The following is a 123,204-nucleotide window of genomic DNA, read 5'->3' on the forward strand; positions in this document are numbered from 1 at the left end:
TCATCTCCCAAAATCCCATCATTTAGTCACTCTGATCGACCTCAACCTTCCTGTTGCCATGGATGACAACGTTAAATACTCCAACTGTCTTTAATGCACATTCATAATGACAACCATGAGTGGAGTGGATTGGAGTTTTTCCACTTTTTGTAGTTAGAGATGAGAACTTGAACAACTTTTTCCTATGTTAATACACATGGCTTTGCTCGCTAAAACTAAATTAGGAGTATGAGAATCTTGCATAATACCATCGCTAACAACATTTCTCTTAAATCAATATTTATGTGATGATGAGTTGTGACAAATTCTCTTGAATAATGAAATGTTAATGCATAATACTTCAATCTTTCAATAATATATTTCACAATCCTTCACATCTTACAAATATACTTCCCATACTAAAAATAATTTTAAAAAATGACATTAATAATGTTTTTGTTTTCAAAATTTATTCAATTTTTGTAATATTTTATTTTTGCTATATTCAATCCGCAGCGTTGACGTAGGTCTTTAATCTAGTTTGTTGTAATTATAGACTAATTTGTGTGCTCTTGACATTAGCCGCCATAATTTATTTAATGTTCCACAAATGCTCACATTATTATCAATTATCAAAATCCTTTATGTTATTTTCTACAAAGGAAAAACATAGAGAAAACCAAGGGTAAATTATTAATCACCCCATTTATATAGAACCAACTCATTAATTTAAATAAATAAATAAATAAATAAAATAAATATATATATATATATATATAAAAGCCGACATGATCCAGCCACCACCCGGTGCACCATCAGTTCGCTATCATTCCATTCAAGGCATTAATCACACCGTCCATCAATGACACAAGGTACGCAGAGATTCGGATTCTGTCTAGGTTAAACTTCGCTTAATCTCACCGCAAATACCTTCACCCAGACATCCAACTATAAAAGGCAACCCCTTCTCCTCTTTTCTCGCTTCTCTCCGAACGCTACGAAACCCCTTATGCTCCCAACTCTCTCCCTCAAAGCCGCCTTCGTCCTCGAAAACCCTCGATCGCCGCCGATCTTCACCGCATCCCGTCGTCCATCGCCGCCGCCATGCTTTCCTTACCATCCCACATCGTGGGACACATCCGATTCCGGCTGCAGGAACTCACTGATTCCAACGCTGAAGACATATCCCGCGAGCTCTGCGAGGTCCTCTTCTCTCCGTCTTGGTTTTTTTTGGTATCGATTGGTTGAATCGTAGTCAAAGCCCTTTAGATTGTGGCTTGTCTGCCGTGGTGTTGTGTGTGGATGTGTGAAATTTGGGTTCTTTGTACCTTGCCGAGCTTTGTCGGTCATTCGCTGCAGTTTTGTGTTCATTTCTTAGTTTTTTTGTTTTTTTTTTTGGGTTTTGTTCTTTGCATTTGATGCAAATCTCAAATTTATGTCGTAAATTGTTTTTTTTTACTGTGTGATTGTTGTGCACGATCGGGGCATAGTGGTGTTTTCGATCCTTGAGCAATTATGACCTAGATTGTTAGAAAGTGTTTGGGTATGCTCAGAGGGGGCATATCTGAAGCTTCCACAATTAGATGACTTGTAGATTAGCGTTGGTCAGGGGGAGCAAACATTTCCATTTAAGGGTTTGGTTGTTATAATGGTCATAGCCGAGGAATTTTTCTCTAAGCAAGATGCTTAGTTAAGAATATATGTCGAGTAGCTTATTGATTAATTATGTCAATTTTCTATGAAGTTTTAATCTTTATATCAAGCATCAAAGGTAGCTTATAAAAATGTTGCTGGTTTGGTTCATCCTGCAGTTTGTAGAAGATTACAGTGAAGGTGGCTTATTAGCACTTAAATGCTGCTTTGAACAAATGAATATTGATGTTGGGGATGTTCAGAGCTTGCAGCTCAAGTGCCATATTTTGGCTGCTGTTTTAAGATATTTAATGTCCAGGCCAAATTTCTCTACCGTATTTTGTGAAAGCACTCCGAACTACTGTGATGAGAGAAGGGTTTCTAGAAAATATTTCTAATGCATTGAAGCTTTCAACGGTTGAAAAAATTGGAATTGGCCTTGCTTTGTCTGAATCTGAGAATCTGGATTTCAAAATGGGTGGTGAGTTCTTTTTATTGCAATTCTGAACCCTTGGGTTTCATGGTATTGGTTTCTAGTTCTTTGTTAGTGCCACTTTTGTTGTTTCATGATATTGATTAGTGCCATTATCATCTTTTAGGGCAAAATTTTTGCATTGCTCAGCTTGAAATATTATGTGCGGATTCCGATTCAACTCTATCCAATGAGAGAATTCAGGAAATTTTCATGTTCCTTTATCGTACCAAGGGCCTCTCAGAGCTTGTGGATTCCTTTACCAAAATCTTGTCTTTATTACATCTCAAAGAGAGTTCTTTGTCTGTGCTATTTCCAATGTTCACAGATGAGTATAAAGCAAACAACTCTATAAGGTACCTTTGTCTCAGTTTTTTAGTGATGCTTCATATGCTTCTGTGGTTTCAATGTGCAAATACTGAATTCTTGCTTTATTTCCTCTTCTGCAGGAGTTTGAATCTACTTGATGAGTATTTAGAAAGTGATTTTGATGCTATTCTGGAGGAAATAGAAAAAGAAATGAGTATGGCTGATACTGTAAGGGATCTGGGATATGGTTGTACAGTCAATACTAAGCATTGCACTGAAATTTTGTCACAATTTCTCCCTCTCAATGAGATAACAATTTCTAAGTTACTCGGCACCATTAGCCGGACACATACTGGTCTTGAAGATGCTCAGAACAATCATTTAACATTTTGTTCAGCTCTTGATAGCATCTCAGCTGGTGATTCTTCATGGGCTAACTCTTGGAATGCTGATGTTCTTGTTGAGTCGATCAAGTACCTTGTTAGTTCATCATCCCATCTTCATCATTTTTTTTTAATGTGATACTATTCAGAAGATGAGCTATGTCTCCTGTCTCAAATGCAGGCTCCTAAAACAAATTGGATACGTGTTATGGAAAATCTTGATCATGAGGGGTTCTTTCTTCCAGATGAATCAGCATTTTCCTTTTTAATCTCCATATACAATATTGCATGCCAGGTCTGTTCAACTCTATCATTGTACTCTGCAAAGGGGGCATAGTTCTTTTGAAAAATGTATCTAAATTGTGAAATGAATCATCAGGATCCATTTCCTCTTCATGCCATCTGTGGATCTGTTTGGGAGAATGTGGAAGGACAATTATCTTTCATAAGATATGCTGTCACTGCACGGCCTGATGTGTTCACATTTGAACATTCTCCAAGGAAGATGGTATTATTCTGTTTCTGTATTTTTTCTGTTAGAATTGTGCTGTATGGATAAATAATGATGTTTTTTTTTTGTTGTTTTGCAGGCATATTTTGATTCGGTACACCGGTTGAATGAATATGGAAACCAGGCATGGTTTTGTATAGATCTTTTGGAAATTTTATGCCAACTCGCTGAGAGGGGGCATGCTACTACTGTTCGAGTGATACTTGAATACCCGCTTGATCATTGCCCTGAAGTTTTACTTGTTGGAACCTCACAAATCAGCGTAAGATATTTGTCTTGCTTCATTATAATCACATTTGTTTAGATCTGGGAACTCCCTGATTTAACATTGCTTTGATCTCCTTACAGACTGCGTATAATCTTCTCCAGTATGAAGTGTCTTCCATGGTGTTTCCAATAATTCTAAAAGATTCTGCAAAAAACAATACCATTTACCATTTGTGGAGAGTTAATCCTAATCTTGTCTTGCGGGGATTCATGGACGAGTGTACTGCTGACCTAAACAGCCTTTTGAGGGTTGTGGACATCTGTCAAGAACTCAAGGTAAAAGTTCATCATGCGCATCCGATGACTACCACTGTACAATTCATTTGAAAAATTGTCAAGTGTTACTGTTGTCATTTTTCATGTATAATTGCATTACACTTCTCACACAGGTTATCAATTGAAATGTTTAATGCCATATATTATGAATATGTTATTTATTGCATTTGAGTTTGGTTGGATGGTTGATCAATGGAATTTATGTAATAATAATATGCATGTAGCAATTACTTAAGATCTTATTGATGAATATGTTGTTTGAGTGTGTATCACCTGATTTTCTCACGGATTGCGTGTAGAGTTATTTTTTATGCTCCTTGTCTTTTAACTGTCATGATAGTAGCAGTATTCTTCCAAGTGTGGCCTTGAGTAGGTTTCTGAAAATAAGTGTGCAAAAGGTGAATTGAGTTACATATCATTCCTTTTCTTTTGTTGTTCTTATTAACTTCGATACACTCATTGAATTTGATGTTCATGCTTGTTGTTAATCATTGTGCCTCCTGCAGATGTTGTCTTCGGTTTTGGAAGCTGCACCATTTCTGTTCAGCATTAAAATGGCTGCTGTTGCATCTCAGAAGGACTACCTAAATCTTGAGAAATGGTTGGATGATAATATGAGTATGCATAAAGATGGATTTTTTGAGGTAATATATGTGTCTTTTACAAGTTCATATCTTAGACTACAATTGTGTTTAGTGTTCTCTGCACGGTTTCATTGTCTAAGCGTTATGGCTGATGAGCTGCATTATGGCCCCAGGCTTGCCTTGGATTCTTAAAGGCTGTGATCTGTGATGCAGCGAATGATGGCCCTGACAGTTCTTTTCATTCTTCTGCTGCTACTGTTGTGAATAATTTTCGGGAGACATGCTCTATTTTTCTAAAGGTTTTGTTGCCGTGTGCTTTTTATTATTTGGACCAAATACATCATGAATTTTGTCTCTCAATGTGGCTCACGCTAAAATTCAGGTTCTTCAAGTTCATTGTGGGCAAATTACATCTTCTGAGCTTACTGAAGAAGTGAAGAAGTTGCAGGATGCATTTAATCCTAGAACCCAAAGTTCAGTATCCACTGATTCTGCAAAACCCGAGGGGAGTTCCGATGATATTGAAGCAGTGGCAAATTCTTATTTGCATCAAATGTTTTTTGGAGAGTTGAGCATAGATGCCATGATCCAAATGCTTGCACGTTTTAAAGAATCTCCTGAGAAGAGGTACATTAATTAGCTGATATTAAGTTGATCAAATAATTAAATTATTTTTCTATTTAGAAAATTCACTTGTCCATTGGGCCCGTTTTCTTGGTATATTCTTTACTTTAGGTTTTGTGCTTGCCCATATTTTTTGTAGTTTCTTTGTTGTATCTAGCACCATTAATAAGGTTAACATGGAATCATGTAACCTCTGCATCATATTTTTGATGTTCAATATTATACTGGTAACCTTTTCCGTATTCTCCCTGGAAGTGTAATTCGGCACATCTACAGTAACTTTATACTGGTAGTTTTCCTCTAGTCTCTTTGTGCTTCATGTGCACTGAGAATAATCTAAGAGGATGCTAGAAAATCTTTCATACATCTGCAAGTTGTTTGTTACTGTTTAATGTTCTTTCAGAGGTTTGAATAAAGGCAACCAGATTCTACTGACATGGGCATTTGTTCTCCCCTCATCTTGAAATTGACATAAACCTAATCTCTATTTGTAGCTATTACCGTTTGTATTACTTTGGCCAACCTTGGTTAAGTAAATTCATCAATGACTTGATAGATATTCAGAATCTCAAAGTTTTCTGTGAGTTGGTACCACAATATTGATATGGAATGAAGTGATAAATTTATTGAAGAGGTTTGTTTTTATTTCTAAGGGTACTTTTATGAGTATAACTCATGACAAATATTGCAGGTGAAAAAAAGCCCTTAGCAAGGTGGTGATGGACCCTCCCAAATTTACCCCGTGTTTAGGAATGTCCTGTTAGTTTTTCATTGTTTAGTTTTATTCTTAAGTACTGTCACATTGGTCTTACTATTTTGATTTGGGTAGAATTTTGAAAAAAAGAACCATGGGCAATATTTGCACAAGTTGACTAGAAATCTAACACCTGTAGTTTTGGTGATAATGCTATGTGTATGCCGTATGGATGGATGGTGCACTTGAATAAATTTCATGAGAACCAAGCCTGGCCAAGCCTAACCAAACTTTGACCTCGCCAGCCGCTTCTAGGTTATTTTTGCTTTTCTGTGCAAATTTTGCCATCTCTTGAATGATTGTGCTATTCTGAGCTGCTTTGAAGCGGCTAGCTCAGTCAACTGTCTCACCTGTGACCTTCAGTACGCAAAAGATTACACGCTTTAGAGTTGCCAATTTTATGATCTTTGTATTGTACTTTATTTAATTCTATTTTACATACAGGGAACAGTCAATCTTTGAGTGCATAGTTGCAAATCTGTTTGAAGAGTACTTGTTCTTCCCCAAATACCCTGACAAACAGCTCAAGCTAGCTGCTGTTCTCTTTGGTGAGGCTTAGTCATATTGCACTCACTATCAATAGATCTGCATGTTTAGCTTTTCTTTGCATTTTCTTTACTCATGTTGTTTATTTCTGTGCACTGGGAAACAGGTTCCCTTATAAAGCATCAACTTGTGACTCATCTTGCCCTTGGTATTGCTCTACGGGGAGTCCTGGATGCACTTCGTAAATCTGTAGATTCCAAAGTAAGTGGTCTTTTTGTATTGATATGCTGCTATATTAGGTTTGGTTTTGAGATATGTGCATCTGAGAGCTTCATTCCATGCAGATGTTTATTTTTGGTACGAAGGCACTGGAGCAGTTCATGGATCGTTTGGTAGAATGGCCACAATATTGCAATCATATTTTGCAGATATCTCATTTGCGTGGAACACATGCTGACTTAGTTGCAGTCATTGAGAGGGCCCTTGCACGAATTTCTTCGAGTCAGTCAGAGTCAACTGGGTCCAACACTCCTCCTCCTGATCAGCAACAGGTTTCCTTGGCCTCTTCTGGGGAAAATATGGAGGTATGGGTTATAATACATTAACATATCATAGCACTTTTGGGAATTAGTTTTACTTCAAAAATTCTGCCACTTCCTATTGTGGAGAAAAGGCTGAAGACAGTAAATTGGCTGCAAGTTAATGACAAGTGAATGTTTGAGGCTGGTTGAGTAGAAATTAGCATTGGGAAATGAATTTGCCAGTTTGCTCTATATTAAACCAGTCAGCAATTCTTATTTTTGCTAAATGAATTTAAGCACATAATTAACTGTCACTAGGAAATTTCTTAGGAAATTTCCTAGTGTTAGATGATGATGATTTCAGAGCCGAGTTCTGCAGAACCCTAGACATGTACTTCTTTGCCACTAGCCACATATGCTGGGTTTGCATGAGCACTTGCTGCTGAGTGCACAGGATTTCATGTTCATCACAGTGACATTGCGATCGGACATGTTTAAACATAAAGGGTAAAAATGTAAATGTCAATCTTGCTTGCGACCTTCTGGAAGAATTTTGAGGGGCACAGCGGAAGCAAATCCCTTGATGAGAATAGTTCATAAAATGTTTGTCAAAAGTTGTCTTTTTTTATAATCAATGATGATCAAATACTTTTAATCATGGCAATTTGTTACTTAGCCTTCTGATGTGGACAAAGTTAAGTACATGCACAAACCTATTTTAATATATTGATGTATATTTCATTTTGCACTTTGGTTGATGTAGGTGTCTGAGTCCTCATGGCAGTTGATAGGTTCAGGCTCAGCACAGCCTGGGCAGCAATTTCCCTCTTTCCCAATTCCAGCAGAGGAATCTTGATGACAGGCTTAAAGCAAATGCAGCTTCTCTAAACTTCTCAAAACCACTCTTGACTCATACTGGACAGTCATCTCTGCTTTCAACTCCCATTGATTCAGCTAGCAGCCAGAAGGTATGAAGCATTTGTATTTGATCTTATATAAGAGAATTGCGTCCGCTTCTTTTCTCTCTATCAATTCATGTTTCAATGCATATAATATTCTCTCTCTTCCCCCTTGTGCATTAGCAGACCACAGCTACGCAGTCATCGCAGACCTCATCCTCTCAGCATTCTTTGACTGTAGCTTCCACGGTATCCTCGCCTGGCTTTCTTCGCCCTTCTCGCAGTATGACACCAGCAGGTAATGTGCATGATATATTTGTCTTCATAAGGAGGGCTCTTTTTTATGGGGTTTGTTTCATTGTGGTGCTAAAGCATAAATTCTGCTGCAGATATGTGTTTAGTATCAATGTCAAATTTATCCTCTTTTAGGGGGAGTTTATGGATGCATTATAGAAACTGGAATGCCTTTCTCTGTGTTTTAGAAGCTTAAATAAAAGACTATGATTATGTGAACTGTAGTCTACAATACAACAGAAGCAACCTTTTTTTTTTTCTTTTACTTTATTTTAATGAAGATTGCCTTAATTTTGCTATCATATTTTTTCTAAGGAATGCTCCGCCACCAACCATCTTATAGCACGGGGTTTGGTGCTGCTTTAAACATTGAAACACTAGTTGCTGCAGCTGAAAGAAGGGAGACACCAATTGAGGTTCCTGATTTTTTTCTTATTTTCCATTGATTTTCTGTTATTTTGTGCTACAAATTGTGAGATGATTAATTTCTTCTTGTTGATTTAGGCTCCTTCTCAAGAAGTTATAGACAAAATTCTGTTCATGATCAATAACATCTCCACAACTAATATGGATGCTAAAGCAAAAGAATTTACTGAGGTTCTCAAAGAGCAATACTATGCTTGGTTTGCGCAGTACATGGTTATGAAAAGGTCTGAAATCATGAGTCTTTGGTGTGATATTTATTATTACCCTCGTAAAAAATTTTGTCTTGCACATCGAATTTCATATTACTAATCAAATCATTTTTGGCAGAGCAAGCATTGAACCAAATTTCCATGATCTTTATCTGAAGTTTCTTGAAAGAGTCAATTCTAGAGCATTAAATAAGGAAATTGTGAAAGCTACATATGAGAATTGCAAGGTTCTTTCTCACAGCTTAATAATCTTCTTTCATGAATACTGTACAAAAGATGATTTTTGTCTTCATGCTTCATTTAGGTTCTTTTGAGATCAGATCTTATAAAATCAAGTTCTGAGGAACGTTCATTGCTTAAAAATCTTGGTAGCTGGCTTGGCAAATTCACGATTGGTAGAAATCAGGCATTATTGGCCAGAGAAATAGATCCAAAAGTCTTAATTATAGAGGTACAATATTTCGCCTTCTATTTTTCTACTTGTTCATTGCTTTGATTCCATGTGTTAGCCTTTTGCTCCATCCTCTGGTTTTGATTCTATGGGTCAATAGTTTTGATAACTAGTTAAATTCCTTTATAGATTTTTGCTTGAATACCATCCTTTTTGGAATCTTGTAATTTTTATTTTATTTTATTTTCCATGGTTTGGATTTTGGTAGCTTCATATTCAGTATTGATTGATCATTTTTATTGCTTTGGATATTTCATATTTGATGCTGTAATCAGAATTGATTGTGCATAATAGTTGGTAAGTAAGATTTTGATTACTTTGCTGAATGATGTCTTGTCTCTCCTGCTCTGCTTATATTCTCTTTAACCCTTTGTGCGGCTAGGCTTATGAGAAAGGCTTGATGATTGCGGTGATTCCATTTACATCGAAGGTTTGCTCTCTTTAAAGTCTGTGTTTTTCTCTTATGTTTTTGGTTATCATGGTTATGATTAACTTGCCCCTTTTGTAGATTTTGGAGCCATGCCAATATAGTTTAGCATATCAGCCTCCAAATCCTTGGACTATGGGCATCCTCGGTTTACTTGCTGAGATATATAATTTACCAAACCTCAAAATGAACTTGAAATTTGACATAGAGGTATGTATCCCAACACTTGGCCTTGATGTTTTAGGATCCTCACTAACCCCCCACACGTCTATTTTTGGGTGTTGTAGGTTTTATTTAAAAATCTTGGTGTAGATATGAAAGATGTCAAACCTACTTCACTTCTTAAGGATAGAGTTCGTGAAGTTGAAGGGAACCCTGATTTTTCAAACAAAGATGCTAGTGTTGCTCAGCCACCTGTCTTGGCAGAGGTTAAGCCTGGAGTTGTACCTGTTCTGAATCAAGTTGAGGAGGTGAATAACACATCATATGCATCAGGTCACCCAAGTCTTGCAAATCAGGTTGGTTTTTTGTGTTGCGAGTGTTTCAGCAGTCACGATTTGCACTTCCCTTTCTTTACATGTGGTCCATGCAGTATACGGCTCCTGTGCACCTTCCTTCAAGCACTATTGTGGATGATGACAAAATTGGGACCCTGATGATCCCTGAACGTGTTTCATCTGGTCAAGGGTTGACTCAAGTTGCATCATCTCCTTCACCATTTACGTTGAGTCAGGTGCATACCCTATTAACATCTGAGTGTTTTTGGTTAAATCTAGTTTTCTGAATATGTGAATGTATGCCTTTGCAGCTTCAGCCACTGATTGGCAACTATGATTCATATATCAATGTCAATCCAAAGCTTACTTCTATGGGCTTGCAGTTGCAATTTCAGAGGTTTAAATTTCTACCTTAAAATCTGTCACTCAGATTTTAAATATCATGTTTCTTAAATAAATTGTTTGTACATTGTGATTTCTGGTATGTGCAGAATTATTCAGATGTCTTTGGATAAGGCCATCAGGGAGATTGTGTCTCCTGTTATACAGCGCAGTGTAACGATTGCAAGTCGAACAACCAAGGAGATGGTTTTGAAGGTTCTTGTCATTTCTCACTTATTTTAAATCTTCCATGTTTTATTGGGCTTGTTTATTGTAGTAAGCCTTGTCAAATGAAATCGTAGGACTTATCCATGGAGTCTGATGATGGAGTCATACTGCGTTCTGCACACATGATGGTGGGTGCATTGGCTGGAAGTTTGGCGCATGTTACTTGCAAGGTATCCATCTTCCTTTTATTTTCACATGAGAAACAAACATCTAGAAGCTCAGACCCAAACATCTATATGTTTCTAAGTTTCTTAGCTAGTAAACCAAGATAAGTAAAGGCTTAAAGGCAAATTTCAAAATGAAGTCACTAATTTATTTATTAAAAAAATTGAATTTTATTTTATTTTTAACAAATATTCATATTAGATGTTAAAAGAGTAGCAATATAAGAAAACTTCCATTTGCAATAAAGACGGTGAATGTTAGATTAGTTTTGAAAAAGTACAAACATAGGCTATTGAAAAGGACTATGAAGCGAAAATTATGAATTTTAAAAATTTAGTTAAGAGAAGATATGGAATTGATTAAGATTAAATTAAAAAAAATTAAAACTTGATTAGGCAGAGGGTCCGTAGTACCCGAAGCACTGGAGTGATCCAGTAGCCGGGAAGGGGCCTGTTTTTAATTCTAAAAAATTAATCAAGAAAAGAAATAGAATTGATTAAGCATTTAATTAAAAAGAATTTTAATTTATCAAAGTTTTTATAAGAAATGACTTAAATGACCATGTAATGAGAGGTTGGAAGCTTTGAGAGGGTTCATGGTGGGTTCTGCTGTGGTAATAGGAATGATTCAGGGGATTGTATTTTAGAGTTTGCTTTGGCTTATAATATGTTAGTTAATACCTTATATAGGAAAAGAGTACTTAATTACTTTAAAGAATAATTTTAATTGGAGCCAAATTGACTTTCTTCTTACTAGGAAAATTGATAGATCGATGTGTAGAAATTGCAAAGAGATGCCCGGAGAAAGTCACCACTTAATATAGATTGCTAGTGTTTGATATAGGTTTGAGGAAGTCTGTTACGAATATGTTGGTAAGAGTCTTCCCTAGAATTAATGGTGGAACTTCAAAGGTGATAAGGTATTAGAGTCTCGAAAGGAAGCTCAAGAGATCACACTGTGGAACTTAAAATCTGATTTAAATCGTATATGGAAATTCGATCTGTGATTGCATTGGAAAGGTAGCCACAGAAGTACCTGGGGTGCTTGAAGATAGATTAGCCCATGTAGGTGGCAATAATTGAGAGTGTGGTGGTGTGAAGATGTTTATCAGGTAATTAAGGCTAAGAGGAATTGTTTTAAGACGCGACAAAAGAATAGGTGTGCCAGTGAGGAAAAATTTAAGTTGTATAAATTAGCCAATAAGGAAGCCAAAAGCGTGAATGAGGCTAACTATAAGGCTTATGATACGTTGTATGCTAGATTAGGTTCAAAAAAGGAGAAATAGATATCTATAGGTTAGCTAAGGCTAGTGAAAAGAAAAGAGGGGTTTAGGGAGTGTTTGGTGTGCAAAAGATGAAGAAAATTGAGTGCTGGAAAAGGATGATGAGATTAAGGAAAGATGGAGAGGATGCTTTTATAAGTTGTTTAATTGGGATCATGAGAGTAATATAGCGTTTGAAGGTTAATAATACTAAGGTTGGTATCCACTAGAACTTTGCAACTCCTTAGGAGGTAAGGAGATATCATGGTTGACTAGATTATTTAATAGGATACAAAAACTTCAGGAAATTCTAGGTGAATGAAATAAGAGTCTTTTGGTACCCATTTATAAGAGTAAAGGTGATATCCGATGTTGCAATAATTATTGTGGAATTAAACTTATGAGTCACACTATGAAGTTTTGGGAGAAAGGAAATAAGTAAAGGTTGAGATGTGAAACTAGTGCCTTTTATATCAATTTAGTTTTATGCGAGGAAAGTCAATTATAAAACCAATTTATATTTTAAGATAATAGATGGAGAAGTATAGGGATAGGAAGAAAAATTTGCATATGATCTTTATTAATCCAGAGAAAACAAATGATAGGATATCTAGGGAGGTTTTTTGGTGGGTTCTATAGAGGAAGAAGGTTACTCTTTGCCTTTTAAGTACATTTTTTTATTAAAGATAAGTATGATAGTTTTATCACTAGCATTAGTATTGTAGGGGGTAGAGTTTAGAGAGTTCCCAATTAGATTAAGTCAACACCAAAGTTCAGCATTGAACCCTTACTTGTTTGCTTTAGTTATAGATGAACTGAAAAGCATTTTCAAGATCTGATCTCTTAGTGTATGTTTTTTTTTTGCCTCTGATGTCGTTTTAGTTGATGAAAGTAGAGAAGGTGCCAATTTGAACCTGGAGATGTGGAGAAAAATTTTAGAAGCTAAGGGTTTCAAGTTAAGTAGGGTAGAAACATAATACTTAAAATGTAGTTTTAATAATAAGGCAAGTAGAAATGAGATAGGAGCTAGGATGGATGGTAATGAGATTGGTAAAAGTATAAGTTTTTGGTATCTAGGCTTTATAATTCAAGAGAATGTGGAACTTATAGAAGATTTCACAAACAAGATTAAGCCAGGACGGGTAAAATAAAGGGTGTTTTGGAGTTTTATATGATCGCAGAATACCTCTTTGATTGAAAGTTAAGTTCTCTAGAACCGTTGTTAGGTCAGCTATGTTGTATGGGTCAGAACGTTGGGGAATTTAAGAAATAACATATTCAAAGGGTTGATGTGGCTGAAATAAGAATGTTGAGATGGATGTCAGGTGTTAATAGGAAATGATCAATTAAAGAATAATTTTATTCAAAATAGTTTGGGAGTGACTTATTACTGACAAGTTTAGAGAGAATTGATCAAGATGGTATGGGCATGTCCTTAAACAATATGTAGATGTTCCTATAAGAAAAATGGAAGCTCTCTGGGTGAAAGGTTGTAGAATAGGGAAATGTAGACCTAAAAATTGTTTAGCAGAAAATATAGCAGACCTAAGTTTATTTTTTAGTCTTTGGGTCATTGATAAAGTAAGGTGGAAGAGAAGGATTCATATAGCTGATCCTATATAGTTGAGTGTGGCGGCTTATTGATGTCTTTGTTGTCATAATTATGATTATGAGGTTGTAAAAAATTCTAAGACTTTGAAATTAATAATGAGGCCTCTAAAATTTAGACACCTAAAGCAATTGCTTCAGTGGCTTTACCTTATGCCACCCTGCTAATAAAAGGAAGATGGGTCATATGGAGCATACGGATGTCGAGATTTGTTTAGATGTAATTGACACTCAAAATGATACTTCAATAATTTATTATTTGCTTCAAATATTCGGACTACTATTATGTATCTTGTGCATGTGATTCTAGGTTTAAGATTTTTTGCTTTTGGATAACCAGACAAGGTGATAGGTTTCTTTTGCCAGTTTCTTCTGTGTGCACTCTAATATATTTTTTGATTCCTGCCCTATAAATTTTTATTTATCTATTTACTAATTTTTTTGTTAGATTAATCTTCTTCTTTTGGTGTTAACAGGAACCTCTTCGTGTTTCACTTTCAAGTCACCTCCGCGTTGTACTGCAGGCCTTGAATGTTGTTACTGATATTGATCAGATCGTGCAGAATATTACAACAGATAATCTTGACCTTGGTTGTGCAGTTATTGAGAATGTTGCTACTGCGAAGGTAACTTATGGTTCTCCTTTTGAATCCTTAATTTTTGTGGGTCTATAGATGATGCATCTTATTACCTTGTCATTTATTTATTATTGGTACCTTTTCACTTTATAATCAGTTTCTCACTTGAAATACTTACTTTTCCTCTGTTTATGGAAATTGTATTTTTCAGAAAACTACTCCATATCTATTTCAAAGACTTCATTAATATTCTTTATTTTCTTTAAGTTGATAATCACTTGAAGTTGAAAGGTGTTTTTGATTTGATATGTTAAAAAAAACACCAATTTGTGGATTTGCTGCTTCTTGGTTTTCCAGTGGCATATAGGTTTTATCCTTTTCAATTATTTTTATTTTTATCCTTTCCAATTCTTTCTTCCATTGTTTTGTTTGATGAACACTTGTTTATTTAGTTTCGGCAATATGACTAATTGACTATTTTTATTGGTATCTTGACATAACAATAGGCTTATTATGTTGTGGATTTGCTCTTCAGAATGCTGTAATTTCTAGAATTTTGAAATTGAAATTTGCAGTATTGTTGGTCAAAGCTAGTCCTGCTTTTCTTTACTTGTGCGGTAATTATCATAAAGAACTGATGATGGAACAGACAATCAAGCGAAAGATTGTCCATATTGCATCTTCACTAGCCACATCATGATATCTGTTGATCTAGCGGACAGTGAATCAAGAATGTGCTGCATCTGAAATTAGTTCTAGTGTGAGAGCAGTGAAGCATGTAGTCGTCTGTTTTTGAGCACTGTATGTTGGTTTTAGTTCTTGGTTAATTGAATTAGACCTGCCTGAAGATGTGCCTCTTGCTGGAAAACTTTTTGTTTGGCTGTTAATTAACATAAACTGATTTAATATGTCTGTGAGGTTATAGTAGTATTTTTAAAGGTCTAAATCTTTTATAACCATTTAAGGGGTTCACATATACTGTATTACATGCGTAGTAAGCCCAAGATTGATTACCGATATTTTTTTTATGAATGAGAAAACAATGACTTGAATGGTGATTGGATCTGATTTTCATAGCTTTGTCATCATGAAGTGAACAATCTCATGTGAAGAACTAACACTGATAGTTAATTCTTATGTTTATTTTTTATAGGCTGTGGAGCTGATTGATGGGGAGATAGCACCTGCCTTTGCGTCTCTAAGGAAACACAGGGAAGCTACTGGCTCTGCGTACTATGATGCTGGTACATATGCTCAAGGTCCTTTTGCTCGAATTCCGGAAGCACTTCGCCCTAAACCTGGTCATCTCTCTGTTGCGCAAATGCAAGTCTACAAGGTATGTGGGGGTGTTCTGCAAACTTATGATTTTCAGGCTGAATAACTTCTGTTTAGTATTGATACATCTAACCTTTCTTGTTGCCAGGATTTTGTCAGAACATGGCAGAATCAATCTAGCCAGAGTACGAATGTTATGCGTGCCGGTCTGCCTGGTATTGCTGGTGACTCAGCCGGTTCTTCACTGCCTCGTGTTTATGGTTCAAATGCGGGTCAGGCGAACAACCTGTACTCATCTGCACAAGTAGCACCTGGATTCAGTACAATGGGTCAGCAATTGGATACACTTCCAGAGGAATCAGATCGTAGTTCAGTGCATCTTCTGAGGTCTTTCCTTTTCTCTTCTCTGTATGAATCTATGAATTGGGATGTGTGTGTGTGAACTTCTGATAACCATCCATATGGTATATTCCATGCAGTGTCCCTTCAAACCAAGTTGGGACTAGTGATGCTATGGTCCAGCATGGTGCTGAAGTCAGTTCTATCATGTCCTCATTTTCTGTTGCTGCTACTGCTTCAGAATTGCACCTGGAAGCATCAAATGTGTCAAAAGTCAGGATTCATTTATGTTTGCCATTTTTTGGATTAATTATTACTTTAGATCAGCATGCAGATTCATGTTCTTTTCATCTGGTTATAGGAAATTGGAGCTGTTGTGCTTCCATCACCTGTCACTAATGTGGAACGGTTGGGAACAGCGGTATCTGAATCACTATTAACTGCCAGGGAGGCATTAGAAAAGTACCAGCTAGTGGCAGAAAAGGTATAGTCTTCGGAGATTTCTGTAATCTTTATTCATTATCTGTAATATATTTTATTTTAATCAATAATCTTAACTCTTATTTCTCTTGTGGATGATTCTGATTTCATTTATTTCAATTATATTTTGTTTCTGTTTAGTTGGAAAGTTTGATTGCTAAAGAAGCCAGAGATGCTGAAATTCAGGTCAGCGGCTTTTAATTCATCTAGTCTGCTACTTTTTTATTTTATTATTGTTTATTTCTGTACATTCTTCTATCAAGGTTGTGGAAAAATAGAATTCTTATTGATGTCACTATAAATTTATTCCATCAGAAGATACATATAGTTACAAAAACATATAGGCATAATAGTCAAACTAACAACATATCTGTTGGATAGTTTTAACTGAACGAACATAAGGATATTCTAAGAATGGCAACTGGGGAAATTTCAGAAGCATGCAAGTATTTTCTGGGGTTTTTTTAGTGGCAGTTCAGCTACAAATAAGCTTAGACTGTTTTATTATTAATTAATTATTATTTTTATTTTTTAGATTCAACTTCAATGATTGTATTTGTGTTTAGGGTGTGGTTGCTGAGGTGCCTGATATCATACGTCGATGTGTGAGCCGAGATGAAGCTGCTTTAGCTGTGGCTCAGAAGGTATATTTCCTTCTCCTATATTCAACAGAGAAAAAAATATATGCTATCCTTTTGTTCACTGTGTACATAATTTAAATTTTAACAATGGAACAGGTTTTTAAGAGTTTATATGAGAATGCCTCCAATGCTCATCACATCAATTCGCATGTTGCTATTTTATCTGCCATACGGGATGTCTGCAAGCTTGTTGTCAAGGAATTGACTAGCTGGGTATGCACAACTGATTTTAATTGTTGTTCCTGATTTTTGCAAATGCCTGTATCTCATTTTTGTTTTAAATAATTTATTTGTTATTTAATTAAAATGTGCATCTGCAAGACTGGTTTCTAGCAATCTTGGAGTTGGTAAGATGTACTGCTCGCTGATCCACTATTAAGTATTAATATATGTACTATTTGCAGATCCTCTTCAAAATGGGTATTACTACTTGTGTGCATGTCTGTGAGAAATTTAAAATAGTATCCGGCCATCACGCGGTTATTGCATTCTCTTGTGTTTAAGTTGGCATAAAATTGTTTTTCTATTTCCAACCAATTTATAGTTAGGTAGCAAATAATTGGCTTTTGAATCAGGGGTTATCTAATAAAATGATTTTTTTAATATATCTAAAAAATTTGAGTAGCTCAGTGTTAGGTTTGCGAGATCCATGAATAGCTAGCCATGAAGTGTGCCATTTCTTCTAAAATAGTGTTAGTTGAATAAATCCTGTCATCAGTCCTTGTGCTTAGTAACGGGCTTTATTTAAAGTCAGGACAATGTTGTTAACTGCATCCTGTTGCCTTTTTGTGGCTTGACATTATATATGGGTTTCCTTAATTTTTGGCCGACATCATCTTTGTTCACTGAGAATACCTGCCTTTTAAGCAAGCAACTGATCAAAATGTTTGGGGCTTGCCAATTTTCTCTTAATCTATTTCAGGAAAACTGCTTAGTCATGGTTTTTTATTGTACATGATATTAATTCAGGTCAGATATCAGCAGGGTGAGTGATGTGTGAAATAGCTATTTTTCTTTCTGCTGTGTAGGTGATTTACTCAGATGAGGAGCGGAAGTTCAATACAGAGATAACAATTTCTCTTATTCGTTCTGATTTGCTAAATCTTGCGGAGTACAATGTACATCTTGCTAAGCTTATTGATGGAGGAAGAAATAGTATGTTCTAGGCATTATATTAGTTGGCTTGTAGCTTCATTGCACTTGAACTGCCATTCAGAGTTTACTGTCGTTTAATTAACTTTTGTGAATATCATTTTTCAGAAGCTGCTTTGGAGTTCTCCATTTCTCTTGTTGAAGAATTGGTTGTTCAGGAATCTGGAGTTAGCATGTCAGAATTACACAATCTAATTGATGCATTGGCGAAGGCATGCATATCATTTTGTTATGAAAATTTTCTGATAACCATTCTTGTTCTCATGTAAATTCTTCATTGGAATCTTCAGCTAGCAATGAGGCCCGGATCTCCAGAATCATTGCAACAGTTGGTAGAGATTTGCAGGAATAACACTGGCAATCTGACTCCCCTGTCTGACTTTACTGTCACCAAAGAAGAGAAGGCTAAGCAGTCCAAGGAGAGAAAGGTCAATTCATTACATCAATATGAGAAATTTACTCTTCAGCCCATCTATATGTCTTTCTTGTCGATTAAATGAGTTCTTCTATAAAATAGGTTCCTTCTGGTCGCGTCTCAACCACCACAGAGGAGTCTAGTGTTACTGAGACAACAGTAGGGGATCCAGCTGGTTTCCGTGATCAGGTTTCTGCATATATTACGTCCTTCTGTTCCTGTTTCACCAATATACTGTCCTTTTTTGGTTTATTTTTAATTAACTTGTCCATTACATGAACATGATAGAAAATATGGACTGCCATAATTTTATTTAGATGCTTCTTGATTGTCTTTACTTGTGCATGGGGAACTTTGCATTTGTGAATAGTGAACTGAAATTGATACGACTTCACCACGGTCTCATGGTATCCTAATTATGATGCACTATGCACTAATTCTGGGTGTTTTTATTGGCTAATTTACCCATCTCTGAAGCCTAATCAGAAACATGGATAACCCTAATTCTATTAATATACTACCTAATCCTGTCTTTTACTCATTTGTAGGAAATTCTTCATCTGTGAATAATAAATTAAAAATTGATTAGAAAGTCACCACAGTTTCATGATATACTAATTCTCATATCCTTCTTTATTGAGCCTCATACTTTGGGTTGCACTTAAGTATCTGTAAAGATCTTGTAACACCTTTTCCGGTAGCTTTCTTTTGTTTGATCTCTCTCTCTCTCTCTCTCTCTCTCTCTCTCTCTCGTCCTGGGGGGATGATAAATTCACTTATTTAATTAATTTTTTGTGATCTCACTGAAATCACACAAACTTTTGGTCCTATCTGTGCAAATAGGGATGTGAGAATCCTGATGGGTTATAGTTTTATTATTGCATGGGAATGAACTAGACATCATGGCATATTTGTTGATCCAACTTATGCACCGACATGATCTCGTTATTTAAGACTAAAAATTTATTTTTATTTTTATTTTTATTGCTGTATTATGGGTGAAGCTGACCTGGTTGTTTTAAGCTTTTTATTTTTGTAATATATACCTTACAAGAGATCTTGTTAATGACTGTCAGGCCAATTTTTTTTCAACCTCATTGTTTTTTGATGTGGTATTGTTTTTTGGGGCTACACTTGGTTATTGCTGCCAGTATAATACTATTTTCCTTTCGCAACATTTCTTGCATAAGTATCTATTTGAGCATAGCTTCTAGAAAGCAAAAAAAAAATTAAGTGTTTGTCTTGAGCCATACCAAGTATGATTTATTTTCGGTCTCTTTTTCCTGCTCGTGTAATATCCTTGAAATTTCATGTCTATCATCCAGTGTTTGGATTTTTTTTTTCTTTATTTCTTTTGCTGTATGCTTATACATTTCTCAAACAAAGCACAATGATACCCTCAAGGGTACCGACTTTTGCTTCTGAGGTTATAATTGGGATGTAAATAAATGTTTAGTTTGCCCCAACAGATGCATCTTTTACTATTCTATCAGTATGTAGTAAACTACAGTTTGTAAAGAATGACAGGCAATAGGTTCAACGTGTAATTTATTTATGTGTGTTAGCAATCTTTCAAATTTTAGTTATTGCTTATGCGTACTGGTTTATGCGTCTTGATTTTTTTTTTTTTAAAAAAAAAGATTTCACAGCTTTTCGCTGAATGGGGCAAAATTTCAAGTCTACCAGCCACAAATGATTCAGTGTGCTCCCATTACATCTCACAGCTGCAGCAACTTAGGTTTGCTCAAGGGAGATGACATCACAGACAGTTTTTTCCGTGTTCTCACGGTGACGGAATTTCTTTCTTTAAGTTTTAGAATACTGAAAATTTTTCCTTGTGCTAACTTTATAATTTGTTTCAGGAGATCTCTGTTGCACATTGCCTAGCTACTGAGCAGGCCATTACCACAGGCTCCTTGTCGCTTCAATCTGCCCAACAACCCTTGCTTCTCACATTTACTGCAATTGATGCATATGCAATGCTGGTAGTTGCAATTTTGAAGGTAAGATTGTCAAGTCACAGACTGCTGCTTCCCTGTAACAAGTTGCATCGTATGGCGATTTATTGCCTCTGTTATTAATTTTTTCTTTTGGTGTTTTCGTCCTTAGTTTGGTTCAATGGATCATGGGCCAAGTAAAATTGCTCTTCTTTCTAAGGTGGGATTTGGTTTCCATTCATTTTTCCTTTCACGAGCATTGTATGCCATTGCTATTTTGTTCATTAGTTTTTTCATGGTCAGGTTCTATCGGTGACTGTTAGAGTGATTCAAAGGGATGCAGAAGAAAAGAAGTCATTTTTCAACCCGAGGCCATATTTCAGGTTGTTTATTAACTGGCTTTTGGACCTGGCTTCTCCAGATTCGGTCCTTGATGGTGCCAACTTCCAGGTTTAAGTGTTTTCAAAAGATCAATCGGCAGCCTTTTGGCTTCTTTGGTAATCCTAATGAATTCTTTCTTTTCAGGTGTTGACCTCTTTTGCGAACACATTTCATGCATTGCAACCTTTAAAAGTTCCTGGTTGGAGGTTAGCACATTCTCCTATCTAGCAATAATTCTTAAAATTAGATTTGTTAATTATGTTTGAGTCATCATTTTCCTTATTTCTCCAGAGATGAATAGATTTACTGTGATGTTTCTCCTTCATTTTAGCAATCTGTTTTAGTTGGTTTGCACTAGATTGAAGTTAGCCTTGTGCAGATATTGCCAATTGCCTCTTCTGATAATGAACAAGGGCCATTTTATTTAAATCTGATGTCTTCCTGACATGGGCCTACTTGTGCTTTTTCCCCATGTAGATGCTCCTTAGAAGTTCTATTTACCTTGATGTCAAGCCTTTTACCCCTTGGGCCTTGTTACTCTTCTTCACTATATATGTTCAATCATGTGGACTGGCAATTGCGAAGTTTTTAGCCTACATTGTTTAAACCAAAATCATATTTTTCCAGCCATGTCATTGCAAGGGTTACACTAAATGATCTTATACACAAACTAACCAATTCTTGTACACTTGTTGATATTATTGTTAGCACCATGTATACTGATTGCTTTCAGCCTGGTCTTAGTATATAGGATGATTAATTTTGTTCAAGTGAAGAACATATTTTACCTATGTTTTTACTTTTGCATTGTTACACTTTCTCTTGTAGCATTCTGCTGTTTAAAGTTGCTATGTAAGATTTACTATAGCTCATTTTACAGCATTATTAGCATGAACTACTGAAAATCATTTTGTCTTGCATCATCTGGTTTTCAGCCTCATTCTTATGCCTGTTTGAGGTTTGGCTCTAAGCTATTTATGCACTTTTCAGTTTTGCCTGGCTTGAATTGGTGAGCCATCGTAGTTTCATGCCAAAACTGCTGATGTGCAACTCTCCCAAGGGCTGGCCTTTTGTCCAGCGTTTGCTTGTAGACTTATTCAAGTTCATGGAGCCATATTTGAGAAATGCTGAGCTTGGAGAGCCGGTTAGTCTTTTATGATAATTTAGAACATATTCTCTCGGAAGTGCCCTTGATTGGTTACTAGCTTTCTTCAATATTCTCCTTGCAGGTTCATTTTTTGTACAAGGGCACTTTGAGGGTGCTACTTGTGTTGCTGCATGATTTTCCTGAGTTCCTCTGTGATTATCACTTCAGCTTTTGTGATGTGATTCCTCCTAGTTGTATCCAAATGCGTAATGTCATCCTCAGTGCTTTTCCAAGGAACATGAGGCTTCCTGATCCCTCAACTCCCAACTTAAAGGTGGGTTTAGCTTGTTATTGTATTTGATTTTATTGCATAGAAACTATCTTTTGATCTGGTATATATATATATATTACTGCAGATCGATTTGTTAGCTGAAATCAGCCTGTCGCCACGCATTCTTTCTGATGTTGAGAGCACTTTAAAAGCTAAGCAGATTAAGGCTGATATTGATGACTATCTTAAGGTATTATTCATCCATTAACTAGGTCTAAATGACTTAATTATTATTGAACACAAATGTTATAGCTTTTCCCTGTTATTGAGGTCCTTGATCCATCACACTGGATCATGAATGTTGCTTCTGTTGAGCTCAATTGGTTGATTGATTAATTATGCAAGGGCGGTGCCTTACTATTCTACAAAGTGTTTGTACTTTATGTTGTTTTACTGGAATTTTTTCAAGGTTTCACTTCTGTTATATTTTTCTAAATCATTCTATCTTTAATTGTAAAATTTCAGACAAGACCAGATGGATCAACTTTCTTGACAGAACTGAAGCAGAGGTTATTACTTCCTCAGGCCGAGGCAAACATGGCAGGGACTCGGTACAATGTCCCCCTGATAAATTCTCTTGTTCTGTATGTGGGGATGCAGGTAAATTTTATTTCACACTGATTACTCTTTCGGATGCAGTCTCTTTGTTAAGAAATTGTAGTAGTAGCACTCAAGTGCTAAGATTTCCTGTATCAGCAAATTTTATAGTGTGAAAGGCTTATGATCATTCAATTCAAATTAGGTTTTTACAAACATTTGTACTCCAGTAAATTTGAAATTTGTTTGCTTAGATGGCCCATTAACCATCATTGTTCGTAGTCATCATTACGTGCTTGCTGTCATTAATTGTGTAGAATCAGGTGCTTGTAGTGAGACCATGTTCTTTCAGAGCTGTACATATTCTGGACACTTTAATTGTTCGACTTTTTTTTTTGTTTTTTTAAATGTTATTCCTGGCACGTGCTTACATTTATCACAACAATGTTAAGGTTGAATGTAATTGGCAGAGGTAAATATTTTTTTGTAGTATACCATGCCATGAATGACCATTTCAGAGGTTGAACATTTATGACTTCATCATTTGTAGACTTTGTGAATTATGCTACAACTATACTTTACATGCTTGTATTTGGCTGCATGTCATAATCTGTTTTTATTTTTTTCCTCTAATTTTTTTTAGCAAGCATGCCATATAATTTAATCATTAATGTTTCACTTGTTGCAGGCAATCCAGCAGTTACAGAGCAAATCTTTGCAACAGCACACTCCAACACCCCAAATGACTCATAACCCACCTATGGATATCTTTCTCGTCGGTGCTGCCATGGATATTTTCCAAAGTTTAATCAAGAGCTTGGATACAGAGGGCCGCTATCTTTTCCTTAATGCAGTCGCTAATCAATTGCGCTATCCAAACAACCATACACATTACTTCTCCTTTGTCCTTCTCTACTTGTTCGCAGAGGCTACCCAGGTGAGAAACTACCAGTCAGTCCTAGATGATGGCACACACATTTGTGGCTAATTTTTCCTTCCTCGTAATTGTATTATTATTATTATCCAATCTAGGCACATTTTATCACTCTCACATTATTTATATCTGCTTCTGCTTACATTAGATATGCCTTTTACTAACAGTTTTGCATTTCAGAGAATCAATCACAACTTTCTTTTAAATTTTTTTGTGGATAAATAAGTCCATTCATGTAACTCCGAAGCTTACATACTGGTTTCTGGGCGCAGGACATTATCCAGGAGCAGATAACTCGAGTGTTGTTGGAACGCCTCATCGTCAATCGACCTCATCCATGGGGATTGCTGATCACCTTCATTGAGTTAATCAAGGTAAAAGATCCTCCAAATGTTCTATATATCTGTGTGTGTATGTGATGGCTGATTATACTACTACAATTGAAGCAGAATCCAAGATACAGCTTCTGGAGCAGACCATTCACACACTGTGCACCTGAGATCGAAAAGCTTTTCGAGTCCGTCTCCAGATCATGCGGTGGCCCGAAAGCCATCGATGACAGCATCGTTGCAGGCGGATTAACTGATGGCAGTCACTGAAAAATTAAACTAGAGTCTGATTCTAGCTCTTGTTTTTTTCGAACAACCAAATTTATTTGTTGATATCTCATGTATGATTAGGACATCTCCCTGCTCGCTAATCAATCTACTCTTACAACTTTTTCTATTGAATTCTCATTTCTGACAAATGTTTGATGTAGCAATTAATCTAAAACCAACTGCATTGTAATATCTAAATTACTCGTATTTTGACAGAAGATTCAACAGCAGATGAGCCTCCATGAGATCTTCCAGGTGTTGATGCCGTCAAATGACTTGCTCACACTAGAGATCTTCCGTGCTGTCGTCTCCCTTTCCTTGAGCATCTTTTGTTCAGCGTGTTCCTTTGTATGCCTGATCTTTCTATGCATTCGCATTATCGCTCTCTCCCGCTGTTTTGCCAGCTTCATCTCCAGCCTTTTCATCTCTATCTTCGCCTTCTCCATCTCCTTCCTTTCCCATTCTGCGATCGTAGCCTCTTCGTTCCTCAATCTTAATTCAAAACATTCATCTAGTGTGATCAAAACACAAATCATGTAATAATAAGATTGAATGCATGGGTAAAACATTAACCTGTTCAAGAGTTTGTAGGTTTTCGCCTCCTTCCAAGCATTGAGCTTAGCCTCAACTTCAGTCCTGATATCCGTGGCAACGACGATTCCATTCATCGGCCTGTCCCTCGTCGGCCTAAGTCTCTCTTCTTTCTCAACAGTGATCTCATTTTCAGAGTTCACATCATATTCTTCACTGCCTCTACCACCACTACTGCTTCCAGTGTAATACTCATCATCATCTGTGTATGTCAATCCAATCCATTCATCTTCAGCTATATATATATTTATACATGTAAAAGAAAAACTAGTTAAATTGAATAATGAGAAACGGTAGCAAATAGTTAACCTGCAGAGAAGTGTGAAGACTGAGTTGGTAGAGGGAGGTGATGGTCTCCTTTGTTACATCCCTTATCTTCTTTCTCTTCAACCAAAACAGGCAACATTACTCTCCCACCATCCTCACAGTTAATGTCTCCCATAATAATCTCCTTGTCACACTGCAAATACCTACAAGCTGATCTAGACAACCTACTTGCAGCACTCCCATTGGACTTTGGTGTCCAACTTTGCTTCTCCACACCACCTTCACCACCCTCTTCAATAAAACAAAACCAACTTTTAAGACCAAATGAATCAAAGAAACAAGAAAAAAGATATAAAAAAAAAAACCTGATATATCACCTCTGATGATCTTGTGAAGAGGAGAAACTTCATCTCCTACCACCAACTTCTTGCAGCAGCCATTAGCCATGACACAGATGCTCTATAACAACCATCATACACATCAACATATATATTCAATATATATATACACACAGAGACATATAAACAACTAAATTAAAGAAACCTGGTGATCATCAGGATGATGATGATGATGAGGAGGAGGAGGAGAAGGAGAAGTGATGTTATGAAGGAGGAGATCAGAGGAAAGAGGGCTGCAAACAGGAGAAGGAGTGGAAGGACGCTTGTCATCCAAAGAAGCCAAGCTGAAAGCAGGGCAACTGGCGAGAGAAGAACAACATGCATTGTTGTTATTGTTGTTGTCCTTGTTGGCACGTGAAGTCATGTGCATGAGGAGGAAGTCAGAGCTGGGAAGGCTACGAGTGACGGTGGTTGTATCAGGCTCCGAGTCGGAGACGGTGGTTGACCAACGGAGATGGTGTTGGTGTTGAGGGTGAGGGTGGAGATGATGGAGACGCTTCCGGTTGCTGCTGTGACATGTTAAGAACGCTGCTGCTGCTGCTGCTGCTTTGGATTTTGAGACTCTTTCTTGCTGTTTTTCATTCTTCTTGTTGTTTTTCTTCTTGTTCTTGTTAACCTCTTCCCTCATTGTCATCTCTTCCTTTCTTCTTGATTTTCTTGATTTTTGCTTTCTAGAGGGAAACAATGGAGGCAAAGTGGGAGGGAAATTAATAGAGAGGGAGAGAGCATGTGAGGAATTGAATTCAGTATTATATAAATAGATGATAGAGTGAGCGAGTGTGACCTTGTTAATATAGGCCAGGTAATTAGGGTTAGGAGGTTATGTGTGTGTGTGTGTGCGCGCGCGTGTGTATTTATATATATGATTACATGACAACAGACACGTGCGTAGGTGTGTCATGCATGTTTGTGTGTATGTGTGTGTATATACTATATATATGACTACGTGACAACAGACACGTGCGTAGGTGTATCATGTGTGTATGTGTGTGTATATACTATATATATGACTACGTGACAACAGACACGTGCGTAGGTGTATCATGCATGTTTGTGTGTGTATGTTTAGAAAAAGTAAAGATTATGAGTATACATGTGTGTTGTATAAAATGTGTATGTATGTGTGTGTTTGTTTAGAAATAGTTAAGATTATGTGTGTGTATATATGTGTGCGTTATATAAAATGGAAATCATTTAGCTTGGTTCCAAAACTCGGTTATTCATTGGTCTTTCTCTATGATAGTCTGACATGTGTCCCTCATATCATATTATTTTGTAACATGTCATATTGTGATTCCCTATTATAATCTGACATGTGTCCCTCATGTTATTTTATAACATGTCAGACTGTGATGGTAGAGAAGAAGAGAATAAGAGATAACTTCATATCAAATATGTATATATGTATGAGATGGAGAAACCGAACTTATATTCGTAGGTTATTATATATAATCTCTCTTTACGTGGTTGGGTGTACAGGTGGAGGGGCAAAGATGTTTCATCGATCATGAGCCTTGTTAACTCCTGTTTTTTTAATAAATATATTTAAATAAATAAATAAGTGCAGAGGAATATTAGCAGCAACAGAGATCAAATGTTTATGATTGTACTGATGGGGGAATGATATACATCTAGTTTGTATCAAATCTCAACACAACACAACACAACACAAAAATGGATGCTTAGATTCAGACTCATGAATACAAAAGACTATATATTTTTTGTTATTTATCCATTTATAGCTTTGCTGCAGGTCTATAACTGCGAACTATTCTTTGATGCTATATATGCACTTCCTCGTCACACCTACGATTGTATAGCTGCAAATAAGCCTTTACATGATGCGAGAGTGGTGCAGTTTCTCGCCCGGGGGAGGGAACTGGGAAATTTTAAAGCATGAAATTTAGTATGGAGAACATTAAATGATACGAAACTATATTGAAGTAATTTTTTATACCTGCGATGACTACGGATATCAGACCTGAGTTGGACTATTCCTCTTCCTTTTGTTTGCGGTTTTTGGAGGAAGCAGCAGAAACACCCTGTTCGATACACTGCAAACAGAAAAATATGCAGAGAGAACATGAAAGGTTTGTATTGTTTAGAGGACTGCATGGATGATCTTCCTCTTGGTTTTGAGTTTTTGAGTTAATAATAACTTTCATTTGTTCAGTTGAAATCAAATGTTCGGTAAAATGACATACTGTAAATTAGTATAAACCATGTTATAGGAAATAAGCATATCCATGGCTCATTTGAATGCATAAAAAAATCCCACAGTAATTGCGCTCGGAGACCATGAGCACATAGACGTGCAGGGATCTTATCTATCCTGCTCAGGCAAGGCCATAAATCCCATCTAAATTAGTCCACCGAAAATTATTAAGCATTGAATGGTGGACATATTTGTTCAATCAAATGAAACCCACTCCAATGCACTTGTTCAAATCTTCGTCACTCTACTAAAATTTTTAATTGACATAGAGAAATAAGGTTTACATAATTTTCTAATCTCAAAAGCCAATAATATTTATTTCTGCCTCAATGACCAAAAGTTGTCATAGATCGAAATATATATTTCAGATTTAATTATTCAAATTCCATCTATGGTGCAACTACAAATGAAGTGTATAACAAGTGATTACAGAGGTCAATAATCTGATTAACTGTTGATAAATGAGCTCATCTTTACTCTGGCCAAGAGATAACATACCTGAAGAAGATAGTTGTGGAGTGAATCTAGTGTCTGCGTGAATGTTGTTGCAGAAATATTGACCACCGTCAGGCCCTACATATGATCAGATGTCAAATTCAATGAACTCCATAAGCTGATTTAAATTTTAATGTTCTTTTTGACCTCAGTTATTTACGGACACACTGAAATACACTTCAATCATACATATAAACTTTGTAGATACTGAAACAAGACAAGGAAAGTAAATTAACACAACAACCAAGACAGAGCTCCAAGATAAACTTACCTGTGCTTCGAAGGAGCAAAGATAGTCCTGAATTGTTTTAAGATTGCTTGTGAGCTTTTCTCGATCCTGCAAAAAATGATAGGAAAATTAGCACATTATGCCTAGGTAAGTAAATAATTGACTTGTTTTCGTTACATAAGTACCTAAAAATTAATCTCATAAATGTGGTATCAAATAGCACATGAAGCATATGAAAATCATAAGGAATTTGACGTGGATTGATTATTAATCAAGCATATGGCAAAAAATATGATAACAAATAACAAGCTGGGGAAAAAGAGAAACAAAGCAGACAAAAGATGAAAAGGGACCAGATGACTGATGATTCTGGAATATTTATAAACATAGCACCTTCTAAGCAACTGCCAGATGTAGCCCCCTCAACAAGGAGAGCACAAATTGACACATGCGTCAAAATATAAAAAACTCCTCCCAAATGAGGAAAGGACAAAGTGATTTCCATAATTTTCTCATCCATGGAGTCATCAGCTAACTGCTAATATCCAACTACTTAGCCTGAGGTATTGCCACTATTTTCTTTTTTTGTCATGTGGCACCCAGAGCACATGAAAATACCTGAGTTTTGCATGAATACACTCTAAGGTGGTACACCTTATATGCGTTGCTTCCCAAGTTAGCATGGACAAATACTGAAATTAGTGCAGCAATAACTTCTGGATTTGAAATTCTAAATGAGTCTTTTGTTCAAAATAAGGTAATAATTGTTATGACCAAGCTATTCTCTACCTGCAGAATGCATTTATCACCAAATGTTCGTGTAGATATCCACTCTTCAAGTAATGCCTGCATCAAACAAACCACTAGGTCAAACAACTTCTTAACAGAAATATAACAAATAATTTCCTAATTGGATCAACTTTAAAGATAATACTATTCTGCTCCAAAATAAAACCTTCAACAATGGTTTTTAATTCATAATCAAGTATCTGTAAGATACTGTTCAAGAGCCTCACATGAAACACAAGAAAAATATTTAATAGGAAGTGAACTCAATCTTATTGACCTAATAAGTTGGCATTGTTCCACAATCTACGTAACAGGTCCTCTCAGATAAGGTCTTGCCATGCAAAAAGGAACCCCCAAATAAAATATTAATTACCCCTATTGGTAAGGAAGAAAGAGACATCACACCTTGTGATCAAATTCTGCCATCTTAAGAACTATAGGGACAATTATTGGCTCTGAAGCAGACTTTTCTATCTTTGGAATATTGCTTGCTTGCAGATCAGAATCTTTGTCACCTTCCCCAGGAAGTAGTTCTGCAACAGACCCTTCTTTCTTTCCCAAATCACTACCTTGTAAATCCCGAGTCCTTTGAAAATTTCCCCTGCCAGTCGGGAAAAAAGGAAATTTTAGAAGAGGCAATCAGACTTGATACAATCAGATATCTGTTGTTCAAAGGCCTTAAAGAAACATAATAACCAGGATCAAATATTGGAAGTGCAAGAGGAATAAACAATATGACAATCTCAAATGACGAAAAGGCCAAAGAAAGAAAAAAAAACCCCACTAGCTCCAAAACAAAAAGAGGAAAGAGGAAAATGTTAGTGATAAACAGGAAGCCATAAGAAACTTAAGAGGATGACCTTGAAGCTCGTGAGCACTTTCTTTCAAAGCCAGAGTTTCTTGGAGACCAGCATCTTCTAGGGCTTTGTGAGCACGTTGCTCCTCCACTATAGAAACATGACTGCTTATTCTCTACATGATCTTCATTTGTGGAAACATTTTCTAGACCTGAGACACTTATAGATGGATCTTCTGCAGTCCCAGCCCCTCCCTTTTTATGTGAGATCTCCTGACTCTCTATTCCCATCATCCATTAGATAGATACTTGGATCCAGGTGTATTCCCTATACAAGAATACCGAAAATAAAGCTCAAAAGCAAGTCACATTTATGCTAGACACACGAAGGATTCATTAATGATAATACAGTAACATATCATACTCCACCCTACAATTGTAACATAAGGTGACATTAACATCTGGATAAGATATCTAAGATATTGTTTAAACTAAAGATTTAAGAATCCAGAGCTTTTATTTGCCAAATCAGTACCTACCCTTACATCAAAGAACAAACCATAAAATAATCTCCAAGAGTTACACTTTTAAGGGATCAGCAGTGATATAGGAGGAATGCTCCTAAACCACAAATGGAGATTTAGGAGGCACACATGGACCTCAGGGCTAGAGATAAGATTTCCACCTGTTGCTGGCTACTATAACAACGAAAACCAAGGTCTCTGAACTGTTCTCAAGCAGGACTTCTACCTAAGGTAAAGGATACACTGTTTTGATTTTCTTTTCAGTGATACAAAGCATAGGATTTGAAATAACTACCCTACTGTCAAAAGTGGCATCTTATGAACTAGCTAGTAGAGGGACCAAGCAATATAATGATTTATTTTTCTTCTTTCCATCATTTGTCAACCATATGAAAAAAGAAAAATTCATGATGCTGCAAAATGTGGATTATTTTGAACAAAATAAAAAGATCATAAATATGACCCAGTTCAAAATCACATAAAATAAACAGATTACCAGACCTCAATTATTATCGGTTTCCCATCTTTCATAGCTTTCTTCAGATCACCAGCCAAACCTAATGGAGAATAGATGAAAGCTGATAAACCAATAATTTACAGAAAGCAAAATTGATCAAGGAAAGGCATGTGAAAACCTTGGCTATTCTTTTAGCCAAAGTAAAACCAACTATTTTTCAAGTAAGATGAGACATCGAACAAATAAAAAACTATCATATCAACATGGTGCTATGATTTGATATCTGCAGCAGAGATGATAAGCTGAATTACCTTTACGTACAATTCGGCATTCCCTGCAGAATTCAGTAATGAGTTCTTCAGAGGAGTTAAACTCCCGAGCCCATACTGGTGTAGATGCTAATGGGGCACTGCACAAATCTTGAATAGTTAACACATCCTCAGATAATAACATATTTATTTAAAGCTTAACCAAATGGACATATCCATAAGAGATAAAAGGAATTGGGTTTCCAAACGGTCTTATTTCTTTCAACTTACAGAAATTGGAATCTTTCTAAACATGAAAGATATTCTTTTATCACTTGAGACAAGGTTACGAATGTTAAAACAGGAAAAGATGAAAACATCGCACTCAATATTCTAATATTATTATAAAGATATTTGAAAGAGAAGGGCACAATGATGGCTCATTCTCAAATACAAGATGGAGATGGCAAGCATTTCATCCAGAGCATGATAACATTAAAAATTACTTCTTTTCCCTTGGTTTCTTTATGTACAATTTCACAATCATTCAAGATAAATAGTGGATCAAAATACTATCTAACGCATTAGGTTGAAAATCATTTCTTCTAAGAAAACAGAAAGCCTAGTAGGATGAGAATTCAAGAAGAAATTACAGGATCACTTACTCTGTCGATGTGCGTAGTAATTCATACACCATGTCAGTCTGTCATAGAAGAGAAAAATTAGTCCAATATAACAACAGCATTTCATCAATGTAGAAGATACCATTTAGAAGGGTCTACCTGTAAAACATTGGGCAGATTTAACCGTTGAGCAAGCAGTGTGGCGATTGTGGATTTCCCAGCACAGGCAGTACCACATACAAGAATGACTAATGGCACTCTCTGGTGATGGAATCTAAAGTAAAAAAACCAAGAAGAATTCCTATTATTGCTATTTTACACATAATTAATGTTTTCTTTAATCAAACAGAAATGTAAGGAAAAGATACAATCTTCACTTTAATAAAAAATGAAACAGACTTGAAATTACTTAACATGGAGGAAAATGTCTCAAAAGATGATAAATATGTCTTGCTTAATATTTTATCAAACAAAGTTCCCACCACGATGGTACAGCATTTTGATATGGTTTAATACAAATTGTTACTTACCTGGTCATCATCTTGTAGCGATTAATATATTCCTCACCAAAGCCACGGCGATCCATAAGCTGTAAAGGAAATGATAAATGCCAATGAATATGGAGCACGTCCATTATATAATATTTATCAAATTCTGGTGCTCTTACAGTTCACAATTACTATTATTTAATTCAAGCAAGGCAAGATGGTCAATCAGCTTTGTCTTTCAAGCTTTAAATAAATAACTACTTTTCAACACGTAACTACTTAACAGACAGACAGACATACATTTACAAGAGGAATTTAATGGCATTGAAAGAATTCTCAGTGTTCTAATTCTGGAAATAACCTTAAGGAAATTTAATGAAGAAAAAGAATATATTCCAAATTCATAGTAATAAAAACCTATAAAGAGGGTTATCCAGATTAGTTCTATTCATGCAAGCACTTTCTAATCCATAGAAAGTCCACAAAGTACAGAAATGTCTCCATATAGTTTGCTTCTAGGTATTTCAAAGGAAGGAAAGAGAGGTCATAGCATAGGATAAAATATAAGAACTCTTCTTTTTGTTGCACCAACAGTTAAGCAAGAGAGAAACATCCTCCTGCCTCCCTTCTTTACTGGGATTTTAGACTCAACCCACATTCCCAACCGAAAAGCTCTCAAACAATCCCACATATAAATCCCCATCTCTATACACCTCTATGATTCCACCACCACCATGGCCATCACTCATCCATTTGAAATCTGCCAACCAGTGTTTTACCACGCCCAGAACACCCTAAACATAGTAAAATGTTTCCACCTCCCACAGTTTATCGGGTCAATCCATAGAATACATGACCACAATATCAATTGATTATATTATTCTCAAGTATTCCTCTTGTACTTTGTCCTTGTGCGTCCAAATGGGCATTGAAGGTAATATACTGATGAAAGAGAAAGAAGAGCAACACCTTTATACACTCAAGGCTATTGCAGTAGAAAATGAATCCATATACAAATCCATATGATTGGCCAAACAGCAGCACTACAAAACGGATGCAACAACAATCATGTAACAATAATAGAAGAATCAAGCTAGTTTTTTATGTAAAAAAGGCATCAAAGAATGCAAGATAAGTTCTGCTTCTTGTATTCACACTTCTCTATCAACACAAAAAAATAAAAATAAAAAAAGGGAAGTGCAAAAAATAATATAATAAAATAAAATAAATAAATAAATAAATAAAATAAAATAAAATAATAAATTATTATTATTATTATTGTTATTATTATTATTATAATAAATAAAGGGAAGAACGTAAGATGCATAGCTAAAGATTGACATCCCTATCTGTTTATTGAAGATCAACAACTTAAATATATGAAATAGTAAACAGAACAGAACATTACCTTGAATAAATTTGCTTCTAAATCTGACTGTGAACTGCAAAATATTATAGCATTGTAAAAGGTAAGAAAACAAATAATTTCACAAAATAGTACAGACCATTTTATGCTTTTAATTAAAAAAATAAAAAAATCTAAATTTGTTGTTGAATTAAGTATTTCCTTCTAGGAGCATGTTTTGCTCTAAGCATCAAATCAGATACACAGGAGCCAATGCTTCCTTCCTAAAATACCAATTAAGAACCTCATGAAATGTCTCTCCAGAAACACAAAAGATACAGGAGATCAATATGTTAACTCCATTTCTAAACTTTTCTAAGTTATTAACAAACAACATAGAGAATAGAGAGAACAACATACACATCAAGAAGGCTGTTGTCTACAAGCAGCTTTTTGAGTTCAAGAGCAATCTTAACTGCAACATGATTCGGGATCTGAAACCAAAAGCCAGTACAATGATTAACTTCCATAATCAGAATTTTCTATATGTTCTCTTACAAAAACCAATAATGTCAAAATTTATTGAAGTAAAAAATGAAGAACTTTTAGAATCTCTACATTGAGCATGATCACAAAGAAAAACTTCTTGTAAGAATATTAATACCTAGTAAACAAGGCCATGAAAAAAATCAAAATATTCCTAGATTCAACTGATCACACTGTAAAAAGTTAATTCATAACCTTCAAAGAACAAACTAGATCAACTAAAGATTACGATTTAACCAAAATAGTGTTCTTGAGCTCTAAAGACATACCAGTCCACCATTTCAACGAAACTTTCAGATGTAGCCACACAATACACACAAAATTATGACAGGAACATGGACAACCCCAAATTTAGGGAATGAGAACATTGCTTTCTCTTTTGTGCAAAATGGACTTATACCAGCATAAGACACTAAACACTGTCTAATAAACAAGTGGAGTTTCTAATATTACTTTCTGAGATCATGCACAGGTTAAATAAATTTCTTTAAATCACAACATAAACAAAATCTGCAACATTTCATTACATAACATAAAAAATATCTAGTATCGAACCATCCAAATCCAAACTACAATAAAAGGAAAAGTCACTCAAATGATATCATCCAGTTCAAAAACCTATCAAAACAATCCCAGATTTAGTCCATAAAAGACCTAATTTCTCAAAAAACGCCAAAAGACATCGCTATAACAATCAAACTAACTCAAAAGTTTTCAAGAGTGGTCAAGATCCAAAAATGACAGCAGAGAGGAGCAAACAGTCACCTTGGTAACAGTCAACATCCTGCTGAGAAGAAATCTCGAAAGCACATAGTAATGATCCGCATTATCACCGAGCCACACTTTCACCTAATCAAAATCAACAAAAATTCCAATAAAAAATCACCATTTCCAAACCTTCTCTTCCCAAATTTCAAGGGTTTTACCTTTACGAAATCGTATTTGGACGAGGCGTTGCGGGTGGACAAACGGGAGCGAGGGAGAGACGGGGAGTCAGTACCACCGTCAGGCGAGTCTCCGGCCGGCGGAGTAGAGGAGACGATGAGGTCCTTGCCCTTCTTAGTGCCGCGAGCCATCAAGGAATCAACCTCGTCGTCGCGATCATCGCCCTCCATGGATGCACTCCCCATCGGAGCACCAGCTCTTGAACCTCGCTCCTCAACAAAAAACGCTTTTATAGATCACTCTTGAGACCGAATCTCAAAGCATGGTTGGTAATCTCAAAGTTTATAAATTTTGTTTTAAACATTTATTAGTATAAGTGCAACCCAATAATTATTGTTTTTTATTTTCATTAATTGAATGAGTCCAAATTAAATTAAAATTTACTTATATTAATTATTAATAATAAATTAAATTATGATTAGGCTAAAAAAACATTTTGGTGTTGGGGTTTAAGCGAGTTTAACTTGCTTGGTTCTTCAACCAGGCAAGTCCCTGGTTTTTTTACTGTTTGTACAGTGAAAAAATTGTATTTTATAAGGATTAAGATAGAATATAGGTTTGTTTATATTTATATACAGTGTCGTACAATGTAGCACAGATGTATAAAATTATAAACTTGAATGGTTGAAGAAACTAGGGTGATGTTTGTTTGCAAAGAATAGAATTGATGAGAAATGGGATAGGAATGAGAATAAAAAGGAATTGATTATGAATGAAAGAAAAATTGTGTTTGGTTGGAGAGTACTGAGAGAGTAATTCATTAAGAATGAGAAAAAGTAAAAGAGAAAATTTGTGGTAAAAAGACTTTTATATCCTTAATACAAGTTAATAAGGAAAAAATATCATATTAGATAATAATTATCTTTAGTGATAAATAATAATTATTTTTTAATTTTAAAATATTTTGACTATTACTATTTCATTTAACTAAATATTTCAATTTAATTATTATTTATTATTAAAATTATCAATTTAATTATTATTTAAACTAGGTTATTATTTTTAATTATTAGTTATTATTTTTTTACATTAATTATTATTTATCGTTAAATTTATTTATTTAATTATTATTTGAAAATAAATTATTATATTTAATTATATATTTAATTATTGTTGAATTAAATTATTATTTTATTTATTAAATAAGAGGGCAACTGTGGTATTTCACCCCAAGGAGTTTGAAAGGAATGAGCAATCCTCCCATTTTGGGAGGATTGCCATTCACTTCACACTCCTCACTCATTTCTCACTCATTCTTTTCTCACTCCCATGCATGGTCATCCAAACAAAGGCATTGGAATTCCCATGTAATGCTTCTCAATCTATGTCTTGCAACCAAACACCCCCCCTAGGTAAGATAAGCTCGGGTTAAGCGCTATTACACACAGAGCTAGGAATTTTATATTAGGGAGGCTAAAGAATTTTTTTTCTAAGGGATTAAATAATAGATTTTTATAAATTTTTTCTTAAAAATATAATTTGTATATTATATATATTTATTTATAAAAAAATCAAAGGGATAAAAATATAGATTTTATAAATAATTTAAAAAAATATATTATATATACTAATTTATAAAAATTTAGAGCGTCATTGTAAATAAAATTATTGTAGGAGTACTCACCCATTCCTAGCTCCGCCCCTATGATTGTAGGAGTACTTGAATAAGTATTGTAGTAGCATTGTTGATGAATTCGTGTTCTAATAGTACTCTCATTGTTCAATACCGAACTATACTTTTATTTCTCACCTTAGTTAAATATTTCATAATCAAAGGTATTAATAAAGTTAAGATACTCCACCAGCTCAATTAATCATAATGAAAATTTTAATTTTACAGTAATTATTTTTAATTAAGTCATGGTGAATATTTAATTATAAGCTTTTATTTATGTCTTTTTGTAAGCAACAATATTTCTTCATTACTTTTTGGGTGAAATTATTTTAAAATTTTGAAAAATAAATAAAACCAAAAGAACATCATATAAACTTTTTACAAGGGTATTGTTGTAATTTCATTATTTTTATATTTTTTACTTAAACATTAACCAATAAAAAAAAATCATATCAACTTTTTTTTTCCTTTAGAAACATCACATCTTAATATTTTAAAAAAATTCCATAACCTCAAATTTTATACACCAACCAAATGAAGTGCTCATGAAATCATCTACCATTAAAGTCACCATTCTAAATTTAAAAATAAAAAAAAAGAAAATATCTAGAATTAAAGCCACCATTCTAAATCTAAAAATTAAATAAAGAAAAATAGAAAAATAGAAAAAGTTGTGGAGTAGAAAAAGTGATCGTTGCAAAGTTGAGAACCTCAAAATGATAAAGGACCCTCTTTAAAGTTCCAATATTACCCATTCAATTGATTCACTCATTAAATCTTATTATTTATTTATTTATTGATTTATTTACTTTTACATAAAATGTTATTCATTTAATTTTTATTTCTCTACACATGTCACCATACCATTGGTTGACGGAATCTAATCTCTAAAAAGGGATTGGAGAAGGTGACAGATAGGAGCTTTCAAAATGCACAACCGACACTGTTTGTACACAACAAAAAGGACAACATATAAACATCACAAAAAACAAATTGGTAATCATTCCTTAGTTAATTTGCATTTATAATGATTATTTATTTATTTGAATCATTAAATTCTTTTTCCTTGTTCATATCCTTATTCTTATCTAATTAACTTTATTAGTTTTTTATATAAGTTTTTTTCTGAGCCACTAGTTTCTCAAAATCATGAGTTTCTAAATTGGTTCGAATAAAATATGAAACATCGAAAATCTATATATATATATATATATGAAAATTTAAACTCCACCACTTGTTTAAGTGATTTAAATTTTTAACATTTAGACTAGTTTATAACTTTATATAGTATTAAAAATAAATCATTTTAAATTTATATATATCATAGATTTAATCATTATTATATATTTATTATTATTATTTTATCCTAATATTACGAAAAAATTATGTTTTTCTTTAGAAGATTAAACCATTCGCTCCATGGCAACATTATAAACACATAATATTAAAAAAAATTCAATTAGATAAAAATCAAAAATTTTCTAAAAAAAAAAAACTTTTAAATTGAAAGATAACTAGCATAATACAACTTTAATCAAAACAAGTTGTGGTCCAAGCAATCATAGAACTTATAATCAAATTTTTATGTATTAAAAAAAAATCTATTATCACTTTATAGATTAATTTCTAATATTCATTTTAGACTAGTATAGAGCCCGTGGCTCTCCGAAACCTGTGAGTCAAAGAATTATTTATTTATTTATTTTTTTTAAAAAAAACTTTGATGAGATCATGAGAAGGAAAGAGATAGCCACAAAAATTTTCTATTTTTGACTCATTACTCTTTTCTATTCTTTGACAAGCTCATATTCATATACCTTCCTCCCTTCCCACAAGTTACAGAAACACAAAAGAAAAAGAGAGAGAAAAAAAAATCAAAACCAAGGGAAAAAAACAAGAAAAAAAAAAAAAATGAACCAGTGTGTACCAAGAAGCAACTCCAAAGACCAAGCAAACATCATCAACCTTCCCTTCTCCATGCCCGGATTCTCAGAGTAAACACTCATTCTTTTATTATAATTTATTTATATATAATTTATATATATTTATTTCAAGTTTATTTAAGTATGATGTTTAGTTTATAATTACAGATGTGTTTTAGTTTATAATTTTATTTATTTATTTAATGAGAAAAAAAATAGAAGGGACGTGAGAATGAATCAAGAAGTGAAAGAGTTAACATGGAGAAATGGCAAGCCACAACTTGGTACACTTGAGTCCATAATAGAGCAAGCCACGGCAGGGCTCGCCGGAGCAGTGGCTCAACAACCGAGTTTTGTGTCTTGGCTCACCGGAGAAGACGCCGGAGAGATGAACTTGGGTTCTAGAGAGGGTTCATGCAGTGGAGATGGAGAGAGAGATAAGAAGAAAGCTTGCCGGTGGAGCTCACCGGAGAACACTTGGGAAGTTTGTGGTGGTTTGTCTTCTTCGTTGTCACCGGAGAATATTAGCTCCGGCGATGGTTGTGATTCTTTTTGCCGGAGCAAGAGTAGTTCACAGGTGATGTAGTATTTATATAATTTTATTTATTTATTTATTTATAAATTATATGAGAAAATGAAATTGGAGTGAAGATTGATAAGTTTGAGATGAAAGTTTTTTTTTAAAAAAAAAAATATTAATTTTTTGTGAAGGCATTTTGCATTGTAGATGATGTGAGATATATATATATACTGTTAATAAAGTGTGTGTGTGTTTTTTTTTTAATTTTATAAATGAGGCAAACATGTTACATATGTAAATATAGTAAGGGAATTAATAAAATTATATATTTTTCATGTTTTGTTATTTTAAAAATTGAAAAGAAAAATTGGTGAAAATAAGTTGTTAATTTTTCTTTGGATTATTTAGGGAGTTGAAGAGATAGAAAAGAAGAAGATGAAGAAGAACAAGAAGGTGATGAGGAGAAGCAAAGCTGCAACAATTCATAACCAATCTGAAAGAGTGAGTTCAAAATACACATATATATATATACACACACATAACAAACAACAACAATAATAATATATCGTTAGTCCCAAATCATTTAAAGGCAATCACTTGAATGTTCTATTTTTGTTATTCTATCTAAAATATTAAAAAAATAAATAAATAAACTGAATTCAAATATATTATTATATTTTATGATTTTATCTCAGAAGTTTGTAACTTTTTTTTATGGCCAGAAATATTTATCAATTATTTAAAAATATTTTGTTTATACCATCTTAATTGATTTCTCTTATATCTTATTAGTAATGTGTGTCATATATGTATGTATATATATATATTGGTTTTTCTTTTGATTTAGATGATGTTCAACCTTTGCAGAAAAGAAGGGATATGATTAATGAAAAGATGAGAGCACTTCAAAAGCTAGTTCCAAATTCAAAAAAGGTTTATATATATAATTTCATTTTTTTCATGTTTATTCTTAATTTAGCTACATTTTTATACTTTTTCATATATGATGACAGTAAAAATTAAATTTAACAGACAGATAAAGCATCAATATTGGATGAAGTGATAAACTACTTAAAACAACTACAAAATCAAGTGAAGATGATGACTTGCATTTCTCATATGATGATGATGATGCCAAATTTGCAAATGTCCATGATGGCTCAAGTGGCCCAAATGACTCAAATGGGCTTGGGCCTTGGCTTCATGGACTTGGGCTCCTTTGTCCGGCCGGGGACGGTACCAATGTCACTGCCACCTCTCCACCACCCACTGTCCTTCCCGCCGTTCACTGTCGCCGGAGAACAAATGTTGCAAGCTAGTAGTTGCTCTTTATCGTCTAATTTTTTTTCGGCTTTTATGCAGGTATGTGTTAAAAAAAATAAATGTGATAATTTAAGTAAATAAAATTTTTATAATAAAAAATATAGCATTTTTATTGGTAATTGAATTGAATTGAATTGAATTGAATTATTTGTAGCAGCAAAGAATGAACATGGAAGCATACAAAAAGATGGCTACAATGTATGAACAACTCAACCAGCAACAAAACAAGGCCAATCCAGAGAATTAATTTGCTATCCATTTTTTGTGTTTAAGCTGAGCTCCATTTAAATAGTTTAGTTTTCTTTTCTTTTCGTTTAACTATATTGATTTGTATGAAAGAGATTTGTTTGGATGAATTAAAACTATTAAACTTTTTTTTTCTTTTTGGTTCTTGTCATTTTGAAAAAAAAAACTTGAATGATAATTAATCATTTTTGTAGTTTATATGATGGTGAATTACTTATTCATATTCAAAAAATTTTCAATTCGATTATTTATAATAAATGTGGACAAAACCTTATGGCAGGGATATGTATACACAAAGTGCTGAGTTCTATAACACATGTGCTCTCTATCTGTACGAGTTAGGATTTGAACCACTCTTTTTAGCAGTACGAACACTTTATACAGGAACCGATGACAAAAGACCAAATAGTCATTAATTAATCATTATTCACTCTAATTTTATTTATTTTGTAATTAATATATAAAATTACTATATATACTTACTGAAATTTCTCATAGTCATCTATATTTGCCATTCACAAGTTTTTCAAAATTTTTTATAATTTAATTTATCTTAATTATTATCTAAAATACCAAACCGAAAATAAATAAATAAATGAATAAGGATGAAAATATAAAAATAAGTAGATTAAAAAAAACCTCCGAAATATCTTTTTGCAACTTGTTGATGAGCATTAAATGCTTTTCAGGTTGGCAGTTCAGACATTATCAGAGATGTACTAAATATTGTGCCAATATATATATATATTTTTATATATTAACAAATTAAATTCATGTGATCAATCATCTCCTCATTCTTTGCATGTACCGTAACCATTTCATCAATGAATCATAAACCAAATCTCTGTGAGTTATATATACATATATATGGATTGAATTATATACTAAATAATTAAATAATTAAATGACTTTTTAACACATGATCATAAAAAATAAAATTCATTTTTTTACCTTTTCAATTCAATGTAATTATCCACAACGAGATAGTCATTTTAAGAATTTCACTAAAAATCCAAACATATGATGTATATATATATATATATATATGAATTATTATTGTACATTTTTTTTACTATTACCATAAATTTTAGTATTTCAACTCATTCACCGACACATAACTACAAAAACAAATCCACACACTCTCTCTCCAAGACAAAGTATACCTTCTTGTCCAACTAATAAATGTCTAAAATAAAAGCATTTTTATTAACTTACTTGTCTCCCTCCCTTGTCTCTCTCCACCACAACTTTCTCACTATTCCAAAATAACAAGATTTGTTAGCCAACAAACTACTATTCTTGCCCCCAAAAACAAACACTTCTTCTCAATAATAAAATATATATATATATATATATATATATTTATATTGATATCAACTACATGATCTCTTAACAAGATCTGTTGGCAAAACTAATTAATCAGTGGGGAAACATGGCAGCAAAGACATCACACTCTTGTACCACTACAAAACCAATTAGCACCTCATAAACCCTTTCTTGATACCTTCCCACCACCTTCCCATGTACCTTATAATAACACACTCAACACCACCAACACCACCTTCCTCTCCATATCTATCTTCATCTACATTCATTCATTCATTCATTAATTCATTGATCATTTTAACAATGCCATCTTCATCATCATCATCATCATCATCAATGATGATATCTCCGACGAAGCTTCGATCAGACTTATACTCATTACCGGAGAGCGAAGAGACGCCGTCGGTGATATCGGTCTTAGCTTCATTGGTGGAGAGAGTGATAGCAAGGAATGAGAGGATTAATGGAGGGGAATGCAGTAGTAGATTTGGTATTGGAAATGAGAGAGTTTTGGACATGAGTGTCAAGTGTTTCATGGAAAGAATATTTAGGTATGCAAAGGTGGCACCACCAGTGTATGTGGTTGCATATGTTTATATGGATAGGTTGGCTAATTTCAATCCTGAGTTTAGGATTTCTTATGCCAATGTTCATCCTTTGCTCATCACTGCCATCATGGTTGCTTCCAAAATTTGTTGAAGATTTGTGAGTATAATTAATACTTCATTCTTTTATTAATTTTCTTTCTTTTCTTTCTTCTTGTGAATTTTCTTCTCATCTATCAATCTATTTGAAAAATATTGAACAGGAATTACAGGAACTCATACTTTGCAAAGGTGGGGGGATTAACAACAGAAGAGATGAATAGACTTGAGATTGATTTCTTATTTATGATGAGATTCAAATTGCATGTGAATGTGAGTGTTTATGAGAGTTATTGCATGCATTTGGAAAGAGAGGTGAGCATTGGTGGAGGTTATCAGATTGAGAGGACTCTAAGATTCATGTTGATGTGTTCTCATGATGAAGATAATGTTTCTTCATTCTCATCATCATCATCCAAATACAAATATATCAGAAAGAGTACTACTAATGTGCCGTTCAATCAACAACACCTTGCCAAAGTCCTTTAAACAGCATCATTCTATTTTTGTTTTTGTTCCATCTTTCTCTCCAAAGTCCAAACACACAAATCAAGTTGTGTATAGATTAATTATAAGTATAAACATACTTAATATGTTGTTATGATTTAGAAACCCTTGTATTTCCCTGTCTATGGTGTAGCTTTGATCTTTATTATCTTCTTTGGAAGTCCTAGCTTTGATCTTTTTTTATCGAAATACATAAAGCTTGGAGTTGTTTTATGTAATAATGTCTATTTATCTTTGAAAAATATAAATAAAAATTACATGAAAACTCTTCATATCCCATGTCCACTTGCTAATCTTTTATCATCTCATTGTATCAATTTTTTTAAGGTCATTTTTCCCTCAGAAATAGTGTACTTTATATCATCTCTTTCAAGATCAAGGTCTCATTACACTTTCCAGGTCCAAGTAAAACAACTATACATTTAATATCAATTAAAAAAAAATAGAGAGAAAAGATTGTAGTAGTACGTTCATTTCACAACCAAAAATAAAAAATAAAAGAAAATTCTCATTATTATTATTATTATTATGAAAGACAAGATCTTTTCCATCCAAAATTTGTTATATTAAAATCTTAGAGTGGTTTCCAAACAGTGTTTCATCTTATCATAATATATTATTATATATACATACATGCTTCACTTTCTTGCAGCACCGACAGAGTCCAATAAATAATTTATCTATAAAAACTGGAAATGGAAAAGAAATGCATATTATTAATACTAAGAATAATAATAATAATGACACTAGAACGAAGACCACATGCACAACAAACAGCCACAAACAAACCTGTTTTCCGCCTCAACCACCATTTGCCGCCAAGAATGGCCATCATTTATCATCCTTTTATAATAATATTAATATTAATATTAATATTAACATTATTAGTGTTCTATTATTTAATTTCCTAATCAATAAAAGAAAAGAAAGTAAAGAAAAAGGACAATAAAGAACAGCAGCACAAGGGAAAGTTTGTCATTAGAGTGCACGGGTGGCATCTGATACTAATGCTGGACCCACTATGAAACATCTCAGAATGTGACACTTTTTATCACTCATTTTCATTTCATTCATAATGCACCAAATTACTATTCATTATATTGCTTCAATAATTCTTCAACTAACAGCAACAAACAAGCAAAACAATTGAGTCAAAGTACTGGAAAGTAGATAATAAAAGAGATTTGGCACAAGTAGTTCTTACATTTTTTCCATTTTCCATTCCATTAACTATGTTGTATTTATTAGTCTTATCAGATCCTCAATAATTTTGGCAATTCAAGTTAGTTGTCAAGCTTTCAATAGGGTTGGGTCCTCAATTGATTTTTCCAAGCTACACTCAGATCCTTGACATAAATTCATGCACAATCATGCAAAAAAGATTTGGTCACAAAGAAAATCTAGGAAAGAATAAGACCACACATGAAAAATACTGAAGTGACAATGAGAGAACAAAAAACTTTCAGGTGTGATAGAAAACCGGTTCATTTCCAATTTCTAAAGTGTAATCACATCATATCTTGACATAAGAATTAGCCATGACTAAGAAGAATATTAAGCAAAAATTATGGTTGAGAGATTTGGCAGGAAAGATGAAAGCTAAATCTCACCTCTTCTACAACAGGATATAGACAAGCTCAATTCAGTCATGCCACCGAAATCTAATGCCTGGTGAAAACAAATGGAAGTGACAAAAGAACAGATGCAGAAAGCCATATTTTCGAATTAAAACCAAACCAATATGGTTTCACAGTCACAGCACACCAGCAAAATATCGAGTATATATTCAACTGACACTAGACTGATACCTGCTGCATGTTTCACTGAAGAAATGCAGTACTGAATCTCCCTGGTTAACTTCAGTCTGAAGAAGCAAAACAATATGAAAAAGGAACCGCATTGATGAGTTAAATTTAATCAAATGAGTTAGAATGGACAAAGAGAAAGGCATAAAATGATTGATCAGCCAAACAGCTCAATGTACCCACCAAATATCACTCCTAGCTAAATTCCAGAAGAATGGATGAACCATCAACCATCTAGTCTCAGTATAGAATCTTCGTAGTTTAGGTGCATGCACTCTGCTCAGACTTACCAATCTTGGACAAAATCAGGATGTGGTTTATTATAAATAATTATAAGCCAAGATGATGATCCAAGACCAATCAAAACTGACATAGTTTTCCTTAGTTCATATATAAAAAGTACTAAAACAGACAAATGGGAGTAACTAATTACATTGTTTCCCTGAGCATATACTGGCTGGTGTATTTAGTCCAATTAGCACTATCAACATGCTTTCCAAAACAAACAGTAAATAGATAAGTTAGTGTGCAGACTGATTCTCTTATCAAGAACGAGGTGCTGCCATCTGCTGCTTCCTGACCCTCTCATGAGATTTCACCATGCTGAATTCACAATAAAAAGAAAACCATAAGACTAATATTTGCGCATTCAAGTTATGAAGAGCAAGATGCAACAAGTAAATGCAAGTCAGTATAAACCTGATGTCATGAGGGGTTATAAATATCCACTGTGACCCTTGAGCCACAGCAAAATCGACAAGGGTATCTAAGCTGATTTTCCGGCTAACAGCATCCTAAAGCCACACAAAGCGAATAAGAAATTTGACCCGAAACATGTCACTTCATTTGGACAAGAATGAAACATACGACCATACCATAAATACATCAAACTCATCCATGGCTCGAAATGGTGCTTCAGTCATTTCATGAAGCGTAGAGTCAAGCAAAACAAAGAGTGGGAGAGAAAGATGCTCACCACCTAAGTAAGACAGATAGTATAAATAGAGCTTTCTGGTGAAAGCAGCTGTATGGGAAATGTTGTACAGCTACCTAGTCTCAAAATGTTCGTGAAAGATGGAGGACCAAAATATTAGTGGGGGACAAAATTATCACAAGATATATATAGTCAACCAAAGGTTAAAAAAACACATAACACACTGATTTACAACAAAATCATCAGACTTGATGAAGATCAGATGTTTACCTGAAAGCCCTCTAGTGTCCCGGCACAGTAATATCGCCCTAGATGACTCGCATCTTTATCTAAATGAGCAAAAGAAGATCGCGACCTTTGGAGCTAAGTAGCAATCAGCTAGCGCGACTTTAGGGAACTTCTTCTTAATACATTGTGAAACATACAAATAGTATTGAGCATATAATCGTGGGCCAGTATTAAGCCTCAATTTGAAGTGGTACATGCAAATCACAAGACTTCTAAACTAAATAGAAAAAGATTCCTAGATGGTCAAGAGAGGAAAACAGAAGACATGAAGAGACTGTAGATAGACTGACAAAATAATGCAAGGTGTTTGACACTGATAATGTTGGCGGTTCATAAGCATGAGGGCTCAAGGATATATGTGAAATGAAAACAGATGCAAATGTGCAAGCTATGTCGTTTCTTGGAAAAACTTATGTAATAAGATTTCCTACTGAAGGCCTGAGATATAGTCACCTAGTTTTGGCCAAACTGGGATGGCTCCTTATGCTGATAAACTGGAGAAAGTTTACTCACCTCTACTGATAGAGTCTTATCATCATAATCGAGCTTAATGTTCCCACTGATGCCTTTCTTCCTCAAATGTCCATTAAACCTGTTTAACCATATAAAAAACAAGCAAGTAGTAAGAACCTCATAAATTAGAACACTGAGAAAGTTGCATAGGATCCCTCACAAATGTCTCCAGAAGAAGTCAGGCAGTAAATCTTAGCAAAGTAAATTGAACATACTGCCAAATTAACTGTCGCCTCAAATAATTTAAATTTCTCTGAAATTTTGTCCACCGTGAATCAAGTGCTTCCTTGCATGCCTGCAACTCATAATACAATTTAGGGAAAAAAAAGTTAAAAAAAATGGAGGGTAGACAATTATTAGCATGACTACTTTATGACATCAAGAAAAATCATAAATATCTGTACATGAGTTATTCTTCCTATGAACCCTAGGTAAGAACTTTGGCATATATTCTTTCACAGGGCCCCTCCACATCAACAAGTTCAAGTCACATAGGCTTAAAATTTAAAATTAAAAGATATTGAAGCATAGCGAATTATAATGCTAATAATTAAAATTATTCTCTCTAGCAGCAATAGTAATAAAGGACCTGCAGACTACTGATATACAATAGATTTCAATTTAGTTTCAAAGTTGTTTCAAAGCCAAAAAAAAGATAAAATTTCAATTAAAATAGGCCCTATACAAGTCAATTAGTCAAATAAGTTTTCCATTAAATATTGATGCAAGACATTAGGCAGGATGAAAATAAGGCTTGTAACCATCAATTTATGCCAAGAGAGTCATAGCAAAATAAAATAGCCCTCACAATTATCTTTTCTCACGGAAAGCTTCATAGTTTTGTCGTTTACTCAAAATTCTGCGCTCTTTTTTCTCATAAATTGCTCTAAGATCATCAATTGACTCGGAGTATCTGCAAACACAATCAATTGAACTTACAGAATCATATATTTCTGATAACAATGGCAAAACAATAACATCAACATAATTGGCAATGCTGATGATAGCAAGATGACTGGAAATAGCTATAAATATATACTAGTTACTAATTGTATGCATCTACAAGCACCTCCGGCTTTCATGTTGAAGTTTTTGTTTCAATCTGTTCAGTTGGGCACTGAGTTGCTCTGGAGTACTCCCAACACAACCTCCTAAAGCTTCCACTTCACTCTCAGCGCATATGATGGTTGCTTTCCTGGAATTCTCCTGCAGTTTCATGAAAACTATGAAACAATTTTACAGTGTAAACCAGATTGATAAATAGCTGTGAAGTCCCTGATCATATAAAATAATTAAAAAAATGCGAAAGAGAAAACACAATCATGATCTAACAGAAATTGTGGTCAGAACTGTGCTGGCAAAACAGAATAATATAGCAATCCAGAAAAGCTGTGGCTCCTCCAAATGAATTATGATTTTATTAAGAATTCTGCAAGCATCTTTATCAGAAGTATCAGACTGATTGTCAAGACTCGATAATACCCCTTCACAGTGCACAATAGCCTACATCTAACAATGCTTCAGTCTTAAATGTCAATAAACAATAAACAATGTAAAGCATTCAAGTCAATCAACAATGTGTAAATACGTCTTCAAACACAATACACCTTCAAGTGGATAGACATCATAACGGTAAGAAAATGAAAATTTTGAAAGTCAATCTAATATAATGAAGGAGAAAATATAGGATAGAATTCTGCTTAGATATGTTGCCATGCCTGAAAGTCAAATATAAATGTTAGGGGAAAAAATACAGGGAAAAAAAATTAATATACCAGTGCTTATCTAACAAAGTTGTGTTAAGCAGTAAACAAATCATGTTTAAAATAACTCCATCAGAAAGATAGAAACCTGGCGATTGTGTTGGAGCTCTTCAAGCAATGCTTCTGCTTCTTTGATATCAGGCAGCACCTTATTATTCATGATTCCTTCATAATGAGTTCTTTCCTGTAGGAAGAAAGATAAGCATGGCAGACAGCAGAAAATGGGGATCATGAACCGGAAAAAAAAGAAACATACATCCTCTGCAGAACGTAGATCATCTTCTGCCAACATCAGTTCACGTTCTCTTGCTTCAATTGCATCAATTTCCCCTTTTGCTGACTCTATAATTTTTTTTAAAAAGCAGAATACTAAATAAAGCTCAACTCACAAATATTGTGAAACTCATGTAACCAAAAATACGCAACTTCATTAAACATGCAGATATAAGAAAAACATGGAGTACAAGAAGTAATCTAACTCATGATCTCTAAGTGTGCATTTGTACAAAAGATAACTATGCATGTACACAAATCTCCATATGGAGCATTTATCATCATCCATGATTGGCACAAATTTTATGAATTGATTCAAAACTCAACATGTACATGGATTATTTTAGCCTGTGCCATTATAGAAGAGATCACCTAGACATATTAATAATTTCCATGAGTGTGCACATTAATATAATATTGCATACATATTGAATGCCAACAGAAAAAGAAAGGTTGCAAAACCATTTCATGGTATCGTAATGTTCCACCTTAACCATACATCAACAATCATCAAAACATGATCTCTTTCTTCTTTCAATCAATTATTGAGTTCACGATTAGCAGGAAGATCTAAATTGCAGCATCCAACAGTTGGTTATCAAATAAAACTTGGCTGAAACATATAAAGCGAGTCCGTGGAAAAGAATATGTGCGTGTTCAAGTATTGCTACCCATGGAGAAAAAGAAAAAGAGTAAATACAAAAATGGCATACCACATAATTTCTCGAAGGATGATCTTAGATCACTGGCCTTTTCTTGGGCGATAGTCATCCTAACTTTGATTTTCTCAAGGGACATCTGTTTCACTTGCATGTGTTCTTGGAGATCCTAGAGGGAAAAAGATTGAGCCACAAATCTCACTTCACAAAAGAATGCCAAATAAATTACTCCAAAACAAGCTTTGAGGATGAATAAGACCATACCGTGATTTCTTGATAAAGCTCTTCCACATTAGGAGTGTGGTCAGCACTATTAAATTCAGCATCATATGCACTCTTCATATCACGCAATGCTAACTTTTTAGCCATCAGAACTCTCTCTTCATTTGTTCGTCGCTTCTGAGAAAGAAAATAAATTAGAAACTTATAACACAAAATATTTATGATATAATGTGGGTAATTTTATTTTATAATATTTTTCTGTACTTTTACACTATGCATTCTAGCTTCAAGATCCTCCACTGATCTTTCAGAAATCCTTTTTCTTCCCTTGCCTTCTTGTATAAGCTCCTGAACTTTTGATGCCTCCATTTCAATCTCATAAAGTTGATCATCAATTGAACTGCATAAGCGGCCAGTTTTAGCCCTTTTATTTGGAGGGAGGGTGGTTTGCACTGAACCTCTATAGAACCTGATAGGATAAAACAAATTTACAATGAAAATTTAATAAGTATGTCAATTAAAAATAACATAATTTTATTCTTTTTATTCATAGAAACATGTGCAATTCAGGTCATCTTATCCTTTGAGCTCTTCACTTAATAATGCAACTAATAAGACACCCTTCTTCCAATAAAGAGTTAGCAGGTCCAAATCCTCTGTGTGGTAGCATAAGAAATAAATCTTGTAATGCCAAGCCAGTAGTTGTTCCTAAGGCAAACAGATAAGCTCCTTGCCTCTAATTTCAATTATATGGTGATCATATTGAACATATAAAAAGCCAATACGAGCACCAATAGTATATATTTGGAAATTGAATAAACATATATAGATATATAAAGAAATCCCCCTCATTGATACCATGCAGGATCTTGACTTTAATAACCTTATTCGGAAATCAGCATTGAATATGAAGAACACAAATACCATAATCCAGATAATTCGTATAATGAACTAATGAAAATAGTTCTTACACTGATAAAATCTTACATTTTATATCCATCTGAAGTGTACACCTCCTTCAGGTTTTGAATTCTCTGATCAAACGCAACAGATTTCCCCATTTCATAGTCTTGAACAAGCACTTGCCTCTCAGCATTACCCTATAAGCAGGATGAGCAGAATGAGAATTACCCTATAAAAGTAAATGCTAAAGCCAAGTTCTATTAACTCAACCCATCATTAATCATGCAAATTTAAATCATAAAAAATTAAGCCAAAATTAGAGAAAAGGAAAGAACAAGAAATCACTAAAAAAGGATAAATATCAAACTAGAACTAAAATAAAGAACAAATAAACTATATAAGCACATGCAACCAGGCATGTAGGTCACTGTAATACCCGACTTGCACAATTGAAGGTCACATAATTTCTTCAGTAGGTAAGTAGAAGAAAACCATATAACTCTTCACTAAAAGTAGCAGCAACAATAATATAAAGTTTTAGATTAGCCGTTGCCGAAGGAATATAGAATACTGAATTACCAAGGATAAGGGGCGTGGTAGTAGTTATTAGCTTCTTAGAGCATCCATCACACATCAAAGTAAAGCATAATCACCATGGATTGGAGGGCTTCAAAATTATCATTGCACATGAAAGTAGAAAACAAAATCAGCAAGGATGGTAAAATGTAAGTGGCCTGGATGAAGGAGTGACAATGGTATGCGAACTGTTGGCAGCCTTATCATGATCAGCACAAGGAATAAACTAAAGATAAAGAAAAACTTATACCACAAAACAAGATCAATGTAATTTTATTAATGCCGGAAAAATATGAAACTATACTAGATATGGCATCACTGAAAAGATTGAATGACAAACAACATGGGGCTTCCTTCTTTTTACAGCCAAGCTTTGCATACAGATCCCTCTCATTAGATGCAAGATTACATAAAATCCAATGCAACTCCTTGATTTCCCCCCTTGATTAGAATACCAACCAACATATGATTATTTTTTTCCTTTAATTAGCATATCAACCACCATATGATTATTTCTTTCTTTTCATTAGGATGTCATTCATTGTATTACTAGTAATAACCATTCTTAGATTCTTCACCCAACTTATGGTCTTCTATTATTAAGACTTGTAACGAAGCCTCTTGCAATCTTTAAACCATGCTCAATATTCCCTTCTTCAAGTGTACTCTCATCCTAAAATCTGAAAACTGAATCTTCCCAAGTGGCACCATCATTTGGCAATTCCTTTCACAGAAACAACACCTATTTTATTTGATTTCTCCTTTAGATGCTCCTATAATGCACCAGTTTTCTGGCTAAATGAACACTTAATAGTCTGCATATTGCTCTGGCAAATTAGGAAGAAGCAAGCTAGAATCTCCTACCCTGCAGTTTAGCCAAGAAACATGACAAATTGAATAAATTTCTGCACCTTTGGTGGCTCCAAATAGTACGCAACCACAAAAATCCGTTTCACACTGCCTTCAAAGCAGACTAAGCCCCAAAGACCATTCTTGGCAACTCTGGCCTCTAAAGATATTAGTTTTTTTGTCGTAATGCTTCCAACTTCAATTACATGTACTCATCCAACTGGAATTCTTCTCACCTTTGCTAATCTATATAGCCCTTTATGGCTACTTAAGTTTTTGGGATTGAATCTTGAACTCATACATGGCCAGGTTACAAGTCTTTGACTTCTGATCAACAAGCTCGTGCGGACTAAACCAATGAGAGTAGCTTACAAGTGTTGGAGGAAGTATGCAATGCACTCTCAAATGGCGTCATTCCAATGGACAGGTGGTATGTGATGTTACACTGGTACTCAAACTAAGCACAAAATCCACTCCATGTCTTTTGTCAACCCTGAACAAAACATCTAAGGTATTATTCTAAAATCCAATTGGTCACCTCAGTTTGCTCATCTATTTGAGGATAATAAAGCTGAACCACTACCTTTACATCTTGAATAATTCATTCCAAAACTGGCTAGTAAGACTTGGTCAAGGTTGGTCATAGTTAGAGTTGTCAATTGATCAACCTATTCATGAGGAGCCTGAGCTACGCTTAGTAAAAGCTTGAACTTGGCTCAAATTTTTGAGCTTTCAGACCGAGCTCAAGCTTGCATTTTCAAGCTCAAATTTAATGTTGAGCTGAATTATAATTTTTTATCTATTTATAATGTGCTATATAATATATTATTGTATTGAAAAAATAAATATATTTTGCATTATTTATAGTTAACAAAAATGAAAGTTATAAATGTGCCTTTAGTTTTGAGCTGTTAATTCTCAAAATAAAAGGATTCGATTTTAATTTCAAGCTAAATCTAGCTGGGCTCAACTTTCAAAATTAAAATCGAGCCAAGCTCGAACAAACCTTTTCAAGATAATCCGAACCAAGCTTAAGCTAGGCTCAACCTGATTAAAAAGCTTGGCTCATTTATAGCCCTACTCACAATGGTGCGATGTACCCCATGTGACTTCACAACATTGTCAATACAGAACTTAGCTACGATTGGCACGGTATAGGAGTGAGAAAGACATAAAATGATATTTGCTTAGCTTGTCAATAACAACCAAAATGATTAAGTGGCCTTTTGAATTCAAGAATCCCTCAATGAAAACTATACAAAACATCCATCCAAATGCTCTCAAAGATTGACAATAGTTGGAGGAATCATCCTTTGAAGACTTAAAAGAAACCAGGGACCAAAACCTATGTTTGTTCTAGTCAAGTGTTTTTTAGTTTCTTGAAAGATTTAATATTTATTAGAATGTTTAAGTTTGTTGGCTTGCATGTGCATCCTTTGGGTTCTTATGAGAATTTATAAATCTTGATTTTTCTAGTTCATAAACTACAAGTCTATAAAATAGAGCACTAATAAAAGAAGAAAAACAATGAAGATTTTTTTTTAAAACTATCTTCATTTTCTGGTTTTATGAGAGGCAACCCAAGTTTAGGTGTGATCACTTAGAAGTTTAGGAGTGATTCCTAAAATCTTGCTTGTGTAATGCTAGTAATCTGTCTCCAACTTAAAACCACTTTTTTAGCCTGCTGTCCCGAATTATTTTGGCATCAGAGCAAAGAGACAACTTAAAACCACTTCTTTTTAGCCTGCTGTCCTGCATCATTTTGGCATCAGAGCAAAGAAAGAACAATGGCGGCAGCATCAAATCAGCCTACAAACTTCAGAGCATCTACCTTAAATATCCCAGATCAACAAAAGGAAGAAGGTGATGTGAAATTTGATTATGGTATCTATGATCATGATGATTTGGAGGAAGAGGATGAAGCAAGCACTTCAAAGAATGCTATTGTTAGACGCATCCTTTCAATTCCTAAAAATGAAAAAGAAGACTGGAGGCACACTTCGATTTTCCAAATGCTATTACATGGTGGAAACCAAGCACAGAAGCTTATCTTCGATGGGGGCAGCAACACAAATGTTGTTTCAGCATCTATGGTGGAATGACTAAGGCTTCCTATTGAACAATATCCACTCCCATACAAAGTAGCATGGATTGATAGCACTTCCATTCCGCTAACTCAACACTGTCTTATATCTTTCTCTCGTGCAGTTTATAGCGATTCCATATAGTGTGATGTGATTCCAATGAAAATGACGCATATTTTCTTAAATGCCCTTGGCTTTATGATAGAGATGTGCCCCATTGTGGGTGAGAAACACTTATTCTTTCATGTTTAATAATAGAGAAGTTGTGTTGAAACCTATGACTACCGCTGAAATGGAGAAGTTCAGCGTGGAAAAGCTAAATCGCTATTAACTCCCAAAAATCACAGCACATTCTTTCAAAGAAGGAATTTCAATGGGAAAGAAGTCCATTTACCAGAGATGTTGATGGAAACAAGAGTAGAGATGAAGATTCAGAAGAGCCACCCAAGAGAGCTGACAACACAGTGAGAAGATGAGTGTTCAAGAAGCTATTAGTGTCCTTGACAGCAAACAGAAAGATCAAATTTCAGATGCCCCAAAAAGGAAAACGATAGTGAAGGCATATGTCAACATTAGCAAATCTACATTAAGAAGATGGAGTGCCAGTATGGGGGATCCTTTCAGCCCTTACAGACAGTAAAATACTTCCAACACAAGCACTCATATCACTTCCAATCTGATTCTTGAAATAGAGGAGAAGAAATCAACAGAAGATAAGGCTACACTTGATCTCCCAGAAGATGGTTCAAATCAGAACCAATTTGCTAAGTCACCTTCATCTTCAGAAGCTAAGAAGTTTGCATCCTAATCCGAAGAAACTACCGGCCGGGCAACATCTTCTGTTGAATGGAATCGGCAGAAAGAAACTAAACTTAATGAGATGCTAATGAAAATGAGGGAGATAAAGCCTGGTAAGTACCATGCTGCAGTGCTGGTTATTGAGATATAACTAATGAACAAAGGGTTTTTACAGTCAATACAAGGAGAAAAGAAATGAGAAGCTTTGAGAAGAGAATGCAGCAAGACCAAGTGCTGAAGCTGAAACTTTTGGACGGCATATTCATGAAATCCATGATGACATTTGAAGGAAAATTACTCCAAGAAATGAGAACTACAATGCACAGGCTGGCTTGAAAAGGAGGTTTGCAGAATTTAATGAAGGGGATATAGTAATGGTTCGTATAAGGCTTAAATGATTTCCATGGGGGCCTTTAAAAAACTTCACTCAAGGAACACCGGATCATACAAGATTTTGAAGATCAGTTACAATGCTTATATTCTTAATCTGCCTACAGATATGGATATAAATAATGCCTTCAATGTGAAGGATCCAAGTCCGTATGCATGTCATGAAGGCACTTCACTAAGTGGCAAAAATGAAGCAAGTCTATCACCATTATTTAAACTTAAAGAAGATCTTGAAGATATTGTAGACCATCAAATTGTTTCAACTAGAAGCGGAGGATATCAGAAGTATCTTGTGAAATGGAAAGACTGCCTATTTTCAGATTGCACATGGGTTACAAATCAAAACTTACAGAAACTCAATTTGATCTCTATAAATAACGTCATGCTATTAACTCACCAGGGCCTGGTTTTCTTAAGTCAGGGGAATCGATGCAAAATGGAATCATCTTTTGAAGACTTATCAAACGAAAGAGAAACCAAAGACCAAAACTTATGTTAGTTCTACTCAAGTGTCTTTTTAGTTTTCATTCAAAGTCAAAAGCCTTTTAAATTATCTTAGAAGTTTTAAATATTTATTAGGGTGTTCAAGTTTGTTGGCTTCCATGTGCATCCTTTAAGTTCTTGTTAGAATTTTACGAGTCTTGTTTTTCTAGTTCACATACTATAAGTCTATAAAATTGAGCACTAATGAAAGAAGAAAAGCAATGAATATTTTCTTGAAAACTATCTTCATTTCATGATTATGTGAGATGCAAACCAAGTTTAGGTGTGATGCTTATGAATTATAGGAGTGATTCCTAAAATCTTGCTAGTGTGATGCTAGTAATTTGTCTCCAACTTAAAACCACTTCTTTTTAGCCTGCTGTCCTGCATCAGGTACCAAATTCATATTCAAATCTAGCAACTTAGCAACATTTTTTTTTGCTCAAGGGCAACAATTCATTGCTCCAAAAAGTGTTTGAGTGATTATTGGTCAGCAACAATAAAAATTTTTCACTCAAGCAAATAAAGCTTCCATAGCCAAACCGTCTTAATGATTGCTAACCCCAATGTCATCTGACTTATGCCAACACTAGTTCTATCCCAATATTGCTCACATTGGAGAACATCTCAGACACAAGTTTGACGTACCAAGGACCGAGGTGATTGACATGACCCTTAAAAGGCCGTCATGCTTTATTTGACCAACAAAGTACTCCTTTCTTAAGTAGTTAACTCGGTAATTGTCCTATAATTCTTGATAATTTTTCAATAATAGCTAGTTAAAACCAGAAACCCACGAACATCCATAACATTTTTTCGAACTGGCCAAATCATAACTAGTTTCTATGGGCCTTTCGAGATTCTATAATGGATTAGGCCATCTTATAAACACCGTTTGCCCGAGACCAGTCGGATTCATCCTATTTTTTGCATCTCCTAACTCAAGAGAGTGGTGGGTGATCAACCATTGGAGTCTTAATTGCCTCTGGCTTTGGAAACAGTGGAGGAACCACCCTGCCAACCGGAGGCAGTCATAGTAAATAATGCTATTGTTCATTGTTCAGTTACATTTCTGCAAGTATTGGTTCAAGGGATTGGTAAGCCATTGAAGGAAGCGCACTGGGTGTATAGCGATGAGTTTATCCTGTGGTTCCCTTATTAAAGGCCAGTCATCCTGAGGTGGGCAATGTTAGAGACTTAAGTTCAAGCAGTGACCATGTTGAGGACAGCCCCCCAAGAGTACTATTGGTTCATTCCCAAAGAAAGAGATTCGGTCAATGGGTCAAATATGGCAGGAGATAATTCAAGATCCCAAAATGACAGCAATTAATTTATATAAGGAATGAGCTTATTCTAAATGTAGGGAGAAGATCATTCTAAGCAAACAAGGACATCATGTTGGAAGCCAATATATTACCACTAGCAGGCGACAAAAGGATCATCAACCATCACATTTCAAAGTTAGGCTCAATAGAGTTGGAGTCTGGTATTATACATGGAATTGTTTTTGTGCTCTCTTGTTCCTTCATCAGTCTCTAATTGTCTTTCAACCAATAACACAGAGCTACTTTCAACCCCTCAACTGTTTTCCCTCCAACAATTGCTTAACCATAAACTAGATCATACATATAACATAGGAACTTTGGATAAACAAATTGTGAGAAATTAATAACCCAATAAATTGAAAAACTTTTCAAGACTAAAATATCGAAAAGAGGCAAGCATTTAAAAAAGAAAAAGCCAAAGGATGAGTCAAAAACTTAGATGAAAATATCTCATCATAGCTGCTACACTTCAACAAACCATATGAAAGATATAACTTGAGAACAGCAAGTATAGGCTATTGAGATGTACCAACCATATCCACGAGCACATTCATTATTGTGTGATTGTCTGAATGTATGACTGAAAGTGTAGTTGGATGGTTCGTTGATGGAAGCAAGTAATTTGGAATGTTTAACCTGAATATGTTGACACCACAAGTATGAAATGAGAACATTGAAGCAATGATACATATACAGTCTACACACTACATTAACATTGCATCAAGAGACCCCAAGGAAAATGGTATGATATGTGCAGGTTACATTACCTTGGCCTGGAAAAATCATATATGATAATTTGAAGGTTCTGATAGTTTGCTTCTCTAGCACAAGCCCGTAAGAGAAGAGAGTCTTTATGCTCAGTGACAATAAAAGCATCTAGCAACCTTCCAATAGCACAGTCAACTGCTAGAGCCCACATATCACCACTAACCAAAGTCTGCCATAAACATAAAATCCGAGCTTTACAAGCCTATGACAGGTAGATATTCCTGCAGAAACTTAATTCAATTCTACCCATAAAATCAGGAGAAAAAAAAAAAGAATAATGTGCTAAAACAAATTAAAGTCAAACCTAGACCAAACAATAAAAGGAGTACAAAATTTGAGACAGCAAGTGATGAAATTAGAACTTTAGTGCATAACAAATTTGTTTGGTCACCTAATATGTTAATTAAGAAATTATACAATTTTAGGATGGAAAAAGAAGAATTCATCCATCATAAGCTAGCCTTCCTCCAGGAACTACCATATTGCTTTTTCGAAGCATGGACTGGATTGCACCAAATAAATCTTCCTCCAATTATAAAAATAAAAAAAATGTGTTTGGAAGTCATGAATACTAACCCTAACCTAGAGTGCTTTTAAGGCTAATAACATGGGTCAAATTCAGTAACGAAGTTCTTGGTTGGGAAGAAAATTTAATATTTTGTAGAACCTACTTGAAAGATTTACTTCCTATAGAAATCAACTCTATACAAATAGGCCCTAAGAGTAAATTCTCTGTTAAGTCAAGTCCAGTTGGAAAAGTTTTTACACAAATCACCCTAGTATAAAAGCATAATGCATACACCTGAAACCTAAACTCAAGTCCAAGGAAGATCAGTAGGCTATACTTTGACTTTCACCTAATGATTAAAGCATAAATTCTAGGTCTGAAACACAAAAAATTGTCCTAGTCTGTTTGCGTGCCATGAACTCATTTCTAGTTGCACTCCCAATCTACATTATTCAACTGAACCAAACAATTTTTGAAGGAAAAAAATCATAGAGAAAAATATACCAGATGAAATATGGAATAAATCATCAACAAGGAATTTCTTAATTTTGATAAGGGCATGTGGCAAATTTCAAAGACACAACAACAAAAACTAATAAGAGTGGCACCTAATAAGTAAGACGTGCACAGAATCCTGGTGGTGAGCCAAAACATACAAAGAAATTAATTTCAAAAGCCACATTTGAAGTTGAAATCTACAAGCAATCTAAAAGACCCCGAATTTAAGTAAACTTCAAAATAAGATCTTCTCAAACTTTTATCATAAAATCTAATGATCAATCATATGCTAAATTTAGTGTTTAATTGTTAAGCAGAACCTGAAGAAGCAAATTACCAGATCTTATGTATAACAGAAAACACCTCATATCACAATAAACCAAAAAAATAAAAATAAAAAAAAGACTCTTTGGCAGACCACAGAAATTAATGGCCGAAATATATTTGATGTACCACATGAGCACCAATTGGGCCAATAGGGGGGCTTTTAAATTTCCTATGATGTCGCTCAATTGCTTGAAGGAGATTCAGCACTCTGTCTCCCCCAAATGCAGTTACCTGTAGAAACAAAATAAACTTTACAACTATACCAAAACAAACATAATCTACATTCACATTTCACATGACGAAATGAATGATTAAACTACGGAAACTGAACAACAGCATTTAATTTTACAGTAAGGATATATAAACCAACATACAATTTCTCATGAGCAAACCTTACAGAAACCAACATACCTTATTAGTTTGTCGTCGTTGAAGATCGCGGATGTAAGAATTTAAATCACGATTCTTTCTTTCATATTCTTCAATCTACAAGCATTGACAATTTTCAGTTATAAAGGGAGACTAACACAATATGCTAAAATGTCAGAGCATAAACTCATAGGACTTAATTTTATAGGACAAAAGGCATTTAATAACAGTCAGCAGTTCAATCCTGCGGCTGCGTCCATGTTAAACTTGTAAGAAAAAATAAAGAAATTATCCATGATCTGTATTGATAAAAATGCTTAGGAATAATAACAATCATGCACTTTACTATTGATGCTTTGCTCAAGGACGAGCCAAAAAAATTTCTTGGTTTGGGGAAATTTCTTGATATACTCATTTCTTTTAGAACTAATTACAGAAACATTGTTCCATACTCTGCATTCATGGCATCTTCCCCTGTTGCTTTCGTTGATTCTATACTTTCAACCAATCCATTAAATAGCACATTGATCTTTTACTCTAATAACCAACACAATTGTAGCTCAATAATTACAGGAGCTTCACCAAGCACAAAATGTTATGAAAGAGAAATATGCAGAAATTCAAATTCTTGGTTATCTTCATTGTTCAAAGCATGAATGACCAGCCATGTCTTTTTCTAATTCCAAATTTGCCCCATGAAAAAATGAGGGAAAAGTTATGCCAATCTTTTTTAATGGGGAAGGCTTGTACAAAATGAACAATAGCATGAAAGGATGTACTAAAGGGAGCTCTCAAACATAATGTGCAAAACAGCACAAAATGTATATTTCCCTATGTTAAAGCCCATTACTATAAAGCCCATTTACTCTAGTGTATATAACATTAAGATGAGATGCACCATTCTCTGTTTTCTCTTTCCAAATTTGCCCCATGAAAAAATGAGGGAAAAGTTATGCCAATCTTTTTTAATGGGGAAGGCTTGTACAAAATGAACAATAGCATGAAAGGATGTACTAAAGGGAGCTCTCAAACATAATGTGCAAAACAGCACAAAATGTATATTTCCCTATGTTAAAGCCCATTACTATAAAGCCCATTTACTCTAGTGTATATAACATTAAGATGAGATGCACCATTCTCTGTTTTCTCTCTTCCTTTATCTGTTCTAACATGTTATCAAAGCGGGTTGAGAAACCTTAACTCTGGTCATCTTCCGGTCACCTCCTCCGGTCATCATCTCATCAAACTCCAAACTTAACCGTCTCAACTTCCGACCAAGATCTATTTTCTCCGGCAGATCTAGATCTTCTCATCCTCTCCGGCCATCTCCAGCCATCTTCGGCCATCATCTAATATCATCCAATTTCTACATCCTCAGCTATCTTCGGCCATTATGGCAAGATCTCAGTTGTTCTCTATCTCTCAGTCGTTTGCTAGCATGATCCACACTCAATTTTCTACTGTCATCCATGTTTTTTATTCTGATTCCGGGGAAGAGTATATGTCTACTATTTTTCATCAATTTCTCTCAGCTAAGGGTACTCTGCCTCAACTTTCTTGTCCTGGTGCTCATCAGCAGAATGTGATAGTTGAACGTAAGTATCATCACATGATTAAAACTGCTCGGACTCTTTTGATTTCGTCTTTTGTTCTTGCTCATTTTTGGGCTGAGGCCGTTTCCACGGCGGTCTATCTCATTAACATGCAACCATCCTTTTCTCTTCAGGGTAAATGTCCTAGAGAAATCTTGTTTGGTTCTCCTCCTCGCTATGATCATCTTCGAGTGTTTGGTTGTGTTATTATGTCTTACTTGCACCTCATGAACATACCAAGTTAACAGCTCAATCAATTGAGTGTGCCTTTCTTGAGTATTGTCTTGAGCATAAGGGCTACCGTTGTTATGACCCTTTTGCTCTTCACATTCGCATATCTTGTGATGTCACTTTTGACGAGAGTCGTCCTTATTTCTACTCTTCAGCTACTCAACCTCCCTCTTCCTCTCCTTCTTCCACAGAGCCTATTTCATTTCTTGGAATTCCTTCTTTGGAATTAGTTCCTACAATAAAGCTTATTGTTGTTCGTTCTTCGTCTCCTACTCCACCTCCAGTTCAATCTTCTGTTATAACTTCACCCTCAACTCCTGAGACTTATCCTTTTCACTATCGTCATCAGCCTAAAGTTCCTCATGATCCCCAGCCCTCCATTCCTGCTCCTTTCGATGCTTCGGCCTGTACCACTGATGCAACGTCTGATGGTCTATTACCTGCCTTGACGTCTCGGTATGACCTTCGTGATCGTACTACTATTTCTACACCTGACAGTATGGTTTTCCTACTACTGGTGCTGCATATGAGCCCAACACTTATCAGGAGGTAGCCAATATCCTTGAGTGGCAGTTGGCTATGTTTGAAGAGCTTTCAGCTTTGGAAAAGACAGGCACTTGGGATCTTGTTCCTCTACTTGCTCAGGAAATTCCTATTATATGCAAGTGGGTGTACAAGGTTAAGACAAAGCCTGATGGTTCAATGGAACGCTATAAGGCTCGTCTTGTGGTTCGTGGTTTTCAGCAAGCACATAGTCGTGATTATGATGAAACCTTTGCTCCTGTGGCTCATCTGACTACAGTTCGCACTCTGATTGCTGTGGTTGATGTTCGTTCTTGGACAATCTCTCAGATGGATGTGAAGAATGCTTTTTTCACGGTAATTTACATGAGGTATACATGCATCCACCTCCTGACATTGAGACATCTGAAGATCATGTTTGTCGTCTTTGTCGTGCTCTCTATGGTCTCAAGCAAGCTCCACGTGCTTGGTTTGAACGGTTTAGTTCTGTGGTGCGTGAAGCTGGCTTTTCGCCCCGTGATCATAATCCTGCATTATTCATCCATACCTCTCAGCATGGGACCTTGCTCCTGCTCTATGTTGATGATATGTTGATTACTGGTGATGATATGGAGTATATTGCTTTTGTGAAGCAATGTCTCAGCCAGCAGTATATGATGTTTGATTTAGGACCTCTCAACTACTTTCTGGGGATCGAGGTGACTTCCATAAATGATGGTTACTATCTTTCTCAGCATCGATATATTCAGGACCTTATTGTACGCTCTAACCTTACTGATTCACGGACTGCCGCTACACTTATGGAGCTCCATGTTTAACTTCGACCCACGGATGGCACACCATTAGAGGATCCTTCTCGTTATCGTCATATTGTAGGCAGTCTTATCTATCTTACTGTCACCAGGCCTGATATTACTCATGTTGTTCATGTGTTGAGTCAGTTCGTTAGTACTCCTACTTCAGTTCACTACGGCCATTTACTTTGTGTTGCGTTATTTGAGGGGGACAGCATCACGAAGTATGTTCTATGCTCATTCTAGTCCGTTTTAGCTTCATGCTTACCTAGATTCCACTTGGGCAAGTGACCCTGTTGATCGCCGGTCCATCACTGGTTATTGTATATTTCTTAGCACTTCTCTTCTTGCATGGAAGTCCAAGAAACAAACTGATGTGTCACGTTCTAGCACTGAGGTAGAACTTCGGGCGCTTGCTACTACCACATCTAAAATTGTATGGCTTCGTTGGTTGTTGGCTGAATTTGGTGTCTCATGTGATACTCCTACTCCTCTTCTCTGTGACAACACTGGTGCTATACAGATTGCCAATGACCCCGTAAAGCATGAATTGACCAATCATATTGGTGTTAATGCATCTTTCACACGTTCATTGTCAGCAGTCGACCATTGCTCTTCAGTATGTGCTATCTGAGTCTTAAGTTGCCCATTTCTTCACCAAGGCCCAAACTCAAGAACAACATCAGTTCCATCTTCTCAAACTCTGTGTCTCAGATCCTCCTGATCCACCTTGAGTTTGAAGAAGGGTGTTAAAGCCCATTTACTCTAATGTATATATACACTTGTAAACATTGAGATGAGTTGCACCATTCTCTCTTTTCTCTCTTCATTTATCTATTCTAACATCCTACAGTTCATTACCCAAAAATCTTATCAGAAGATCCGTAAAACCAAAAACTGGTTTCCACAATCAGTAAAATATTCGGTCAGCTCTAGTGGTTGGCAACGGTCTATTTCAACATGAAGTAAATTAAATTTTTGCTACATAGAAAACATAAATGCTCAAGGAAATTTGTCCATATTTTCTTGAAAAAGAAAAAATATATACATATATGTGCTTGAAAAATAAGAGAAAAATATGTTCATGTAAAAGAAAAGAAACAAATGTTCCTTATGGAAAAGGTAACAGGATATAAGTCAAGGTTAGTGTATGTAGCAAACCAGTAAATTAAAAGTCAGATACTAAAATGTGGAAAATTCAACAGCATTGCCACTTATAAAGAAGTGAAGCTTTACTCTAGAGACACTGTCTCTGAAACAATTGTACCTCCTTTGCAATTTCCTTAACAGTGCTTTTTGCCAATGCTAAATTTTCTGATAGGGAATTTTCTTCTTCTAGTAACCTGAAGCAATTTAATAAGATAGAGACGTTAAGCATGCTATGAGCTAACAGTACAAAGAATCAATACAAGAAAATAAAACTTAACCTTGTTACACTCTTCTGGACTATATCAACCTCATCATTAATTTCCTTCATTCTTTCCTCAATCTCAAACTCTTCAGCCTTACAGCAGAAAGAGAAAAATAGTTGAAAGAAAAAATGATCAGTTCATTAAAGCAAGAAAAGCACCAACTTCATCCTTGTATAAGGTCATACAGTATTTAAAGTGATCTCATGGGTAGATATCACTTAACGTGGAACTAAGGAAATAATTGGGCCAAGCTAAACAAATTGGATAACTTAAATTCAGACCTTTGTAAAAACTAAACAAGACTTAGTCCCTTCAATAAACTAAAATTGTATATAGTCCTCATTAAATTGAATCCTCTAATAAACAAGAAAATTTTATAGACCACCCTTGTTAAAATAAAATTTACCTTCAAATCCTCTTAAAACTTTCAATAAATTATTAATTTAAAAATAAAATAAAATGTTTTTATAAACCTCATGGACCTAACCAGACCTACAACTACAGGTATATGTATGTGTATATGTTATCAATCCTTGTTGAACAAAACTATGTCTGTTTAAGCTCATCTCATTTATTTATCAAGCCTGTAATCTAGATTCAAGCCAATCTCATTTATTAACCGAAACGAAATTGAGCAAGGGAAAACGTGAACCAAACTTTACAATTTAATCATACTAATAATTGATTCTTTAAGTCCTTAAAACAAATATACAACTAATAGTGCATTACACCTTATATAAACAAAGTCATGTCAGATACATTATGCCACAACATAGGATGAATGGTGAAGTTTACAGTTTTGAGTGGGATACAAAAGTGCCAAGCTTAAATCCAATTAATGGCCAAAGACATAAGAAATTTTTGGAGAAAATAAGAAAATAAAAAAGGGAACCTTGTATTCTTTCAATGCCATTTTCAAACCAGATACTAGAAACGGATCCAATGATGTACAAGTTATTCCAAATGAAGGATCGATGAGCATTCGTACAATAACCACGAGGAACAGCGTAATTTGCAAGTTAAAATATTCCTTGAAATAGTGCAAAACAGCTTGAGGCGTAACAGAACACAACCAGCAAGAACAACCATGTCGCAATACTGGAATAAAAGATTCATCTCTATCAGATATAAGACAGTCTGATGATAACCGATATCCATACAGAAGGCAAGGAAATCAACCTCCTTTTCTAACAATAAATGTAACTATAATAAAAACTTTAATCAAACTTCATTAGAAACAGTATGCAGTTTAATAACTTGAAGTTCATAATTCTGTGATGTAGTGAACTGCCACTAACAGAGAGATGTGTCCTTCAATGAAAACTTCAAGTCATGCTCTTCCGTTTTTAAAACGCATAAAATGTTGGCAAAATCAGAATCCTAATATTTTATTTTTTCTATAAAGGCACAAGGCATTATATTTCAACACTCAGTTGCTCATTATAAAAACCTTTTAACTTAAAAGGTCACAGTTAATTGCAGAACAGAAAATACTAACGATACAAATGGAGAGAAAACATTAAAAATTAAAAATCCACACATCCTGGTAAAAGCCTTTTCTTGTATAACTCTACTCTTAAGAAAGCAAGCGTCTAAAATATGCACTATAACCTCCACGAAAGCCACAAGGCAGCAATCTTCATCCTTCCATGACTTATAATTGAAGCATAAGCTATGGAATGTGCATATCATTTGTAGAATTCATTTCGTCATAGATGTATGTATTAGAAGTTAGCAAACCAAACCTGTGTGGCTTTCATGTGCTGTTCCTGGATATCTTGAACCTGCCGCTCAAGTGACACAATTTGAGCAGATATCTTCCTAATAACATTGTTTACACGGGAGTGTTCTTCTTCAACCTCAAGACTCTCTTTGGTAGCCTAACAAACAGCAAATGAATTAAGATTCTACAAATTAATGTTGGTAAATTAAATTGACAGGTATTAGAAAGTACAAAAGTTCTAACCAGATACTACTAGAATGACCAAATGAAATCTTCTACAGAGAAGGATAACTATCAACAGAATGAACAAACAAACGCAGACTCTAATTTTTAAAATATTGAAGTACACATTAAGCTGGTATTTCACGCATTCTTATTAAAAAGAGAGTCACAAAAATGTAAGCATAACATTGAACATGACTCTCAAAGATGAAAAACAACACAAAATAATGGAAATTGAATAGATTGAAATAAATGCGATACATGAGCAGTCTAAACAACAAAGGTACCAGATGGAATCAAAGGGTTGTTTGGGAAATTCAAAATAGAAGGATATAAAAAGTTTCTGCAGACCTGCACATAGCACACTGAAACCACAAACGGGAGCCATGTGCTGTTAAAAGCTATATCCGTACCAGTGAGAGCTTTTGCTGCAATTCTTCCTTCCCTCTTCTCACTTCAGATGTTTTTTCCGTCATAGAGGTTATTTTGGTCCTCTTGGTGAGAAGTGTTTCCTTCAATTTCTCCACTTTAGCCTATCAAAAAGAATCATATATTGACATAATTTTAAAACGATGAATTATAAAACATAATTCAGTGGCAACAGGAATACAAATTGGGGGTACTCATATTTGGTCTTCAAGAAAATATTATAAGTAAGAAAACAAACTGCAAGACAATTGCAATGAAAGCCAACAATAACCATCCATAATGTAGATAGAGTAATCATGCAAAAAAGAAATCATCCTGATACATCTTATAAATTATGCAGCATACTCTTTTCAGGAGCACCCTATGTTATTCTAAGGGTCACATCCCCCCAACCATTTTGGTCCAAATCTTTTTGTTCTTCCGATCCATATTGCCTGCCCATTCCATACTAGAAAACCTGTTGCATGCTAATGCGCATGCTAAACTATGCCAAGCAACTTCTTAATTCACATTTGTGCTTCTGGTGAAATCAACCAGGAATCTAGAATTTCTAGTTTCACATCTTCCAAATATAAATACTTATCTAACAATGCCAGTAGCGTCCAAACTTAAAAAGCTAGCAAATTTCAGTATCATATACCTTAACTATTGTCAATATCAGCAATATGGGAAATCTCATATGATGTCTGAACCGTTACCTTTTGTAATTATGATTCAATCGGATATTGAATATTGAAGAATTTATCCATTTTCATCTACCAGAAGTATCTGACAATTTATGCCTTACCAGATAATCAGCCATTAAGAGGTCACAGATATATTTTTCTTCAACAAAGAAAGAAGGAACACTCATTTGACATTATTCTTGTCAAGTGGCAAAAGCACTATACTGAAAATATGTGACCCTCCAGCTAACACCCATAAATGGCCTGCTTTTGGTAATAAATGAATATTACCATATCAGCTCATATAGTAGACATCAATAAACAAGATTCTTCAGATTTAATATGGGTTCTCCAAAAAAAGATACCTTGTGTACAACCAGAAAAGGTTTTTGAGTGTCAAAAAAACCTTGAATAGTTAACAACAGATCTACAGAAATCAGCCTCTGTTAAATAATATTCAAAAAGTCAGAAGCCCAGACATCAACTGGAAAAGGTAAGAGCCACAGAGATCTTTTTAAACTAGACAAGGCAAGAAGGCAAAAGTAAAGAATAGAACCAAATATTTGTGTGCATGTGCCTGAAACATATAGAGACAAATGTCGCGATTAGTTTCATATAAAGGAAAGATTATACATGTACAGACAGCAACCAGAAAACAATAAAATGCAAACAGCAGCAGGGAAGACTAAACTAGGTTTCTGGTTCCCATAAAAAAAACAGAAAATTGCACCAATAGGAAACAAGACACCTGCATCAAGAGAAAATTGTGCCCCAGTAATTGAGGTTCGGCAGATGACACAATTAAGTAATATAGCAAAAAAGAAACATAAGTACAAGTCAAAGCAATCACCAAGTATTTATCAATCCTCTCTTGGCAAGTAGGGACTCGCTCTTTAAGCTTCTCAAGCTTGACATTTTGTTCCTGAATTTGTCTGTCAACGTCAAATACCCAGCTCCATGCCAGTTTTTTCTTCAGATTTTGCACTTCATGAGCTATTTCTTCCACATGTTCCATGTTCTTAATCTTGTCTTGCAAATCTTTGAGTTCGTTCTCTATAGGCCTAATCAATGATACCAGTTCATCAAGAATAGCACTCGCAGCATCCAGCTGGACTCTGATATTTAGTAATAGCTCATTTACATTTTGAAGAAGGGTGGCCTTAAAAAAGAACTGTACATAAAAAGGAAAAATCACATCACAGGAAAACAGTGTCACTATCAGAAATGATGAATTGATGAGAAAGAAACATCAACTATACAACAGTGCCAGCAGTAACACATATCTCAACTCAAAAATAAAAAGGAAAGAAAAACATAAGCAGATATTCACCTTAAACTTATCTTTGTCATTTCCAGAATGTAAAAACTCTCTGCTTTTATCTTGACTCATAATCACACATGGATTCTCAACATCGATCTGCAAATTTAAATAAGACTTAAAAAATCAAAGTTGGGCGTCCCACTTACATACGAAAATTATAACAGGGAGCTTTGCCAGCACAAGCTTATGAGTGATAGCAAAGGATCAGCAAATATTATGCACAACGTCATAGCAGCAACTTTGATGAGAGACATAGTAAATATTTTATTACAATGACAAAGCATTATCAGTGTGAAAAACTACATTACGCCTTTCATGCTTGTCATTCTATTCCACGCAACATTCTCAGTGTGAAAACTGACAAAGCCAGAGGAACAAAGAACTGAAGAAACATTTAAAGGGATGTGGTAAGATTTGCAAAATGGCCTTCCATCTCATTCCAATGTCAGACAGTTCACAAAAAGAGTGAGGCTTCAATATCTAGTTCCCCTATACCAATATAACCAATCACCTCTTCCTCATACTTGAACTCTTTATAAAAAAAAACATGATCTCCATTCACAACAAGGCCCATGCAATAAAGGTTAATCAATTAAAAAAAGTTTTTTAGGGGGCACAAGGTAGCAATGAATGGCAACATGTGCAATTTCTTCATATTTAATATATTCAATGAAATAAAACAAGTAAAAGAATCAAATAAGTGAGAACACAAGAGAAAACATTATGATGAAAAGTGAGAACATTGATTAAGCATGACAAAAGAGGGAATCTAGGCACTCACATTAAAATGTTCCACAAGTTCACGAAGTTCATCTCTCCTAGTTGCAACCTTCCTCCCTAGAAAAGACGTAAAACAACAAAATTAATTCTAAGGCATCTAAACATATCAGAACAAAACTAAAGTAAGACATTTCCAACAACCTTGACAGTCCTTCAAATTAGTGGTACTACTACTCTCTGTGATCCTCCGCTCAAGTATTATCAGATCACCATAAGTTTCATGCTTGAAAGCCTCTTCCCCTTGGTTTTTTATTTCCACAAAAATAGCAGCATAACTGCAAGAACAATCCAAGACAAATCACATCAATTGCTACCGATAAAAGCCCTCATTTCACCTTCCCAAATTCCAGAGATCCCAACCAAGAAAACAATAACAAATACATCGGAAGAGCAATGCTTGAAAAAATCAACCATTCCAAAAGGCATTCCAGCATATAAGAAACAATACATTTTTGGTGGAAAATGATGAATTCATGGTAGAGTTCTACTTGCAAGATGAAATCCCTAATAAACTCAAAAGCAGTAAAAAAAAATCACATTCACACACACACACACACACACACAAAGTGATTTTCCAACAAAATCAAATAAGACATATAGCAAGATAAGTTCATGAAATCTAAAATTACTTGCAACCATTCTTGATGAAATCTTTAAGAGACGAAGCCCTCTGCGTCCCCTTGGCACGGCAACCGAACGCCACACACAACGCAGTCAGAATCGCACTCTTCCCACCTTAAAAAAGATCAAAACCAAACAAAAAAATCAACAAAATAAAACCAAAAACTCCAAACACCTCCCAACCTGGATCTTCTCAGCCACTTACTTCCATTCTGGCCGGTGATGAAATTAACCCAATCGCCAAGCTCGATCGTCAAACTGCCATGGCACATGAAATTCTCAAGGCGGATCCTAGAGATGATTCCAGCCCCCGATCGCGCAGGATTCCCCCGGGGCTCCATGAAACCCTAGAATCCCCAAATTTGGGGATAAATGACTACTCTTTCTCCGAGATTGAGAGAGAGGACGATGGGAAGCCCGCCAAAACGAAGGGTCTTATGAGGGCTTTATAGATTTTTTATTGTTATTATTATTTTTAATAAAACCATTACTTATTGTTAAAATTTTGTAATTATATTTGGACTTTAAAAAAATTAAATAAATAATAACTAAAATTTTTAATGGAGCTTTTTTTAAAAAAAATAAGATATATTTTAAAATTTTAAATACTAAAAAAAATAATAATGATATTGACTTTGGTACTGTTTTTACAGTATGAAATCTATGAGTTTTTTTTTTAAATGAAAAAATTGAATGTATGATGTAAGAATCACAGGGTAATTTTCTAATTTTAATTTCTTTTTTTTCTGCTTTTCATTTATTTTAAAATTGTATTTTTTTATATTAAACGAATTATTTATTTTTAATGAATTTTATATTTCATAACAAACACTCGTTAGCCCAGTTGGTGCATGGGCAAAGCACTTTTTGTATATATATATATATATATATATATATGTTTCATCATGAAAATTTACGTATATTTGATTTTTTAGGTTTTGCAGGGGTATATGTGAAAGAAAAAATAATTTAATTGGGCTCAATGGAATGGGCCGGATTTGGAAGTATTAATGGATCGACATACAATAAAAATCATGGGCCGCGATTTCGGAAAAATTAATTACCAGTAATTCAAATTTCAAAATTATTTCCAAAGTTTTCCACTTTGTTTTATTATTATTATTTATTTATTTGTTTTATTTATATTTTTTGCAAGTTCTTTGTGATTTATATAAAAATGAACATCAGTGAAACATTTATTTTCTACCTTAAAATAAAGTTAAAATAAAAATAAAAAATAAAAAATAGGCAACGAAAAATTGATCATTTTGGTTCTCTGACTAAATTCATAATATCAATTAAACAACATTAAACATGATTATTTAATTATTAACAAGCAAACCTACCTAAAACTGCATTTGTATTTTTAGCCATTATTTTCAAAATTTTAATGTTATGAAAGTTATCTTAATCTTTAAAGTTTCATCCATTTAAATATTATTTTAATTTGGTTTTTATTTTTCTAGCCAAAAAAATAAAATAAAGAGGAGTGATTTATCATTCCCAATGAAATTTAATACACTCACAAGTCACAATTCCATCTCCACATGTACATATAATTTTCCCATACGCCACCCATATTTTATCACATGAGATATTTTTAATCTCAATCGATTCAATTTTTCCTCCAAATTTAATTATAATATATCTAAATCACTGTACAAACTAAAATATGATTTTATGAAATATGAACTATAAAATATGATTTTATTTTTTTTAACAAAGAGTATACATATATAATAACAAGAGTATACAAATCCAAGAGTGATTCCCACCACCTAACTAAGAAGATCTTTGTTGCCTACAAATGGACCTCACCGTCTTAGTCGTTGGTCATCCCACTTGTTTTTATTTCTAGCTTTGGGGTGCCTCATCTCTGGGGGTGCTTCCCGTGTTTCCTATATTAGTATATTGTGTATTTTTTTTCTTCAGTTGTGTTTTTTTCCCATTGTTGTTTTTTTGGTTCTATTTATTTATTTATTTATTTTTGTATTTGCTTATTTTTATTTAGCTTTTCTAATAAATCTCTTATATATCCATTTTATTCATATAATAATAATTAAATTTTCTCAAGAATTAGTTCTTTATTTTTAAAAATACCAATTTACCGTTACTGTTTTTTTTTATTTTAGAAAGAATTATATCAACCTATAAACATCAATATTCCCAATCAAACATAAAATTACAAAAACATTAGAAAAAAACACAATTGAACCAATGGTCTTTGGGTCAATTGGTATCGGGTCCTTTGCGTAGGATATTCGTTTCGGGGAGGCCGAGATCGAACTTTCATGTCTCTGCAGTGAGGCGTGTGGGTCGGCGATTGACGCTTCTTTCACATCGCGACTTCCGGATTACGGTGTTTGTCGCGCTTTCTCGACACAATTGAAAAAGAATTAAAAATAAAAACAAAGGCATACGGTTGGTGACCGTTAGTACCTATATAGAAATTTTCCCTCTCAAAATCCAACGGTTTTTTCAAGAAAAGAAAAAAAAAAAACCACCAAAATGACAACCATTCATTCATTCATTCATTCAATTCATTGTTTCATTTTCATTGTCTTTGAAGGAGAGCCACCAAAGAAAACAACACAACCAACCATTCCTTCTCTCAACTCTCAAAATAAACTTAACAATTAATTAGAAGGAGAAGGAGAAGATGGAATGGTGGTTGTGACTCCCAAATCTCTCTTCAAATCCTCCTCTCTTTGGTAGCCTCCTCCTCCTCCTCTGTTGGAGGGGCCATCGCTCGCCATTCTCCGGTGAGAAGAAGCTCACCGGAGACCCTCACCGTCTATACCTTCGACTCAATGGCGAGCCCCCGGGTTTTCACCCAAGACTTCCTTATCATCGCCGGCCTCGCCCTTATCCAAATCATCAATGCTGCTTACATGGTTCTCTTGACCCCTATCCTCAACCTCGGCATCAAACCTTTGTTGCTCATCATCTTCGGAAATCTCACCACCTCTTTTTTTGTTCTTCCTTTCGCCGTTGTCTTTGAAAGGTACTAATACATAACATACAATAGTATATAAGTTTGGGTTTCTCATTCTATTCGATTAACTTTTACGGTGAATATTTATTTTCTCGTCACAGGGAAAAATGGCCCACAAAATTGACTCCCGCTTTAATAATACAAGTTCTATGTATTGCATTCGGAGGGTAAGAATTATGAGTGTACATTGTACTATTCTCAAAAAAATTTATAATTAATGATTGTTGTTTATCATTTTTATTGTATTTCCAGAGTGACGACATTTCAAGCTCTTTTGTTGCAAGGACTCAAGAAAACATCTCCGGCAATTGCTTCCGCAATGCCAAACCTCGCCCCGGGAGTCATATTCATCATCGCAGCGTGCTTCGGGTATGTCTTTTTTCCGGTTAATTCTACAAACTATTTTTTCTGAGGAAAATGAAAGAGATAATTCTAATAAGCTTAATAAAATTTACAGGTTTGAGAAAGTGAGCATGAAGTGCAAGTACAGCATGACCAAAATACTAGGAACAATGGCTTGTTTAAGTGGTGCCATTACAATGAGCTTCTTGCAAAGCCCTTCAGCATCATCACTTCCATCAAATGAAAACATAAATCAAGATTGGTTCATAGGTTGCTCATGTCTTTTGGCTGCAGTTCTTGTAGTGTCTTGCACCACAGTTTTGCAGGTATTAATTCATTATTTCACATCTCTAAATATTACATTGTTATTTTATAAAATTGTATAAAAAACAGAAAAACAAAATAATGTTTGAAAAGCATATATGGAAATTAATTTCAGGCAGCAGTGATGATCCATATCCAAGCACCTTTCACTCTGTGTGCAGTAACATCTTCATTGGGTGCAGTAATCACTGCATTTGTGCAGATAATAACTGGAGGAAATCTAGACATTGGTTCTCCAGACATTAGCATTTGGATTCTTATTGCTGTCATACTTATGGTAATAAAAACAAGAAACACTTCTCTTGTTCTTGTTATAATTAAGTAACTATGTTATATATTTGTTGTTTTAATTAATAAAGTTTATATTATTTATATATTATTAATTAATTAATAGGGAGGTATGTTGACAGCATCATGTTTGGCATTTCAAACATGGTGTGTGATGAAGAAAGGACCAGTTTTGGTGTCCATGTTCAGTCCAATTCAAACTGTTTGTTCTGCAGTGCTTGCTTCTTTGCTTTTGGGAAAATTCATCACTTGGGGAAGGTAAATATATATATATATATATGTGAACATTTATACATATATATATATATATACATGATCATATAAGTAAGGTTCAAGTTTAATGTTTTAATATTTAAAATTGAATGAATGCAGTGTGGGAGGAATGATGGTCATGTTTATGGGATTGTACATGGTCTTGTGGGCAAAGAAGAAAGAAGACAGTCTGATTTATGAAGCTGATAAGGAAAATGGAAGACATGCAACTGATGATATTGAAGAACCTCTCTTGTCATGAATTTTATTATCTTAGAAACTAATTAGCTTATAATAAATAAAAATGGCTCTTGCTCATGAAATATTTATGTTTTTTTTTTCTTTGTGTGTGTGTGTGTGTAATATATATGTTCTTTGTTTGTTTTGTAGATATTTATGTATGAATGACACTTATAATTAAGGAATTAAAGTAGATAATTGTGTCTGTGTATATAATGAATCAGATTCAGTTTCTATATGTTAACTATTGATCTCCAATTAATGTTCTGAATTACTGAATGATGATATTGGTAATTATTTGTTAATCTCATACATTGAGCGCACAATTTTTTTTTTATTGCATTCCCATGATATTTGTTTAAAGAAAAAATAATTAACAATTGACCAAATAAAGTATATATATATGTTATTTTCTCGAATTAATTAAAAGTGCACCTCCCTCGTTAATTATAAGTAGTAGTAGTAGTGGGAGACCACTAACCACTTTCTTTAAGCACTCATTAATATTGCTTAAGAAGTTGATTAATGAGGAAGCAAATTAAGCTTGAGTTTAGTGGGTTGATGGGGTGCCTTTTTCATCCACAAGACTTGCCTCTCCCAACCCAAATAAATAAATAATTAGGGTTACTAAAATAAATTCCCCATTAAAAATATTTTTAATTATATTTTTGGTTTATCATCTTAAATTGGTGATGTAATAATTAATTATCACAGATTAAATCCTCAGTAAAATTTTTGGCATATATATATATATATATATAATCTATACATTTATATTTTAATTACTTTCCTTCTTCCCCATCTTGTCCTCCTCTATTCAGCTGATTACTCTTATTCATATATATATTTATATATATAAGTAATATATCTGTGTGATATATATATCTTCAACTCTTTGTCTAACCAACAATTAATGGAGCAAGAGCATAAGCAAAGATTCAAGCCTAACCATACAAAATGTACTATTAATACTGCTTCCTCTTCTTGATGAAGATAATGATGATGATATAATTTGTCAATCATTGTCACAATGTCATTGTCACCATTACCGGATGAGGATCTTACTCATTGTTTGATAATGTTATCATCATCAGTGAATAAAGATAAAGACAAGAAATACAAGAAGAAGAAGAGGAAAGGTGTGTTTGAATGTAAGGCATGCAAGAAAGTGTTCACTTCTTATCAAGCACTTGGTGGACATAGAGCAAGCCATAAGAATGTTAAAGGTTGTTTTGCGGCAAAACTCTACAACCAAGATAATGAAGAAATCATCGGAAATGAGTTGCCGGTGAAGAAGAAGAAGGCGAAGATTAATACGCATGAGTGTTCGATATGTCACCGTGTGTTTGCCTCCGGCCAAGCGCTCGGAGGCCATAAGAGATGTCATTGGATCACGACGTCTAACACAATAGAATTTATGAAGGTAAATATCGATGTCCCGGTGCTATTACCATGCATTGATGCCGAATAAAATTGGAAGTGAGATCTTTCTTGGGCCATGGATGAAGAAAAAAAAGAAAATATTTATGAGTGATGATGATGAGGTTGATTGTGAGATAAAGTTGGCAAAGTTGAGTACTTCTTGGCTTCAAATGGGGAATTGGATCATCTACAAATTATGATGATGGATAGACGCTAGTGATATTGCATGAAGATCATTATTTTGATTTCTTTGTTTGATTTTGATTTGTTGAAAGGATTGATTGGTTTGGAATAAAAGATTGATAATGTATATATATTGATTTGTGATAAAATTATGTAACTTTTCATTAATTTGGAAGAGACTTTGTGGCTTAGATTTAAAGTCTTTTGCTCTCCTAGCCTACTATCAAGACAGTTGGCCATTCTTTTGTTTGCTTGTAATGAACTCAAACTAACTCTCATTATTTATGATGTAATTAATCAAGATTAATCTTTATATATGTATTTGGTTATTTATTTTATGACTTATTAATTATAAATTAAATAGAGTTATAGATATAACATAAAAAAATCACAATAATATTTTTCAAGATTGTGGATATAAAAAAAAATAAAAGAAAAACAGGTTGGAGAAAGGCGGAGAGGGACTATTGGATGAAAATCCATCGGCCCCGAGACGTCCCGAGATAATATTTTCTAAGGACATCGATCCTTAGAAAACCCAACTTTCATATATATATATATATATATATATTCCTATAGTGGAGTTCACCTAAGTAAAACTGTTTTACCATTTAAAATTATAAATATTTATGAAAATTGAATCAATATTTTAAAATTTCATTATTATTAATAATAATAATATTATATATATATAGAGAGAGAGAGATGTAACATTGTTTAAAAATATAGTCCATTGATATTTGTCTTGATAATAAAACTAGTTAATTACATTATCAGCCCATTGACATTAGTGATTCATATCATGCTTTGACATTCTCCAATTATGGACTATGAACTTTGTTGATTTATATATTGTGCTATTATTTAATCATAGAATAATAATAATAATAATAATAATAATAATAATATATGCACCTCATTATTTAATTCCAATCATACAATTATATTCCCATTATAAGACTATGATGAGTAGGGGAAGAATATATCTATTTATGTTGTTCCATGCCTTTGACTTGTGTAGCCATAGATTCTAAATATAAACTAACATGCCTTTCTTCTTCTTCTTTTTTTTTTAATATTTTAAATATTAATCACCAATAACAAATTTTTATTTATTTATTTGTTTATTTATAAAATATAGACAAGTTGGGTGTCAATAACATTCATAAATACAAACACAGAATTATTACCTCAACACAGTTGTGCTCTCATCCTGCATAAATTAAAATTTGAACCGGCCACCTTGGTAGAATACAAATATACTATACATAATTAAGACCCAACATCCAATAGTTTTCATTGTGAATAAAATAAAACAAAATTAAATTAATTTAACTTCTCCAATCAATGCAAACTTGAATTGCTAAAAATTACGAACCTTGGATCAAACTCAAAACACAGTAAAAATTTCTCAAGTGATTAATTTATATATATTTATAAATGATCATATAATATATACAAATTAAGCTTATTCATTAAAACACTCATGCATTGCAAACTTTCATCTACTTTGCTTCATTTTAATTTAATGAAGCTTGTTGTTAGTTGGTAGTTCATCCTACAATATATCCTCTCAAAGTCATTCATACGGTTGAAATGTGACCATCTTTTGCCCACCAACATTAGGACTAAAGCATAATATATATAGAGAGAAAGGATTTTGTGGACTTCTGTATACGTCAGCAGTTGGTAACAGTCTAATATTTAGATGTGGTTTTGTTTTTATATTTTATACTATAGATGCTAGCATGAATAGAGTTGAACGGTTGTGATTTGTTGAGTTATTGTGCATAAAATGATTCATTGTGCCATATACTATTTATAAACACAGTAATTAATATTCATCCATATTTAAATACCATTGGATTGAAATCTAATGGTCCAAATGAACGTCTATAGATTTTGAATGTATGAATGTTGTTAGACTCCACAACCTCATATATCTATATAGCATTCTTCATGCTTATATTTCCATCATTTAGTTATAACAGTTAAACTAATTAACTTATTATCTTATTGATCAATAATCGACTACACTAGTACTCTGTACTATACATATATCGTTATTTTATATAAAAATTTAATAACTTATACCATATTTTTCCCAAGGTTCAAGTACAAATTTAAAAACTTATACATAGTAGTTAGAAGTAAGGATCATACCTAATTAAGGGTAAAAAGTAGGAGAGTAAAACTATAATTATATAAAGGAGAAAAGAGTGAAAAGAAAGGGATAGAGAATTAATTAAAGAAGGATTCCACCATCATCAATAGAATCACACACTACAAACACAAATGAATGAGAGAATTATTGTTATTATTATTATTATTATTATTATTATTATTATTATTATTATTATTATTTTATGCATATTTTTGACACTTGAGAGCAAGTTGGTAGTCATGTTATGCATCACGTTATGTAAGTAATCAAATCAAAAGACCACTTTTTATTTTCATCATAGAAAGCAAGGAATTCAACAAAGTGGAATATGCCTACACAAGTAGCATGCCTTTGCATTCATTGTTATAACCACATTAGGTAATACAACATTGATTAATCTTTAATTGCTTCATTAGCCTTATTCATTAAATGATTTCAACATATTAACTTAAAAAAAAAAGTAAATAAAGAATCATTAATGGTCTTTTTCCAAATTAAAAGCAAATTTGAAATATTCAAGCAACACAAACTCTTTAATTAAATTAATCTAATTTATAAAATATAACAATAAATAGCTCTAATAGGCGTTCACACAAGTTTGGAATTAATGAATTAAAATTAAAAGTTTGATTATTTTTTACCATATAACTTCAAAGTCATTTTTCACATAAATAAAGATACTGCATAAAAATTAAATCAAATTTTATGTTAATCAAACCAAATCAATGTTTCATATAATGGGATTCCAATAGCCTAAATATATTCATGTTTCCACATTGAAAATGATGAATAAGTTTCTTTAAAAAGTCGAACATATTCTTGTCAAACTTATAGGGCCCAAGCACCAAAAATTAGTTAGGATTTCCTCTTCCAAAGTCTCTTCAATCTCATCAAATAACAAATTACCTTAATCAATACATCTCTTATTAAGATGTAATTTTCTAATGATTTTTAAGGTTTTTCTTCTCTCTTTTGATCGTTCTGTTTTATCCTCATGTTTTTATAATAAATTAATAATTGCGACAAACTCTACGTACGCATTTTAATCTTATATCAAATGACAAATAACTATCAAGTTAAATCATGAAAACGAAATGTATGTATATGTATAACATAGTTGATTTTGATTTTTTTTTATAAATTATTAATTAATTGTTATACTCGATAGACCTCAATTAGTCTTAGATTTATATTGAAAATAGGAAAATTTATATTAAAACAAAACATAATGTGTTTCCTTCACATAAATTTGATTGTATAATTAATAAAAAAAATTTCGATTCTCAATTCTTTTTTATAAAATTTGTTAAACTAGTATATATATATGCAGACATTGAGGTTTCAACTTCTTTGGTTAAAGCGAATTGATAAAAATGTATGTGTAGTAGCTTGTCTGCATTATAAAAAATAAAATTTGTTTACAATACTTATAATTAAAAAATATAATATATATATATATACATATAGAAATAGTATATTTTGGTATTTAAAAAGGAGATTGTAATATAGTCAAATGTACATGTAGACAAACATAAAGGTAAGAGGCAGCATCTTCACATTGAAGTCTAACCATGTGATTGAATCAGGGTCCCATTGCACCAAGTCCCTCCCTGACCACTTTGTCTCTACTCTATAACTCCAACTCCTAAAACCAAATCAACTTAATTATTATATTAACTAACAACTTTTATTCCTTAACTATTCTTTCTCTTTTATTATTTTATTATTTTTTAATTCTTACTTATTCTCTACTTTCAACCTCTGTTTTTTTTTTTCATTTATTCCCTATTATATTCCTTTTTTTCCTTCTTCTTCTTCCTATTTTTAATATATATATATATAATTTTTTGACATGCTAATTTATGAAAATCATCTATTCTAAATCAGTCTAAATAAAATATTAAAGCTTTAATAAAAAAAATAGGTTTTTATAACCCATATTTTTTAAGTACACAAAGATTAAACTTGAAACTGTTTATTTAAATATCATAAATTTCAATCACTTTTAATAATAATAATAACAATTATTATAATAATAATAATTATTATTATTATTTATCTATATAACAATTTTTTTGGGGTCTATTTGTATAATAAATAAATGATTCATACATACATGATTAATTACAAATCGAATAATATATTATTTATTTTATTTATATAATAAATATAAATGAGCGAAAGAGAAAGAAAGAGAGTGGAAGACACCAAAGTCCCTTTTGTTCTCTTTACTCATCCAACAGACAACAACCAACTCATTAGTGCAAAGTTGCCTGCCTTGTGCCTCTTCACTAGTATTTTTCTATTTTACTATCCCACTATTCTAACCTAACCTTTAATCATCATCATTTATTATTATTATTATTATTATTGTTATTATTATTACTACACAATTTATCATACTACATACACATATAAATAGCCAATCTCAAATCCCAAATATATACAAATTTTCACTTACAAAATTTAAAATAAAATAAAAATTAAGTTATTAAGCTGGAAAATATTTATTTAGAACACTCTTCTGATTTTATTTTTAATGTAAAAAAAATTAATAATAATTTTAGTACTATTTAATTTATTATTATTTAGAAAAATAGTACACAGTTTCACGCAGAGTTTCCCGCCGGTTTATGCAGTTAGTTGAAGGGGTTGGGTCAGTTACGATCCCAAATCTTTATTAGAATTACGAGAATACCCCCCATGAATGGTATTTTCGTAATAAATACTTAAGTTAGGGAATCCGTTTCCGAGTGAATTTCCCGATTCCCCCACACGCACGGACGGTGAGGATCCACTTGAACACGAATCTCGAAGCACAAGATTCACGTTTCCTAACACGTTTCCCAAACAGGCCAAGTTGGTCATGGGTGCGTTTCGAGTGATCCGCTCCAAAAAATATATATATATATATATATATATTTATAAATAGATAATAATCAAATAAAAATTAAATTAAATTAAATTTTTAAAAAAAACGAGCATTTTTCATCGGTGATTCCAAGATGTGGTCCAAATGAATACAATTATCACTAATCAGTGATTAATGATACGCAAAGTAGTAATTAGTGATCGCGAATAAAGATTCGAATTGATTTGGAAAAGTTCCAGAAAAAAATTTCTACTTTAATTTTTCATCGGAGATTCCAAGAAAAGAATAATACAATGCTCGCTAATGAATAGTAATTAGTGATTGTTAATTAGTGATTAGTGATTGTAAGTGAAGATTATTTAGCACGGAATCGCACAGTTGGGATGGGAAACGTGGACCAAATGAGAAAATTAACGAAATGTTTAAAAAAAGTTTTTTTAAAAAAAATTAAAAAATAGAGAAAAAAACAGTGGAGAAGAAGATGAAGCTCTATATTTATTTACTCAATTAATTAATTTCGACAAAAAAAAATTCAGCAAAGAGAGTAAATAAATTAGATTTAAAAAAAGAAAGAAAAAAATTCTTTTGGGAGGGTGGGTACCTGGAGAAGGGAATCAGCGGCGGGAGAAGTCGGGATCGGAGACGGCGGAGAGCTCGACGTCGTCGTCGATGGGAGCGGGGAGGTTGAGATCGATGAAGGAGTCGATGAGCTTCGGAGTGGACGGAGGCGGCGGCGGAGGAGGAGGAGGAGGAGGAGGAGGGAGGTGAGGAAGCGGTGAAACGGAGACGGTGGTAGTGAGATGAGAGCGCTTGTGACCGCCGAGGGCTTGGCCGGAGCTGAAGACACGGAAGCAAATGGGACACTCATGGATCCTATCGGCATTGGCATCGGACGATTCAGTGGCTTCGTGGATCTGAGGGTTTGGGATCGATGAAAGCTTCGATTGCTTAGTTGAATCCTTGGATTCCTTCTTGTGGCTCGCGCGGTGGCCACCGAGAGCTTGGTAGGATCGGAAGACTTTGTTGCAGGTTCCACACTGGAATCGGCTCCGGCGGGATGATCGGGCGGCGGGGGAGACGCGTTCATCGTCATCGGAGGAATCGGAGGGGTCGGATCGGGACCAGGAGTCACGGGATAGCATCATGAGAGAAAGGGCAACGTCTTCTTCAGTGGTAGCATCGGAGATGGAGCTCGCCGGTTCTTGCTCGGCTCCACGATGGCGCTTCGATCGCCGGCGGTTGTCTCCACGCGGTGACTCCGTCTCACTCTCACGATCTTGGACGACGATTGAAGAGCCAGCTCCGGCATCGAACTCTGGATCCACGAGCTTGAAGCTCTTCTTAGGGTTTTCTCGCAAGACGTAGCCAAGTCCCGCCGCTTCGTCGAAGGCGTCGTCATCCGATGAGGAGGATGATGCCGGCGATAGGGACGGCGACGGCGGGGAAGCGGCGGCGACGTGGGATCTCATGTGGCCGCCGAGGGCTCGGCCGTTGGCGAAGCGGCGGAAGCACAGCTTGCAAGCGTGCTTGTCCATTTCGAGAGAATGAGAGAATGAAAACGAAGCGAAGAAGAAGCAAGCGTTCTCTCTCTCAATAAAAGAAAATGAGAACGCATTCCCGTTTTTATGTTTTCATTGTTTTCTGTTTTCATTTTCGGCGTTTTCTGTTTTCTTTATTTTCTTTGTTTTCTTTGTTTTCTGTCTGAATGGGAAAAAGGGACATTGCTTTTTCAGTTTAAACCCTGTGATTTTTCTTTATTCTTTTTTTAATATATATATAATAATAATAATAATTTTTATTTTATCCCTTTCAAAGGAAAAGATTTTTCTTAAAAGATTAGTCATTTTTTTATTGACATTCAGTCAGAGCGACTTTTCTTGGATTTTGTTTTTTTTAGGGTTGTTTAAAAATATTAATTGAATTGGAAATGAAGAAGCGTTAAAATGGAATATTGAAAACAAGGAGATTAATGGAGTGATTAATGGTAATTAATTGGGTAATTAAGGAGTTTTAAGTGGGAGTTATAGTTTTTAGGAGGTTATGGCATTATGTGAGAAAACCCATGAAAATTTTATTTTATTTTATTTTTTTGAGAATTTTGGGGTGTGTGTTATGATTTTGAGAAAGTTGAGGGGTGTATTTGAGTTTGCTGGGGATTTATGGATTGGGACCCAGCAAGGACAAGTCAAGAAAGATTGTTGGAACTCAAAGCATGCATGCCACGTGGCACATTGAGATAATCCCCTATTTTTTTTTTTTTTTAAATTAAAAATATATTTATTGATTTTAGATAAACTAATAAGTTTTAGAATAATGAAACTTTAATTAATTAATTATAGTGTTTTTAATTTGGGAAGGTTAACTGTTGGGATATGTTGGATCATGCCACGCTGCCAGTTGATTAAAATAAAGAAACCTTATAAAATTGTAACTAAATAAATGATTTCTAAATTAGTATTATAAAAATGGCATTACTATGTTACCATCCAAATTATTATTTACTTTCCTTTTTTTCACTCTCATTAGGGATTTTTAGACATATAAAATTGATATTAAAATTGATAGGAATAAAAAATATAGAAAATTTTTATTTTATATGGTTAAATATAAGTAGAAAAGTTAAATATAAATATTTTTTAAAAAAAAGGGAGGAAAAAAATTAACTTATAATATGAAATTATATGAGGGACTTTTACTTAATAATGCCCGTCAATCAAAAGGGAGTAAATGCCGTATTGTTAGGAGTTAGCTCACGACGAAGTCCTCTCTAACTTCAGTGCTTAAAGCGTGTGGAGTTTGGCACGTGTAAGAACTTGATCATTTTTTTAATAATAATAATAATAATATATTTTTTATAAATAATTTTTGGTTGAGAGAAAAACATTTTTCCTGTTAAAATTTTCTTGAATTTGTCATTATTTCCTGAAATTTCATATTTAATAGTAAAATAAGACATTTGAGATTTGTTTTATAAATATTTAAATTTGACTTGAAATGGAATATAATTCTTATGTTTTGACCTCTAATAAATAATATTATGGAATATCTTTCAAGGAATATTTTGGAATATATTTGTAATTATTGGTAAAAGGGAGGGGTTATATGCAAATAAGGATTGAAGTTTTTCAAAACGGCGCCTCACTGAAGTCATGACTTCACATGGAACTCTTTGTTTCAAGTCTAAACTTTTGTTTTTATTTAGAAATTTATAAATTTGTTAAATCACTATAAATATTTCAGAAAATCAATTTGATAACTTTATTTGGCATAATTAACGTTATTTTTTTTTTAAAAAAAAAGCAGAACATCATATTAGCATCATTTTACTAAATTATAAATTTCTCAATAAATACTATTAATAATTTATTTTTTAAAGTTTTTATCTAAAAATGGTAATAACAACAGAAAAAAAGTAATTATTATTATATGCCACTAATAAAAATTAAAAAAAAAAAGAATATAAGAGAATCATGTAACTTGTGTACCAATTTGATGGTTAGGTTTTTTTTTTATTTTCATAACAAAACATGGAACTTGGAGGTCTCCAATTTCCAATTTTAGGTATGACCATCATATCATCATGGTTATACATGCACAACCTCCATCATCCATCTACTTTTATTCCCCCAAAATTTTCTATATTTTCTATATTTTTTTATTTTTCAAAAATTCAGGTAGTCTTGTACAATGGTCTTTTGTTTAATTAATTTTCAAAACATCTTGTGAGTGTTTTGGTTTTTATTTACATCTACACATAAAGAGTTTCTTGCATTGTTTTTTAAAAAAATTATCATAATTAACCCAATAAAATTCTTTTCCAATTTTTTTCCCCAAAAGAACTCATAGTTCACTTACACAGGGTCACTTGCTTAAGCTTGAAATAGAAAATTTTCATTACTAGCAAATTCAAATTCTCCCGGTAGTAAAATAATGATAATAGGTCCCTAATGTGGGTTCAAACTTACAACTTGAGCCTCATATCTCAGGTGAAAGTGATTAGATGTTCACTTCTTGACTCCATACACGTCTCTAACTTTGTAATTTGTCCACTTTGCCAAAAATAAATTTACAAAATTCCATATTAAATTGGATATCATATTAATAGAAAATGGTTGCTCCAAATCACTAGTAATTTAATGAAAAAGATAAAACAAAACTTGCCCTTCATTGAAGAAATAGCTGTTTGGTTTTTTTTTTTTTCAACTAAAACAGTAAAAGGTTTAATATCCACACTCAACATATATATATATATATATATATATATATATATCAAACTTGAATATTAAATTAGACAAACTTATTTGGTCTGAACTTTTTTTTAGTACTAAAATTCAAAAGTCAAAAATCTTGAATATTAAATTAGACAAACTTATTTGGTCTGAACTTTTTTTTAGTACTAAAATTCAAAAGTCAAAAATAAACATATTTTTAATGTGAAAGACTAAAAATGGGCAATTACTCTCTGGGCCACACGTGACTTTATTTCTTTAAATTTTTAATCAATAAAAAAACAAAAACAAGCTCTTAAGTAAACAAGTCTGGTCAACAGATCATTTCATAAACAAGAGCAACAAAGACTCGCACAAAAATAAATTTAGATAAATTAATAATTTTTCAGGCAATAAAAGAGAAGCACCATCATTGTCTTAACTCAGTCTCAAGAGTGTATAGTTTCCATTCTTATTTCTTACTTGTTGATCGGGTCGTTGAAAAGTTTCAATCATTTAATATGATTTATATATATATATATATATATGGAAATGGTAATTTAAAAACATCCTAGATTACTATTCTCTAAGAATGTTTTACTTACAGCCGTTGAATCATTATCCAATTGCTGTTTGTTTATAATGATCACAACCACCGGATTACCATACGATGGCTACTGTAGACGTCTTCATATTTAAAATCTAGGAGCGTCCTTAAATTACAAGTCCTCATATAATATATATATATATATGACTCATATATTAGAGGTATGTGCAAACTATCTAAATGTATAATACGCCTTGCAAGGTCATTCCCAGGTTTTCACTTGTGCGTAAGAGACCCGGTGCCAATAGATTAAAGTGATGTTGGCTCATGAAATTTCATATCTATGTGCCAAAAAAAACTTATTTTTTTCATAAAATTGAAGAACAAGAAATTTTGCCGGGGTACATTTTTAATTATAAAATTATATAGTGGTATAAATGTGAGAAAAAAAAACAATATTGGAATAAAGTAACCAGCAACCACCCAATAATTCCAATTTGAGGCATATTCCAATGTCTCTATTGCATTAACATGGAAAACATGGTGTCCAATACTAAACATGCTTGGCCTGGATTATTATCAGGTAAACCAAACAGTATTCTTAATTACATATATATAATCTTACTTTATATAATAGAGAATCCTTTGTACCTTGGGATCCTCTGCCATGAATTATACAGGTACAGTAATGGCAAAAGAGTAAATCCAATCTTCTTTCTCAGTCAAGGTCACACTAATTAATTAAGCAAGATTCTCATATTAATCCAAAGGAAAATGACAGAATTGTTTTTGCTAATTTAACTCTTAAAATTGACCATAACTTTCAAGATTGGCATGCTTGGAGTTGGAGTCTTAAGAAGTTTGGTTATAAGTATATAAAGGGTTGGAAAAAACAAGTGTTACCCTACCATGCAGTTTAATATATAATGGCATGAGAGCTTTGAGAAGACAAAGACAGAATGATCCTTGTAGTACTTTTCTGCAACTTGACTTTGCATGGATTGCAGGTCTGAATGTGCCCAGACTTGGTCACCAGCAGACTCATTAAGAGTGCAAGTAATCAAAGTTTTGGTCAATTCTAATCTCTGAACTTTCTAGGAAAGACCATGGCATAATTCATTTAATTTCCAGTCTAACAGTACTTGTCACTACAGCAGTAACATAGACAGAGGTAATGAACATGTAACTCAAAACTCATGTGGTCATGCTCTAAACAAAAGAGGTCCATGGCTAGATGCCTTCAAAGAAAATAGTTTTTTGACTTCATAACCTTGACTTTGGAGGCAAAAGTAGAGCATTCATTGAGATTGAAGTTTTCATGAACCACAATGCACCAAAAAAGAAGACAATATCTTCAGAAAAATAAAATATATATATGAAAAAAAGTACCTATGGGTGGTGTTATGTGGGAGACAAGGCCACTCTCCTTTGTGCATTTAGACAAGGCTCACTTCATTGCATTTGCAGAAAGTTAGCCAACCACCCCTAGACTTCCAAGTGGACAAGGACCTGATAACAAATGAATGATCTGGTGGTTTGTAATCCAGTAGTTAAAATAATATGATTCAGTAGATATATTATTAAAGCAGAAAAGATGGGTTGGGTCGGTTACTTAGTGTCATTCAACTGCAGGAGAAGAAAAGAAAAGTAAATCTCAGATAAGATGCCAATGTTTACTTACTGCTATCCATGCTGGAGCATCTTTTCAGCCAATCTTCTTGTGAGCTTCCTTCCTGAGTAACAATCTCTGAAAAAGCACAGCTATTTCCTGTTATAAATATATTATATATATATATATATATATATAAAGGAAAAAAAGAAGAACACTTTACCAGCATCTAGTTAAGTGATTATATTTGGAGAATAAAATTGGTTTATCTCATGGTATCTTTCAGTGCAGAACAAGTAGAATAATGGCCTGAAAATCAAAAGAAAATAGGTCTCCTTTGTTTGTGAGTGAGATTGTGAGACTTTGATACAAAATCATCTCATTGGTTGGACAACAACCAAGAAATTAACAACTGATAACTGTTAAAAGAATTCCAAGCAAGATGTCAGGCTCAATTGTTCAAAAGAATATAAGATTGATTCTGGAAAATTAAGCAACTTCTATATGCATTACGAATAAGTACTCTAATTGAAAGACGAATCCACAGCCAACAGCAGAAGTAGCATTAAAACAATGTCTAAATGGTCCTGCTTATTCATCCATGGCCTCAAGAAGTAAACTGAAACAAGAAAACATCACTGATTTGATAAACAAATTGACACCAAAATTGAGAAGGGATCTCGCTTAAAGTACAAACATCTCACATATAGACGACATTTTCAGTAGAGGCACATAGATAAAAACACTTGCAGGCAATAATAACATCCAGACACAGAAGAGATGCTCACTTAAAGTATAATTGTATCACATGTAGATGAAATTTTTGGCACAGAAAATCACACAAGAATTACACAAGGGGATAAAGACATCCAGGAGCAACAAACTAAAAGACAAAAAATAATGCAGTAATGCTCTCTCAAAGTACAATTGTATAACATATAGATGAAACCATTGGTGCCAAATATCATACAAAAATATCGCAACAAAGTTACAAAATGTCAACCAAAGGGGTAACTGAATAATCCTCCAACAGGTATCCATGACACTGTTTAGCTTACAATTGCTGTGATGCTGTCATTCTATGTTGTGAGGCTTGCATAGTCTCTGCACATGGGGAACTCTCAAGATTGCTTGTGATGATAGCAGTAAAATTTGGTTTACATGATATTACCCTGCATGATAAATCTTAGAAATTGGCATTCAAATAATGAACTTACACTTGCAATGAACTGTGCTATAATGACCATGCTTAAACATTGATGCCTGCCGGCAATACCCTAGGCTTAATATCATGAGTCAGGAAATCGTCTTAACTATTCAAACGTAAAACTTACTCAACCTATGGTTCCAATTTACAGAACATTTTATTTATGTCAAAGCAACAAATACAACCATTTAAGGGATTTTTTTTTGTTTATTTATTTATTATTATTTTTTTGGGTGTTGTTGTTTTCCTCATGCTGAGCTGAATCTTTCAATGGAGAATAAAAAGCTTTGTTAACCTCACTGTACCAAGCACAAATATTTTAGGGATTTTCTCAAAGCCTATTCACAGGCAAGACAAATATAAGATTAAGACGCCTTTAACCTTGCAAACTACTGAAATACAAATAGTTTAGACAAACAGAACATATATATTGTTCTCCAAAACAAGAAACTTTCAAAAATAGCTGACACTGAGAAACCAAGGCAACATTCTTCACTAGTGAAGAAAAAAAACCATTCTACCCTTCTAGCATGTAAGAATTCTAATGTAACTTCGATAGTCACTCTTAGAAGTTATAGTTCAATGACCAAGTTAGTCAGAGAGGGGCACGCACACACACACACACAAATGTTTTGCAAAGATAATTATGCCATCATTGATACTGTAGAAGTTTATACCCAACCAACCCAAGGCTTTTATCACGATGGCTTTCACTTGTAAATGTGACAGGTCCACTAAACTCCCAGGTGGTTGAGGTCTCAAAGAACTATTTCTTTCTTTTCCTTTATTTAATTTTTTCTTTTATTTTTTTTTGGCAGTAACCTTAATGACCTTCCCAACAATATTTAATTCCTACACAACCAAACACATTCAAGCCTTACACTTACAAGCTTAATTCCAAAATTCAATCCTTTCAAAGGTAAACTCTAGGTAGGTAAGCTAATGGCTCATTAGTGATCAAGTGCATTAATGCTTTTACACCAAAGTTCTGAGGAAGACCTTTGGGTGTACATTTCAAATTTCATTGACCAGGTTTGGTTTCATCGCCAAGCTCCTCAAATGCCCTTGAAGGACTAACTAAAGTACATAGGCAAGGAAAACCTAGCACGATAAATTGAGAATAAATCTGGGATCTGCTAATAATAGAAGAACTCATCTAGTTGGCATACCAAGAAGTCGCATCATAGCCGAAGGATACCTACATTGACTATGGACATAATAAACAATTAAAAAGCAGCGAAAAGAAAAAAATGTCGTCCAACCACTCATGCAATGTAGAACACATAAGTTTCATGATCTGAAGAACAAGTAAAAATACATGAAAAGAAGTTGGATTTGAAAACAAAAAGCAAAGAAAGCGTCTCTGTGCTGCACCAAAATTCCAAATATCATTTTTAATTTTTATTTTTGAGTGAAAAACTGAGCTATCAAAATAGCTGAAAAAAGTAAAAGGAAAAACAACAACAGCAAATCAAAACTCAAACCCCATAAAAGAACAAGCATCAGTAACCCATCTAGGCAAACCTAAACCTCCAAAAAACAAAGATAGTTGGGGGATATGTCTGACCATGACCCGAGCGGCAGTCCTCAATATGGTTTTCCTCCCTGGCAATAGCATTGGTTTTCAAATCCCTTTATGTGATTCCATTAGTTAAACCAATATCATCTCTTGTGGTTAAACCAATATCATCTCTTGTACCAACACCAACTACAGGTGCTTGAAATGCAAAGACAATCTTGGAATGCGCAACCAAATTCAGTGAAAGAAAACAAAATAAATTGAAGAAGACGTTACCTCCAAATGGTTCTTTAAAAATCAACAGCTTTTTTCAATGTACAAACAGGAGTCTTTCAGAAGAATCCTAACCCATGGCAGACTTGAGAGAATCACCAGCGCCCTGGAAGAAGCAATACGAGAGTGCAAAATCAGCCATAAAGATGCTCACAAGGGAAATCACAACAGCCGACGTGGTCGACTCCCCCACGCCCTTGGCGCCGCCGAGGGTCGTGACACCCCACGCGCAGCTCACCACGGCGATGATCCCCCCAAAGACATTGGCCTTGATCATCGCGCTTATCAGATCCCACGGCCTCAGCGCTTTCCTCGCGGAATCGAGTATGATGTTGATGCTGACGCCGTAGACGGCGTCCGCCAGGAGGGCGCTAGAAGCGAGGCCGACGGCGAAGCACATGAGAGTGAGAACAGGAAGAGCGGCGCAGCAGGCGATGACGCGAGGAGTGACGAGGTAGTCAACGGGATTGGCGCCGAGGACGCGGAGAGTATCAGTCTGCTCAGAGACCTGCATGGTGCCGAGCTCAGCAGCGAAGGCGGATCCGATGCGACCAGCAGCAACGACGGCGGTGACAACGGGGCTGAGCTCACGGGAGAAGGCAAGGGCCAAGACGCCGCCAACAGAGCGGTGAAGACCGAGACGAGTGAACTCGCGAACGAACTGGATGGTGAAGGCCATGCCGACGAAGGCGGCGGTGAGGAGGGAAACACCGAGGGAGCGAGGGCCAGCGCGCTCGAGCTGCTGGAGTGTGTTGCGCCAATGGACCTTGTGGGAGATGATGGCGCGGTGGAAGACCTGGCCGGCGAGGATGGGGACGGAGAGGGCACGCCATAGAGGCCGTGGAGGGCTCCACGAAGAGACAACGGAGGTGGCAGCCATTGCTGTAGCGGCATCGGCGGCGAGTGTGGGTTCGGGGGCGTTGTTGGAGGAGCGATCGTCGAGGCAGAGGAGAGGGCGAGGAGATGGGGATCGAATTGGAGGATGGAGCTTCCATTGTAGTGATCTTGGAGATGGATTGATGGAGATGATCGTCGACCTTGTGGAGAAGGAGGAGAAGAGGTCTAGGGTTTGAGAAGGGGTTGAGATGAAGAGAGACTCCATCGCGCGCGAGAGCGAGAGAGAGAGAAATGCGCCTTTTAATTTCTAAATTATATAAATAATTTCTAAATTATATAAAAATATTTATTTTAGTCGAGTAAAAGTTTTCACTGCTTTTTAGTTATATATATTTATTATTTTTTTAAATTTAAATATTGTATTATTTAATATAATTATTTTAAATCAATTACCATTTGGTTTATTGACCCAGGGATACTTCACGAAAAAGAAAAACATTCTCTGTTAAAAGGTGTGAGTTTAAATTTTAATTCTCTCAGATGTTATAAAATTCAGTTTTTTTATTTTTTTGTCTATTTTTTTAACATGTAATTTATTTATATTTATTAAAAAATATAGGTATGAATGTGATAAATATACCATACAAAAAGATAATTAAATGCAATCCACAAATTTTTTATACCTTAAAAAAACTATAGTACAAAAATTTTGTAAAATTATAAGAGAGAAGGTGAAAATTATTCTTTGTTAAAATAAAAAACCCAAATTACTTTAACATGTCTAATGTTAACAAAACATGATAAAAAAATTAAAGGTTAGGGTTTAATGAATTATTTGTGAAAATCTAATTTCTTCCTTTTAATATTTTTACTAATTAGTTATTTTTAAAATCTTTTTAAAAAAATATAATTATAAAATAATAATTTTTAATAAAAAATTAAGGGGTGAATATTAAAAAATAAAAAAATATCATAAAATATTGTCATATGATTTTATTATTGCAAAACAATTTCTTCAATACAAAAAGTATTACAATAATTATGTATTTTATCATCTAGTACTTTATGTGAATCAAACAACGAACAATGGTATTCATTGAACATTAATCAAATACAAAACTATAACATAATTAATGTAACACCTTAAATTTTGTCACTTGTAACTATTCTTGTTGTAGTTGATAAAATTATTATTGCCCCTAGAGGTTTTTTTAAAGGCGACAAACATCACCTAGAGGTGCTATTTATTTTCTATGAACTGAATGGATTTATTAAGCATGTATTTGTCTTGGATTTAGATTTATTATCTTTTGTCTGCAACCTCAAATCCTCTTGAATTTGAAGGCTAGGGATTTATGGTCAAGTTTAACACCTCCTCTTGATTTTGATTTTGATTGTGATTTGAAATCAATGAGGTTCCAAGTAAATAGTGTAATTTAGGAGCTTGAATTTCACATAGATATTTACTTAACTTAAGCATGCATGATTATGATCCATGAAAAATGTATGCATGAGCGGTTGGTTACTTCTATGTTTGTTTTTGTTAATGAGGATAGCTTGTGAGTGGTGCTAAGATATGATGTTTTGATCTTGATTGAGGGAGGCTTGATTATATATATATATATATATATATATATATATTATGTTACTAAGCATGCTAAATTCAGGTATGTGTGATGTTAGCAAAGTGTTTGATTGAAGGGATAGACTTAAAAGTGTAGTGTAATTGATGTAGTTCGTGTAACGTCCAATGGGCTTTTGACACATGTAATAAAAATATATTAAAATATAATAATTTTTTCATAATATTCTTTTTTTCTATTAAATTACTCATCTCATGAGACAAGTGTCAAAAATTTAACAGTGAACTACATGAACTACACCTACTACATCTATGGCATTTCACCTAAAGTTTCTCCTTGATTGATTAAATACTTGAATGGAAAATAATGTATGAAAATAGTAGTGTTTATGCTTGAATATTAACTTACATACTTATGGTCGGCATGAGATGTTAATGAGAATGATGAGTTTGAGATGTAAGAGTTGTTTGGTGGTCATAAGTGAAAATGTTGTATTTTAATTTACATCAATGTTGTTTGGTTTACTGTAACTGAAAATACTACATTTACTTTTTATTTATTTGGTTTAATGTAAGTTTAAACTATAGTTATCATGCAAGTGGAATGGTGAGATTACCCTAATTACCTATCATTATTATTATTATTATTATTAATTATATAATACTCTTCATCAAAATTACTTTAAGTAGAATTAATTTATTAAATTAATAAATTATTTATTAAATTTAAAACATTTAATATTTCTTTAATTTTATTACTTGAAAAAATTATAATTGAATTTTAAAAAACTTAAACTATTAATTATTTTTATAATATTTCAATTATAAAAATACTTTATGATAAAATTAATTAATTATATAAACATTTACATTATAAAATATAATATTTCTTTCATTTCATTACTTAAAAAAATTTATAATTAATTTTTAAAAAAATATAATATTCTCAATAAAAAAAATATTTTTTTCGTAAAAATATTTAATTATATAAATATTATTTTATAAAAATATTTACTATTTTTTAATTTTATTACATAAAAATATTTTTATGATTAATTTAAAGACAATTTGTTTTATTAAATATTTTTTTAATTAAATATGGAACATGAGTGAATACTACTTACATTTTACTGTAAGTTAAAATACGGTAAAAATGCACTAAATTGTAAAATATTTTACATGTAAAACTTATTTTACAGCAAACCAAATAACATTTTACATATAAAATTAATTACATTACAACTACTTACAGGTAATCCAAATAGCATCGTAGTGAATGATGTCAATGTTTTGTTTTTAAGTTGAACCGCTTGTGAAGAAATTTTGTGATTTATTTGTAGGGCTTGTATGCCTTCAAACTTGTTATGAAAATAGGATTTTTACTGGGTATTTAAGGTCCCTGCAACAATGGAGAACAGTGCTTCTAATTTTCTATGTACAAAGAACAAATTTTCACACTAATAATTATTAATGTGTGTATATATATATATTAATATAGCCAAAATAATTAGAGATTCATTATGCCTTTGGATTGATGGAAATTACAAAAAGGAAAAAAACAACTTTACCTTTCAGAAATTCAGAGGTTATTTCAGCATAACTGGTGAGATTTTCTCAAGAAAAAAAATTCTCAATTGGGATCATCTGCAGCAGAAAACTGAAGTAATTTTGTTTTAAACTCAGCAGGAATACGAATAGGACGATAGTTCTGGTCGAGCCAGACGGCTGTGCCTTTTGCTTCTAAAATTGGCTGATCAAAATAGAACTAATAAGTAAATTCATCGTAGATGAAAATCATAGGATGTAAGTCATTAATAACACCTAAAGTTTTAATCATAGTTTGTTTTAATCCCCAAATAAAAAACATCTATTTTGACCCGAACCGGATGAATTATTCATTTTAGCCCCTTGTTGAACAAAAGTTTATGGGTCTGTCGATGTCAAAACAATCAAATTCTTAGTTTATGGGTCAAAAATAATTTTTTTCTTTACTTTAGTGATCAAAACAAACAATGACCAAAAATTTAGGGGATCACTAATGACTTTAACCCTATCTTATAACATCCAAGGGAATAAAGGAGAAATGAAGAAAATCATGTCACAGACCTTTTGATCAGGCAGCTTGAAGATTAAGTGGTCGAAGAAAATCCGGGCAGCAGAAGTGCCTGAAATCCTTACTTTCACAACAAATTTATCGTGACTCTGCGAAATGCAAATGCAAGGAACTATATCAATTATTGTGTATAAAACATCTCAGAAAATGTATTCAAATAAGTATACAAAAATATGGATGTAAAGATGTCTAAATTCATTTCAACCAATCAAGCCGGAATTAAGACATACTCTCAAGGGAGAGATGAATTTTAAGGACAGCTCAGAAAGTGCTAGTGACTCGCCAGTGCGAGCGACTGCATCTGCACTAAGGCCAATCTTTTCCAGGAGTTCATGGCGACCTGAGTCAATCAATGGCATCAAAACAACTCAAAATTAAAATTTATTTAATTAGCAAACATGTACTTATTCTTATGAAATTAATGTTGCAGCAATGGCCCTGAAAGATGTGATGCCTATAATTTCAAGACATACACTGCTCCTGAAGCGAGACAATTGGTCATCCTATCAATGTTTGTCTATTCACATTGCATTTTTAGTCACATATTAATCAAACCAATGTTAGGCATTATTTATTTTAAGATTGCATCACTGGCAATGTATGACAAAAGCGAAATAGAGAAACAAATGATCTTATGGAAGGGGATTAGTTGATCTCTAATTGATTGACTAATTAAACTAGGCATGTCAAATACATTATAATTCAAAATACATTTCTTGATTTTTACCATCAACTAGCACAAGGAGAAAAGCATTGAAGCAACCAATGAAATTGTTCAGAAAGAGAAAGCACAAACCTAATTAGCTCATATTATCATATTTTCATTGGATGCCATCTGCTTAGCCCATTTTAATGTACATAACAACTTCATAAATTATTACAGCCAAGGTGAGTTCTGAAATTGAGTCAGCTCAGCAATAATTCTCTTTATAAGCCAAACATACCCCAAAATAATACACACTCAATTTCACAACAAATATGCTTAAAAAAGAAAAAAAAAAACACACTTGAAACAAGTACTGACACATATTGACTACGAAGTAACAAAACAAATTTAGATGTAAAATTACAACTGAATGAAAAGAGCTCATGCATACAAAATTTTAGAAAAAATAAGCCTTATCCGAATATCACAGACCTTCAATTTTCTAATTAACAAATACCATATAATTGCATAGGAAGTAACAGAACAAACTTAGAACAATACAACAACAAATTCAAATGCAAATTTACAATTTAGCAAAAAGGATTCTAAGTATACCAAATTTTAAGATCAATCAACCTAATCTTACTATCACAGATCTCCCATTTCCATGCTATCTACACTAAAAATCTTAGTTAACCAAAGCATTATGATATCATCACAGAGAAAGTAGCACAACAAAATTTAGAAGCAAGCATACCAAAATTTTAAGACAAGAAAACCATAATCTAAAACCAAAAAAGATGTTCAATTTCAAGCCAAAGATGCTAAAAAGAAACCAAATTTAACAAACAAAAGCACTATCATATCATCGAATGAGAACGAACAAGGACAAATTCAGAACAACAACAAAGCAATGAATTTGAGAAGCCATAAATTTACAAGTTAATTAATGAAAAGATATAAATTTTACCATGTTGGCAATAGCTAGCATAGACAGCATTGTTAACAACACCCATATTGATCCAATTCATAGTCACGTACTTTAAGCTCAACTTCGAAAAACCTATATACATCCATAAAGATCACGAATTCAGTTCGATCTATAATTGAAAACAAAAACGACGTCATCAAAGGAAATCAGAAAGGAGAAACGCGATGATTCACTACCTCGGATCTTGCGAAAGATCAAAAAACGCCTGCGAGTTGATCGTAGCAGCGGATCGGAGATGGCGGTGAGGGCGAAGCGAGAAGAAGATGGGGTTTCTGAGTGGGAGTTGAAGAGATGGCGGTGGAACGGGGTTGGCCGAGTGGAGGCGGCGGGATGAGAAAGGTCCGGCATCCGTCGGCGAGTGGTGAGCGGAGTGTGAGGAGCGCGTCGGAGATGAGGCCGTGCAGCGGCATGGAAATGGTGCTCGACGACGAGTGCGCGCGGTGAGTGTAAAGAAGGTGTGGGATTGCGTCATTGGCCCAAGAGAAAGAGACTACTTTGGAATTTGGAGGCGTTATAACCGAGGTGTGTATTATATACATTATATATACAATAAGTTTTTATCTACCTTTTTATTATTTTATAAAATTTTATACAAAATGAGTTATTTTTCTTCACATTGCTCTCCTATTTAATTTAAAAAAAAACAGAATTAAATGGTATTGATAATTAAAAAAATAATAATAAATATTTTTTAATTTTAAAAAATAATAGATAAAAAAAAACAGAGGAAATATCATATTTCATATAACATACGTCACGCTTTCTGTTATATATATATATATGGGTCTAATATAGATACACATTGAAAACACACCTACTATATATATGTGTATTTTACATATGGGTCTATTTTTCTATTTTTTTCAAAGATATTTCATGACATATTTAATATAATTAAAAAAATAATAATAGTACATTTATTTGGAGAACTCTGTTGGTCAAGACTCCAAACATGATTTCTCTTATAAAAAAAAGAGAATAAATTGATGATTCACTTATTTAAAATTTAAAAATAAAAAACAAAATTTAAAACTCTTTCAAATAGTGAAAATTTTAAAGAACAATGTAACGAAGGGAGCGTACTTCGGAGATAAATTACTACTATACAATTTTTACATGAATTTGAGTGTAATTATATTTTGAATCTGAAGTTCAGACAAAATAAACAAATAAAAATTTGCCATCATCTACCATATCTCATGTGCTCATTGGCACTGGGCTCTCAGCTGAGCTTCCTGACGACAGGATGTCGAGAAGAGAGCTATGCGCCTCCAACTCCTCGTGCCACAATGGGAGCGTGTCGCCGGGGTAGAAGTTCCGAGTAACACCATCAGCATTGATCTGCAAAACCAGTAAAAAGTTAATTTGTTGAGTATTGGGAGTAATTTTATTAGCCAGAGATTTAACATGTGATAGTAAACGAGTTTACCGTGCACATTAGCATGAAATCTACAGATGACTATTAATCAGATACAGCAAAGTTTTGGTTACACACACACACATGTATTTTGTATGATCATCAAGATTACTTGGTAACAGAAATAATGATTTCAAGTTCTCGCAAATGTACAACTGTTTCAATTTACAGGAAAAGAAACTGACACAATGACGGAATTGAATAAGATACTCACAATCACAGTGTGGACGACGCCTCCACTTGCACCATCACGAGCAATGGCAAGAGAAACAGCCTTCACCACCAATTTCTGCAATATGCAACAAAAATTAAAGACCAACAATGAGTGGCTGGTATCACAAGGAGCAACCGAATGGTCAATTCTTTTTTTATTACTATTGCACTCTATCCCAATCACAAAGTTCAAGATTGAATCCTAGGTCATCCTTTCAAGTAGTTTTCATTCATATACAGCCTCAATATTATTTTTTCCAACAACCAATATCCAGTTGAGTTTTGTGTATTATATTGGAAGAAAGGAATAAACAGATAGTAGGCAGTCACTGAATCAGAAAAGATTTCCAAAATATAGGAGTATAAAAGAGAAAAAGAGTTCAAACAACCATAAGTGGTGACAATCAAGCAAATCATCTTAGATTTACAGTGTATATTCAATATATTGTTTGGCATTTGAAAAACAGTTGCTTGATCTAGGCTAACACCCTTTGATCTTGCCCTAAGATTTGCTAATGCTGCATCAAGTGAAAATTGGATACATATGGAACAAGTGCACTTGTAACACTTTAACCATCCATTCAACGATCTTAGAAATAAAAGCCAAAATATTAATAATTTTGCCATTTGATCCATGGTTTTAAATTTCAGTTGAGCCAAAATTTGGAAAATTTTGGTTTTCAGCAAAATCCAGCCCTGGCTCCAGCTTTTATCCACAAATGGGCATTATTACTCGATCGAAAATCATTAAGCAACTTATCATCATTTTCATTATCTTGAATTCCACATTGGCATCATAGGGCTATGTAATTATCATCAATACATAGATCCCTCAGTGAACATTACACAACTATAAACCATGCAGAAAAAGCAGGACATAAAACTGAAAACTTTATTTGAAAGAACAAAAAACATTATGAATCAATTTCCTTTGCTTGTCTAGGTTTCACTTGCATTTCAATGTTTTTCCCACATTTCTTAAACAAAAATCACAGGTCTCCTATTAGTAATTTACTGTCAAATAAATATGGGCTAAAGTCAAAAAATCATGGAAATAATCAAACCAAAGTAGAATTCAGAACACTGGAACCACAACATAAAACCATGATGCGCACCTCAGCTTCTTCCTTGCTCATGCCTTCCTTCCATGCTTGATCGAAGAAACCATACAAGTAACTGGAGCCAGATCCTGTAAATACAATTTTCATTGTAGCAGTGACACAAATTCAATCATCATATTGGTAAATTCCACTAAGCAGATCAGCTCATGGAAGGCAGTTACAGTAATCATGAAGGAAAATTAGAAATTGTAAAACTTTACAAAGATATAAAGCCAACTCCAACACACACACACACACACACACAAAGAAGACTAGCACTGTTTGGTAATCAAATTTCACACAATTTCTCAAATACTCAAAGGTACCCCAAAAAAAAGGCTTTGTAATTCAGTCATATAAGAAAATCAATGGGTAGGTGCACAGTCATAGAGTGATATAGCAAGAATGCTGCCAAATCTAGATCTTTCTTGAAAGGCCATACTTACCGCCAATAGTGAAAGGTTCTTTCAAGATAGTCCCTCCAAGCGGAATTGAGTAAATCTGTCCCCCTTCATATTTATCCCAGCCACCAACAATGAGGCCAGTTTGAAGCATGTTCTGAAAATGAATGGTGAAAATGAGAGTAGAACAAAACATACAAAAGAACCACAGTATTCATCAAATCATGTGATTATATTACAGATCATGTGCCGTGTGTGCTATATTCGAAAGAAAGGTTGCAAACAGATGACAGAATAGTAATATGCAGGCATACTAGGAAAGTTCTATGGTGGCGACATAATTTAACCACAAAAAAAAAGGGATATATAGGTAATGGTACAATGTCGTTACCATTAAAACCAAACTGAAATCCCTTGTGGTATAGAAATAATCCCAACTATTCAAACAAGTTGGCAATGAGGATTACCTTGTTCTGGTATGACAATAACCTAACCAAATTAGCAGCAACTTTGGCAGTTGCCGGTTCCCCCGGTTGAATCCTGTGTCAAAAAAGGACAAAAAAAAAATGTACACAATTTTTTACACATTATTGAAACCAAAATGATAAAACACATTTATTAGGATATAAAACACCATTGCAACAATAGGGAATTTATAAAGGGCTAAATGACAAATACATATAACAAAGAGATAAGAATAGCAATGTTATTTACTGTTAAAAACAGGTCTTGAAGGAAAAAGAACGTGACAAATATAACGTCAATGAAACACAATTCTATAAACTTACGTGTGCTGCTCAAGAAAATATCTGACATAATCAGAGACGATCTGGGAATCAGCAGCCTGCCATGAAAAAGAAATTTGTAAATTAACCATCATTCAAATCAAAAAGCGCAGATAAGTGCGCACATACAAGAGAAAACAAGCCATACAACAGTGAGAAGTGAGGCAACATACAATGAAATTTGTAAATTAAATGAGTGAGGCCACATACAACAAAGCAAAATTAACCATCATTCACATCAATAAGTGCGCATATTTAACATAACACATCAATGAGGGTAACAAAATCAATGTAAGGTAGTCCTTTATGGGTCTTCTACACTTAGCAAAGGCCCACCTAAATTCCACCAATTGCTTTATGCCCATATTTACAGCAAGAACACAACTTATGTGCCTCACCAAGAATTAGGACACTCTTTTTTTTTTTGCTTTGCCCTACTAAATAAAGCAAAACCAATTATCATCCATACACATGACAAGTCAAGAAACACAGATAAACCATCCAATGAGTGAGGCCACATACTACAAAGCAAAATCAACCATCATTCAAATCAATAAACGCAGATATACATGAGAAAACAAGAAATAGACAGATAAACCATTCAATAAAGAAAGAGAAGTCAAGCATTATACAACACAGAAGAAGGCAGTCCAACAATCAATCAAGCCAATCATGCTGATATAATACACAGATAGTCCATAAAATGAGAGTAGAGATGTAAAGCCTTATTAAACAAAGCAAAACCAACAATCATTTGAACAAATTAGCGCTGATATGCATGCGAACTCAAGAAATACATAGACAATAAATTCAATGAAAAAACAAGAAGAGAAGCCTTGTAAAACAGAGCAAAATCAACAAGCACTAAAACCAATCATTTATAAAATGAATGAGAAATGAACAAATACACGGATAATCCATTCAATGGAAAAAAAAAAAAAAGATAAGTCAATCTATAAAACAGTGCAAAACCAAAGCCAATGATCATCGAAACAAGTTAGTGTTGATCAACATAAGAAATAAACATGTACAAAAGATACTCCATTCAATGGAAAAAAGATTAGTGAATCCTCACAAAACAGAGCAAACCCAGCCACAATTCAAACAAATTAAGACTGATATCATGAGAAATAAAGCAATTCAGATAACCAACAAAATAATCCACAAATAATCCACAGAATGATCAGGAAATACCGATCCAGAGCGGCAGACATAGACATTGTCCGTCAGCTGAGTAATCTTATCCGACTCCCGATTGGCGACATACATCCCTAAACACACAAAATCAGAAGAAAATCAAATTAAAAAAACACAAATCCGAGCTCAAATTCAACACAGGAAAAGAAGACAATCCTCTTTTTTCCCAAAATTTCTTCATATCTACCAAAAAAAAAACCAAAAAATAGATACCTGTGCTGGTCCTCGAGTCGGCACCGAGAACAACGCCACCATCGTAGGTGACCCCGATGATCGTAGTTCCCATCGAATGGGGAGCATTATGCAAGCCTTCCATGAAGCGAGCGAGCGAGAGCACGAGAAGCAGTGGATTGGAGAGCAAGAAAGAGAGTGAAGCAAACCCGTTTGTTTTTTAAAAGTACAATTTAATCACATGAACATATGTGTTTATATAGGAAAAAAAAAGTTTTAAATTTGAGTTTAAATAAAAGTCAATGAATAATGATTTATTTTTAAATATAAACAAAATTTTGAGTTTATTTATGCTTGAAAAAAAAGGAAATTTTAATATTAATAAAACCCGATTCTATTTTTAATCAAACTAAAAAATTTGAGTGATTCAAAAAAATTAATTTTAAAAACTCGAATTTAATCCCAATTCGGATTAAAAAATATAAATAAATAAATAGATTTAAAATTTGAGTTTAAATAAAAAATTTAATTCTTATTCGATGTTGAAAGAAAATTTAAATATGATAATAAAAAAAGAAAATAATTAATAATACTAATAATTAAATTCAAATTTTTTTTTAAAAAAATCCTCAACAATGTACATGGTGGCCGGATCCTTTGGCTTTTGGTTAGAAAGGATGCATGTAGGGTTGAGAGGAGAAGAAATGAAAGATAAATTTTTCATGTAGTCACTGTGTTTCAATTTGTTTTTTTGGTAATTAAATATCGATAAATTTAAATGACATGGCGGCGAAAATGCCACGTCACTATTTTTAATATTTCTCTCATCCATTTGGAGAGAGGATCTTGGCGTGGCTAACTTAATCCGAATCGTGACATCCACCTAATCTTCTCATTTCCCATTCTATGCTAGAGTTCATCCATCCGATCCAGAGAGAGGAAGACATCCAGGAGAAAGGGAGACACTCGAATCACGGGGGTTTCTCCATCAGCTCACTTAATCCGAGTCAGCATCCACCTAATCTTCTCCTTTCCCATTCTATGCTAGGATTCATCCATCCGATCCGAGAGAGAAAGGAACATCCGATCCGAGAGAGAGGGAGACATTTGATCCGGGAGAAAAAGGGAGACACTCGAATCACGGGGTTTCTCCATCAGCGGTGAAGCGAGGAGAGGAACCACATGTTGTCGTGGTAGCGAGGAGAGGTACAATCTCAATTGGGAGCCGAGGGGCGGTGTAGAAATTCCATTGGGAAGCCGAGGGTTGGTTTTTGTGAGGTTGGAGGCGTTATCGTGACAACTGTGGGTTAAAGCTCAATGGAGAAAAGATTCTTAATGGTTGTTTTAATATTCGAGCTTTCGTAGTCATTGAGAAAAGATTCTTAGTGGTTGTATTGATTTCATTTATGCAGTTAATTGGATTGATTCTTACTCACAATAACTTGTACATTATAATGTATTTAGTATTTTTCAGTATAACCTCTTGTACATTATAATGTATTTTTCATGGATTTGATATAATATACAAGAGAACATCAACTTTTTCTATTTTTCGGTTTTTACTGCAGAATTGAAATCATAAATTGAATAAAAAAATGAATCCACGAGAACATTAGCTTTTTTCGTTTTCGGTTTTTACGGAATTGAAGTCGAGCTGAATAAAAATTAATAAGAATGAATCCTCGGAATATAGAAGAGAACATCATCTTTTTTTTTTTCATTTTTTCATACCATCAAAATAAATATACAATTGATTCACGGGAATTCCGATTACAAAATTAATTTGAATAGCGAAAATGCTAGAGTTTTTAAATGTTTTGCAAAATTTACACAAAAACACGGATGTATTTTTGAGGACCATTTTTGACAACCACAAAAGCAGTGACGAGTTCCCCGAGACCACTATCTTTGGTCCACGCAAAGATTTCTAAAACAAGCACATGCAGCAGAGCACCCACTTCTTCTTCCTCTCCTCACTTCACGCTAATTGAGAAACCCCATGATTCGAGGTGTCTCCCTTTCTCTCTCGAATAAGGATGTAAATGGGAGTGAGGCGGGGGATGGGATCCCCGTCCCCATCCCACTTCCCAGCGGGCGGGGATTCCCCGTCACCGTGGGGAAAAATTCTCCCACTCACTCCCCAGGGAGGGATCCCACGAGGTCGGGAATCCCCGCCCAATTTTTAATTACATCAAATTCTAATAATACTATGCATCAAATATATATATATATATATATATATATATATAAGTAGAAGACCTATTTGACACTTGTCAATTTCTCATAAAAATTTTACCAATATTATTTTAATAATATTAAAATATTTATAACATAATACTAAATTATGTTATTTCCAACTAATTTTTATTATTTTATCTCATAATATATAATAAAATTAATTTTTTAAAAATATTATATCTTTAAAGTTGATAAATATCTTATTTTATATAATCTTAATTTTATCTTAATTTTTATAGAAAATAAAAAAATTATTAAATTTATTAAAAAAATTTAATATAATTATATTCGTACATCATACAGGAGTAACACTAATATTACTAAAAATCTAAAACATTATTAATAAATACCAAAAATATATTATTTTTTTTAAATCCAAATATTTGGTCCTTATAATCTTATATCCATATTGAATTTTTTTAAAAAATAGATAAATAATCATATAAGTTATTTTCAATATATATATACTATATATATATATATATATATATATATATATATATTATAAAAATCGGGGAATCCCATGAGGGGTCGACTGCGAGGGGCCAGGCGGGGAATGCCCTCCCACCCCGCCCGCCCATGACGGGGAGGGATTTTCCCGTTCCCATGCGAGGGGAATCCGTCCAGCAGTGGGTCCCCACGAGGCAGGGGATTCCCCATTTATCCCTACTCCCGGATCGGATGTCTCCTCTCTACGGGATCGGGATGTCCCACTTTCTCCCTCGGATCCGGATGGATGAACCTAGCATAGAATAGAATGGGAAAGGAGAAGATTAGATGGATGTTGACTCGAATTAAGTGAGCTGAGTTAGCATCCTTGCTGGGGTTAAAGTTAGCAGCATCGGCATCCCTCTCTCAGTGGGATGAGAGAAATATTAAAAATAATGACATGGCGTTTCCGAGCCGTCATGTCATTTTAAATTCTAATGAGAAAACCCCAGTGACCAGAGCGGGTGAAAAGCAAATCGATATCCCTAATAACCAAAAAGAAACAAATTGAAAACCACGATGATCGAAGTGGAAATCATCCCGTAACCACGAGTGACTACATGAAAAAAATTTACCCAAAAATGAATGATCTTGATCTATCGCACGATCCGGTGAAGCTCCTACCAAGGTTGCCATCGTCATCTCCAAGTTTGGCGGCTACTCTGCCTTCATCGACGAAGGAGAGAAGGAACTGCGCATGTTAGCATGGAGGCTCTTGTATGCATCTCTCTCTTTCTCTTTAGGAATGCTTCCACGAAAATGAGCTCGAGAAAGCCAAGGACAAGATGGAGGACAGGTGGTGACAATATATGGCTTTTGCCGTCGTCACCACCCTGGCAGAACCCAAGAAGCCTCATCGCTGGTTCTCTTCTCCGATCCCAGATCTCGATCCCCTTCCCAAAGGCGTGGGAAGATCAATGGCGAAAAAGCAACATTCGATCATAAAAATATTCTACGGGATTTGATGTTTTGCCATTCATTGAAACCCTTATCACGTCTCATCGATGAAATTCTTCATCAAATTGAGCTTGTCGACATTTTTGATGTTTCCCAAACAAGAGATCGGCAAGGCAAGATGATGTTCATAACCCTAGCATGAATCTCGAGGCATGCTTGAGAAGATCGTCAAGTGCTTATAGCTTGAAAGAGAGTAGATGCCCTTATAGAATTCCATCGATATATATATTTCTGGTTTGCATCCATGCGATAAAGATGCTGGATTTTTATTTACAAAAACATCCCTCAATCATTCCAATGTTAATCCATGTACATGGTGGTACCCTCACCTTAGATTGCTTTTATGAACCCTGCACTCCTTGCTTAAGTGAGTAATGAGTTGTATATATGGTAGCATGCTTTTATGTATCACATAGTCGAGCATGCTTTTTCAATATAAACCTTCATCTCATGCGTTGGCCTTTAGATTTTCTAGAGAAAAAGGGCTCGGTTACCAAAAATGTGGTAAAAAATACATTTGTAGAAAAGTCGAGCTTTTATGCAAAATCTTTGGAGAAAAAAAGGAATGATGAAATATTTGAGGAAACATATGCAAAATTATGAAAATGTGTGAAAATATGATAGCTTGAGGGTTTAACTGCAAAAGCCAAGAAAAATATGAAAGTGTAAAAGTTTGGGGGTTTATTTGCAAAATCTAATAAATAAAAAGAAGAAAAAGAAAAAGTGGTTTAGTAAAGATGAGGGGTATTTCGTAATTTCACAAGACCACCCCTATAAGCTTACAGTAAGGTTTAATGTTGTAAGAAGGGGACACACTCACCCATATCACCCTCACACACACAACACCCACACACCCTTAAGGTCTCATCCCTTCCCTTGTATCCACCATCCAAGTCCAAATGAAATAAAGAAGTCCGCTTCTCTTTAATACATCTCTTGTCTCTTTGTCTCTCTTGTTTCTAAGCCCTCGTGCTCTCTTACTCTCTAACTCTTGCTTCAGCCCGCTAACTGTTACTTCACTAGGGATGACCCCGGAGTAAGTTGAGCGGCAGTCCCCAACGTCCACGTCGATCGTGAAAAGCGGTGTCTGTGCGTATGGATCTAGTCTTTTGAATACATCTCTTGTCTCTTGTCTCTCTTGTTTCTAGCTCTCATGCTCTCCTCTCTAACTCTTCTTAGCTTCGCCCTCTAACCGTTACTTCACCCCGGGATGACCCCAGGAGTAAGTTGAGCGGCATCCCCAGCGTCCACGTCCCGTCGTGAAGGCGGTGTTGTGCGTGTGGATCTAGTGGTATCAGAGATACGGTGACTTTTTCTCACCGAAAACCTCGAGGTAATGTTTACTCATGCGGGGTAAAACCCTTAACGAGGGACCCTAACATGTAGATAGTAAGTTTTATCTTGGTATTATAGCTTTTATTTGATCCATGAACCATTATCAAAATCTAAAAAATGAGTTTTGTACAGACATTTTGTAAAAATTATTTTGAACTTCAAAAATGAATCTTTTATGTGAAAGGAGTTAATCTAACTAATATGAGGAGTAAAGACAATTAGAGAACACCAAGAAGTACCCGTCGAGAAGGACAAGAGATCCGTTTAGGGGAAAAAGAGTGTGGAGGTAAAGTCTCGAACTACGAAAGTTGGACGAGGATGAACTCTCGCATATTAAAAAGATAATCATGATGATTTCAAAATATTATTCTTCTAAGTAATTATGCAAAGTGGAATACTCAGGGCTTTGGAAGCGGAGACTCTACAAGAGTGGCTTACAGTCAGCAGGCAGGGAAAGGTTGAGTACACTCTAAGGCGATAAGGTTGAGCGAGCCAAGCCCAGGAGAATGTCCATGGTGAAAAAAGTTTAATTTTAAAAACCCCATAAAAACTAAAAACCAACAAAAACCAAAAACAGAGTTTTTACTTTTCAATAAATATGGATCAAATAGAGTTAGTTTACCAAGTTTAACTTCTATCGTATTACATGTTGTGGATCTTGTTATTGTATAAAAATTCTCTCTTATTTATTTTAAGTTATTACAAAGTAGTAGTAAATTTTATTTTACTGCAAAGTAGAAGTAGATTATATTTTTACTGAAATCTTATTTCGGTTTAATTTAAAAATCAATCAAAGTTTATTTAACAACAAATATTACTATCAACAAAAATCTTAAATCAACAAGAGAAAATCAACTCAACAATAAATCAACAATATCAACAAAAATATCAAAAAGAAAGAAATCATAAATCATCAAATCAAATTAAGACATCAATGAATCAAATTCTTAAAGAAACAATAGAAAAAATAATTATAATACAAGTAATATGTATCACAATCATATTATTTATCTTGATAAACATCATGATAAAATTAAGAAATCTTAATATCTTAAAATGAAAAATAAAACAAAAAATATTCATCAAGAGATAAAAAGAACAATTAAAGTATTAAAAGTATTAAAAATAATAATGCGAATTATAGAAGAAACACTAGAAGATCTGATATTAACAGAATCATAAAAACAAAAATGGATATCAAAATAGAAGAAATAATAGAAAAATATATCCGGGGATGTAATTTCGACAGATTGATTTTGAAGAATTACCAAAAGATATTGATGATATAAAATTTTTAATAGAATGCAGATATGATAAATATAACTATCCAACGAAAATAAGAACAAAAGAAAACTACATAATGGAAGAAATTAACAATAATGAAGAAGATGAAGAATATCAAGAAATGATAAGACAATTAGAAGAAATCGATATAGAAGAAATAATGATGAATGTAGAATCGAAGAGCAAGTAATATTTCGAGATAATCGAAAGAGCGAGAAAGTTGAAATACTAGGAACGATAGTAACCCCAACAACAATTGAAGAGAACTAGCGAAATCAACCCAACCTTTAGATTTCCATCCCAACATAATTTTAATTCAACCAATTATTATGAACAAAAATTTTCAAACATATAAAGGAAGCCCTGCGATCCTTTTGTAAGTTATAAAAACAATGCCTAAAACAAAAATAATGAAGGAAGTATGTTAGTACTAAAGTACGAGTTCATCATCAAAAATGGCGAGAGTAATAGATAGATGGGAATCGGATGCCATAAATGTATTAGAAAGAATACCCCATACTAGACTCAATAAGAACAAACAAACTTTATTGAAAATCTTTTTAGGAACCAGCTGCAAGAGATTTATTAAATAGTTGGAAAAATTAACTACTCGGAGGAATATCAATACATGGTACAGATGGCTGATAATCCGTATAATGTATGAGACAAATTGAGACAAATTATCTTAGGAACCAATCCATCTAGAGGAGACACGCTATTACAAGATATGACAGCCAGAGATTTAGAAAGACTCCAAATCCAAAACTTTGGTGAAATTGTTTAATTTAGTCAAGCATATATAACATTAGCAGCTAAAACAGGAAGAGCATTTACAAATAATGAATTAACTAAAAAATGGTTTAATAAACTCCCTAAATCTTTAGGGGATATTATTTTAAAAAATTGGATTGAAAAAGGACATGAAAATTTAACTGGAATAGGACCAGCAATAATGTTTACATTTAATTATTTAAAAGATAAATGTTTAGAAGCTGAAGCAAACAGACAAATATCAAATTATAGCTATTGTAGTAAAATATATGTACCAGCCCTAAATAATGAATGGAAAAAACAAAAAAGATTAAAAATAAGTCAATACTTTAAAAAAGGAAGACCTAAACCAAATCATGTTAAAAAATTTAAAACACATAAACTACCAGGAAAATGTAAAAGTTATTTATGTGGAATAGAAGGACATTATGCAAGAGAATGCAAAAATTCACAAGTAAATAAAGAAAGATTAAATATGTATCAAAATCTAGAAATGCATGATGAAATTGATATAGTAAAGTATAGACACGTGATGATGAGTGAAAATGATAGTGATGATATGTCGCATTTTTGATGGAAATGAAGGACCAAATTTCTTTCTAGAAGAAACAGAACATCCTTATAAAACAATATGATGTATAAAGAAATAATAAATCAATTTATAGAAAAGAATTAAAGACCTAGAAGAGGAAATTAAAAAACTAGAAGAAAAATTAGAAAATAAAACCATACTAAAACAAAATCAAAATAATACAATAATCTACGAAAAAGATAAAAATTTAATAGAAACAGAAAGTGTAATGACCATTTATTATAAAGATAACAATTTACTTAACATTGATTTTTATCTTAGAATTTAAAGATGGATTTAAAATTTTAGAAAAAGGAATAATTGACACAGGAGCAAGTAAAACTTATATAACAGAAGATATTGTTCCATCAAAATATAAAAGAAACAACAACACAAAAAGCATTAGTAAATGATACCTTTGAAATCAATTAATTTTAAATGAAAAATTAATAGATTGTTCAATCATATTAAATAATCAAAAATATAATTTACCATATACTTGGATAAAACCAATAACAAATGAAAATTCTATAAAATTTTTATTAGGCATGAATTTTATTAAAAACCAAACAGGAGGAATATTTATTCAAGGAGAAAAGGTAATGTTATTTAATAAAGTAAATCATCTAGAAACAACAACAAAAATACAATCTTTAGCATATCTATCAGAAATTGACATTCCATTTGATGAAGAAATTGAAGTAATAAACTTTATTGTATTAAATCAGATAACTCCTTTAAAAGATAAAATTGAACATATATTACAAGATCTAAAGAAAGATGGAACCATAGGAGAAAATCCAATTAAAAATATAGACAGAACGAATGAAAATTGTAAATTAGAAATAATAAATCCAAATATCAGAATAACCTGTCTAGTAACAAAAGCAACCCCATATGAACAAGAAGAATTCAATAAACATATAAAAGAATTAATGGATTTAAACATAATAGAACCAACAAAAAGTCCTCATAGAACTAGAGCATTTATAGTAAATAAACACAGTGTGAAATAATCGGAGGAAAAAGCGTAATGGTATTTAATTACAAAAAGACTCAATGATAATACAGAAGATGATAGATATCCATTACCAAACAAAAAAGCATTACTAAACAAAATTAAAGGCACAAATATTTATAGTAAATTTGATCTAAAAAGTGAGCTTTTAGCAAGTAAAATTGGAACGGAAAGTAGAAAATGGACTGACATTTGTAACACAAAATGGACATTATGAATGGAAAGAGTTATGCCATTTTGGATTAAAAAAATGCTTCTCAAATCTTTCAAAAGAAAAATGAATAATATATTCAGAAATGATTCATTCATTGTCACTTATATTGATGATATTTTTGGTATTTAGCAATAATATAAAAAGAGCATATCAATCATTTAAAATTATTTTTTCAGAAATGCAAAACACATGGTCTAGTATTATCTGAAAAGAAGATGAAAATTGGGTGCAGAAAAATAGAATTTTTAAGAGTGATTATTGGAAAAGGAGAAATAGAATTACAAAAACATATATCAAGCAGTATTTTAGAAATGCCAGATAAATTGGAAGGATTAAAACAAATTCAATCATTCTTAGGAAAATTAAAGTATGCAAGAAACTTCATACCAAATTTAAGTAAATTGGCTGGACCACTATATAACAAAACAAAACAAAATGGTGAAAGAAAATTCAATAATGAAGACATTGAACTGGTTCAAAAAATTAAACAAATTGTAAGCAACATAAAACCTTTAGAACTACCACCATTAAATTCATACTTGATAATTGAAACAGATGGTCGTATAGGTGGTTGGGGAGTTGTTTTAAAATTTAGACCAAAAAAGGAATCAACGAAAAATGAAGAAAAAATAAGCAGATATGACAGTGGAACTTATAATACTAAAGTAACAAGTACAGATGCAGAAATCTTAGCATGTATTAAAGCTATGGAAAAATTTAAATTATTTGTCATAGAAAGTAAAAAAATTTTATTAAGAACTGACTGTCAAGCTATTGTATCTTTTTATCATAAAAAGTCAGAAAATAAATTATCTACAAACAGATGGTTAACATTTATAGATTATATAGTTAGAAATGGATTGCATGTTATTATTGAACACATTAAAGGAAAAGATAATATTATAGCAGATCAATTAAGTAGGATTATACAAGAAAATAAACTTAATTAAACACGAAGACTTGTCTATCCGCATAGTAAAGGCGTGGTACGCAAAAACCAGCGAGTCCATTCGCGTTCTTTCTATGGTGGGGAGTCGCGGATTACCATTCCCGATTAAAATAAAAAGTTTAAAAATCTAACAAGATTACTTTTTTGCGGATGTCTAAAAACTAAAGCCTCTTCAGCTCAGGAGAACTCTTTTCCTATCCTTCAATTCCCAAATACTCCACAAAAATATAAATTCCGTACTACCAATATCCTAGACCACCAACAACAAACTTTTCTTGACAATCTTTGGAATAATAGAAACAATACCCAGTTTCTCGATCCATGAAAAATCTTAGTCGATATTTTTCAAGACCAAAATGAAAAAAACCAAGTCACATTATCCCATATAATTCTACATCACATCAACCTCAAACAAAAATCTATTCTCCACCAGCTGTTGAACACTTTATTGCCCAAGACCGAGCAATAAAATTATTAGAAACAGAAATTGAAGTTAAGAAAAAAAAAATAGAAGAACTCAACAAAAAACTCCAGAAGACAGCTGAAGATTACAAAGAAATGTCTCAGCATATGATCCAAAATCAGAAACAGAAGGAAGAAACTCTTGAAAGATTCCCTCCAGTTATCCAAGATGTACAACAAATAATTCTACAAAAGGTTATCAAAACAGTCTATGAAGATTTTGTCTAGACTCAAATACTTCTTCGAGAAATGGCCAAAAAAAAAAACGTACATCCTCATGGTATGGCACTCTCCGTTGATCTATATCAAGACTCAGCACATCGCCATCAAGACTGTCAATGTGAAAAAGGTTTCTTCATTGTCAAAGCATCTTTTGATCTATCTTCCTGGATTGATCAAGACATAAAAGGGATATTATTCAGTGTTGAAAGGCTACTACAATATGGCATGATCAGCAGACTAATACTTACAAGGCCAAAACAGATTAAGTTCCTAGGGAAGCACTGGAAGCTTTCATATCTACTAACAAAGATTTTCAAGAAGCTAAAACTACCTGCAGTTATCAATCTCTCAATCAAGTCAATTCCACCAGGCTATGAAGAAGGATACTTGGAAGATGCAAGACATCAAATCACTGTGGAATTATTCATGAAATCTGTTCTGTATCAACTGCACATTCCAACTGAAGTATTCACAGAAGAAATGAAGTTATTCGCTACTCCAGTCACTGAACAACTTTCCTTATGGCGAGCTTTCACCTTCATCAGTATCAGACAGTCCTATTATTATTATCCCTTAGCAATGGAGGATTCCACTATGAAAGTCTACTCAAGAAAAGAGGTACTTCGTATAGACATTCCATTCGCAAACCTCAAATATAATAACCCTTCAGCAATACAACACTTCAAAGATATAAATGCAACTATCTCACTCCAACACATGGGAGATTATTCTTCAAGCTATCTTCCAATAATTGAGGATCAAGACAATGACCTTCCTTTGGGTATTCCTTGTGGTCATTTACCAAATGATTCGGAAGATTCTCCATTCCCTCCACATGAAGACATAACTATTGCTCATCTTTTGGTGGACTGAAGCAGTATTGTTTGTTTTTATTATGTAAAGGAGTCGGTGTTTGTTTTTTTTTTTTAGTGTGTAAAATAGGTCAACTGTAGCAACAGTAGTTTTACTGTTGAAGAGCATGCTTGTAATTAATGGGTTTGGTAAGTGTCATGTTAGCTACATGACAATTAGGTATGTAAGCTATAGTTAAGTTTGGTATATGTCTTGTTAGCTATAGTTAGGTCTTGGAGCCTATATAAGGCCCCTTAGTTTGTAAGAAGGGGATACACTCACCCATATCATTTTTACACACACAACACCCACACACCCTTAAGGTCTCATCCCTTCCCTTGTATCCACCATCCAAGTCCAAATGAAAAAAAGAAGTCCCTTCTTTTGAATACATCTCTTGTCTCTTGTCTCTCTTGTTTCTAGCTCTCATGCTCTCTCCTCTTTAACTCTTCTTAGCTTCCGCCCTAACCGTTACTTCACCCCGGATGACCCCCGGAGTAAGTTGAACGGCATCCCCAACGTTCACGTCCCCATCGTGAAGACGGTGCTGTGCATGTGGATCTTTGTTTCCAACACCATTTGACATCTTTGATTGTCAGCAATTGTGGGGCAAGTTCTCTTCCAATCAGTGGAGATTGCACATGCTTGCCATAGCTTCATCTGTTTTTTGATATCTCCTGGAATGATCATGTCTTCTAGTCGAATAGGATTTATCCTTTCTTGCTCAGGTTTATGATGACGAAGGAGAGTAATCTTGATATGATGTCGTGCTTCATCAGGATAACTTTCATCATAGCAAGGAGGGATTGAATTTAGTTCTAAATTAACATACCCATCAATATATGATCCAAGAGCTTTGAAGAATTTGTGTAGAAGATGTATCAGCTGCCAGTATTCATTTAGAAAACTTGTTTGCTCTGGACTTATAAACATTATTCTACATAAAACTCTTTCTCGTTTGTTTTGTCTTTGAAAAAACCCTAACGCGATCATATTTCCAATTCGGCGGAAAGTTGTCACTTCTTCTGAATCGGAGAAATCCTGGTAATATTTTTTTCTCAAGTTTGTTAGATTATTTTGTGTTAAATTTTTGTTAAATTTTTCTTGGTGTAAAATTCATATTTTAAATGGATCAAAGATAAATAAATTTCATATTTGTTTTGGATAAAAATTTTTATTGAAGAATTTTTGTTTTGATTAAATCAAATCTATGTTGAAATAATAATCCAACATGATAAGATAAGAACTTGAGACATATATATTTTACTTGTCCACGATTGTTTTTAATTCCCACGAAAAAAATTGTTACTGTATTTGTAGTGAATCAAAGTTTTTAAAATATATGAGATATATAAATAAACATTAAGTAGAAGCATTCAAATCAAAATATTAATTCCTTAGTTTAACAATATTATTTCTTGTCTCTTTTTATCATGTTTTTGCATAACATATATTTTTTTATTTTTATGGGATTTTTATTGTAGATATAATGGTGCAAACCTTTTTCTTATGTTCATAAATTCCATATTTTGCTAATTTTTGTTAACATGGTAAAATTTATGTAAATGAAAAAGGATGCCTTTTGATATTTACAAAGTTGATGAAATTCAATGTAATTCATCAACATTTTAGGGTTTTACTTGCGAATTTCATACATTCTTTTGAAAATTGGTTTATTGAACTTCATATATATCTTCTTTTTTTCCTTTAAGATTTATGTTGTTGTAATAGAAAATCTTGAGTAATAGATATGATGTACATAATAAAACTACTTTGAAAACAAAAGTAATGTGAACTAGTGTGGATAATCAAATGGTTCTACTTAAATAAATATTAAGTAGAACCATTTGATTTTTTTTTTTTAATTTATGAAGAATAGGTTAATTATTATTTGGACTAAGTTAATAATATTATTAGAGTTGAATAAAAACCCAAATTTAGTAACTATAACAACTAAGGGCAAAAATGAGAATAAACCTAATTTTACATTGAAAACAAGTTCATACCAAACGTTGGAATTAAGTTTGCATGCAAAGTAATTACAATTTTGATTGGGATAACCAAACGTTGTAATGTTATTTTGCAGGTAAAGTAATTGTATGCAAAGTCTTTCCCTGCAAAGACTTTACATGCAATTACTTTCCCTGCAAAATGCCAAACGGGCCCTTAGAGTAGAGTTCAAAGGAAAGATTGGGAGATTCAATTGAGGTTCAAGGGAAGAAGGATGATTGTAGAAATTTTTTCCTGCCATTTCTGCAAAAAATAAGCTTGTTAGTTAAATAAATTTTCATGCTTTTGCATGTGTTGAAGATATGATCTTTCATGCTTTAGCATGTATTTGGGTATAAAGATAGCCAGGTTTTCACCATAACAAAAGACGCGTATGGACCTACTGGTTTTGTAGCCACAGTTCTTATTATTCAGATGAACAAACCCTTGTCTGTTTAATTCTTTTTGGGACTTGGTTACATAGTTCCCACAATTAAAGAAAACACAAATGAACCTGCTGGCTTTGCAGTCACAATTTTCTCTAATGCGAATGGACAAACTATGAGGTAATATTTGAATTACATTTTTCCCAAAGAGATAGAAATAATGGAGATTCAGTTGGTTGTGATGTTTCTATTCCTTAATTTAAGGAAGGAGATGAACAAAAATTAAATTCTTTTTATAAAGATGAATAGTTCATTATTTCTTGTTGTTTTTAAATAATTATCAATTTCCCTTTTGTTTTTATATTATCTTGAATTTCTTTCATTTCTTTTTCTATTTTTTTGTAATTCTTTTGAGACATTGTTAATTTTTTTCTCTTTTATTTCATTATTTTCTCCATTGAGTCTTCTTTTTTTTTTTACTAATTAAATCTATGTTGTTTTGTAGAAAATATACTATTTTACTTCTTGAATGTGTTATTGAATATTTAAAAGATTATCTTATCTTTAAATTCTTTTTAAGTCATTTAATCATTTTTTTCTAATTTCTATTGTGTTTTTCCTTATTTAATTTCTTCTTAGTCATGTTATAATGTTTTTACGTTAATTCCTCATTTTCTTGAATAATTATACCTTTTCCTTTATTTTGTTCTTTCTTATTTTTTAGTTGTTCTTTTAAATTTTCTATTTCTTCTTCAAGAGTTTTAATACTTTTTAATAATTGATCAATTATTTCTTTGTCTTGTCTAAATTTATTATTTGATCTTTCTATTTTTTGTTCTTCAAAAGTAAAATCACATAAATCTGATACACATTTTCTCCATAATGATAATTTACATTTTAAGGATGTTACTCTATTCTTTGTTATATGAAATTTATAACATTTATCACATTTTGTCTTATAATTAATCTTAAATGGTTCAAATTTATGTTCACATTTTTCAAAATTTTCAATTTGATTGTATTGTTCTAATAAATATTTTGGATTTATATCTAAATTATAAGTTTGTTTATTCATTTTATTTTAATCATAACAGATGTTTATAGAATCATATTCATTTTTTAGTCTTGATCTATAATTCCATAGTCTACTTTGCTCTTTTAAATATTCATCTTGATGAAATTATTTATATTTTATTTTTGTTGGTTTCCATATAGATTTTCCATTTTTCATCTTTTTTTCTTTTTGATTTAAATTTTACTTCTATTAATGATTATGCTTGATGATTAATTTGATCAAGATGTCGTACATCTTGATGAAATCAAGTTTTTGGCGCCGTTGCCGGGGACCCACAAGTAATACTCGGAAAACTTAGAGTTTATTGATTTAGCCATTATTTCTTCAATTCTGTACATTTGCTTCTTTTTAGTCATTTTTGCACATGTTTTTCCTTTTACTTGCCTTTTTTTTTGTTTTACTATCGTCCTCTTATTTCCTAATCATTGACTCTCATTCTTTGTCAGAGGCACCATCTTATGACACGCGCCAATCAAGCAAATCTTGTAGAACACCCGCTAACGAAATCGAGAGAACCTTGCATCAAAAGAGCGAGAGGTGGGTCGAGAGTTCGAACATCAAGGAACACGAGTTGAGATTAGTGAACTTTTCGATCATGGCGAGAACCAAGGCGCACCTTGTCTGATTATGAAAGACCTCGGTTCTTGGTGAGGAATTCGATAGTGCATGCTCCCACCGTGCCTGCTAATAACTTTGAAATCAAAGCAAGCACAATTGGGATAGTCCAAAAATTCCGTACTAATTTGATGGGTTGGTCGATGAAGACCCGCATGCTCATTTGTCTCGCTTCCTCCAAATTTGTTCCACCTTGAGATTAACTCGAGTGTCAGATGATGCGATAAGATTGAGATTATTACCTTTCGAGTCTAAGGGGAGCGACATATAGATGGCTCACTTCATTGGCTCGGGATCGATCGCCACATGGAAGGAAATGGTGGACAAATTTCTTGCTAGGTATTTCCCACCAAGCAAAGCCGCTAGATTGAGACAAGAGATTTTGCGATTCGACAACGGGACTCGAGACACTCTTTGAGGCACATGAGAGATTCAAGGATCTCCCTCATGCAAGTGTCCCCATCATGGCTTTTCCTCGTGGATGAGGATCAAGATGCTTTGCGATGGCACGAATTATGCGACCAGACTGACTCATCGATCTCTGCGGCGAGGGGGTCGTTGAGTAGTAAAACCCACGAGGATCTTTGAAATCTTGATTGAAAACATGGCAAGTAATGAGTGTCATTGGTCTACTAGGCAAAAACCCCTAAAGGCACTGGAATTTATGAGATAAATGACAACACTGCGCTAGCCGCCAAGGTTGAGGCCCTAACAAAGAGATTCGATCAGTTTGTGTTGGGTACGAGCTCAAATTCTGGTGCAGTTTTGTCTTGCGAGACTTGTGGGGCCGGGCATGCTACTGTTCAGTGCCCAATTTCAATAGCCTCAGATGCCCCAATTGAGACAGTTGATTATGTTGGGGGAGCTCCCAGAGGCCCGGGGAATCCTTATGGAAACACATACAATCCGGGGTGGAGGAATCACCCAAATTTTTCTTGGGGTCAACAACAGCAACATCGGCCCCCGCAGCCACAGGGACTTCCACCTCAACCTCTTCAGCAGCCCGAGAAGAAGTTCACCACTGAAGATGTGTTAGCAAGGTTTATGATCAATACTGAGGCAAAAATTTGTGAACATCAACAACCAATTATTTGAAGTAAACACTATTTTGAGGAATGTTCAAGCCTCCATTCAATCATTTGGAAAACCGGTGGAGGCAACTTGCTAGGGCAAACTCGGGAGCGACCGCCGGGTAGCTTACCTAGTAACACCCGAAAAATAATCCAGGGAGCATTTGAAAGCCGTCACTCTCGGGAGGCGGGAAGCGGGTTGAAGCACGAGCGAGGAGGGCTCAAGCACTAAACATAATGGGGTAGCCGCACGGGAAGACCCTAAGCCATCTGAGAGTGAACTTGAAAGGGTAAAGGAAAAACAAGATGAAGGAACCATTCAACTACCAACACCAAGGATACCCGAGTACAAGCCGGTGATCCCCTATCCGACTAAGTGAGGCAAGATAAGGACGAGGCTCGATTCAAGAAATTCCTCGATGTATTCAAGCAGGGTTGACATAAATATCCCTCTTGTTGAGCGTTAACTCGGATGCCCAAGTACTGCAAAGTTTATGAAAGACCTGCGACTAATAAGAGAAAAATTGGAGGAATTAGAAAAGCAGTTGACTACCACTGGAGCGCTCTGCAATGATTCAGAGGAAGCTCCCTGAGAAATTGACTGATCCCGGGAGTTTCATTATTCCATGTGTGATTGGGGAAGGCATACGAAAAAAAGCCTTAGCGAAACTCGGGGCTAGCATCAATGTAATGCCTTACAAGTTGTTTTTAAAATTGGGATTAGAAGACATGAGGCCCACAAGGATGACGATACAACTTGCAGATCGTTCTATCAAGAAGACCCGCGATGTTGTTGAGGATGTGCTAGTTAGAGTAGACAAGCTCATTATCCCACGTAGTTTCGTTATTCTTGATGTGGATGATGATGTTGAAGTCCCGTTGATCCTCGGGCGATCGTTTCTTAACACCGTCGGTGCCCTCATTGATGTAAAAGGGGGAAAAATGACATTGAGAGTGGGGGATGAGGAAGTCATTCTCACTCTTCCCAGTAGCCATGAAACACACCTTGGACCACGATGATCCCCTCTACTTTCTCGATGAGACCGATATGATTATTCTTGATTGTGTGCGAGGAGGTCTTGGCAATTAACCCCTTGGATGAATTCTTGGAAGGAATGGATAGCGATGAGTGCTAAGGAGAACAACCCACTTCCCACACATGTAAAGCATGTAGGCTATGTGGGGAACATTTCCGTGGCCGAGTAATAAGAAGAAATCAACCACAAGGAAAATTTGGTGTAAGAGGGACAAGAAAAGCAGTGGGGATGAATTGCACACTATCACCACCACGGGAGATCGATCGACTATTCATCGAGGGAAAGGGTAAATTCAAGTGTCTTTTCATGCCTCTCGATGAGTTTCCCATCTTGGAGCACTTCTCTTGGGCTTGGAGGTGAAGTCCCCACCATTTGATCCACCTTGAGGTAAGAAAAAGGTACGTCGAGCTAATGACGTTAAACAAGCGCTTCTTGGGAGGCAACCCAGTCTTTTAAATTCGATCGTCCTTAAATTTTTAGTATTTCTTTTTAGTTGCTTGAGTCTCTTTGTTGTGGTTGAATGACATATGCTCGTGAGGTTCTCATATTTTTCGTTGTTATGCTCGACTCATGCTTAGGCTTGCTTGTGTAGCTTTGGACTTGAATTAGTATTGTTTAGTTGTGTTTTCATTGTTATTTCTCGATCCATAGAGGTTGTAGTCGTATTTTATTGAGTTTGCGAGGAGGAACCGTAGCCAATTTTTCAATTTTTCGAGGTCCATCACAGACGTGTCACGGCCCGTATGGACACTGTCTTGTATGATCCAGGGGCCTTGTAGCCATCCTTGCGACCCTTGAGGACCTCTCGGAGGACCACCCTTGCGCAGCTGGTGGGCCTCACGCAGGCATGCGCCCGCATGGGTGCCCGTGAGGCTCTCGGCCTCAGCTAGTCAGTGGCGTGGGCTGAGGCTCACAGGCGCCATCGTACATGGGCGCCCGTGAGCCTTCAGTCTGGTTTTCCGACCCATGCGAGCCATGCGCTCGCGCCATGGGACCCGCGTGGGACTGTGGTGCGCCCATTAAAGGGGCTTTGTCCCCCTTTCTCTCCACTCTCTCCTCCCTTCTTCTCCTCTTGTTTTTTCCTCTCATCTCTCCCTCGCTCTACCTCATTTCTTCACCATAGTTTTTCTTCTCTAATCACCTCTCCTCCATCTTGCAAACTCACTCTTGGGTTTTAATCGGGAGTTTTATCAACAGTTCGCCCTGGATCTCATCACCCCAAGCCTCCAAGCCCTAATTCTATGTTTTTGCTACAAACTTGGTTTTATTGTGTTCTCACTTTTATCTTTGAAGCTTGAATGACATATTTGGTTGTTGTGATGTGGTGTATGCTTGTTTCTTTGAGTTTTTCCTTCATTTTGTAAATTTTGGGAAGGTAGATGTTTAGGAGAAACTCTTGCAAAAATTTCATAGATTCTTGTATGCATGATGGTGAAATTTTTATTCTTCACATAGATTGTTGTGCTTTTCAATTTTTCATTAATTCCATGATGATATAGTTATCTCCCTATGAATGTATTCATAAAAATATTGGTTTGATCACTTGTTTTTGTGGTATAGGTATGTCGAGTCAGCGAGTTCTAACAAAGCGGCCCGCGAGCGATGCGGCATCAAGTGGAGTGCCGTCCTTTGCCTTACCACAACATAGGGCAGCTATAATCTCTTACGGTCCAAGCCTTTGGTATCATACAGTACAATTGACCATAATGACCTCGAAGTTCTAGGTTTTGGCGAGACCGTGGCGGAGTTAATCAATCATGATGGTTGGGACGAATTTTTCTCAATTAGTGATCCGGCGTCTGGTGAGCTCACCTTGGAGGTCCTCGGCCGCGATTGAATTAGCGAGACCATCGGGATAACCTTCAAGCCTTTGGAATAATGCCGCCATTCTTGACGAACAATTGGGTTTGTTTCTTGGGCTTGTATGATGAGGGATTCGTGAGCACACCGGCATGTCGAGCGTCTTAGTCGACTTTTCGGCCACCATGACACACACGGTTACGGAACATTATCTACGGTCGATAGCGAGATGAGTCGAGAAAGCGTCCGTCTTCACAATCTACGCATCGTTATGTTCGTGCACCTTGTTGGTCGGTATTGGTGGCGGGGTGGCCGGCCTTTGGGTAATGTCCTTTCGCTCGACTTACTCATGCTATATAGCATCTTTGAGCGCTACCGATCCCAGCTTGGTCGCCTCTTTGCAGAGTTGTTTGTCCGTGAGGCACTTATACGCCTTGGATCTATTTTTGCTTTGGGCCATTTATCACTGCGTATGATTCGAGGTATGGGTTTTGATTGAGCACACGGGACTTGCACATTGTTGGTGGATTTTACGCCCAGGGATGGCTACTATGTTTTCCATGAGATGGTGGAGGAAGCGTCGTGGCACATATACCATTGACTCGATACTCACCTACTGCGCATCACCACTTCTCCACCACTGCAGTCGATTACGAGCAGGAAGGCCGCGCCGCCTCGATTGAGCGCGCCGAGGAGATTCGCAGGGTCGTTCCCTGTCGCCAAGGACATCAAGAGACTACGCAGCTGACGAGCAGGTTGGCGAGGGATGTCTTGTGCAGTCCTTTCTTTTCGTGCTGATATGGGTCTTTAACTTCGTCCCTCTGGCAGCACCACCTCGGGGACTACACATCCTTAGCATCGGTACATTGGCGTGATACCACCAGCAAGGAGCACGACTTTGGACTTGAGTTTATTTTGTACTTTGTGTTATTTTGTTGCTTGTTAGTTGAACTACTTTTTTGTTAGCAGGTTCTTTCAGCTAAGTTTGTATTACTTTCATGTTTGACTATGTGTGCATGTTTTCCTTCCCCTTGATTCTCTTGATTATCGTGATCGCCTTATTTATTTATTTTCGGACTTCTCACTTGGATTGTTGCCTCTTACTCCTCCCTTGCTAGCATTGTTTCCCAATGAGTGTGGTTTCCTTGAACACTCTTCATCAACCAAATAGAGTCTCTTTTTCCACTTCCCTTTCATGCTTTTATTTAATTATTATGAATTCTACCACCATGTTTTCTTGATTAATGTACATTAGGGTCCAAGTGGCACGATTCTAGGTGTGGGGGCGGGTTATTTGCATGCCAGGTGCCCAGTAGCTATGATTTATTGTTAAGAACCTCTGGCTTGAATGAATGATAGTAATGAGTTGTAGTGTTGTTGGCCTATAAAGGGAAGTCATGTTTTCTCTCTAGAGCTTTCTTCGCAACGACCTTCCGAACGTCTACCTGTTTGCCCATTATTAACCCATTGCTTTGATTTAAAAGTGTTAGAGTGGTAAATTCATTCCTCAATGGTCCTTTAAGATCTTTTGGTTCTTTTGTTCATTTTACTTTATCTCTAAGTGAAGTTTGCGTAAGAAAGTGCTCCGGAGACTTATAAAATCGAAAAATAGAAAAAAATGAGTCTATATCGGTATTCCCTCTGCTAATTTAGCATGAAATAGTTTTATGTAGATTAGCAATCAAGCAAGTTGGGTGGCTCTTGTGCCTAATTAGCATGTGCATCGCCGAAGGATTATAAGATATTTTGTCTGCGATTCCCTACGTTAGGACTCGGAAAAAATAAATAAATAAAGAAAGAAGTATTTGTTCTCCCGGACTCAATCGGCATTCACTTAGTGCTAAGTGTTGAATGTGGACGAAGAACTCTTGACTACTAATGAGGGGTCTCTTGTGTTTTAACACCTATAGTCATTGAATGAGCAATACGTAACTGA

General features: G+C 34.2%; 12 protein-coding genes, 1 long non-coding RNA gene and 1 other non-coding gene across 19 annotated transcripts; 5 read left to right on the forward strand and 9 right to left on the reverse strand.

Moving 5' to 3' along the window:
• The first annotated feature begins 767 nt into the window (after positions 1-767).
• Positions 768-7,654, forward strand: LOC120278634 (CCR4-NOT transcription complex subunit 1-like). The gene is made up of 16 exons (XM_039285368.1): positions 768-833; positions 937-1,182; positions 1,791-1,988; positions 2,192-2,439; positions 2,533-2,872; positions 2,957-3,070; positions 3,155-3,283; positions 3,366-3,548; positions 3,635-3,829; positions 4,336-4,473; positions 4,587-4,712; positions 4,796-5,040; positions 6,236-6,339; positions 6,444-6,538; positions 6,622-6,861; positions 7,562-7,654. The coding sequence occupies exons 1-16, from the start codon at positions 768-770 to the stop codon at positions 7,652-7,654; spliced, it is 2,760 nt and encodes a 919-aa protein (XP_039141302.1).
• LOC120279077 (CCR4-NOT transcription complex subunit 1-like) lies at positions 7,594-24,522 on the forward strand. The gene is given in 38 exon segments (XM_039285929.1): positions 7,594-7,766; positions 7,884-7,995; positions 8,307-8,407; positions 8,496-8,641; positions 8,745-8,853; positions 8,931-9,077; positions 9,460-9,507; positions 9,586-9,714; positions 9,792-10,022; positions 10,097-10,237; positions 10,313-10,398; positions 10,493-10,598; positions 10,685-10,780; positions 14,121-14,270; positions 15,376-15,558; positions 15,646-15,884; positions 15,977-16,109; positions 16,198-16,320; positions 16,458-16,502; positions 16,883-16,960; positions 17,054-17,170; positions 17,986-18,112; positions 18,218-18,321; positions 18,400-18,537; positions 18,627-18,713; positions 20,165-20,257; positions 20,259-20,312; positions 20,387-20,527; positions 20,634-20,681; positions 20,765-20,911; positions 20,987-21,048; positions 21,833-21,986; positions 22,072-22,263; positions 22,346-22,450; positions 22,726-22,860; positions 23,486-23,734; positions 24,004-24,105; positions 24,181-24,522. Coding segments are annotated over 37 exon segments (4,509 nt in total). The 5' UTR covers positions 7,594-7,766; positions 7,884-7,982; the 3' UTR covers positions 24,331-24,522.
• Positions 24,523-24,551: 29 nt separating this feature from the next.
• On the reverse strand, positions 24,552-26,214 carry LOC120278635. Its single transcript, XM_039285369.1, has 5 exons — positions 25,732-26,214; positions 25,566-25,647; positions 25,231-25,479; positions 24,904-25,123; positions 24,552-24,822 (listed from the first exon to the last, which is right to left on the reverse strand). Exons 1-5 carry the CDS (start codon positions 26,212-26,214, stop codon positions 24,552-24,554), a joined length of 1,305 nt encoding a protein of 434 aa, XP_039141303.1.
• Positions 26,215-27,160: 946 nt separating this feature from the next.
• On the reverse strand, positions 27,161-35,497 carry LOC120278990. The gene is given in 17 exon segments (XM_039285801.1): positions 27,161-27,465; positions 27,544-27,640; positions 28,300-28,374; positions 28,568-28,633; positions 29,315-29,371; positions 29,720-29,915; positions 30,175-30,389; positions 30,391-30,438; positions 31,136-31,191; positions 31,403-31,500; positions 32,005-32,042; positions 32,122-32,236; positions 32,493-32,551; positions 33,859-33,892; positions 34,216-34,289; positions 35,107-35,190; positions 35,268-35,497. Coding segments are annotated over 16 exon segments (1,482 nt in total). The 5' UTR covers positions 35,472-35,497; the 3' UTR covers positions 27,161-27,465; positions 27,544-27,577.
• Positions 35,498-38,747: 3,250 nt separating this feature from the next.
• LOC120278988 (transcription factor UNE10-like) lies at positions 38,748-41,047 on the forward strand. Of its 2 annotated transcripts, none has more exons than XM_039285798.1 (6): positions 38,748-38,895; positions 39,043-39,400; positions 39,752-39,844; positions 40,211-40,276; positions 40,376-40,705; positions 40,821-41,047. In XM_039285798.1, the coding sequence occupies exons 1-6, from the start codon at positions 38,813-38,815 to the stop codon at positions 40,911-40,913; spliced, it is 1,023 nt and encodes a 340-aa protein (XP_039141732.1). In that variant the 5' UTR covers positions 38,748-38,812; the 3' UTR covers positions 40,914-41,047. The 2 variants fall into 2 exon arrangements, with proteins under 2 accessions (XP_039141732.1, XP_039141733.1); XM_039285799.1 differs by having other exon boundaries at positions 40,824-41,047.
• A 1,261-nt stretch (positions 41,048-42,308) lies between these two features.
• LOC120278989 (cyclin-U2-1-like) lies at positions 42,309-43,654 on the forward strand. The gene is given in 3 exon segments (XM_039285800.1): positions 42,309-42,925; positions 42,927-42,943; positions 43,047-43,654. Coding segments are annotated over 3 exon segments (834 nt in total). The 5' UTR covers positions 42,309-42,433; the 3' UTR covers positions 43,372-43,654.
• Positions 43,655-45,540: 1,886 nt separating this feature from the next.
• LOC120278965 (structural maintenance of chromosomes protein 6B) lies at positions 45,541-70,447 on the reverse strand. 2 transcript variants are annotated; one of them, XM_039285744.1, is made up of 28 exons: positions 70,242-70,447; positions 70,045-70,150; positions 69,557-69,690; positions 69,417-69,472; positions 68,645-68,731; positions 68,165-68,485; positions 66,634-66,753; positions 66,021-66,155; positions 64,291-64,367; positions 64,131-64,206; positions 59,767-59,841; positions 59,482-59,586; positions 58,022-58,191; positions 57,788-57,890; positions 50,834-50,946; positions 50,111-50,315; positions 49,889-50,023; positions 49,679-49,793; positions 48,949-49,034; positions 48,781-48,876; positions 47,999-48,135; positions 47,751-47,842; positions 47,145-47,235; positions 46,912-47,008; positions 46,399-46,444; positions 46,070-46,173; positions 45,894-45,988; positions 45,541-45,797 (listed from the first exon to the last, which is right to left on the reverse strand). In XM_039285744.1, the coding sequence occupies exons 1-28, from the start codon at positions 70,375-70,377 to the stop codon at positions 45,740-45,742; spliced, it is 3,171 nt and encodes a 1,056-aa protein (XP_039141678.1). In that variant the 5' UTR covers positions 70,378-70,447; the 3' UTR covers positions 45,541-45,739. The 2 variants fall into 2 exon arrangements, 1 of the variants encoding a protein (XP_039141678.1); XR_005541808.1 differs by lacking the exons at positions 45,541-45,797; positions 45,894-45,988; positions 46,070-46,173; positions 46,399-46,444 and having other exon boundaries at positions 46,693-47,008; positions 47,145-47,224; positions 47,738-47,842.
• Positions 70,448-72,678: 2,231 nt separating this feature from the next.
• Positions 72,679-74,662, forward strand: LOC120279391 (WAT1-related protein At5g47470). The gene is made up of 7 exons (XM_039286323.1): positions 72,679-73,040; positions 73,133-73,198; positions 73,284-73,400; positions 73,489-73,699; positions 73,813-73,974; positions 74,092-74,243; positions 74,358-74,662. Exons 1-7 carry the CDS (start codon positions 72,847-72,849, stop codon positions 74,497-74,499), a joined length of 1,044 nt encoding a protein of 347 aa, XP_039142257.1. The 5' UTR covers positions 72,679-72,846; the 3' UTR covers positions 74,500-74,662.
• Positions 74,663-81,701: 7,039 nt separating this feature from the next.
• On the reverse strand, positions 81,702-82,716 carry LOC120279387 (zinc finger protein ZAT1-like). Its single transcript, XM_039286320.1, has one exon. It carries the CDS (start codon positions 82,651-82,653, stop codon positions 81,733-81,735), a length of 921 nt encoding a protein of 306 aa, XP_039142254.1. The 5' UTR covers positions 82,654-82,716; the 3' UTR covers positions 81,702-81,732.
• A 4,367-nt stretch (positions 82,717-87,083) lies between these two features.
• On the reverse strand, positions 87,084-87,866 carry LOC120278710. The gene is made up of 3 exons (XR_005541751.1): positions 87,706-87,866; positions 87,555-87,620; positions 87,084-87,382 (listed from the first exon to the last, which is right to left on the reverse strand). It is a non-coding gene; the product is annotated as an uncharacterized LOC120278710 (long non-coding RNA).
• Positions 87,867-88,366: 500 nt separating this feature from the next.
• LOC120278976 (protein TRIGALACTOSYLDIACYLGLYCEROL 1, chloroplastic) lies at positions 88,367-91,609 on the reverse strand. Of its 3 annotated transcripts, none has more exons than XM_039285773.1 (2): positions 90,485-91,609; positions 88,367-88,654 (listed from the first exon to the last, which is right to left on the reverse strand). In XM_039285773.1, the coding sequence occupies exon 1, from the start codon at positions 91,581-91,583 to the stop codon at positions 90,552-90,554; it is 1,032 nt and encodes a 343-aa protein (XP_039141707.1). In that variant the 5' UTR covers positions 91,584-91,609; the 3' UTR covers positions 88,367-88,654; positions 90,485-90,551. The 3 variants fall into 3 exon arrangements, with proteins under 3 accessions (XP_039141707.1, XP_039141708.1, XP_039141709.1); XM_039285774.1 differs by having other exon boundaries at positions 88,367-88,667; XM_039285775.1 differs by lacking the exon at positions 88,367-88,654 and adding an exon at positions 88,938-89,887.
• Positions 91,610-94,123: 2,514 nt separating this feature from the next.
• Positions 94,124-97,140, reverse strand: LOC120278979 (acyl-acyl carrier protein thioesterase ATL3, chloroplastic-like). 2 transcript variants are annotated; one of them, XR_005541820.1, is made up of 6 exons: positions 96,827-97,140; positions 96,630-96,722; positions 95,244-95,353; positions 95,007-95,102; positions 94,469-94,650; positions 94,124-94,299 (listed from the first exon to the last, which is right to left on the reverse strand). XR_005541820.1 is itself a non-coding variant. In XM_039285777.1 (5 exons), exons 1-5 carry the CDS (start codon positions 96,996-96,998, stop codon positions 94,531-94,533), a joined length of 591 nt encoding a protein of 196 aa, XP_039141711.1. In that variant the 5' UTR covers positions 96,999-97,140; the 3' UTR covers positions 94,445-94,530. The 2 variants fall into 2 exon arrangements, 1 of the variants encoding a protein (XP_039141711.1); XM_039285777.1 differs by lacking the exon at positions 94,124-94,299 and having other exon boundaries at positions 94,445-94,650.
• Positions 97,141-97,663: 523 nt separating this feature from the next.
• LOC120278977 (proteasome subunit beta type-6-like) lies at positions 97,664-102,147 on the reverse strand. Its single transcript, XM_039285776.1, has 8 exons — positions 101,977-102,147; positions 101,761-101,837; positions 100,570-100,625; positions 100,249-100,321; positions 99,827-99,938; positions 99,396-99,469; positions 98,282-98,356; positions 97,664-97,991 (listed from the first exon to the last, which is right to left on the reverse strand). Exons 1-8 carry the CDS (start codon positions 102,077-102,079, stop codon positions 97,848-97,850), a joined length of 714 nt encoding a protein of 237 aa, XP_039141710.1. The 5' UTR covers positions 102,080-102,147; the 3' UTR covers positions 97,664-97,847.
• Positions 100,854-100,957, reverse strand: LOC120279881. The gene has a single exon (XR_005542181.1). It is a non-coding gene; the product is annotated as a small nucleolar RNA snoR103 (small nucleolar RNA).
• Positions 102,148-123,204: the final 21,057 nt, after the last annotated feature.

Source organism: Dioscorea cayenensis, chromosome 16, assembly GCF_009730915.1.
Source record: "Dioscorea cayenensis subsp. rotundata cultivar TDr96_F1 chromosome 16, TDr96_F1_v2_PseudoChromosome.rev07_lg8_w22 25.fasta, whole genome shotgun sequence".
In the NCBI taxonomy this organism is placed as follows: Eukaryota; Viridiplantae; Streptophyta; class Magnoliopsida; order Dioscoreales; family Dioscoreaceae; genus Dioscorea; species Dioscorea cayenensis.

Bases quoted from the DNA above. Each gene is read 5' to 3' on its own strand.
- LOC120278635 (XM_039285369.1), bottom strand. From the start codon at position 26,214: ATGAGGGAAGAGGTTAACAAGAACAAGAAGAAAAACAACAAGAAGAAT. The intron at 25,648-25,731 runs GTTTCTTTAATT...TGGTTGTTATAG, and splicing joins ATCATCCTGATGATCACCAG to AGCATCTGTGTCATGGCTAA. The intron at 25,480-25,565 runs GTGATATATCAG...GTTTTATTGAAG, and splicing joins TCTTCACAAGATCATCAGAG to AGGGTGGTGAAGGTGGTGTG.
- LOC120278988 (XM_039285798.1), top strand. From the start codon at position 38,813: ATGAACCAGTGTGTACCAAGAAGCAACTCCAAAGACCAAGCAAACATC. The intron at 39,845-40,210 runs GTGAGTTCAAAA...CAACCTTTGCAG, and splicing joins TTCATAACCAATCTGAAAGA to AAAAGAAGGGATATGATTAA. The intron at 40,706-40,820 runs GTATGTGTTAAA...AATTATTTGTAG, and splicing joins TTTTTTCGGCTTTTATGCAG to CAGCAAAGAATGAACATGGA.
- LOC120278634 (XM_039285368.1), top strand. From the start codon at position 768: ATGATCCAGCCACCACCCGGTGCACCATCAGTTCGCTATCATTCCATT. The intron at 3,284-3,365 runs GTATTATTCTGT...GTTGTTTTGCAG, and splicing joins AACATTCTCCAAGGAAGATG to GCATATTTTGATTCGGTACA. The intron at 3,549-3,634 runs GTAAGATATTTG...ATCTCCTTACAG, and splicing joins TTGGAACCTCACAAATCAGC to ACTGCGTATAATCTTCTCCA.
- LOC120278977 (XM_039285776.1), bottom strand. From the start codon at position 102,079: ATGGAAGGCTTGCATAATGCTCCCCATTCGATGGGAACTACGATCATC. The intron at 100,322-100,569 runs GTAAGTTTATAG...TTTTTGACACAG, and splicing joins TATTTTCTTGAGCAGCACAC to GATTCAACCGGGGGAACCGG. The intron at 99,470-99,826 runs GTAAGTATGGCC...TTGTATTTACAG, and splicing joins AGAACCTTTCACTATTGGCG to GATCTGGCTCCAGTTACTTG.
- LOC120279387 (XM_039286320.1), bottom strand. From the start codon at position 82,653: ATGGACAAGCACGCTTGCAAGCTGTGCTTCCGCCGCTTCGCCAACGGC.
- LOC120279391 (XM_039286323.1), top strand. From the start codon at position 72,847: ATGGCGAGCCCCCGGGTTTTCACCCAAGACTTCCTTATCATCGCCGGC. The intron at 73,199-73,283 runs GTAAGAATTATG...TTGTATTTCCAG, and splicing joins CTATGTATTGCATTCGGAGG to AGTGACGACATTTCAAGCTC. The intron at 73,975-74,091 runs GTAATAAAAACA...ATTAATTAATAG, and splicing joins TTATTGCTGTCATACTTATG to GGAGGTATGTTGACAGCATC.
- LOC120278976 (XM_039285773.1), bottom strand. From the start codon at position 91,583: ATGGAGTCTCTCTTCATCTCAACCCCTTCTCAAACCCTAGACCTCTTC.
- LOC120278979 (XM_039285777.1), bottom strand. From the start codon at position 96,998: ATGCCGGACCTTTCTCATCCCGCCGCCTCCACTCGGCCAACCCCGTTC. The intron at 95,354-96,629 runs GTAAAATTTATA...TGATTGACTCAG, and splicing joins TGCTAGCTATTGCCAACATG to GTCGCCATGAACTCCTGGAA. The intron at 94,651-95,006 runs GTCTGTGACATG...TATTTTGATCAG, and splicing joins TCAAGCTGCCTGATCAAAAG to CCAATTTTAGAAGCAAAAGG.
- LOC120278965 (XM_039285744.1), bottom strand. From the start codon at position 70,377: ATGGAGCCCCGGGGGAATCCTGCGCGATCGGGGGCTGGAATCATCTCT. The intron at 50,024-50,110 runs GTACAGAAAAAT...TTTCTTTCTCAG, and splicing joins CTAGAATGCATAGTGTAAAA to AAGCGACGAACAAATGAAGA. The intron at 45,989-46,069 runs GTATGGTCGTAT...GTGTGGCTTTAG, and splicing joins ATGAGTTTGATGTATTTATG to GATGCTGTTAGCCGGAAAAT.